Source organism: Polypterus senegalus, chromosome 4, assembly GCF_016835505.1.
Source record: "Polypterus senegalus isolate Bchr_013 chromosome 4, ASM1683550v1, whole genome shotgun sequence".
In the NCBI taxonomy this organism is placed as follows: domain Eukaryota; kingdom Metazoa; phylum Chordata; class Cladistia; order Polypteriformes; family Polypteridae; genus Polypterus; species Polypterus senegalus.
The window spans coordinates 239,449,610-239,570,153 of NC_053157.1; the positions used below are offsets into that span (position 1 = coordinate 239,449,610).

General features: G+C 41.6%; 2 protein-coding genes across 2 annotated transcripts; both read right to left on the minus strand.

Moving 5' to 3' along the window:
- Window positions 1-11,085: 11,085 nt before the first annotated feature.
- Window positions 11,086-14,082, minus strand: LOC120528243 (zona pellucida sperm-binding protein 4-like). The gene is made up of 12 exons (XM_039752363.1): window positions 13,846-14,082; window positions 13,629-13,750; window positions 13,486-13,558; window positions 13,240-13,419; window positions 12,980-13,167; window positions 12,621-12,718; window positions 12,421-12,548; window positions 12,103-12,292; window positions 11,884-12,031; window positions 11,645-11,720; window positions 11,348-11,470; window positions 11,086-11,224 (listed from the first exon to the last, which is right to left on the minus strand). Exons 1-12 carry the CDS (start codon window positions 14,000-14,002, stop codon window positions 11,103-11,105), a joined length of 1,605 nt encoding a protein of 534 aa, XP_039608297.1. The 5' UTR covers window positions 14,003-14,082; the 3' UTR covers window positions 11,086-11,102.
- Window positions 14,083-23,226: 9,144 nt separating this feature from the next.
- LOC120528937 (zona pellucida sperm-binding protein 4-like) lies at window positions 23,227-104,783 on the minus strand. Its single transcript, XM_039753013.1, has 12 exons — window positions 104,590-104,783; window positions 104,380-104,501; window positions 104,213-104,285; window positions 103,966-104,142; window positions 103,708-103,895; window positions 103,328-103,425; window positions 103,126-103,253; window positions 102,459-102,648; window positions 102,242-102,389; window positions 101,985-102,060; window positions 23,462-23,584; window positions 23,227-23,336 (listed from the first exon to the last, which is right to left on the minus strand). The coding sequence occupies exons 1-12, from the start codon at window positions 104,741-104,743 to the stop codon at window positions 23,227-23,229; spliced, it is 1,587 nt and encodes a 528-aa protein (XP_039608947.1). The 5' UTR covers window positions 104,744-104,783.
- Window positions 104,784-120,544: the final 15,761 nt, after the last annotated feature.

The window sequence follows — 120,544 nt, forward strand, 5'->3', positions numbered from 1 at the left end:
TCACTTTGAGCAGCATGAAAGATAATTGTGTTGAATCTCAACTTATGATTACATGTTTGCTATGTATGTCTATTGAGGGACTTTCTTTTAATCAGATGGTCACTTTATTTTAACAAGCGATGTAAATAACCTGTTTACTCTTCACCCTCAGATCACATTCTGTGTGTTTATCAAGCAGAACTGAATATTTTCATTTCCTACACAATACTGTAATAACTGTACAGTCCACACAGTGAGACACACAAACACACTCACTATGCACACACACTACAGCTGCCGTCGTTGGCTCCCCTGTGGATTGGACTGTTGAATCAACACAATGGCTGGACATGCTGGGCTCTTTGGCACATGTCGTCCCAGTAGCATGCGCGGTGTCTCTAATGGTTTACCTGCTCCTCTCCTCCCTGTTCCAGTCTCAGTTCAAGGTTGTCCAGATGACAAAAGTATTGTTTTTGAGTTGTTCAGTATGTTGAATAAATTGCCTGTGGCCAGCATCCAGCGTAATGTTTTGTTTTAATTCTCCACTCCTTTTTTTTTGTAGCATTATAGTCCATTATCATTTCTAGCCATCATATCTCCTATCCCTGTTCAGATCACATTGTGCACCAAGGATGTGTCATTTGTTTGGACAAACGTGAAGGTCTTCACTGGCCTATTCTGTGTGGCCAGCAGTTCAGATGGGAGCTCTGGTTTATTTGTCCTTATTGTGCTAAGCATTGTTACCTTCTTCTTGAGGAGCTGCCGTCCCAGTTTGTGTAAAAGTTAAAGTTATTGCATATGGCGTTGTGGCCATGCAGCTTATGTCATGTCCAGAGTAACCCTCAAGCCTTCATTTCTCACAGGAGTTCCTCCATCTGACTTCCTTTTGTTAATGAAATGACATCCTCTGCTCTTCTGTATCTCTGTGCTTCCCCTTGAGCAAGTTATTCATAGCTTTGGACTGGCTTATCATTGTTATGCAGATGATGTTTAGATCTATTTCAGTGTTAAAAGTGACACTTCATCACAGCTTTCTCAGCTCACAACTTGAATTAGTGAAATTAAAATTAAAACCTGAACAGAGCAAAACTCTTTAAAATTAAATTCAACATAACTGAACTCCTGCAAAGTGGCACTAAAGTGAAACGTAAGAAAACAAACTCCTCTTCAGCCATTCTGGGTGATCTCAAACGTTCTCTTGTCACTTTGATTCCTCCTTTTCTTATTTCACCTTGTAAGCCACATTAAGAAACATCCACCTGTATCACCTTTCTTAGGTTTGCTCAGTCCTCTCCTTTTCTAAAGGTGTGAATCTCGGCCTTGCTGTTCTCACATCCAGCATTGATTATTGAAAGTCACTACTGGTAGGTGACACTTCTAATCGTATATCACAGCTCCAGGCGATTCAAAACTCAACTGCCAGAGTCCTGACTCAGACCACCTACAGCAAGCACATCCCAGCCATACTGAGAAAAGCGCTATATAAGTGTAAAATTATTATTATCCTGCTGCACCTTCACTGCTCCCTGTGTCTTACAGGACTGAATTTCAAATTCTGTTCTTGACCTGCCCACTAAGGTCCTCTCATTCTGTGCCCCCCACTTTCCTGCACTCCATGGGTGACAGCAGAGCCTTCAGCTGTATATAGCACCCTGGCCTCCTGAAATTGAGGACATCAGCTGACTCCATTCATTTGTTTAATAAGACATTAAACAGACCTGACATTCTACCCCTAATTTCAGTTTACCCCCTCTATCTGTCCAGGTACTCGGGGTTGTAGTATTTGTGACAATGCGGGTTCTCTTCCATGCTCCCTTCGTCCGGTTGGTAGCCCTTAACCCAACACCGTCGATAATGTCACCGAGATTAGCTGACAAATAGGGACAAATCGCTCAATGCCAGGGGATAGATTACATAAAGAGCTTTTATTTAAAATAATCAAACCAAAAAAAAGTGCAAAAGTGCAGTGTCAAAGTTCAATAAATAATTCCATAAAATCAAGTGTCCAGTGGGGTTAAAACCAACAATAAATAAATCCTTTAAAACGCAAGGTTAATATAGGCAGAAATTAAAACGCAGGCTCTTTCGCTCCGTTTACTCTCCAGCCCACCTCCGTCTCTTTCTCCCCGGCTCACCATTACTCGCGGCCAGCGGAGACCAACAACCACGACCACCTTCAGTTAACCTCCGTCTTGGCCTCCATCAGGAAGTCGAGGTCAACTCTTCTCCCTCGAACCTTCGCGCACCTGCAGTCGCTCCTCAGATCCTTCGAGAGGGCACCTCTTCTGCTCACCCCACTCACTGGTACATTCAGTGGGGCGAACTAGCCCCTTAGCGCATCAGAATAACGCTCCTCCGCGGGACCCCAGCTCATGGCGTTTCCACCTTCCAAGTGGCTGGATCGTCACCCCCTGACTGCCATTTTCCGACCTTTTATTGCATCAACCTTTCTCCTTTCTTTTCCTCCATGATTTCTTTCCAATTTATCTTATCTTTTTTCTACGATTTATCCCCCCTCTCTGTTGTACCTTCGTTTATATATACACACATATACACCTCTGCCTCCGTGGGCACAGCGTCTTAATTACCCACCGCAGGAAGCCAATGAGGCTAACAAGAACGACCGCACCCTCACGTGCAGCTGCGACTCACTCCAGTCACCTCATTAACTCCCCGCGGTCGTGCAATCGCGCAAACGGAGAACGACACGGCTATACGGATTTTAAAAAACCTGACTTTTCGGAAGCTGCGGACCCGCTATATCACAGTATTATATGTTGTATTTTAGTCTGGATTATTGTCTTTTATTCTGTTTGAATGTTTTGTACATCCTATATTTATCTTTATTTAGTGGAGATATTTGTAGTCAATGTTATATAGGTCTTGTTGTTTCTGAATTTTGGGCATTGGAAGGGTGCTATATAAATAAGTTAGGGTTATTAATAGTATTTTGTTTGGTGGCTTATAATAATAATAAGTGACAAACTAGAGCAGTTCTATGTAAGGCAATATATAGTATAATTCAGTGTATAACATGTATTGCCGTTTACTTCACATACGTGATTAAAATTATTAGATTGGCTAAAATGTTTATTCTAAATTGGTTAAGAACAATATTGCACGCATGCAAAGTACATTTTAAAAAATGTAGTCGCTTTTATTATTAACGTTTTACTAAAATCTAACCTGGTGAAAACATTGTAATTATATTGTATATTTCGTTTCGTGAATGTAAACGAAAAACTATTTTCAAATAACACAAATCTTAACGATTTTAATTTTGTCGACATTTTAAATGGTTCCCACAGACCCAAACACAACGTAAATATTAATAGTGTATTTCACAGAAACGATCCGTATTGTTTAGTTTGATGTATGACGCGACATGATGGCAGAAACTCTCCGAACTTTGTCGTAGCAAAAAATTCATCATCAGAAGGCTTTTTACCTAAAAATAAAGGCTATTAGGACTCGAGATAGACAGACAGAAATTTAAGGCTTTATTGCAATAAATCAAAACAAAAAATAACAAGGACTCAACCCAATACGGCCAAATTAGATCGAGCTCTGAACATTACAGCAATTGAAGTTTTTATAACAATTTCTTATCATTTTTACCTCATTCAATTAGTTCATTCTGCATCAGGTTTTACTGTCCATTATTCCTCTTGGTTTCTGTTTGGCTTATTTTGATTGGTCTAAGACTGGGTGGATGACTTCCTCTTACCATCTTTGGGCTTTACTTATGTAATTTCCTATTTTTTCTGACCTCGCTATAATGAGCTGTCTTGCCCATCCCACTTCTGACTCCCTTCTATTACTGTCCTGCCGAACCTTGAGTTTCCATGGGAACACTTATTATCTCCTTACTTTCCTATCACTGGCCCATTTGTGGAATTTGTTATCTTTCTATGCTGTTCCCATTTTCTCTAACTGGCCAAGGCTTCAATTCCATATATGGGTTTCCTCTCATCATTTTCTTTCTTAAGCCTTCCCAACTTTTTATAATAGTGACCTGAAGCTTAAGCTTTAATTTAAAAGAAGTATAGTATGTGCTTTCATTTAATCACTGCATGGTATGCTTGATTTGTCTTAATTTCTACACTAAAGTTCATTGCATTCAGTTTTTATTCACGATTTGTATAGTGTTCCAACTTTTTTGGAATCCGGTTTGTATTAGCAATTATGTGGAGGTGCCAACTTCTAATATTTTATTCAGAATAGAACATAAATCACGGAACAAAAGTTTAAGCTGAGAAAATGTATCATTTTAAGGGAAAAATATGTTGATTCAGAGTTTCATGGTGTCAACAAATCCCCAAAAAGTTGGGACAAGGCCATTTTCACCACTGTGTGGCATCTCCCCTTCTTCTTACAACACTCAACAGACGTCTGGGGACCGAGGAGACCAGTTTCTCAAGTTCAGAAATAGGAATGCTCTCCCATTCTTGTCTAATACAGGCCTCTGACTGTTCAATCGTCTTGGGCCTTCTTTGTCGCACTTTCCTCTTTTCGATGCACCAAATGTTCTCTATAGGTGAAAGATCTGGACTGCAGACTGGCCATTTCAGTACCCGGATCCTTCTCCTACGCAGCCATGATGTTGTGATTGATGCAGAATGTGGTCTGGCATTATCTTGTTGAAAAATGCAGGGTCTTCCCTGAAAGAGATGACGTCTGGATGGGAGCATATGTTGTTCTAGAACCTGAATATATTTTTCTGCATTGATGGTGCCTTTCCAGTCATGCAAGCTGCCCATGTCACACGCACTCATGCAACCCCATACCATCAGAGATGCAGGCTTCTGAACTGAGCGTTGATAATAACTTGTGTTGTCCTTGTCCTCTTTGGTCCGGATGACATGGCATCCCAGATTTCCAAAAAGAACTTTGAATCCTGACTCGTCTGACCACAGAACAGTCTTCCATTTTGCCACACTCCATTTTAAATGATCCCTGGCCCAGTGACAATGCCTGAGCTTGTGGATCTTGCTTAGAAATGGCTTCATCTTTGCACTGTAGACTTTCAGCTGGCAACGGCGGATGGCACGGTGGATTGTGTTCACTGACAATGGTTTCTGGAAGTATTCCTGAGCCCATTCTGTGATTTCCTTTACAGTAGCATTCCTGTTTGTGGTGCAGTGTCGTTTAAGGGCCCGGAGATCACGGGCATCCAGTATGGTTTTACGGCCTTGACCCTCACGCACAGAGATTGTTCCAGATTCTCTGAATCTTCGGATAATGTTGTGCACAGTTGATGATGATAGATGCAAAGTCTTTGCAATTTTTCGCTGGGTAACACCTTTCTGATATTGCTCCACTATCTTTCTGCCCAACATTGTGGGAATTGGTGATCCTCTACTTATCTTGGCTTCTGAGAGAGACTGCCACTCTGAGAAGCTCTTTTTATACACAATCATGTTGCCAATTGACCTAATTAGTGTTCATTGGTCTTCCAGCTCTTCGTTTTGCTCAAATTTACTTTTTCCAGCCTCTTATTGCTACTTGTCCCAACTTTTTTGGGATTTGTTGACACCGTGAAATTTTGAATCAACATATTTTTCCTTTAAAATGATACATTTACTCGGATTAAACGTTTGATCTGTCATCTACGTTCTATTACAAATAAAATATTGACATTAGCCATCTCCACATCATTGCATTCAGTTTTTATTCACAATTCTCAGTAAATTCAGGCATTAGCAAAAATACTATAAGAATATACAAACCGTGAATACCAAGATTTTCACTTCATGCATTAGGTCAGCGTGACCCTGCTTACAGCAAAAGCCTTTCCGCTGATTCATCAGCCCAGCTGCTTTTTTGATACGAGCCTTTCAGAGGCCTCTTCTCTGTTATCTCTTCCTAGCCTTGAATCTCAGGTGTTCTCAAACTCTTATCCTGTTCAAAACTGGTCTCGGTGTATCAATTAGCTGTTCTTTTCTTTACTTTGGAAATTTTAATGTAAGCCTATAAAATAATGCAATATAACTGACTTTTTAGTTAATTATCTGCTAGACCTATCTTATTTGCTTAACATTCTAATTTGTGTTTAATTACTTTTTATGGCTCTATATGTTAATTTGCTATTATATGTTAATATAAAAAAATTTCCTTCTACAACTTCACAAGAATGCATATCATTTAGTTTGTTGTACTGTTTTTCCTTCTCAGTTTTATCTTTTAATTTCTGAACGGGTCCTTGACCCGACATTACTTTCCGGGCTTTGCCGAGACCTGCCAAAAATTTCCAAAAGTTATCTTCTGATTCTCCGTCCTCAAACTGCGGTGACGTCAGTTCTGACTTGTAGACGACTTACTTGCCGAGACCGGCCGAAAGTAATGTTACGAAGTCAGTCCTGAAACATCACTTCCGGGTCTACAACTAAGGTGACGTATGGTGCTGTGGCTCTGCAAGTGGATGATATTGAGTGAGCCCATGGGAAGGGTGACCCACATTGCCGCTTCGGGCTGTGCCCTGCTGAGCCCCATGGGTGCAGGCCTGGCCACCAGGCTTTCGCCAACAAGCCCCATCTCCAGGCCTGGCTCCAGAGGGAGGCACCGGTGACCTGCGTCCTCGCGAGGGAAAATGGCGTTCCAAATTTTTTGTTCTTCATAGGAAGTTGTGTTTGCGATCTCATTCTTTAGGTTCAACATAAGTGGCTGAAATGAGTTTACTCCGCAGGGTGTCTGAGCTTCTCACCCTATCCTTAAGGGAATGCCCAGTAGTCCGGGAGGGGCTCAGAGTAGAGCCACTGCTCCTCCGAATTGAGAGGTGTCAGATGAGGTGGCTCGGGCATCTGATCAGCATGCCTCCTGGATGCCTCCCTGGTGAGGTGTTCCGGGCACGTCTAACTGTGAGGAGGCCCCGGGGAAGACCCAGAACATGCTGGAGGGACTATGTCTCCTGGCTGGCCTGGGAACTCCTCGGGATTCCGCCGGAAGAATTGAAGAAGTGGCCGGGGAGAGGGAAGTCTGGGCATCTCTGCTCAAGCTGCTGCCCCCGCGACCCGATCTCGGATAAGCAGAAGAGGATGGATGGATGGAAGAATGGACACAGCTACAAGTTTAAAATTTCCTTAAGAATAGTGAAATTACACCAGATATGGCAACATTTGCACCCCACAGTTTGAGAACCACTGTCGTAAACATAGAAAGGATGGTCCTTGGGTGTGTGTGAACTGTTAACATTTGAATTTGATGATTGCATATAGCGCGGAACTGACCTCTCTGTACTGTTCTTTCCTGTGTACGTCCTGGAGTACAAAAGAAACACCCCATGCACCCAAAAGTGGAAACTCCGATCCAAAAAAAACGGTCACCGGGTACAGGCGCAAGAAGGAATGCAAATGCATGTGAATAATATGAATAATGTTACATCAGTGCCATAATGTTTTCCGAAATGTGCTATACATGTCATAAAATGAGCTATCCCAAACATCATATATACCTGTCTTTGTTTTTTTGTCAGTGCGGCTTTGACATCATGGACCATAAGACGCATGCTAATTCAGCGTAAGCAGGAACACTCAATAAAACCGAACAGAAAAAAATTCAAGTGACGACGAGATTCGAAGAGGGACAGATTCACCAGTGTTTGTGTGTCAGCTTTTATCCCACCAGATCAGAGAATTTTCAGTTCCATTGTCTCAAAACACCACTCACATCTATGGTTATTCCCAGTTTCAGATAAAAAGTAACCGTGTCTGATCCCTGGGAGGGCGATAGTGTGGTGTCGTGATTGTGACTGAAAGAATAAAAGTGGGAAAAAAAAAAAAGAAAATGCTAACTTTTAAAGTGCTATAAATTTACACCGGCTGTTACAGGCACAAATCAAATGTATGTTTGTATTGTATAATATTAACAATAAGAGCAGCTCACTACTCTAAATAGTAAATTTGCCGGAGAGCTGATTTCGAACTCACAACCTTTGGATTATAAGTCAGCAGTTATAACCACAGCACCACAGAAGCTGTCATATCATACTTGCACCTTTTGTGAAAGTGTTTATTTGATATTTGGCCACCAGCCTTCACACATTATACAGTCCATGTCTACATTTTGTCATGTATTACTAAAACATGAAAAACGTTTCTGTTTTAATGATGTTTTTCCATAGATTGTTGTAGACACAAAACACACATCAGATTATTTCTCCTTACAATTCTGGATAACTCACTCCCAGATAACCAATCAAGGCAGGAACTGGGAGAACTCTATCAACACATTTACAAGACAAAAGACGCTGACGGAGAGATGCGAACGGATTTAATGTGGGTTGGATTTACATGTTTTTTTCCATAGACTCTGCTAAATCTAGTGTTGAAAAGAGATAAGACACAAACCAACTGAGGACACACCAGATGTGCCATTCCATTTTGAATCATCTGGTACTCCCACTAGTACTCCCAGTCCTGATGTGACTAGACTACAGCTTGGACCAGATGTTGTGCTGCATGCGGTCAGGTAATATCTCACCTTTCTGATGTGGCACAAAGCGAATCTACAAGTCTGATACAACATGGCCATTGAAGGACAGGTGGTCATCTGTCACCATCATAATGACTTGTCAGGTGTTGGTGACAAACTGAGCTGAAATGAAATGGAGTGGTGAATAGACTGAAGGACCTTGGACAACAAGAAGGTCCATTTGTGGTAGGTGGTGCTGGAGTTCCTTCTGCAGGTTGTAATGCAAGACATGGAGCAGATGGTGTGTGATCCTCTAGGCAATGACAGGTAGATTAGTGCATCAGACTAGCACTGCTAAGAAAAACCTTTGGACTGAGCTCTACAGTCGGGACAAACAGTTTTGAGAATGAGCCAAGTGTTGGTTTACACAAAGTCTGCTGCTTTAGTGTTTTCACATCTTTTTGTCAGATGTTTCTCTGGTACACTAAAGTAGAAATACAAGCAGTTCATAATTCTCAAAGGCTTTAATCAACAATAAAATGAAGTTTATGCAGAGTCCATAGTTGCAGTGTTGACTCTGGTTTCTTTCTCAAAACCTCTGCAATTCACCCTGGCAGGCTGTCTGTCAACCAACTTCTGGGCCCAAACTTGACTGATGGCCACTCAATTCTTGCAGGATCAGAATGTTTTTTTTTGTCCACCCCAAACCCTTGCAGATTGACCACAAGTTCTCAATGGGGAGTTTCCTGGTCATGGACTCCATATTTTGTTACCAGAGCCACTTAGTTGTCACTTTTGCCAAATGGCCCAGTGATCCATCATGCTGGATTGTTCATTGTTGGTTACCAAACCATTCTCGGATGTAAGGGGGGAGCTGCTACCAAAGAATGCTTTGGCCCAAATCTTTATTTCAAGCAATTGGGAGTGGGGGTTTGGGTTGCAGAGCTTGTTCAGGAATGGCAGCAGGCAGGTGTGAGTGAGGCAAAGATCATTAGGATGGCCTGATGGGTGTCAAGAAGGGCAACAAAAAAGCCAAAAAAAAAACCATCAGGGACAGACCGATTTTCTGGGATTGGACTAATGGGGTCAAGTCATGGTCTCTGATGAATCCCCTTTCTAATTGGGGGTTTAGAGAAGAAAAGGTGAATGGTGCTACCATCTGTCCTGTTTCAGGCCAACAGTAAAGCATCCAGAGACCTTATGTCACGTGGGGTTGCTGCTCACTCACAATTTGGCCTAAGAACACAGCTGTGAAAAACGAACGGGACCAAAACTGTGCAAACCGAGTGCAATTTCTCAAAACCATCCAACAGTTTGGTGACCAACAATGAATAATCCAGCATGATAGTTGTCACTTTTGCCTTATGGCCTGGTGCTCCAAGTGGTTCTGGGAACATAATTTGGGGTCCATGGCCAAGAAACACCCCATTGAGGACTTGTGGTCAATCCTTGGGGTAGGGTTTGGACAAAAAAAAACCCCCACACAATTCTGATCCTGCAAGAATGGGGGGCCAACAGTCAGGATTCGGCCCAGACGTTGACCGACAGCCTACTAGGACAAATTGCAGAGATCTTGAAGAAATGGCCAACACTGCAAATACGGACTAATGCATAAACTTAATGGAATGGTCAATAAGAGCCTTTGAAACTTCTGAACTGCTTGTCATTCTATTTCAGTATACCATAGAAACATCTGACGAACTAAAAACCACAGGAGCAGCACATTGTGAAAAACCCTTGAGTCATTCTCCAAACTTTTGGCCATTACTGGGGGTTTTTGAGAGAGAGAGAGAGAGAGAGAGAGAGAGAGAGACACACACACACAAATTGATCAATACTTCAGGACTTGAGCTTCAGCACAGCCACACTGTTGCATTTGCTTAGCCCACATGTGCAGTCTCTGGTTCTTGGAGATGAATGTCATTTTCATAATTTGAAGGATCTCCCTCAAAAAGCTGATAGCTCCAGCATATTGCATTGACCTACCCAAGTTCAAGATGGTGGCACAGATACATTACAGCTCCTGGCCCCCAAAAGAGTCCTCTGCAAGCTGACATCTCCCTGCCCCAATGATCCTGTCACTCGCTCTGACTTGGCACACACTAACCAAAAGGAAAGAACGTGTGTTGTATGAAGGAAGTGACAATGAAGGATAAAATTGTAAGCTTACAAAGTAGACTATGGTCAACATGAGGAGCAACTGAGGAAGTGGGCACACCCAAATGAAGGAGATACAACTGGCAAGGCAAAGCAAACAGGAATGTAAACCAAATCTGATGCCATGGAAGAGATGGCGAGCCAACTGCATTAATGTACGCAACCACCACCATGTGATCTGATGCAGGAGTGGAGTCAAAGGGTGAGGAAGGAAACCCCTGCCCAGTCCATGGTTTAATACTCATTTCACCTTTTAAAGTCAACATAAACTAAATCACATCATGTTAGACCATAGCTTTTTTTTTTTTTTTTTTAAATTTTTAAATGAAGCGCCATCAAAAGGGTACCCATTGTGACCCATGGGTTGGAGGACAAGATTGAGTGGTGGGCAGTGCCCCAAGTGAACTTGTGCCTCAAAGTTGATTGCAGGTCACCATCCAGGTGGAATTACACATAAAGCAAAATAGTAGCATCTTATGCTTGGAGCAGATGACATCCACATTGAATTATACTCCCCAATTACACAAATAAACTACAAAAATTTACAAAGCCTTTTATTAAAATTTCAGATTCACATTTTGCCAGTTCAACCAACTCAAAGCAACTACAGCCAAAACGAGGACCACCATCAATATGGCAGCTGCAGCTCCCAGCACCAGGTATCCAGAGGGAAGAGAGGCTGTGGGAGGAAGACAAAGGACATTTACTCTCCAAGCCATACAGTGAAGGAAAAAGACCATGATGAGCCAAACCCAGAAGTAGCATTGTTGACTAAACCAGAATTAGGACCAATAGGGCATACCTTTCTGCTCCAGCCTTGATGTCTGCACACCATCTGCCTTCACCACAACAGGACCACTGTGAAGTAGCACAGGCTTCCTGGAGAAAGTAAGTTGTGCCATCCTGTCTGCAGCTCTGCCAAATCCTGAAAGCAAATGGGTTAAGTTTTAGCTTCAGACGGATAATGAGCCCCCTTAGAGGGCAGCCAACCAGATTCAAACCCCTCCCATGTCCAGCCATCTTCAAAAAAGAAATTAGAAACATGTGAGCCACGATCAACAAAGCCAACACCACAACCAAACCAGCATGGGCTACTCACTTTTTGCAGGGCAGCTCTGAGTACAGGGGTCTATGGCAGAAGGATAGCAGACAGCAGCAACACAGTAGATGAAGATCTACAGAGAGGGAGGGAAAAAAAAAAAACCCTAATCACTATGCGCAAGTCAGAGAAACTTGCCAATTAGGCCTAAAGGATAAATCTCTAAATAGTAGATAAACTACAGAATATCATCCAAGGTCAAATAAACCAAAAAGCAGCACAGGATATAGGACTCCCACCTTTTCAGCCAAGGCTTGCTGAGCAACAGGGTCCACAAAAGCAAACATCTCAAATACAAATCTCTTGTAATGACTTGGGTAGGCTACTCCAGATGTGCTGTCCACTGTCACCAAGCTGGTCAAATAGTTGTCACCCGTGTATGGGCACCTGGGACAAGCAGACCCCCCAGTTAGCACTGAACAGCCAAGCCCTCCTCAGCCTCACAGAGGGGCACCTACCCATTCACCAGAAGGCTCCACTGGGGCTGGCTGGAAGCAGAAGGACCTGGGGTGACCCAGCAGTCCCCAAGAGTCAGCACAAGATTAGGGTCAGTCCTGTTCACGATGTGCACTTCCACAGCCACAGGATCCCTCAGAGTTTTGGTTACAGGGTAGTCAGCATCCACATAGTAGGAGCCATAGGAGGAATCTGGCCATAGAGAAAAGGTAGAATTACCTAGCCGAAACACCACATCATAACTACATGATCTTCATATCCTCAAGTCACTCAGAATGAGCAGCCCGTCAAGCAAACGGGGACCCCACCCCCAACAGTACCTGTAGCAATTACCAATTCCAGGTCAAATGGCCCTTGCTCTACTACTGGAAGAGGTGGCGCCACAGTATACACCTCAGTCTCCACTTGCACATCCTGGCTTCCCGAGTAGGTGCACTGGAAGAACAACCTGAGGAGAGAAACACCACATAGCAGGTAGAGCACATTTTAGGGTTAGAGGAAGCAGGTTCAGAAGCCTTACTTGTAGACACTGTCCCTGGTGATGGAGCCCATTGGACCAGTCCTCACAGTGATGGCAGCAGACATGGTGTTCTGGTAGGTCACATTGCCTCCAGCCACCTGAAAACAGGGACAACTTCCATTAACTTAAATTGGACAGCAGTCTTGCCTTTCCAGATCACCAGCAGCCTCCCTTGTACTTTGGCCTTTATGTAGTTTGGAATGACTAGTATCAAGCTAAACTAGACTACACAGTCCTAAAACTGACCACTTTACATCAGCCACTACAAAATGGTTAGGCCAGAAACAGACTTCACTCAGCACTTCTAGCAGCAGAGAGGGCTCCCTAGCTGTTCAGAAATCCCCCTGATGGAGTCTCACCTGAACTGTGCTGCCACAGGCACTGACTGGAAACTGGTACATGACAAAGCTGGAGAGGCGGGTCACAGGGCTGCAGCTGGGGGAACTGCTGTCCACCAACTGGATGGACCCAAGATTCAGGGGAGGAAGGGTCACATTCTCAGACACCACCACCACAAACTGGCCATCCAGGGTGCAGTGCACAGTCACTGGCCAAAGCAAACAAAAGCATGAATATCCAGCAGCAGCCACATTTGCTCACTCACACACAAACCACTCACCATCATTGGCATAGTAGCATGGACTGGTGCTGCTGCTGGAATCATAGCAACAGTTGTTGGCTTCACAGTCTGCTTGAGTGATGGATGAAGACCCTCCACAAGGGAGCTTCTCACTGGCTGCAACTGTGCATCTCTCGGTCATTGGAGGAAGCAGAATAAATCGAAAAGCAGGCTGCCGATCTGTGAAAGATCACGGTTAGAAGACGGGAGAGACACTCAAGGTGCCAACCCAGAAGAGAATAATACCTGGCTTAGGGCATGTGAACATTTTCAAATCAGAAGGACGTCCGAAGGCAAGGACCAGGGCATAATGGGAACGCTAAAGAGAAAACGGAGAGGATCAAGCCACAATACAAGATACCAACGGCTAAATTATCGGCGCTACTCACCTGCTCAGCCACGTAACCGTACCGGGAAGCAAACGGCACCGTTAGTGTGGTGCGGCCAGACTTTACACGCAGGACGATTCCTGGGAGATCTTTGGTTACCTTTACAAGTCCGTTAATCGTCTCTGCCAAAAAAAACACAAAAATAAAAGTTGGCGCCAGTTACTTGAAAAACGCAGAAGCCGACGAGTCCCAGTGGTCGAGGACACACCGCACTTACTCTGGAGAAATACGGTTGGAGAGCCACCAAATGACAGCGTCATAGCCTTGTCTTCGTCGCATTTCTTAGTCACATCTCCTGACGCCGCAAAAACAAACTGCGCGCCCGACACACAAACGACCAGCCAGAAAAGGCACCAGAAATCCAAACGCGCCATACTGTGAATGGGCCAAACGGGAATACGACATGAACACCAGAGCGCGCGCAGGTTTAAATCATCAGCGCCGGCGCAGGTGACTCGTTAGTGAGAAGGCGCGAGAATGGAGCCTGGGGAATTGGTCGTCACTCCTTCAGCTCGTGCGGCTTTATTGAGCAATCAGCACGTCACGACATCGGACTGATACGTCCAAACGAAGACCGTGTAGAAGTGACCGCTCGATTGTGCGATCTGTCTGTTAATTTAATGAGGGAAACCAGCAAACTTCACGGAAGAAACGGAGAAGAGAAACGTGAAAATTACCAGTAATTCTAAAGAGGGGACGTGTGAAAAATATGATTTTGGAATGACCTATAAAAGAAGTACTAACAAATAAATCAAGAGACAAGGGGACCACAATGATGGTCTTTACAATAAAACACAACTGTTTCTTTGTTAATAATCGTTATAATGATTTGTATTGAAAACAAAACTCCTTACAGCTGCTTAGGAGAAGAAATTGTAACGTGTCATACACTTGATTATGATCTTTTATTAATTAATTTATTTATTTATGTATGTATTTATTTATTAATTACAACAATGTAATTGCCAGCATTTTTCACTCTAGACTGTGGATTGACAGCAGTGTATTCACAGTTGTTATATGGGAACTGGAACTTTCTCGTTATACATTTCAAATCCGAGAAGGCTCAAGAAGGCAGGCGGAGACTCCCACGGCATTATGAACACTAGAAATAATTACGGGGTAACTGGGAAAAAGGACACTAGACGCCGCAAGATGATCAGGAACACTGCGTGAGTGGAATCGCATGCCTAATGAGTTGACTTTTATTTTAACGGGGCCTTTGTGAGTCAGCAAACACTGCTGCAAATGATCTTATGTGGAATGAACTCGCCCGTTAACTTTCATTCGGTGTCTGTCTCGGTCTTTCCTTCTTGGTGTTCGTTACAATACTCTTTCATTTCAGTTATTACCAGTTATCTGTGGCACTTTATTTCTTTAGTTTCTAAAAGACGTTGATATCGCTTTTGTGTGAATGAAGAGCTTTTTTTAAAATACAGTTTTTTGAGAAGGATTAATGTGTGAATCAAGTTGCAGGAGAAGGGCACTCGCAGAGTAAGCCCACCTAACAGAGGAGACGAGGGTCAGCTAGAAGCAGAGCTAAAACATGCACTGCTAGTTTACTGTAGTTTCTGGATATGCGGTCAGATTACATTGAATTGGTCTTTTATGTCCATCCTTGGGTGGAATTTGAAATTTAATGTTAAACGGACGTCACATTATGCGATTGTTTATCGTGGGGTGTTGACAAGTTGAGAAGGTTATTGCTGAAGATCGGAGACATTATGGGCGGATCTGAAGGCAAGGTAACTGTAAATGCAAGTGGATAGTATTGACTAATTAAAAATTTCAACGAATGAGATTATTGTTACTCTATGACAATCAAAAACTCACCTGTCCAATTATTAACGTTTGAAGTTGTATAACCTGCCGTTGTACCAAGCGACGAAACTCCATTAAACGAAAGGAGACCAAAAAAAAAAAAAAAAGAAGAAGCTGCGGCGATGAAACTCCTTTAGACAAAAGAAGAAGAAGCGACTAAACTAATTATTCGTATTTTTGACAATGGAAGTAAGTGTGCTTCGAAATGAAAACGTTTGAAAGTTGCAGTTTTTTCCGTAGTTTTCATATATTTGTTTTGCATGGTTATGTTTGTACCGTGAACCTTTACGTTTGTATTAAAAATCATTTTCGCTGTAGTAATTGATTTATATTCAGTGCTTGAAGTGAACGGGAACTCCGCGGTACTGGCAATTCTTCAAATTCCAAGACGATTTTCTCCTCGACTGTCCGTCGACAACGAAAAAAACTTTTACAATCATCTTGGAAACGCTTGATTAGTTATTCTGTCGTGAAGTAGGCTTTTGAAAAAGTTCAGATTGACTACAATGGTGCACGATATAACCTTTTTATCTTTTCAATTTACATCCTTATGTTGGAGTAATTTGTCTAAATTGTAAAACCAAGTAATCTGCCATGTTTTTGTACCATCAATTTTAATAGAATTCCATGGTAGTTTTGTGCCGATGATGCCTGTTGTTTCCTGTTGTTGATGCCTGGGTAGTCCTATATGATGATGCCCACCTGAACTATCTGTCATCTCTATCTTGTCACCAGTCGTGATGCTGAATTGAATACCATGATTAACAGGTGCACATTCACAAAAACTCTTTCAAAGACATAATATTTGCTCTTCACAGATCATTTAACATTGTAAACTTCATTAAAAAAATAACTGAAATGTGACTATTAGCACTATGATAACTGTGTTTCTTACATTTAAAGAATCCGTTGGCTGTCTCTACATGTTATTAATGTTAAAGTCACAATTTTATTGCCAGCTTTCTTAACGTTGTCTATTCCCTAATATCTGAACGTGAGAGTGTCAAGTATGAGATTTGTAATATTCTGTAATCGTAATACAGCTAAAATAACAAACCTGAATACGAGATCCACAGGAAAGAAACTCACTAGAGCTGCTGGTGTGTTGAGAACAGACTTGAAGAGCGCAGAATATCTGACAGACAAAGAACAGATGGTGATCTGCGGGAAGAAGGGGGGACAATGGAATATTAGGAATACTTAAATAAATAAACGTGGATAAATAGTAAAGAAAGTAATAAAACACATATTAGGGTTGTGTATTATAGAAGTAAACATTTAACTCTGACAATTTATTCAACGTTTAAAATAATAATACGTTAATAGGCCGTCCTTAAGGTGAAATGTTAAATGTATTTGTGTACATTGAGTTGATCTTTTATGTCAATCCTTGGGTGGAGTTTGAAATTTAACGATAAACGGATATCACATTATGCGATTGTTTGTCTTGGAGTTTGAGAGGTTTGCCAATCGCAGTTGTTGATCTCATCGCTGCTCCATGTCAGACTACACGACTGCCAGCCCAAGTCAAGTTTACCGAATGACTGTTGATCTGCCGGCACAGTCCTACTCGTTCAAACCCCTTTTTCTTACAGCCAATAGGGTGCTGACAGACAGACCCGGCACGGCACGAAGGTTTAACACAGGGGTCCTCAATCACGGTCCTGGAGGGCCGCAGTGGCTGCAGGTTTTTGCTCCAACCCAATGCTTAATAAGAAGCACTTATTGCTCAAGTAACACTTCTGCTTCACTTTAGTTGTCTCGTTCTTTAAGATTGTGATTCCTTATTGCTTATTTTAGTCTTAAACAGCTGTTTTCTTGGTTTTTAAATTGCTTCTAAGTAGCAATAACCTGCAAATGACAAAAGAGACCAGCATTTCTCCATTTAGCTTCTTATCATTTACACCTGTGTGTATTTATCATGTACTACTGGGTTTAATTAAACACTTAACCTTCAAATCATTTGGATGATATCCCTAGAAAGGGGAAGAAAATCGGGGATATGAGAATGAACGGAAATGACAGCGTTAAAGCACAAACAAGCCATAACATTAAATTATTGGCAAGAATTGCTTTCTAGTTAAGGAACCAGGCAAGAACAAAAACCTGCAGCTACCACGACCATCCAGGACTGGGATTGAGGACCCCTGGTTTAACAGCAGGAGGGGTTAAACAGCAAGCTCTGTCTACATTTTAATTTTGTTCCTTTCCACTCTGTTAAGGTATGTTAAATATGAGACGTCAGGCAGATGAGCTTCGCTTCTGTTTTTTAAGGTTCAGCACATGTGTGCTCCTTATTCCTCGTCGATAAGTTCAATGCATTGAGAACCAATCAGCATTCAGCTGGCAGTCTCACTGTCACATGTAAAGAGCCCAGCCGTCCATTCTAAGAGTTCTGTTTGATTTTATCCTCCATTGTCACAGACTAGTTGGGCTTCAGTCGTTGGGCCAGTCAAGGACGATTGTATTTACTGGAGTGTGCAACTAATAGATATATAGATAGACACTATATACTATATTAGATAGATAGATACTTTATTAATCCCAAGAGTATATTCAAATACTCCAGCAGCAGCATACTGATAAAAAACAATATTAAACTAAAGAGTGATAAAAGTGCAGGTGATGGTCTACGATGGCCCTGAAGTGCAATATGTGCAAAAACAAATTAATTCCTGAAAAAGAAATTATACAAATGGGAAACACAAACACAAATCGGAAAACAAAAAAACAAATTTAATTTGCCAAAAGAATCCAGAAAATGCAAGTAATAATTGAATGTGCAAAAAACAAATCAGAAAACGCAAATACACATTGAATGCACAGAAACAAATCAGAGAATGCACAAACAAAAACAATTCATAAACCAACAAATGCAAATGGAATATCACGCAAACAAAATGACGACTGGGCGAATAGTTTGAGAAGCATGGAAGCAAAAAGAGCAGCGAATAACCAAAATCAAAGCAAAAAAAAAACAACCCAATGAAAACTAAACGTTCATCAGATTCAATCCAAGGTGTACAGTGAGTGGTGTGGTGGAAGAGAGAACGCTGAAAGGTTTCTTATCGTTTCTTAGGTATATTTATATGCTCTACTTTGCAGAAATGATAATATTTGCACTACTTGGAGCCCCCTCTTCTAGAGCAGCATTTAAAGTATTACAAACACGTTTCACTATTTTTAAATGGCAGTGAAGCTATAACTTAATGCCGACAGCACTCCGCGTTGAAACCCGTTTCACACTGGCATTATTTTTATCACAATAGTATACACGTTACTGTCTTGTTATTTAATATGCACAATGTAGCATTTCTATGACAAGTTGTACTCATTTATTATTAAGTTTTCACGTCAACACCATTGCAGGATTAGGTGTGGATCTAAAATGTATTGTAACGACTCGGGGGTGAGAAAGTGTTTGATTCCATTTCTCAACTACTTTAACACTAGAATTAGCAGAGCCTATGAAAAAACTTGTAGATCCGTCCCACCTTAAATCGCTTTGCACCTCTCCGTCTGCATCTTTTGTCCTTTAAATGTGTTGATAAGCATTCAAACAGCCTGCTATCACATCCCCCACCGCCGCACAGTTTTCTTAGCTCAAGTCTGTTTACCTGTGTGTCAGTTGCTTAGAGCTGTACAGAGTGAGAAGTCAGGCAAAAGGACACCTTTTATAAATACGATATCATTATTTAGAACACTTGCATTTCATGTGTATTTCGTGTCTACAACGATCTCTGAAAACACATTGTTAAAAAAAAGAATTGTTTTTCATGTTTTAGTAATAACTGACAAAATGTAGACATGACGTGTATAATGTGTGAAGCCTGAATTCCAAATATCAAAAAAACACTTTCACAAAAGGTACAAATATAACAGAGCAAGTGTGTTTCTATTCAAAAATATAACTGCAGAAAAGGAACCCGCGTTACGGTGCAACATCAACACACATTTGCTGAGAGTGCTTCAGTTGCTCAACAGTATCAGCTGTTGACTGGTAATCTAAACATCACGGGTTCGATATCCGATGAGTTTATTTTGAGAAGTTAGCTGCTCGTATTCTTACAAATTTTAGAATAAAACCATACATTTGATTCCAGTATGGAACAGCCAGTGTAATTTATGATACTTGTAAAGGTTAGCTTTGTTTTGTTTTGTTTTTTTTATTCAGTTTTATTCTGTTATATTTGTCGTTTTTGTGAAATTGTTTCTTTGATACTTGGACTTCAGGCTTCACACATTACACACTTCATGTTTACATTTTGTCAATTATTACTAAAACATAAAAAACGTTTCCGTTTTAATGATGTGTTTACATAGATCGTTGTAGACACGGAACACACATGAAATGTAAGTGTTCCAAATAACAATATAGTATTTATAAAAGTTGCCATTTTGCTTGACTTCTCACTTTATTCGACTTTAAGCAACTGACACACAGGTAAACAGACTTGAGGTAAGAAAATTGTGTGGGGAGGGGGATGTGATAGCAGGCTGCTTATCAACACATTTAAAGGACAAAAGACGCTGATGGAGAGGTGGGAAATGATTTAAGGTGGAACGCATCTACAAGTTTTTTTGCAGGCTCTAGTAATTCTAGTTCTAAGCCAGAATGTTGGGATGTGACCCTAAAACGTACCGTTAGTTTCTTCAGTTCACACACACACCATGAAGCTGCCTCTCCCTTGTCAGAGGCCACCCATATGCTATACTTTCCCCAGTCTGTCCACATGTGATGCTCACCACGGAGGCCAATCATAAGAAGCGATGAGCTTTAGTTGTCGGAGGAAAGTGCTGTGCCTGCTCTCCCTTGTAGCCGCTGCTTGATGGCATCTCCGGGTATTTCCTTGTCCCTCACACTTTGGGACACTAAAAACCCGACAATAGCCTCATTACTGTTTATGATTTGTGGAGGAATTAGAAAACTATTTAACTTTGTTTAGTCTCCCATAGCAGTTTGTTTCTATTGCACTTTCGTTCATTTTAGTTCCAGATCGCATGCGACTCAAATACTTTTCTGTATACTTTGTCATAATCGCTTTCACCATTTGATATCATTTATTCACAAAGCAAATATGAACAGAGCCAGACATTCCTTTTATTTTAGGACAGTTTTATGTTCGATTCCAAAGTCTTTTACGTCTGTCTTCATACTTTAGTGTTTTAAATGCTACCGCAAATGCCGGCATAGCCAGAGATTAAAAAGAAAAGGAAAAAAGAAGCGAAGCGACAGTAAGTCTTGAATCATTTATGGTGTACAGCGATGCTGAAAGTCTACCACAGATTTAGCTGTTTGTTAATGACTGGACATAAAAGTTTTGCATACCTGCTGGAGATCATTGAAAGTATTAAACACACACAAGTGTGTCAGTCCTGTACTGACTGATAGAAATAATGTAAAACTGAGAGGGCAAAGGCAAGAAAACACTCCTATGACACCAGAATCTTACAGGACACACAGCGCCAACAAAAAGCAATCATCTGGGACAAATGCAATAATTGAATATGGTCTTTAATGGGATTTAATACTTTGCTGATTTTATACCAAACTATTCTGTCTGATATCGAGGCATCAAATTTGTTCTGCCATGCCCGCAGTGGACACGTCAGATTTCTAAACTGCATACAAACCCATTCAGTGGTGAAACTCCAGTCGGCTCTACCATTGCTTTGGCCGAGAGAGCTCGAATTATGCAGACGTTATCTTTATTATTTTAGCATTTTAGTAGAAAATAAACAGTCAAAGAGAAGTTGAAGTCAATCAGAAATAGTAATGGAGAATTAAAAGATACAGACAGTGACATATAGGATGCCCTAAACTTACATTTTTCTAAGGTGTTCACAAGTGGATAACCTCCAGCAGTAACGGGGACTACTAAGGAGGTACTGAGGGATTTGGAAATTGGAGAGAAAGAAGAGCTGCTCAGATTAATTAGGCTGAAATTTAACCAATGACCAGGACCAGATAATATTTACCCTCGAGTTCTTAAGGAGGCTAAAAGTACAGATAGAAACCCTTGGCACATATTGTTAGGAAGTCACTGAGCACTGGAGAGATTCTGATGGAAAGGAAAATGTCAAATATCATCCCATTATATAAAAATGGTGGCAGGGCAGAATCAAGCAACTATACACCAGTAAGCTTAACATGCATCACAGGAAAATTAATGGAAGGAATTATTAAAGATAAGATTGAGCAACACATGGCAAGTACAGGAGTTTAACTGAACAGTCAGCATGGGCTTAGAACAGGGAGGTCGTGTTTTACTAATGTGCTTGAATTCTGTGAGGAGGCAACAAAAGGATCTGATCACAGTGGAGCAGATGAGATTTATCTGGACTTTCAGAAAGCATTTGAAAAGGTGGCACATGAGAGGTGGGCATCAAACTAAAAGTGGGAGTTCAGAGTGATGTGCCAAGACCAAGGAGATCATGGACTACAGAAGGACAACATCCAGCCACTCATCAATGGGGACTGTGTGCAGAGGGTTTCAGACTTCTTGGGAGTCACCATTAGGGAAAACTTGACCTGGGGGGAAAAAAAAAAACACAAACTGCTAAGGTAGTGAAGAAGGCCGAAGAGACTCTACATCCCTGAGGGTTCTCATCCCTGTGAGGTTCTTCCCATTTCCTTTAACTGCTGCACCTTAGAGAGCATCATGGCCTACTGTCTGTGTGTGGCTCTCCAGCTGCACAGAGTAAAGACCTCCACAGGGTCATTAAGGTCACCCAGCAGATAGTTGGCGGTCTTCTCTCCTCACTAAGATTATAGTTCCTGTTCTCACGATCATCAAGAAAATTCTTCAGGATCTATCACACCCAGGACATGCATGGTTTGAATGCCTGCCTTCTGGCAGATGTTACAGATCCATGAAAAAGTAGAATGAGAAACCGTCTCTCTCCTTCAGCCATCACCAGGCTGAATGCTGCCAAATGGTCAATCTGACCGAGTGCAACGTCATGTTTACAATACAGCTCTAACATGGGCTATGTGACAAGTGCAATATGACAGCTGTATGAATGGAAAAGTTTAGTTTTAACTTAATTATACAATGAAATTTCGGTGCAATTTTCCCAATGTTAAAACAAACCACAAATGTTTTGCTACAATGACAATAAAAGACTTGAAGTTCCAGGTGGTGGCTCAGGTACTGTACATTAAAGAGCTTAGCCCTAAAACAGTCCTGTGTAAACTGACAATTCCTTGGCAGGCAAACAGACATCAAGGAAAGAGTACAAGAACCTGTGTGGTATGAAGGAAAGGACAACTGAGAAGGATAAAAGTGCAAGTTTACAAGAAGACTACGATTATGGTCAAGATGGGAAGAGGAGCAGGATGAGCAACCGAGGAGGTGGTCACATCCAATTGAAGAAAATTGGAACTGGAAAAGCAAAGCAAAACAGGAATGTAAAATAAAACTGATGCCCTGGAAGAGATGGGGAACCAACTGCATTAGTGGAACCAACCACCATGAAATCTGATGCAAGAGTGGTTGGGTGGGTAAAGGAAACAGCAGTTCAGTTCTGTTTTAAGACTCAATTCACTGTGTAATGTCAGCATATTAACTAATCACATCATGTTTGATGACCTTATATTTTGTAAAGGCAGAGGTCTAAAAAGGTTGCCTCCGAGACTCCTGGGGTTGGAAAACAAGATTGAGGCACCAGTTCTTAGGTTCTTGCCAACCCCTCCGATAGTCAAGGATCGCAGATCACCATTGCATAAGAACAAACAAAAAGCATGCCCCACATAAAGTCATGAAGAGCCTTTTATTTAAATTTCAGTTTCACATTTTGCTAGTTCAACCGCCTCACAGCAACTACAGCCAAAACCAGGACCACCAGCAACAGCTCCGTGCACCAGGTATCCAGTGGTAAGAGGGGCTGTGGGAGGAAGACAAAGGGCACTTACTGACCAAGCCAAGCAGTGAAGGATGAAGACAAAGGACCAGACAAACCTAAAAGTATGAACTGTAGACTAATCCAGAATTAGGACCAACATGGCACACCTTTCTGCTCCAGCCTTGACGTCTGCACACCATCTGCTTTCACCACAACAGGACCACTATGAAGGAGCACAGGCTTCCTGGAGAAAATGTGTTGTGCCATCTTGTCTGCAGCTCTGCCAGATCCTAAAAGCAAATGGGAGAAGGTTTAGCGTTAGACAAATGAGCCCCCATAGATGACCAGCCATCTTCACCCAGCATTAGAAACATGCAAGCCATGTTCTACAAAGCCAACACCACAATCAAACCACCATGGGCTGCTCACTTCTGTCAGACCCCTGTACTCAGAGATGCCCTGCAAGAAGGATAGCAGGCAGCAGCAACACAGTAGAGGAAGATCTACAGAGAAAGAGCAAAGGACACAGTTGTGACACCACAAAAATAGGTTTAACACTAGAATTACCAGAGCCTACGAAAAAACTCGTAATTCCGTCCCACCTTAAACTGCTTCTTAAATCCCTTCACACCTCTCCACCAGCGCCCTTTGTCTTCTAAATGTGCTGATAAAGAGAAGCTTGGAGCAGCCGGCTATTCCATCCCCCCACCAATTTAGAACGTGAACGAACTTCTCTCAGCTCATGCCTTGATTGAGTATCTGGGAGTGAAGTGGAGTTTTAGAGTGAAATAATAGATCGTTGTTTGGAACACACGCATTTCATGTCTGTTCCGTTTCTACAGTAATCTGTGTCAACACATTGTTAAAACAGAAACTTTTTATATTCTAGTAGTAGATGACAAAATGTAGGCATAAACTATATAATGTATGAAGCCTGAAGTCCAAATAGCAAAGAAACATTTTCACAAGAATAACACAATTGCACTTTTATTCAAACATATAACTGCAGAAACAAAAAGCCGCCTTAACATGCGACATTAACACCAGTTTACTGTAACTGACTCTGTGGTTCAATAGACTCAGCCCCCGCTTGGGAATCAAGGGGTCACGGGTTCGATCCTGCCCCTCCTTTGAGAAGTAAACTGCTCTTAGTCTTACTGTTTTAGAATAAAAGCATACATTTGATTTCAGTCTGTAACAGCCGTGCAATTTATGATCTTGTAAAGGTTAGCTTTTTTTTTATTCACTTTTCATTCTCTCAGTCGCTTCAGAATCAATCCATACAACCCCATCTGACACGGCTGTTTTCACTAAAGACGCGCTATAGCTCTGCAGTGTACCACGATGCATACTAACACCCCGGGGGGGTTCTGACACACAAACGCTGGCGAAGCTGCCTTCTTCGTATCTCACCGTCACTTGCTTTTCTTTTTATTCAGTTTTATTGAGTGTTCCTGTCAGTCCCCGCATGTTGCTGTATGCTTTTCTTTTGTACTCCAGGACATGCAGAGGAAAGAATGGTAAAGACCAGTAACTTCGGCGCTATATGCAATCATCAGACACTCCCCATCTGCCCGTGTCGTTCAAACACAGGAACATATATTGGTGTAAAAGTATAACAAAAGTGCACTTTTATTCAAGTGCACTTTTTCCATCGCCTTTTCCTGTAAGAAGCAGTGTACACACTTCTCTGTGCTGTGGTTTCTATTACACACCTGAAAGAAAGAGACAATATATGTGAAAATATAATCGCACTAATGCAATATTATTTGAAAACGAACAGCGTCAGATCGGGTGTGAATTTATGCAGGAACTGGAAATTCTCTGATCGGGACCTTCCCCCAGGGAAGAAAGTACAGTGTCAGGTGCTCATTCAGTGTAATAGAAACCATAGCACAGAGAGGTGTGTACACGGCAACAAGTACACGTGTCGTAAATGTAGGAAGGACGGTCCTTGGGTGTGTGGGAACTGTTAATATTTGAATGTGATGATTTTATATAGCACGGAATGAAAATCTGCACTTCTTAGCATTGCACCATGCAAGCTGTCGTATCAATCGCCTACTGTAACTTGCTTTCTTTTTCTTCGGTTATACAGGTAGTTTTGAATAAAAGTGCACTTGTTTTGTTTGCGAAATGAAGTGTCTGCGTGCACTTTTCGTGGCATTACACGTGTATTTTTGAGCATGCCCGTTTGAGCAGTATAAAAGTATTGAAAAGTATAACAAAACAACGGGCAGATGGAGAGTGTCTGATGATTGCATATAGCGCCGAACTTACTGCTCTTTACTATTCTCTCCTCTGCGTGCCCTGGAGTACAAAAGAAACAGAATACAGACGCGCTATAGCTCTGCGTGTACCACGATGCATACTAACGCCCCCACCGGTTCTGACACACAGACGCTGGCGAAGCTGCCTTCTTCGTATCTCACCGTCACTTGATTTTCTTTTTATTCAGTTTTATTGAGTGTTCCTGCCAGTCCCCGCATGTTGCTGTATGCTGGATATGTTCATATGTATTGTCTCTTTCTTTCAGGTGTGTAATAGAAACCACAGCATAGAGAGAAGTGTGTACATTGCTTCTTACAGGAAAAGGCGATGGAAAAAGTGCACTTGAATAAAAGTGCACTTTTGTTATACTTTTACACCAATATATGTTCCTGTGTTTGAACGACACGGGCAGATGGGGAGTGTCTGATGATTGCATATAGCGCCGAAGTTACTGGTCTTTACCATTCTTTCCTCTGCATGTCCTGGAGTACAAAAGAAAAGCATACAGCAACATGCGGGGACTGGCAGGAACACTCAATAAAACTGAAAAAAAAGAAAAGCAAGTGACGGTGAGATACGAAGAAGGCAGCTTCGCCAGCGTTTGTGTGTCAGAACGGGGGTGGGGTAGCGTTAGTATGCATCGTGGTACACTGCAGAGCTATAGCGTCTTTAGTGAAAACAGCCGTGTCAGATGGGGTTGTATGGATTGATTCTGAACGCGACTGAGAGAATGAAAAGTGAATAAAAAAAAAAGCTAACCTTTACAAGGATCATAAATTGCACCGGCTGTTACAGACTGAAATCAAATGTATGCTTTTATTCTAAAACAGTAAGACTAAGAGCAGTTTACTTCTCAAAACGGAGGGCGAGGATCGAACCCGTGCCCCTTGATTCCCAAGCGGGGGCTGAGTCTATTGAACCACGGAGTCAGTTACAGTAAACTGGTGTCAATGTCGCATGTTAAGGCGGCTTTTTGTTTCTGCAGTTATATGTTTGAATAAAAGTGCAATTGTGTTATTCTTGTGAAAATGTTTCTTTGCTATTTGGACTTCAGGCTTCATACATTATATAGTTTATGCCTACATTTTGTCATCTACTACTAGAATATAAAAAAGTTTCTGTTTTAACAATGTGTTGACACAGATTACTGTAGAAACGGAACAGACATGAAATGCGTGTGTTCCAAACAACGATCTATTATTTCACTCTAAAACTCCACTTCACTCTCAGATACTCAATCAAGGCGTGAGCTGAGAGAAGTTCGTTCACGTTCTAAATTGGTGGGGGGATGGAATAGCCGGCTGCTCCAAGCTTCTCTTTATCAACACATTTAGAAGACAAAGGGCGCTGGCGGAGAGGTGTGAAGGGATTTAAGAAGCAGTTTAAGGTGGGACGGAATTACGAGTTTTTTCGTAGGCTTTGGTAATTCTAGTGTTAAGGTCAGCAGAAAAACCTGACAATGATTAGGCACAAAAGGATACACATCTCCAAATTGAAACCCACTACAGAGTACATTACCCAGCATCAAAAGAAACAAAAGTAGCACAAAACAGGATTCCCACCTTTTCAGCCAAGGCTTGCGGAGCAATAGGATACACAAAAGCAAACATCTAAAATACAAATCTCTTGTAATGACTTGGGTAGGCCACTCCAGATGTGCTGTCCACAGTCACCAAGCTGGTCAAATAGTTGTCACCCATGTATGGGCACCTGGGCAAAGCAAACATCCAGTTCACACAGACCAGCCATCCCCTACACCCCACAGGGTGGTCACCTACCCATTCTCCAAAAGGCTCCACTGGGGCTGGCTGGAAGCAGAAGGTCCTGGGGTGACCCAGCAGTCCCCAAGAGTCAGAACAAGGTTAGGGTCAGTCCTTTTCACAATGTGCACTTCCACAGCCACAGGATCCCTCAGAGTTTTGGTCACTGGGTAGTCAGCATCCACATAGTAGGAGCCATAGGAGGGATCTGGCCATGGAGAGAAGGTAAAATTACAGAACCATATTATGTTCATAGAACAAAGTCAGCCAAGTCAGAGAATGAGCAGCCTGTCAAGTCAACAGGGACCCCACTCTGCAGTACCTGTAGCAATGACCAATTCCAGGTCAAATGGCCCTTGCTCTACTACTGGAAGAGGTGGCGCCACACTATACACCACAGCCTCCACTTGCGCATCCTGGCTTCCCAAGTAGGTGCACTGGAAGAATAACCTAAGGAGAGAAACACCACATCATAGCAGGTAGTGCACATTTAGGGTTAGAGGAAGCAGGTTCAGAAGCCTTACTTGTAGACACTGTCCCTGGTGATGGAGCCCCCTGGACCAGTCCTCACAGTGATGGCAGCAGACATGGTGTTCTGGCAAGTCACATTGCCACCAGCCATCTGAATCACAAATGACAAATCACTGCTATCCATGAAGTCGGGAGTTACATTTCTAGGTCACCAGCAAGACATTGTCTACTGTATGGTCCAACAACTTTTTTTATGAGGGCAGATTAATCATAAAGGGGAGAAGTTTTGTCCTCATTTTCTGGATTAGACCCAACACAGCTAATAGACATGAATACCCAGCAATAACTGGCTATGGAGTCCCCTGCTTCTAGACATCTGCCAGATGGTGCCTGTGGCAGCACAGTTCAGGTGAGATCCCAACTGGATACTGGTACAGGACAAAGCTGGACAGGCTGGTCACAGGGCTACAGCTGGGGGAACTGCTGTCCACCAACTGGATGGACCCAAGATCCAGAGGAGGAAGGGTCATATTCTCAGACACCACCACAAACTGGCCATCCAGTGTGCACTGCACAGTCACTGGCCAAAGCAAACAAGCATGAATATCCAGTAGCAGCCACCTTTGCTCACTCGCATCAACCACCTCACCATCATTGGCATAGTAGAATGGACTGGTACTGCTACTTGAATCATAACCGTTGCTGGCTTCACAGTCGGCTTGAGTAATGGATGAAGACCCTCCACAAGGGAGCCTCTCACTGTTTGCAACTGGGCATCTCTCAGTCATTGGACTAAGCAGAATAAATCGTGATTTTTCACAGATCGGCAACCTGCGTCTCATTTAGACTATGGAGACACTCAATTCGCTAACCCAGAAGAGAAAAATACCTGGCTTAGGGCATGTGAACATTTTCAAATCAGAGGTACGACCGAAGGCAAGGACCACGGCATAATGGGAACGCTAAAGAGACAACGAGGAGGATCAAACCACAATACGAGATGTACAGCTTGATTAAAAACGGTGACCAATAGCGAAAGCGTCTGCACTACTCACCTGCTCAGCCACGTAACCGTGCCGGGAAGAAAAGGGTACCGTTAGTGTGTTGTGGCCAGACTTCACACGGAGGACGATTCCTGGGAGAGCTTTGGTCACCTTTACCAGTCCGCCAATCGTCTCTGAAAAACAGAATTAAAAGTGGGCGGCAGATACTTATAGACGCAAGCGCCGACAAGTCCCTGTGGTGGAGGACAAGGCGCACTCACTCTGGAGAAAAACAGTCGGAGAGCCTTCGAATGACAGTATCACAGCCTTGTCCTCATCGTATTTCTTAGTCACATCGCCTCACACCGCAAATACAAACTGAGCGCCCGACGCACAAACGACCAGCCAGAAAAACACACCAGCAATCCAAACACGCCATGTTGTTAATGCATCAAACGGGAACACGACATGAACGAATAAGCTCGCGGGGGTTTAAATTATCGGCGGCGGCTCACGTGACTCGTTAGTGAGAAGGCGCGAGAACTGAGCGCAGGAAATCAATGGCACTCCTTCAGCTCGTGCGGCTTTACCAAGCAATCAGCACGTCACGGCATCGGAATGATCCGTCCAAACGAAGACCGCGTAGAAGTGACCGCTCTGCAGGTGGACCTGATATGAGGGAAACATCAGGGAAGGAAAGATGACGAGAGATGTGACAACTACATTTATTTCTAAAAAGGGGCTGTGTGAAAAAGACAGCTTGGGAATGACATATTAAAGAAGTACTAACAAATAAATGAAGATAAAGGGGGACCGAAATATATCACAACTGTATTCTTTGTTAGTAATCTTTATGATGAGTTGTGTTGAACAAAAAAAAAAAAAAAAAAATCAGCTGCTTTGGAGAAGAAATTATAACGTGTCACTTCTTTTATTTATTTATGTATTTTTTTATTTTTTATTTATAACAACAGTGTAATTGCCAGCATTGTCACTCGAGCTGGGCGAGTTCTGGACTGTCGATTGACATCATTGTATTCACAGTTGATATAGAGGAACTGGAACTTTCTAGTTATACATTACATGTTCGACAAGGCTCGAGAAGTTTACCGAATGAGCGCCGATCCGCCGGCACAGTCCTACTCGTTCACGCCCCTTTTTCTTATAGCCAATAGGGTGCTGACTGACGGAGCCGGCACTGCACGACGGTTTAAACCGCTCATTCGGTAAACTTGACGTGGGCTGGCAGTCGTGTAGTCTGACATGGAGCTGCGACGAAATCAGCAACTGCGATCGGCAAACCTGTCAAACCTCAAGACAAACAATCGTATAATGTGATATCCGTTTATCGTTAAATGTAAAACTCCACCCATGGATTGACATAAAAGATCAACTCAATGTACGCAAATCTGACCGCAGATCCAGAAACTAAACTATCAGTGCATGATTGACCGCAGCTCTAGCTGACCCTCGTCTTCTCTGTCAGGGGGGGCTTACTCTGAGAGTGCCCTTATACAGCAATTTGATTATGACATGAATCCTTTTCATAAGTCTGTATTTTAACAAAGGCTCTCCATTCACACTAAATATATCTGATATCAACGTCTCTTAAAAACAAAAGACATAAAGTGCCACGGATAACTGGCAAAAATTGAAGCTAAAAAGAGAGTATTGTAACGAACACCAAGAAGGAAATACCGAGACAGACACTTCATGGAATTTAACGGTTGCGTTTATTCCACATCGGATCATTTGCAGCAGTCTTTGCTGACTCGACAAGGCCCCGTCAAAATAAAAGTAAACTCATTAGGCAGGCGATTGTACTCTCGCAGTGTTCCCCATCGACGACCGGCGTCTAGTGAAATTTTTCCCAGTTACCCCCGTTATTATTTCTAAGGTTGTATTTATAATGCCGTGTGAGCCTCCGTCTACCTTCTCGAGCCTTCTCTGACTGGTAATGTATAACGAGAAAGTTCCAGTTACAAATATCAATTGTGAATACACTGATGTCAATCAACAGTCCAGAACCCGCCCATTTCGAGTGACAATGCTGGCAATTACACTGTTGAAATAAATAAATAAAGATCATAAACAAGTGTATAACACGTTACAATTTCTTCTCCAAAGCAGCTGATTTTTTTTTTCCCAACACAAATCATTGTAAAGAATATTAACAAAGAAAATAGTTGTGATTTATTTTAAAGACTCTCGTTCTGGTCCCCCTTTATCTTCATTTATTTGTTAGTACTTCTTTTATATGTCATTCCCAAACCGTCTTTTTTACACAGCCCCACTCGTAGTTGTCACATCTCTCGCCATCTTTCCTCCCCTGATGTTTCCCTCATATCAGGTCCACCTGCCGAGCGGTCACTTCTACGCGGTCTGCGTTTGGACGGATCAGTGCTGATTGCTCAGTAAAGCTGCACGAGCTGAAGGAGTGCCACTGATTTCCTGCGCTCAATTCTCGCGCCTTCTCACTAACGAGTCACGTGAGCTGCCACCATGCGCTCAAAGATGTCCCCGTGTATTCAGCCTTGAATCAGGTCTACTTAGTCCTGGGTCTGTCCTCATATAGGCCGCTCTTTTCGTCAATGCACCACAGACGAAACTGACGGCCCTTGGCCTGTGTTCTCATGTCCGTGTGGAGGAGGATCTGTGGCTTCAGGAAGTCTTAATCAGCGAGCCTTTCATGAGTGAGGTTTCACATGACCTGTAGGGCCTCTCCATTTAAAAATGGGGCCACAATACCTGCCCAGCCTCCCCTGTCCCAGCGCATCAGTGTTGCCGTGCTCTTGAAGCAGAATAGGAAATGCTCCAGGTTGTTCGAGAGAGACATCTTCACCAGCACATCAATGGGGTGTGCAAAGAAAGGAGCCTCATCGTGTTCTGCCGGTATCGGTATATGTGTGACATCTTTAAATCCTTCATAACAGTGGTCCGTCTTTGAATTTATGAAAGCATAGAGCTGGCTCAGTGCTGGGCCCTCTTCTCTTTAGACATCTCCTCACTTTGTCCTCTCAGTCAGTTCTTTGGGTTTTTCTTACCAGTGCTCTCCTGATGCACAGCTCTACCTGTCATTCCCACCAGAGAATCACATCTTATCAATTACACGTCTGTTATATTGAAACCAGCGTGAAAGACCCCCAGCGCCTTCTGTCAGAAATGGACCTCCTCATTGTCCATGCACCTCAGTCTATTCAGCACACCATCTCATTTCAGCTTGGCTCATTGTCACCAACACCTGCCAAGTCACTAAGATGGTGACAGATGAGACTCCATGTCCTTCAGTAGCTGTGTTGCATGGTTCTCTCAGACTTACAGCTTCACTCTCCGCCATTTTAACTCAATGAGGTCAGACCTGACCATGTGCAGAACAACATTTGGATCAAGTTGTGGTCTTGTCACATCTCTGCTGGTTGGAGTACCAGCCTGTGTCGCCAAGCTTGTCCAGATGATTCAAAATAGAGTGGGACACCTGCTGTTGTGCCCTCCTCAGTTGTTTGGTGTCACATCACTTTGAAGGCACTACATTTGTTTCCTTTAGCATCAGAGAAGTTTAAATCCTTCATTGTCTACACACCAGAGAAGGGGTCATACAAAGAGGGTCCCAAAAACCTGCAAGCACCCTTAGGTTGATCTTAATGAACATTTTATTTGTAATCCTTAAGTTTTACAAGTCCAATGAAGCACAAATGTAGCGTCACTTTGACCCATCAGAAGAGTTAGAACTGCACTACCACCATTAACACTGCTTGTCGTGTGTGTGTGTGTGTGGTGGGGTTATTGGTCCCTCCTGGAGTTTTACTCCATCTAAGCTGAGTGGAGATCCTCTGGTAGTTTCGGGTGAGTCGTCCATGCATATTACAGAATGAAACAGCAGACACATGGACTGGTGGCTGTGGAGGGACATGACGCGGGTGGAGGAGGATTCAATCAAAGACCAGGGGTTGGACACCTCACACCAGGACCTGAAGTCGCTTTCTGTCTTTCATTCTTTTCTATTTTCTTAACATTTGCATATGTCTGGTGTGAAAATATCTATCTATATATATAATTCACTATGCAAGACGACCATGGAAAGCACGCTGGAAGGGGCGTGGATTCACTAAGCCGCCTACAAGTGAGACACCTATGGCACGCAGGAAGGAGCCACGCCCACCAACTCCAAGACTATTGGATACGACGACAACTCGCAGAGCCACGCCCACCAACTCAGACGCGAGGACACAGAAAAAATGGCGTCATTTATATTCGTCTGTCGTAGAGGCAACATGCCCACGCTGACTGTTCATAGAGGCATGTTTCTCGCGGAGGTGAATCGCCATATGCAGCGTGTTAAACGGTTTGCGAGGGGTATCCCATGGGATCCTTTAAACATTCCTTTACAACTGAGGTTAAAACACACAACTGCGTGCACCCTGGCAAACTGTTTTACACGCTACATACAGCAATTCGCATCCGCGACAAACATGCGTCTTCTTAGATGCTCCTGCACTTTGTACACACCCCCCTCCCACCTCGCTACTACCGTGGTCGGGTGTCTTGGTGGATTATATATAGAAAGGCAGCCAAAACCGCACAGAACAATGAAAAGTCTACGTGAGTCACAGGTGCATCTGGACTGTGCAAAGACGACAACGATTCGAGTGACGAGTTGGAGGTGGGCACATGAGCAAGCAGTGCATACTGAACGAGATATCAGCAGACTAGCATGACGGAGGGAGCGGAGTGGACGTCGTTCTCCTCCTATTCCACCCTCTGCGCCACACGGATGATTGTGTGTTGGTTCGTTCCGTGCATTGGTTAAAACCCAATGAAGGAAGCAGTCTTTAAAAACCAATAAGCCCTGTGCCTCTGTTTCATTACCGTCTCACCTGTTTCACCAATGCAAGCCCCGCGACAGGGCAGCCAACCGGGTAACCAAAGTCTTTGGGTTCAGGGGGGAGTATGGTTACAAAGCTGAAACTTAAAGGAATTGACGGAAGGGCACCACCAGGTGTGAAGCCTTTCGCTTCATTTGACTCAACGCGGGAAACCTCACCCGACCCGGACACGGACAGGATTGACAGATTGATAGCTCTTTCTCGATTCTGTGGGTGGAGGTGCATGGCAGTTCTTAGTTGGTGGAGGGATTTGGCTGGTTATTTCCGAAAACGAACGAGACACCCTCCTGCCAAATAGTTACACGACCCAACAGCGGTCGGCGTCCAAATTCTTAGACGGACAAGTGGCTTTCAGCCACATGAGATTGAGCATTAACAGGTCTGTGATGCACTTGTATGTCCGGTACTGCACGCGCACTACACTGAATGGATCAACGTGTGTCTACCCGGCGTGGTGAGGCGTGCGTAAGCCGTTGAACCCCATTCGTGATGAAGACCGTGGCTTGCAATTGTTCCCCATGAACGAGAATTTCCCAGTACGTGTGGGTCATACATTCGCACTGATTACGTCCCTGCCCTTTGTATACCCCCCACCCCCATTGGTCTGGTGACTTGGTGGATTATATATAAAAAAGCAGCCGGAACCGTAAAGAACAATGAAAAATCAACGTGGAAACCGACTGAGGCGGTGTTTGGAAAATTAACAGTCAACGTGACTCACAGGTGCGTGTGGACTGTACACAGACGAAAGCGACTCAGGTAGGGAGTTGGGGGCGGGCAGTGCGTACTGAACGAGCACCGTTCAACCCCGTCCTTCGCTTTGGAAGGAGAAGGCGCTCCTCCGGTTTTCAGTCACGGACAATTGTATGTTGGTTCGTAGCGTGCATTGTTGCAATGTTACTTTTCTTGGTGGTTTATTAAATTACGGATTTTTCAAATGTTTATTTTTTCCTCTGTGCTTATAAATCATTTAAAAAGCGGCCTGATTATGGGGTTGGCTAGTATCACATATTTAACAACTGAAACACATGAGGTCGATGGTCCTGTTATCAACTGTCTGAATTTCTGATGTGGACGCTGGGGAGGAGCCCATCAAAGAAGTTCTTTAAACTTACTTGTTGAATATCAGTGAACATTAGAAGACTCAAAATGAGAACAGGTCATTCAGCCCAGCAAAGCTCACCAGTCCTGTCCACTTATTTCTTACATAAAATATCAAGTCGAGTTTTGAAAGTGCTTAAGGCAGTGGTTCTCAACCTGTGGGGCGCGAAGATGTGAAAAAAAAGAAAACGAGAATCAAAAATATGAAAAAAACATCTGTTGAAACCAAAACAAATGAACTTAAACTACATTCTGATACTAGAACAATAAATATAGAGTTAGATAAATGTCGATAAAAGTTAAGTAGGTATAATAAAATATGCATTTACATTTCAAAAAAATGTTAGGGTGGGGTGCACGATTAAAACTGTTATAAAACTCGGATCGCAAATATTTAAAGGTTGAGAAACGCTGCACTACAGTTATAATATTACACAACCTGACCCACTTTATGAAGCACGTATTTCCATATGATGACAATATAATTTTTAGGATGAAATGCAGCAAAATATGTTTATTATATCGTACAGATAAACTTTAACTTCATTTAAATAATCGATATTGTTAATAATTAAACATGTGAGGACACGGTGCCACAGCGCTAGCTAGTCGCTGGTTCCTTTCATGGATTGTTCCTGCCTCGTGTTGTATTTTTGCTGGTGCGACACTGGAAGGAGAGATGCATAAAATAATTAAACACGTACTACAAAGATATTTCATCCATCCATCCATTTTCTAACCCGCTGAATCTGAACACAGGGTCACAGGGGTCTGCTGGAGCCAATCCCAGCCAACACAGGGCACAAGGCAGGAAACAATCCCAGGCAGGGTGCCAACCCACCGCAGGACACACACAAACACACCCACACACCAAGCACACACTAGGGCCAATGTAGAATCACCAATCCACCTAACCTGCATGTCTTTGGATTGTGGGAGGAAACCAAACCCACGCAGACACGGGGAGAACATGCAAACTCCATCTTCCTTTAAAGTTTTGAAGAATCAGCGTTCTAAACTTACAGTTAGCTTAACGTCTATTACAGAGCTGATTGTGTGACGATTGGGTATTTGGGGAAAGAAAAGGAAGGACAGGAATTGGAGGTTAGTACGTTTGAAAGAGACAGAACTGCTGCAATAAAGTATTTCATCGAAGGTCGCGCACGGCCCAGCAAGCATCTCGCATGAGACATGAACAATCACCGCACCACCGTGTTTTCATGTTTAATAACGTGCTTTAACTCCTATCATCATGAAAATGATATCATGTATACATCTCAGTATTTTAATTATTCAGAGAGCTGTAATATCACGAATGTAATTGATCCTGTGTCATGTTGGAGGAAGAGAAAGCCCGTTTAAGAAGCACATAGTGATTCACACACACAGAGCACATAGAAGAGGAAGTACAAAAGAAAGCATTTAACGTGCTACTTCAGTTACGATGGGATTTGAGAAACTAGTGAATTAAATGATTTTAAGATGAATTTTCTGATATTCTACTTTAATGACAAAATAAACTACATGATTAAAGTTGACATTTCGTGCTTTTTTCCCACTGTGTGCCTATTTTTTTCTCTGTACCCTAATAATCTTTCATATGACACTCAGACGGTGGACTATGACTCCCCTTTTCACGGTGACTTTGACAACTTCTTATTAATTTTGGGAACTTTGTGACTTTATGAACTTGAGTTGTCGAGTTTCTCTGACACTCAATGTCACTCGATCAACTTCCTTTTGTTGTTTTTTCCACTGTTTAAACCAACAAATAGTACGTTTTTCTTTGCCTGCACTTGGTGTTCACTGAAATCCTTCTATTTTTCCTTGTACTTTTCCCATTGTCTTTACATAGAAGGATGAGCTTAAGGGCTATTTATATTGATTTCCATATTCAAAGACGTGTAATTCTGAGAGGAGTTGAGGCGGGACAGCAGACGTGTGCGTTAATTTTCACGCTGACCTGGGATTTATGTAGCGGAAGAACGCGGAAGTTGGCGAACGCACAGATTTATGCATCTGGATTTTTCTGTGAGTAAGCACATTTCAGCTTTTGTGCCTACGTCATGTTATAGTGCGAGTTTTATGCACAGCGTTATGCATGAGGCCCCAGATGAGGCCTCACCAGTGTGTTATAAAGCTTGAGCAGAACCTCCTGTGACTTATACTCCATACATCAAGGCGCTATATAACCTGACATTCTGTTAGCCTTCTTATTGGCTTCTGAGCACTGTCTGTTAGGTGATAGCGTAGATAAGGTGGACTCTCGATTTTCAGACCTCCCATTGTGTATTCTAACCTCACATTTTTACTTTCTATGTGTAATTCTTTACATTTACTGACATTAAATTTCATCTTCCACAAATCTGCCCAAGCCTGTCTGCTGTCCAAGTCCTTCTGTGATGATATTACAGATTCCAAATTATCTGCCAATCCACCTATCATGGTATCTCTGCAAACTTAACCAGCTTGTTACTTATATTCCTATCTAAATCATTTATAGATATTAAAAATAGCTGCCGCCCTAGCACTGCCCCCTGCTGGTCACCACTCTTAACATCACCCTCTGCTTCCTGTGTCTGAGCCAATTCTGCACCCATCTAAAAACATCACCCTGACCTCCCACTTCTTTTAGTTTGATGCCCAACCTCTCATGTGCCACCTTATCAAATGCTTTCTGAAAGTCCAGATAAATAATCTCATCTGCTCCACTGTGATTAGATCCTTTTGTTGCCTCCTCACAGAATTCCAACATGTTAGTAAAACACGACCTCCCTCTTCTGAACCCTCTTCTGCTGACTGTTCAGAATAACTCTTGTCCTTGCCATGTGTTGCTCAATCTAAAACTTAATAATTCCTTCCATTCATTTTCCTGCGATGCACGTTAAGCTTACTGGCCTATAGTTGCTTGGATCTGCCCTGTCACCTTTTTATATAATGGGATGATATTTGAAATTTTCCAGTCCATCAGAATCTCACCAGTGCACAATGACTTCCTAACAATATGTGCCAAGGGTTTCTATCTGTACTCTTAGCCTACTTAAGAACTCGAGGGTAAATATTATCTGGTCCTGGTGATTTGTTTGATTTCATCTTATTTAATCTGAGCAGCTCTTCTCCCTTTGCAATTTCCAAATCCCTCAGTACCTCCTTAGTAGTCCCTGTTACCGCTGGAGGTTATCCACTTGCTCACTTGTGAACACCTCACAATAATGTAAGTTTAGGGCATCCGATATGTCACTGTCTGTATCTTTTAATTCTCCATTACTATTTCTTATTGACGTCAACTCCTCCTTGACTGTTCATTTTCTACTAAAATGCTAAAATAATAAAGATAAGGTCTAAGGTCAGTTTAAAAATGTGACGTGTCCACTGCAAGCATAGCAGAACAAATTTGATGCCTCGATATCAGATAGAATAGTTTGGTATAAAATCAGCAAACTAACAAATCCCATTAAAAACCATATTCAATTATCGCATTTGTCCCAGACGATTGCTTTTTGTTGGCGCTGTGTGTCCTGTAAGATTCTGGTGTCATAGGAGTGTTTTCTTGCCTTTGCCCTCTCAGTTTTGCGTTATTTCTAACAGTCAGTACAGGACTGACACACTTATGTGTGTGTAAGACTTTCAATGATCTCCAGCAGGTATGCAAAAGATTTATGTCCAGTCATTAACAAACAGCTAAATGGGTGGTAGACAGTCGGCAGTCACTGTACATCGTAAATGATTCGAGACTTACTGTCGCCTCGCTTCTCTTTGTCTTTTCTTTTTAATCTCTGGCTATGCCGGCATTTGTGGTAGAATTTAAAAGACTAAAGTATGAAGACAGACGTGAAAGATTTTGGAATCGAACATTAAACTGTCCTAAAATAAAAGGAATGTCTGGCTCTGTTCATATTTGCTTTGTGATTAAATGATATCAAATGCTGAAAGCGACTATGACAAAGTATATAGAAAAGTATCTGAGTCACATGTGATCTGGGACTAAAATGAACGAAAGTGTAATTGAAACAAACTCCTATGGGAGGTAAAACAAAGTTAAATAGTTTTCTAATTCCTCCACAAATCATAAACAGTAATGAGGCTATTGTCGGGTTCCCAGTGTCTGAAAATGTGAGGGACAAGGAAATACCCAGAGATGCCATCAAGCAGCGACTACAAGGGAGAGCAGGCACAGCACTTTCCTCTGACAACTAAAGCTCATCGCTTCTTATGATTGGCCTCCGTGGTGAGCATCACATGTGGACAGACTGGGGAAAGTGTAGTATATGGGTGGCCTCTGACAAGGGAGAGGCAGCTTCGTGGTGTGTGTGAGCTGACGAAACTAACGGTATGTGTTAGGGTCACATCCCAACATTCTGGCTTAGCACTAGACTTACCAGAGTCTGCGAAAAAACATGTAGATGCGTTCCACCTTAAATCATTTCCCACCTCTCCATCAGCGTCTTTTGTCCTTTAAATGTGTTGATGAGCAGCAAGCAGCCTGCTTTCACATCCCCATCCCCGCACAGTTTTCTCAGCTCAAGTCTGTTTACTTGTGTGTCAGTTGCTTAGAGTTGTGTAGAGTGAGAAGTCAAGCAAAATGGCACCTTTTATAAATACTATATCGTTATTTGGAGCACTTACATTTCATGTGTGTTCCGTGTCTACAACAATCTATGTAAACACATCGTTATAACAGAAACGTTTTTCATGTTTTAGTAATAATTAACAAAATGTAGACATGAAGTGTTTAATGTGTGAAGCCTGGAGTCCAAGTATCAAGTCAGCCTTCCGTGAGAAGACAATGGGAAAAGCATGGGGGAAAATATAAGAATTTCAGCGAATACCAAGTGGAGGCAAATGAAAAACATACTATTTGTTCAAATAAACCGTGGTATAATCAACAAAAGGAAGTTGATCGAGTGACATAGCGTGTTGGAGAAACTTGAAAGCTCACGTTCACAAATCGCACAGTGCCGGAAATAAAAAAGAAGTCACATATCAAAGTCGCCATGAAAAGCCGAGTTGTAGACCACCGTCTGAGTGTCATATGAAAGATTATTAGGGTACAGAGAAAAAAAGGCACACGGTGGGGAAAAAGCATGAAACGTCAACTTCAATCTCGACATTTCCACTTTAATCACGTAGTTTATTTTGTCATTAAAGTAGAACATCATAAACTTCATCTTAAAATCGTTTAATTAATCAGTTTCTCAAATCACATCGTAATTAAAGTAGCACGTTAAATGCTTTGTTTTGTATTTGATCTTCTATGTGCTCTGTGTGTGAATCACTACTTGCTTCTTAAACCGGCTCTCTTCCTCCAACTGGACACAGAGTCCATTACAGTCGTGATATTACAGCTCTCTGAATAACTAAAATACTGAGATGTATACGTGATGTCATTTTCATGATGATAGGAGTTAAAGCACGTTATTAAACATGAGTTTCACTTCGATGAAATAATTTATTGCAGCAGTACTCATGGGCAGCTCTAGGCTTGTGGTGGCACTGGGCAGAGGAAGAATCGGTGGCTCCTTCGCCCGCCCGTCTGTAAGGTAGCTTATGCACAGTGGATGGCCACTTCCATTGCAGAAACTGCATAGCCGCCTCGTGCTCATGACACAAGCATTTAACTTTTGCCGAAATTTGTCGCTGTGTTTTTAGCTGTGTTGTTATTTTCTCTTTCTGTTTTATATTCAATATATATTGGCGTAGCCGTCACTGCAGTCAGTGCTTTTCTTTCCCCAAGTAACCGATCGCCATACAATCAGCTCTGAAATAGAAGTTAAGCCAACTTAGCGCTGATTCTTCAAAACGTTTAAGGAACATTGCAATATCTTTGTAGTACATGTTTAATTATTTTATCCTTAACGACACTCCAAGTGAAGAATATAGATTATTTAAATGAAGTTAAAGTTTTATCTGTATAATTTAATAAACATATTTTGCTGAATTTCACCTTATAAATGATATCGTTTCTGTTTCTGAACCGCGAGGTCCGTACAGGAAAGGCTTTAAAACATTTTGCAGTGGCTGAGACAGCGTGTCCTTGAAGTTGTATACCGATAATTCCCTTTCCAATCAGCTGCTGCTGTGATTCACACTCGGATACAGTGATATAAAAACTCCGAGTGGTGCAGTAAAAGTAATATGGAAAAAGATGATCAGCTGTGGCAACTCCTAACGGGAGGAGCTGAAAGAAGAAGAAGAGGAAGTGAGAGTAACAACGCTAAAGCAATTATGGTATTTGGAATACTATAGCTATTCACTCTACCATTAAATTGTTACAAGTTAATTACAATCAGATGCATTACACTAATAAACAATATGCGGTTAGTTTCGGTGTATTTATAAAGCCGCGTCAGGAAAATAATGAGTAACCACACAAGAACAGTAGCACTGCTTGATGCTGGGTGCCGCCAGTCTGCAAAACCGAGCGGAGAACTTGCGTACGACAAGGCATGAGGTACCGTGGAAAAGTGCGTGGCTTTATGCCAAGTGTAGGTTTTATACATCGCGATTTGAACGTGGAAAAGTTCTTACGCAACATTTCTGTGCGTACGCACCGTTTATACATGAGGCCCCAGGCCTGCTATGCCAAATTAAGAGGCATCACTTCTTTGAGATTGGAAAGTTCCCAGTTAGGGTGCTTGGTGTCTTAAAACCAGCAAATGTTATTCTACATTCTCAGTCAGTTGATCTGTGCAGTGCTTCTGAGGTTGTTAGTTCAGCAATGGACTCCATAAAAACCATCCGTGAGGATGATAGTTGGGGAGTGTCATCTGCTGAGGATGAGTCACATCCAACAAAGAGAAGGAGAACAATGAGCAAACACCTGAGTCAAAGTGTTGCGCTCTCAGCTTTGGGCTGTACAGACTCTGGTGACCCTACTATTTCCCACCATCAGTCTCTGAAAGATTCCTGCTCAACATCCTTGACAGGGCCATTTCAGAAATGGAAACTAGATTTTCACACAAGAAGATTGACCTGATGAGAACCATATCTAGTCTTGCTACCAAATCTAGTGCATTTCTAGATCCCACCCTGTTGCACCCTCTGGCTGTGATGGATGGCACTGTATCAGATGTTGTAAATCTGAAAAATGAAGTTCTTGTGGCAAAACAGATGCTGCTCAAAAAATGTTCAAGGGAAACAGACCTGTCCACTGTGTGTAAACTCCTGCAGGAGTACAAGGAAGCCTTTCCTGTGTTGCATAAATTGTATGTAACAGTCCTGGTAATTGGTGTGTCTTCAGCATCGTGTGAGAGTTCCTTCTCCACTTTGTCACGGGTCCTAACCCCCTATCGTCACACCATGTTACACAAAAGAAAGAGGAATTTGGTGATCTTGGCCCATGAGAAGTCCATAACAAATAACTTGGATATGATGAATTTGGAAGAGTTTTTGCAAAGGGAAACAGGAGACTGTTGTTGTAGAGTGGATTGAGGAGAAAGGAGAGCGGAGCTGTTCAGTTACAAACAGAGAGTTCAGTTACTTGCAAAACAAACAAGCTTAAAACAAGATAAAAAGTTCAAATGTTCTCTTCTAAATCTGTTGTGTTCTACAAATTAGTTTGAGAATTGTAGGAAAAGACAAGGTGATTTTTTTTTTTTTTAATTACTATGCCAACCCATTTTAGTTTTGTAAATATTGGTTATATTGAGAGGTCTTATTTTATTCTTACCTTATTTTGCAAATATATTTCATATAGGCCATCCAATTAAGATAAATGTCATGTTTTTAGTTGTTATAATCTGATGAGGAATATTTTATTTTATTTTTTGTTGTTTTATTTGAGTGATTGCCACCTTATCGTGGTCAGGGGGTTTACGTGCCTCAGTGACCCTAAGAGCTACACCAGCAGAAGCATAACCTTCAGGTGGGGCACCCAAGTTGGACAGGTCTTAGGGTAGAGGCCTGACAAAGTGCAATCAAATGACATGACAAAAACAGTTATCCAGAGCACCCCCACCCCCACCACCCCACCCTTTCCCGTCTCCATCGCCACCATGTGCCCCCTTCACATTTCTGTCTGCCCCCTCATATATGCCTGTCTAGAACCGGCCCAGACTAGCAGTGCATGTTTTAGCTCTGCTCCTAGCTGGCTCTTGCCTCCTCTGTTAGGTGGGCTTACTCTGCGAGTGCCCATCTCCTGCAATTTGATTCACACATTAATCCTTCTCATAAAACTGTATTTTAACAAAAGCTCTTCATTCACACAAAAGCGATATCAACGTCTCTTAGAAACTAAAGAAATAAAGTGCCACGGATAACTGGTAAAAACTGAAATAAATGAGTATTGTAACGAACACCAAGAAAGGAAGACCGAGACCGACACCGAATGAAAGTTAACGGGCGAGTTCATTCCACATAAGATCATTTGCAGCAGTGTTTCCTGACTCGCAAAGGCCCCGTCAAAATAAAAGTCAACTCATTAGGCAGGCGATTCCACTCACGCAGTGTTCCTGATCGTCGTCCGGCGTCTAGTGTCCTTTTTCTCAGTTACCCCCGTAATTATTTCTAGTGTTCATAATGCCGTGGGAGTCTCCGCCTGCCTTCTTGAGCCTTCTCGGATTTGAAATGTATAACGAGAAAGTTCCAGTTCCCGTGTAACAACTGTGAATACACTGCTGTCAATCCACAGTCTAGTGTGACAATGCTGGCAATTACATTGTTGTAATTAATAAATAAATACATAAATAAATAAATTAATTAATAAAAGATCATAATCAAGTGTATGAAACGTTACAATTTCTTCTCCTAAGCAGCTGTAAGGTGTTTTGTTTTCGATAAAAATCATTATAACGATTATTAACAAAGAAACAGTTGTGTTTTATTGTAAAGACTATCATTCTTGGTCCCCATGTCTCTTGATTTATTTGTTAGTACTTCTTTAATAGGTCATTCCAAAACCGTCTTTTTCACACGTCCCCTCTTTAGAATTACTGGTAGTTGTCACGTTTCTCTTCTCCTTTTCTTCCGTGAAGTTTGCTGGTTTCCCTCATTAAATCAACAGACAGATCGCACAATCGAGCGGTCACTTCTACACGGTCTTCGTTTAGACGTATCAGTCAGATGTCGTGACGTGCTGATTGCTCAATAAAGCCGCACGAGCTGAAGGAGTGCCGACGATTTCCCGCGCTCCATTCTCGCGCCTTCTCACTAACGAGTCACCTGCGCCGGCGCAGATGATTTAAACCTGCGCGCGCTCTGGTGTTCATGTCGTATTCCCGTTTGGCCCATTCACAGTATGGCGCGTTTGGATTTCTGGTGTCTTTTCTGGCTGGTCGTTTGTGTGTCGGGCGCGCAGTTTGTCTTTGCGGCGTCAGGAGATGTGACTAAGAAATGCGACAAAGCTATGACGCTGTCAATTTGATGGCTTTCCAACCGTATTTCTCCAGAGTGAGTGCGGTGTGTCCTCGACCACTGGGACTCGTCGGATCCTGCGTCTTCAAGTAACTGGCGCCAACTTTTATTTTTGTTTATTGGCAGAGACGATTAACGGACTTGTAAAGGTGACCAAAGATCTCCCTGGAATCGTCCTCCGTTTAAAGTTTGGCCGCACCACACTAACGGTGCCCTTTGCTTCCCGGTACGGTTACGTGCTTGAGCAGGTGAGTAGCGCCGATACTTGAGCTGTTGGTCACCTTTTTTAATCAAGCTGTGTATCTTGTATTGCGGCTTGATCATATCCGTTGTCTCTTTAGCATTCCCATTATGCTGTGGTCGTTGCCTTCGGACGTCCCTCTGATTTGAAAATGTTCACATGCCCTAAGCCAGGTATTATTCTCTTCTGGGTTGGCACCTTGAGTGTCTCTCCCATCTTCTAACTGTGATCTTTCACAGATTTGATGAAGCATAATAAAACGAAGGTTGCTGATGACTGAGAGATGCACAGTTTCAGACTGAGAGAAGCTCCCTTGTGGAGGGTCTTCATCCATCACTCAAGCAGACTGTGAAGCCAACAACTGTTGCTATGATTTGAGCAGCAGCACCAGTCCATGCTACTATGCCAATGATGGTTAGTGGATGGGGTGGTGAGAGTGAGTAAAGGTGGCTGCTACTGGATATTCATGCTTGTGTTTGCTTTGGCCAGTGACTGTGCAGTGCACCCTGGATGGCCAGTTTGTGGTGGTGTCTGAGAATGTGACCCTTCCTCCCCTGAATCTTGGGTCCATCCAGTTGGTGGACAGCAGTTCCCCCAGCTGCAGCCCTGTGACCAGCCTGTCCAGCTTTGTCCTGTACCAGTTTCCAGTTAGTGCATGTGGCAGCACAGTTCAGGTGAGATGCCATCAGGGGATGTCTAGCAGCAGAGTGGGCTCCCTAACTGTTCAGAAGTGCTGAGTGAAGTTTACATCAGCCACTACAAAATAGTTAGGCCAGAAGCAAAGTGGTCAGTTTTAGGACTGTGTAGTCTGGTTTAGGTTGATAAAAGTAATTCCAAGCTACATAAAGGCCAAAGTAAAAGGGAGGCTACTGGTGATCTGGAAAGGCAAGACTGCTGTCCAATTTAAGTTAGTGGAAGTTGTCCCTGTTTTCAGGTGTCTGGGGGCAATGTGACTTACCAGAACACCATGTCTGCTGCCATCACTGTGTGGAGTGGTCCAGATGGCTCCATCACCAGGGACAGTGTCTACAAGTAAGGCTTCTGAACCTGCTTCCTCTGACCCTAAATGTGCTCTACCTGCTATGATGTGGTGTATCTCTCCTCAGGTTATTCTTCCAGTGCACCTACTCGGGAAGCCAGGATGTGCAAGTGGAGGCTGAGGTGTATACTGTGGTGCCACCTCTTCTAGTAGTAGAGCAAGGGCCCTTTAACCTGGAATTGGTCATTGCAACAGGTACTGTAGGGGGTGGGGTCCCTGTGGGCTTGGCAGGCTGCTCATTCTGAGTGACTTGGCTGACTTTAGGCTACGTAGATCATTTGGTTATGGTGTGGTGTTTCGGCTAGGTAATTCTACCTTTTCTCCATAACCAGATTCCTTGTATGGCTCCTACTGTGGATGCTGACTACCCAGTGACCAAAACTCTGAGGGATCCTGTGGCTGTGGAAGTGCACATCGTGAACAGGACTGACCCTAACCTTGTTCTGACTCTTGGGGACTGCTGGGTCACCCCAGGACCTTCTGCTTCTAGCCAGCCCCAGTGGAGCCTTCTGGTGAATGGGTAGGTGCCCCTCTGTGAGGCTGAGGAGGGCTTGGTGGTTCAGTGTTAACTTGGGGTCTGCTTGTCCTAGGTGTCCCTACACAGGTGACAACTATTTGACCAGCTTGGTGACTGTGGACAGTTTGTCTGGAATGGCCTACCCAAGTCATTACAAGAGATTTTTGTTTGAGATGTTTGCTTTTGTGGACCCTGTTCAGCAAGCCTTGGCTGAAAAGGTGGGAGTCCTGTATCCTGTGCTGCTTTTTGGTTTATTTGACCTTGGAATGATCTACTCTGTAGTTCTCTACAATTTTTAGAGAAGTGTCCTTTAGGCTTAATTGGCAAGTTTCTCTGACTCGTGTATAGTGATGTGTAGTTTTCTCGCTCCTTTTTTTTTTTTTTTCCTCTGTAGATTTTCATCTACTGTGTTGCTGCTGCCTGCTATCCTTCTGCCACAGACCCCTGTACTCGGAGCTGCCCTGCAAAAAGTGAGTAGCCCATGCTGTTTTGGTTGTGGTGTTGGCTTTGTAGATCATCCTCTCCCATGTCCAGTCATCTTCATACTGCATTAGAAACATGCGAGCCATGGAGTCTCGTTGGTTGCCTTCTAAGGGGGGCTCATTATCTGTCTGAAGCTAAATCTTAACCCATTTGCTTTCAGGATTTGGCAGAGCTGCAGACAGGATGGCACAATTTACTTTCTCCAGGAAGCCTGTGCTACTTCACAGTGGTCCTGTTGTGGTGAAGGCAGATGGTGTGCAGACATCAAGGCTGGAGCAGAAAGGTATGCCCTATTGGTCCTAATTCTGGATTAGTCAACAATGCTACTTGTGGGTTTGGCTGATCCAATGGTCTTCATCCTTCACTATATGACTTTGAAAGTAAATGTCCTTTGTCTTCCTCCTACAGCCTCTCTTCCCTCTGGTTACCTGGTGCTGGGAGCTGCAGCTGCTATGTTGGTGGTCCTGGTTTTGGTTGTAGTTGCTTTGAGGTGGTTGAACTGGCAAAATGTGATTCTGAAATTTTTAATAAAAGGCTCTTTGTAAATTTTTTGTAGTTTTTATTGACTTGTGTAATTGGAGTAGAATTCAATGTGGGTGTCATCTGCTCAAAGCATGAGATGCTACTATTTTGCTTTTTGTGCAATTCCACCTGGATGGTGACCTGCATACCTCCTCCTAGCAAGCAATCCTCAACTTTGAGGGGTGGGCAGGGCCCCAAGTGAACTGCTGCCTCAATCTTGTACTCCAACCCATGGGTCACAATAGGTACCCTTTTGATTGTGCTTTATTTAAAAATAAAAATAAAGCTATGGTCTAACATGATGTGCTTAGTTTAATATGCTGACTTTACAAGGTGAAATGAGTATTAAACCATGGACTGGGCAGGGGTTTCCTTCCTCACCCTTTGACTCCACTCCTGCATCAGATCACATGGTGGTGGTTGGGTACATTAATGCAGTTGGCTCGCCATCTCTTCCATGGCATCAGATTTGGTTTACATTCCTGTTTGCTTTGCCTTGACAGTTGTATCTCCTTCAGTTGGGTGTGTCCACTTCCTCAGTTGCTCCTCATGTTGACCATACTCTACTTTGTAAACTTACAATTTTATCCTTCTCCATTGTCCCTTCCTTCATACAACACACACATTCTGTTCTCTTTCCTTTTGGTTGGTGAGTGAGTGACAGGATCATTGGGGTAGGGAGATGTCAGCTTGCACAGGGGACTATTGGGGGCCAGAAGCTTTAATGTATCTGAACCACCATCTTGAACTTGGCTAGGTCAATGCAACATGCTGTAGCTTTCAGCTTTTTTTTTTTTTTTTTGAGGGAGATCCTTCAATTTATGAAAATGACATTCACCTCCAAGAACCAGAGACTGCACATGTGGGCTAAGCAAATGCAACAGTGTGGCTGTGCTGAAGCTTAAGTCCTGAAGTATTGATCAATTGTGGGTCTCTCTCTCTCTCTCTCTCTCTCTCTCTCTCTCTCTCTCTCTCTCTCTCAAAAAACCCCCAGTAATGGCTAAACGTTTGGAGAATGACAAGGGTTTTTCACAAAATGTGCTGCTCCTGTGGTTTTTAGTTCGTCAGATGTTTCTATGGTATACTGAAATAGAATGACAAGCAGTTCAGAAGTTTCAAAGGCTCTTATTGACCATTCCATTAAGTTTATGCATTAGTTCATATTTGCAGTGTTGGCTATTTCTTCAAGATCTCTGCAATTTGTCCTAGTAGGCTGTCGGTCAACGTCTGGGCTCAATCCTGACTGTTGGTCTCCCCCAAATTGTGTTCCCAGAGCCACTTAGTTGTCACTTTTGCCTTATGGCCTGGTGCTCCATCATGATGGATTATTCATTGTTGGTCACCAAACTGTTGGATGGTTGGGAGAAATTGCACTCGGAAGTTTTGGTCCCTTTCGTTTTTCTCTGCTGTGTTCTTAGGCCAAATTTTGAGTGAGCAGCAACCCCACGTGACACAAGGTCTCTGGATGCTTTACTGTTGGCCTGAAAGAGGACAGATGGTAGCACCATTCACCTTTTCTTCTCTCCCCAAACCCCCATTAGAAAGGGGATTCATCAGAGACAATGACTTGACCCCAGAAGTCCAATCCCAGAAAATCAGTCTGTCCCTGATGGTTTTCTTGGCTGCTTTGTTGCCTTTCTTGACACCCATCAGGCCATCCTAATGTCTTTGCCTCACTTACACCTGCCTGCTGCCATTCCTGAACAAGCTCTGCCCACCTGAGCCTGGAATAAAGATTTGGACCAAAGCATTCTTTGGGAGCAGCTTCCCCCAAACATCCAAGAATGGTTTGGTAACCAACAATGAACAATCCAGCATAATGGATCACCGGGCCATAAGGCAAAAGTGACAACTTAGTGGCTCTGGTAACAAAATTTGGAGTCCATGGCCAGGAAACTCCCCATTGAGAACTTGTGGTCCATCCTCAAGGGTTTAAGGTGGACAAAAAAAAAATCAATTCTGATCCTGCAAGAATTGGGGGGGCCATCAGTCAAGATTGGGCCCAGATGTTGGTTGGCAGACAGCCTGCCAGAGTGAATTGCAGAGGTTTTGAGAAAGAAACCAGAGTCAACACTGCAAATATGGACTCTGCATAAACTTAATGTTATTGTTGATTAAAGCCTTTGAAACTTATGAACTGGTTGTAATTCTACTTCATTATACCACAGAAACATATGACAAACGATGTGAAAACACTAAAGCAGTAGACTTTGTGTTAAACCAACACTTGGCTCATTCTCAAAACTGTTTGTCACGACTGTAGATCTCAGTCCAAAGGTTTTTCTTAGCAGTGCTAGTCTGATGCACTAATCTACCTGTCATTGCGTAGAGGATCACACACCATCTGCTCCATGTCTTGCATTACAACCTGCAGAAGGAACTCATGGACCATCTTGTTGTCCAAGGTCCTCCAGTCTATTCACCACTCCATTTCATTTCAGCTCAGTTTGTCACCAACACCTGACAAGTCATTATGATGGTGACAGATGACCACCTGTCCTTCAATGGCCATGTTGTATCAGACTTGCAAATTCGCTTTGTGCCACATCAGCAAGGAGAGATCATACCTGACCGCATGCAGCACAACATCTGGTCCAAGCTGTAGTCTTGTCACATCAGGACTGGGAGTACCAGATGATTCAAAATGGAATGGCACATCTGGTGTTGTGTCCTCCTCAGTTGGTTTGTGTCCTATCTCTTTTCAACACCTGATTTACCAGAGTCTATGGGAAAAAAGCTTGTAAATCCAACCCACATTAAATCCATTCGCACCTCTCCGTCAGCGTCTTTTGTCTTGTAAATGTGTCGATAAAGAGTTCTCCCAGTTCCTGCCTTGATTGGTTATCTGGGAGTGAGCTACCCAGAATTGTAAGGAGAAATAATCTGATGTGTGTTTTGTGTCTACAACAATCTATGGAAACACATCATTAAAACAGAAACGTTTTTCATGTTTTAGTAATACATGACAAAATGTAGACATGGACTGTATAATGTGTGAAGGCTGGTGGCCAAATATCAAATAAACACTTTCACAAAAGGTGCAAGTATGATATAACCGCTTCTGTGGTGCTGTGGTTAGAACTGCTGATTTATAATCCAGAGGCTGTGAGTTCGAAACCAGCTCTCCAGCAAATTTACTATTTAGAGTAGTGAGCTGCTCTTATTGTTAATATTATACAATAGAAACATACATTTGATTTGTGCCTGTAACAGCCGGTGTAAATGTATAGCACTTGTAAAAGTTAGCGGTTTGTTTTTTTTTTTCCACTTTTATTCTCTCAGTCACAATCACGACACCACACTATCGCCCTCCCAGGAATCTGACATGGTTACTTTTTATCTGAAACTGGGAATAACCATAGATGTGAGTGGTGTTTTGAGACAATGGAACTGAAAATTCAGGTATATATGATATTTGGAATAGCTCATTTTTTGACATGTATAGCACATTTCGGAAAACATTATGGCACTGATGTAACATTATTCATATTATTCACATTCATTTGCATGCCTTCTTGCGTTTGTACCCGGTGACCACCATTTGTTTTTTTTGGATCGGAGTATCCACTTTTGGGTGCATGGGTTGTTTCTTTTGTACTCCAGGACGTACAGAGGGAAGAACAGTACAGAGAGGTCAGTTCCACGCTATATGCAATCATCAAATTCAAATGTTAACAGTTCACATACACCCAAGGACCATCCTTTCTACGTTTACGACAGTGGTTCTCAAACTGTGGGTTGCGAATGTTGCCATATCTGGTGTAATTTCACTATTTATAAGAAAATTTTTAACTTGTAGCTGTGTCCATTCATCCATCCATCCATCCTCTTCTGCTTATCCGAGATAGAGTCACGGGGGCAGCAGCTTGAGCAGAGATGCCCAGACTTCCCTCTCCCAGCCACTTCTTCTAGCGCTTCCGGGGGAATCCCGAGGAGTTCCCAGGCCAGCCAGGAGACATAGTTCCTCCAGCATGTCCAGGGTCTTCCCCGGGGCCTCCTCACGGTTAGACGTGCCTGGAAAACCTCACAAGGGAGGCATCCAGGAGGCATGCTGGTCAGATGCTCAAGCCACCTCATCTGACTCCTTTCAATTCGGAGGAGTGGTGGCTCTACTCTGAGCCCCTCCCGGATGACTGAGCTTCTCACCCTATCCTTAAGGGAATGCCCAGACACCCTGTGGAGGAAACTCATTTCAGCCACTTGTGTTTGCGATCTCATTCTTTAGGTTCTTTAATTTGGACGCCATTTTCCCTCGCGAGGACGCAGGTCACTGGTGCCTCCCTCTGGAGCCAGGCCTGGAGGTGGGGCTTGTTGGCGAGCACCTGGTGGCCAGGCCTGCACCCATGGGGCTCAGCAGGGCATAGCCCGAACCGGCAATGTGGGTCACCCTTCCCATGGGCTCACTCAATATCATCCACTTGCAGAGCCACAGCACCATACGTCACCTTAGTTGTAGACCCGGAAGTGACGTTTCAGGACTGACTTCATAACATTACTTTCGGAAGGTTTCGGCCGGTCTCGGCAAGTAAGTCGTCTCCAAGTCAGAACTGACGTCACCACAGTGTGAGGACGGAGAATCGGAAGATAACTTTTGGAAGGTTTCGGCAGGTCTCGGCAAAGCCCGGAAAGTAATGTCGGGTCAAGGACCCGTTCAGAAATTAAAAGATAAAACTGAGAAAGAAAAACAGTACAACAAACTAAATGATATGCATCCTTGTGAAGTTGTAGAAGGAAAATTTTTTATATTAACATATAATAGCAAATTAACATATAGAGCCATAAAAAGTAATTAAAAGGTTCTAAAATATTAAGATTAAACACAAATTAGAATGTTAAGCAAATAAGATAGGTCTAGCAGATAGTTAACTAAAAACCAGTTATATTGCATTATTTTATAGGCTTACATTAAAATTTCCAAAGTAAAGAAAAGAACAGCTAATTGATACACCGAGACCAGCTTTGGACAGAATAAGAGTTTGAGAACACCTGTGATTCAAGGCTAGGAAGAGATAACATAGAGAAGAGCCCTCTAAAAGCAGCTGGATTGATGAATCAGCGGAAAGGTTTTTGCTGTAAGGCAGGGTCACGCTGACCTAATGCATGAAGAGAAAATCTTAGTAAATTCAGGCATTAGCAAAAATACTATAAGAATATACAAACCGGATTCCAAAAAAGTTGGGACACTAAACAAATTGTTAATAAAAACTGAATGCAATGATGTGGAGATGGCAAATGTCAATATTTTATTTGTAATAGAACGTAGATGACAGATCAAACGTTTAATCCGAGTAAATGTATCATTTTAAAGGAAAAATATGTTGATTCAAAATTTCACGGTGTCAAAAAATCCCAGAAAAGTTGGGACAAGTAGCAATAAGAGGCTGGAAAAAGTAAATTTGAGCATAACGAAGAGCTGGAAGACCAATGAACACTAATTAGGTCAATTGGCAACATGATTGGGTATAAAAAGAGCTTCTCAGAGTGGCAGTGTCTCTCAGAAGCCAAGATGGGTAGAGGATCACCAATTCCCACAATGTTGCGCAGAAAGATAGTGGAGCAATATCAGAAAGGTGTTACCCAGCGAAAAATTGCAAAGACTTTGCATCTATCATCATCAACTGTGCATAACATCATCCGAAGATTCAGAGAATCTGGAACAATCTCTGTGCGTAAGGGTCAAGGCCGTAAAACCATACTGGATGCCCGTGATCTCCGGGCCCTTAAACGACACTGCACCACAAACAGGAATGCTACTGTAAAGGAAATCACAGAATGGGCTCAGGAATACTTCCAGAAACCATTGTCAGTGAACACAATCCACCGTGCCATCCGCCGTTGCCAGCTGAAACTCTACAGTGCAAAGAAGCCATTTCTAAGCAAGATCCACAAGCTCAGGCGTTGTCACTGGGCCAGGGATCATTTAAAATGGAGTGTGGCAAAATGGAAGACTGTTCTGTGGTCAGACGAGTCACGATTCAAAGTTCTTTTGGAAATCTGGGACGCCATGTCATCCGGACCAAAGAGGACAAGGACAACCCAAGTTGTTATCAACACTCAGTTCAGAAGCCTGCATCTCTGATGGTATGGGGTTGCATGAGTGTGTGTGGCATGGGCAGCTTGCATGAGTGCATGTGGCATGGGCAGCTTGCATGTCTGGAAAGGCACCATCAATGCAGAAAAATATATTCAGGTTCTAGAACAACATATGCTCCCATCCAGACGTCATCTCTTTCAGGGAAGACCCTGCATTTTTCAACAAGATAATGCCAGACCACATTCTGCATCAATCACAACATCATGGCTGCGTAGGAGAAGGATCCGGGTACTGAAATGGCCAGTCTGCAGTCCAGATCTTTCACCTATAGAGAACATTTGGTGCATCATAAAGAGGAAGGTGCGACAAAGAAGGCCCAAGACGATTGAACAGTTAGAGGCCTGTATTAGACAAGAATGGGAGAGCATTCCTATTTCTAAACTTGAGAAACTGGTCTCCTCGGTCCCCAGACGTCTGTTGAGTGTTGTAAGAAGAAGGGGAGATGCCACACAGTGGTGAAAATGGCCTTGTCCCAACTTTTTTTGGGATTTGTTGACACCATGAAATTCTGAATCAACATATTTTTCCCTTAAAATGATACATTTTCTCAGTTTAAACTTTTGTTCCGTGATTTATGTTCTATTCTGAATAAAATATTAGAAGTTGGCACCTCCACATCATTGCATTCAGTTTTTATTCACGATTTGTATAGTGTCCCAACTTTTTTGGAATCCGGTTTGTATTAGTAACTTTAGTGTAGAAATTAAGACAAATCAAGCATACGATGCAATGATTAAATGAAAGCACATACTATACTTCATTTTCTTTCTTAAGCCTTCCAAACTTTTTATAATAGTGACCTGAAGCTTAAGCTTTAATTTAAAAGATGAGAGGAAACCCATATATGGAATTGAAGCCTTGGCCAGTTAGAGAAAATGGGAACAGCATAGAAAGATAACAAATTCCACAAGGGGGCCAGTGATAGGAAAGTCAGGAGATAATAAGGGTTCCCATGGAAACTCAAGGTTCGGCAGGACAGTAATAGAAGGGAGTCAGAAGTGGGATGGGCAAGAGAGCTCATTATAGCGAGGTCAGAAAAAATAGGAAATTACATAAGTAAAGCCCAAAGATGGTAAGAGGAAGTCATCCACCCAGTCTTAGACCAATCAAAATAAACCAAACAGAAACCAAGAGGAATAATGGACAGTAAAACCTGATGCAGAATGAGCTAATTGAATGAGGTAAAAATGATAAGAAATTGTTATAAAAACTTCAATTGCTGTAATGTTCAGAGCTCGATCTAATTTGGCCGTATTGGGTTGAGTCCTTGTTATTTTTTGTTTTGATTTATTGCAATAAAGCCTTAAATTTCTGTCTGTCTATCTCGAGTCCTAATAGCCTTTATTTTTAGGTAAAAAGCCTTCTGATGATGAATTTTTCGCTACGACAAAGTTCGGAGAGTTTCTGCCATCATGTCGCGTCATACATCAAACTAAACAATACGGATCGTTTCTGTGAAATACACTATTAATATTTACGTTGTGTTCGGGTCTGTGGGAACCATTTAACATGTCGACAAAATTAAAATCGTTAAGATTTGTGTTATTTGAAAATAGTTTTTCGTTTACATTCATGAAACGAAATATACAATATAAGTACAATGTTTTCACCAGGTTAGATTTTAGTAAAACGTTAATAATAAAAGCGATTACATTTTTAAAAATGTACTTTGCATGCGTGCAATATTGTTCTAAACCAATTTAGAATAAACATTTTAGCCAATCTAATATTTTTAATCACGTATGTGAAGTAAACGGCAATACATGTTATACACTGAATTATACTATATATTGCCTTACATAGAACTGCTCTAGTTTTTGTCACTTATTATTATAAGCCACCAAACAAAATACTATTAATAACCCTAATTTATTTGTATAGCACCCTTCCTATGCCCACAATTTAGAAAGAATAAGACCTATATAACATTGACTACAAATATCTCCACTAAATAAAGATAAATACAAGATATACAAAACATTCAAATAGAATAAAAGACAATAATCCAGACTAAAATACAATATATAATAATGTGGTATAGCGGGTCCGCAGCTTCCGAAAAGTCAGTTTTTTTTAAATCCGTATAGCCGTGTCGTTCTCCGTGGGCGCGATTGCATGACCGCGGGGAGTTAATGAGGTGACTGGAGCGAGTCGCAGCTGCACGTGAGGGTGCGGTCGTTCTTGTTTGCCTCATTGGCTTCCTGCGATGGGTAATTAAGACGCTGTGCCCACGGAGGCAGAGGTGTATATGTGTGTATATATAAACGAAGGTACACCAGAGAGGGGGATAAATCGTAGAAAAAAGATAAGATAAATTGGAAAGAAATCATGGAGGAAAAGAAAGGAGAAAGGTTGATGCAGTAAATGGTCGGAAAACGGCAGTCGGGGGTGACGATCCTGCCACTTGGAAGGTGGAAACGCCATGAGCTGGGGTCCCGCGGAGTAGCGTTATTCTGTTGCGCTCTAGGGGCTAGTTCGCCCCACTGAATGTACCAGTGAGTGGGGTGAGCAGGAGAGGTGCCCTCTCGAAGGATCTGAGGAGCGACTGCAGGTGCGCGAAGGTTCGAGGGAGAAGAGTTGACCTCGACTTCCTGATGGAGGCTAAGACGGAGGTTAACTGAAGGCGCTCGTGGTTGTTGGTCTCCAATGGACGCGAGTAATGGTGAGACGGAGGTGGGCTGGTGAGTAAACGGAGCAAAAGAGCCTGGGTTTTAATTGCTGCCTATATTAACCTTGCATTTTAAAGGATTGTTGATTTTAACCCCACTGGACACTTGATTTTATGGAATTATTTATTGAACTTTGACACTGCACTTTTTTTTGGTTTGATTATTTTAAATAAAAGCACTTTATGTAATCTATCCCCTGGCATTGAGCGATTTGTCCCTATTTGTCAGCTCATCTCGGTGACATTATCGACGGTGTTGGGTTAAGGGCTACCAAACAGAAGAAGGGAGCATGGAAGAGAACCCGCATCGTCACAAATCCTACAACCCCGAGTACCTGGACAGAGGGGGTAAACTGAAATTAGGGGTAGAATGTCTGTCAGGTCTGTTGCCTTACTAAACAAATGAATGGAGTCAGCTGATGTCATCAAGTTCAGGAGGTCAGTGTGCTATATACAGCTGAAGGCTCTGCTGTCACCCACGGAGTGCAGGCTAGTGGGGGGCACAGAATGAGAGGACCTTAGTGGACAGGTCAAGAACAGAATTTGAAATTCAGTCCTGTAAGACACAGGGAGCAGTGAAGGTGCAGCAGGATAATAATAATGATTCATTACATTTATATAGCGCTTTTCTCAGTATGGCTGGGATGTGCTTGCTGTCGGTGGTCTGAGTCAGGACTCTTGCAGCCGAGTTTTGAATCGGCTGGAGCTGTGATATACGATTAGAAGTGTCACCTACCAGTAGTGACTTACAATAATCAATGTGGGATGTGAGAACAGCAAGGACGAGATTCACACTTTTAGAAAAGGAGAGGACTGAGCAAACCTAAGAACGGTGACACATTTGGATGTTTCTTAATGTGACTTACAAGGTGAAATAAGAAAACAAACTCCTCTTCAGCCATTCTGGGTGATCTCAGACATTCTCGTGTCACTTCGATTCCTCCTTTTCTTACGTTTCACTTTAGTGCCACTTTGAAGGAGTTCAGTTATGTTGAATTTAATTTTAAAGAGTTTTTCTCTGTTCAGGTTTTAATTTAATTTCACTGAAGCAAGTTGTGAGCTGAGAAAGCTGTGATGAAGTGTCACTTTTAACACTGAAACAGATCTAAACATCATCTGCATAAAAAGATAAGCCAGTCCAATGCTATGAATAACTTGCTCAAGGGGAAGCACAGAGATACAGAAGAGCAGAGGATGTCATTTCATTAACAAGGGGAAGTCAGATGGAGGAACTCCTGTGAGAAATTAAGGCTCGAGGGTTACCCTGGACATGACATTAGCTGCATGGCCACAACGACATATGGAATAACTTTTACTTTAACACAAACTGGGACAGCAGCTCCTCAAGAGGAAGGTAACAATGCTTAGCACAATAAGGACAAATAAGCCAGAGCTCCCATCTGAACTGCTGGCCACACAGAATAGGCCAGTGAAGACCTTCACGTTTGTCTAAACAAATGACACATCCTTGGTGCACAATGTGACCTGCACAGGGATAGGAGATGCCATGGCCAGAAATGATAATGGACTATAATGCTACAAAAAGAGGAGTGGAGAATTTAGACAAAACATTACGCTGGATGCTGGCCACAGGCAAATTATTCAACATATTGAACATCTCAAAAAAAATACTTTTGTCATCTGGACAACCTTGAACCGAGACTGGAACAGGGAGGAGGAGAGGAGCAGGTAAACCATTGGTGACACCTCACATGCTACTGGGACGACATGTGCCAAAGAGCCCAGCATGTCCAGCCATTGTGAAGATTCAAAAGTCCAATCCACAGGGGAGCCAACGACAGCACCTGTAGTGTGTGTGCATAGCGAGTGTGTTTGTGTGTCTCACTGTGTGAACTGTACAGTTATTAGAGTATTGTGTAGGAAATGAAAATATTCAGTTCTGCTTGATAAACACACAGAATGTTATCTGAGGGTGAAGAGTAAACAGGTTATTTACATTGCTTGTTAAAATAAAGTGACCATCTGATTAAAAGAAAGTCCCTCAATAGACATACATAGCAAACATGTAATCATAAGTTGAGATTCACCACAATTATCTTTCATGCTTCTCAAAGAGAAATTAAAATACGATGTTTGTAAACTACTGTATTTGTGAAGGACTGAAGTGTGAGGCTATCTAAACTATCACTGAGTGTATTTCAGTAATGTGTGCAGTGACTTATAAAACCACAATATTACATTACACAGCAGCATCTTCATAATGTCCAAGACCTCAAATCTTTCACTGCTGTACCAAAATAATGTTCTGTCCTCCAAGGAAACCCTCAAAATACACAACATTATTTCCAAATGGAGACATTTTTTGCTAATTTTCATGTTTGTTCTGTGATGAAATATTTTTAAAAATTATTTTAAAACAGCCTTTAGATAGCACTAAGTGGGCTTTAAAAATACTAACTTAAGTAAGAAGAACTAATACCAATATTTAAAAATGAGCAGCAGACCCAAAAAAGACTTGCAGTTAAATTGTTTATTTTCAAAAACTACTCACCAAAGGAAAACAGAAAAAAATCAAAGGATTATAATCTGAAATCAACAGATCATTAATGCACAATAAAATACAAGTAACAATCAATGTAGCAACAGACAGTAATTATACTGATTCTTTAAATATGCAGTTTACTTTAAGTTTCATTTTATCCCGACATTCCGGAGTTAAAAGTTGCATATCATCCCTAAACTGAAAAATAAATAAAAAGGGTTCTGTTGCCAAAATTAAATCTTCAGTTTCGACTTCATCGACGATGTCCTGGAGAGCTCGACTTTGGTCCTCTTCCTCCATCTCCAGAAAATGAGGCTCAGACACGGCACCTCTGAACAACTGTCTGTGTTGGCACAACCATTTTACTGCAGTGTGGAGGTCCTTTTATATTATTTAGATAAATTTAGATAAAGACCTCAAAGAGAATTAAACAACACCTGTATTTCTACATGCCTATTTAAATAATATTAAATATTACATACATACCTCCTCACTGCTCTGGGCCTCATTCAAACTCTCCAGTGCCCCTTTAGTGAACACCTTTGTCCTGTAAGGAATATTCACACGTTAGAGAGAGAGAGAGAGAGAGAGAGAGAAAGAAAGAGTGTGTGTGATAGAGAGAGAAAGAGTGAAAGAGAGAGAGAGATAGAGAGTGAGAAAGAGAGTGAGAGAGAGAGATAGAGAGACCTTCCAACAGCAATTGACTAAAGCAGCACCAGCACCTGTAAATCTCACTGCCATGCAGAAGCAGATTAAAAACAAAGACCATTAAAACCAGTAACAGATATTAACAAATAATCAGAGACATAAGTGAAAGCTAACAGCTGTGAAGTCAAATGGCACATCCAAGACAAGGTGCAGAGCATACTGTGGAGCACACAAAAGAATTATTTCAAATGAATATTTAATCTATTTGCGTACAGTACAGTGCACACTCTACTTACTGTAATTTATTTCTAGTGGTTCTTTGGTGGTTGACAGAGCGTTCTGTTTGTGTTTACCAACAAGCGAGTGATTTTCAAAGTCACTTCTCCTTAATGTTGTAGTCTGGCAGTAGGTCAGTGATAACGCTGTGATGGCCTGCAGTCTGAACCACATCTGTGGATGACGAAACCTAAAATGTGTAACAGTATAAATTGTTATACTTTTAACTCGGTATTCTACATTATATGTACCAGTACTGCACATACATCAAAAATCAACTCTCAAATGAACGCACCTTCATGGGGAACTGCCTTCTTGAAATGACTCTTCAAATGTTTTTTTTTTTTTTGTTTAATTGTTCCAGTTTGGAGGACTTAAAAACATTACCATTACACAAAGGACAATGGACCAAGAGGCATCATCTGTCGCATTGACTCAGCAGTGGTACTGACTCTCCCAGTTGAATAGTTATGTGTTTCTATAAAAATGACAAAAAGGAGGATAACTTTAGCAACTTTAAATTCTGTATCTACAGTAATCACTCACAATACTAAATAACTGTTTTAATCAAGCAATCCAAACCTTCTATATAAAAGCGGTCGGGTTTGTCCTTCTGTCCCGTGAGTGGAAAGCGTAGCGGTTTTCCGCTTATCACAGACTTACTACTTGCAGCTTGCGGTACGAAGCAACATGATGTGAGCAGAGTTCTGGTGCTCCCATTGTTCACTTGGTTTTGTGCGCGATGCGCTGGAAAAATAGACAAAATAATGTCTCTGGAAATAATTAATGTTGATGGAGTACAAATGCCTCACCGCGTAGTAAATATCAGGGGGGTTCAAAAGGGCGACCTCAGTATAGAAAAAAAGTTTAAATTTCATAACAAAAATAACAGAAACTACGAGTATTAAAGTAATACTGCTCAAATACAATATTACCAAATTAATGAGTTTGTATAAAATATCAGATTGATCTACATAATGAATTGCCTTAAGAAGTGGTCAACTTAAAAGTCGGTCGCCTTAAAAGACGGGTCAGCCTAGTTTGAATGATTTTCTGCATTTTACAATTAGTATTGTCACAAAGCAGCTTTAAATATTTCCAGGCCCTAAACCCGCAGACAAAAATCTTGGTGTCAGTACCAGATTATTATTGAACAAAATAAAAAATGGTCTGTTTTATTTTACACAAATTAAAAATAATATAGCAAGTTTAAAAAGACAAATAACAAATAGGAATGTAGATTCACTGTAAATTGTACTTATTGGACTGACTAAACAAATATATTTTTATCGTAGATTTGAAGGCTGTTGGAATCTCCTACCACTTTGGGAGGGTTGTTCCTAACTGTGTGCTTTACAAACTGCTGTTTTATTTCCAGCTACAGATTTTCTTATTCTAGAGACAACAAGATATCCCACTTCCTGTAAGAGTGACTGTAAGGAATTTAAAGGTAACTCAAATATTGAGATCCTTAACTATGCAAACTGATACAGCTGAGTACCTAATAATTCAATATGATATACAAAAATTGGAGAAAGAAAATGTAAAGAAAGCAAAGCAGGGGTGATATATACTGTTCATATTTCCTGGCTCTTGTAAGCTCTTCAGCTGCTGTATTTTGAATTAAACTAAGTCTGTTATCAGCCACAAAGCCTTACGGTGATCCATGTAGAAGTAATAAAAGCACTGATAAGTTATTTAGCAATTTAAGTTTTGCGTTATTTCTTAAGTAAAATGAAGGCTACTCTAGATACATGTTTAGTATGTGTATCAAATGACAGATCATCATTTTCACTGTAGATATACCCAAGTTTAGAATGAGTGTATTGTGAGTGCCATCTACAGACATGTTACCTTCAGACTGACATTTCTAGTAACTTTCGAAACAGTGACCAGCACTTCTGTTTTGTTAGAAATCAACAAATGAACATTTCAAGGAATCTACTTTCTAACAGGCAAACCTTTATTGTAGAACACTGAGATGGTTCATGTAGCTGATCAGATGAATATTATGGTCTATAGTATCAAATGTGGCACTTACTGTAGATTGGAATACAATGGGCCTAAAAATACAACCTTGGTCAGTGGAGTGCAAATCATTGAATACTCTGACTAAAGCAGTAAAAACGATACAAGAGATTACTTTTATTTGCAAAAACACAGAGAATCGCTTACCTACACCTTTCTCTAAATTTTAGAAATACAAGAAAGATTAGAAAAATGGTCTATAATTTGATAGATCACAGATTTTTTTTAACTTTAAAGAGGTTATTAGCCAGTATAAATAATGCAGGTACATATCCAAGATTTAAAAACTAATTTATAATACTTAAATGTGGCTTACTAAAGAGAAAGTGAAAGATCTTTCACAAATGTAGTAAGAAAATGTAGGAAGATTTAGACTTGTTAACTAAAGCACCAAATTCTGAACATTCAATTTGGGCAAAGGATTTTAATTTCTCAGCTTTCTTAAAAGCGACATCATTTGACACTACTTCACCGGCTAAATAAGAAAACATAATTTATTATAAAATGGTGTAGAATTTTGAAGCTTATCCCTTGATTACTTTCTCATTTAAAGACTTAATGTTCACTTTTTCAACCGAACAGGAATATGGCTGGATGGATACAATTTGTAAAATATGTAACAAACAATAAAACGGAACTTAAAAGATCTTAAGTTAATTTCCGTTCATCAACAACATAGACTGAACTTTAGGCATAATGCATTTTTATCGTATTTTGCTGACAATGCAACATTAAATGTCGATTTCCCCAGTTTTAACGAGGCAAACCACCGTAACCAGTGCTGCAATCATTAACAATTAGCTCGCTAGCCAAAGATTACACACATGTAAACGTAACGTTAACGTTTCAAACTGTTTTGAAAAACGTTTTGCAAAATGTACAGTTTTATAATTAGTTAAGAACAGTAATAATAATAATTATAATAATAATACCGTGCTATTTTTCTGTCATATTTTGTTTGCGTTCGAAAATGCTGCGCTCGTGCTAAAAACTGAGACTTGTGTTCGATAAAAGGAGGCGTTGCTTTCGCTTTGCCTAGAAATGTTAACGTCACTTCCGGGTCTAAAACTGCCGGTCTTAAACTGCGGTGACGTATGGTGCTGTGGCTCTGCATATTATGTATTGAAGTGAATTCCACTCTGATATATATATATATATATATCCTGGGAAATAATCTGTTTATTTTTCTGAACTCTGCATATTATAAAAATTGCGCCAAACGAAAACAAAACAAGAACATAAAACAAGAGAAACAAAACCTATTGGAATTATTCATGAAACAAACAGCACCATCTACTGGCATGAACTAATAATAGGCAATATATCACATTCCTCCCCCCTAGATAACATAATCCTTTAGATAAGCTGGCTGGCGAGTTATTCTTTTTGGACGCTCATGTTCAACATCTGACAGGCCCCTTAATTTGGGGTAACTTCAGTGGGCTCCTCCTGAATCTGATCAGGTGTCATGGAATTATCATCATCTGATCGTTGGGATGTAGCTGGCTGTGTGTTATCGCGCTCCTCATGATTTTCCAAGTGGCTCTCAGTCTCCTGAGGCATTGAGTTAATTACTCGCCCCCTAAGTTGGTCGATGTGTCTCATAAATATTCGGCCATCATCTGTCTTAACCTCGTAAGATACCAACCCCATAGCTCTCACTACCATTGCTGGCATCCACCGAGGCCCTGTTGCATAATTTCTTTCAAACACACTATCCCCTGCTTTAAACTGCCTTGTTGGACTGTGTGTAACTTTACAAAACTGCGACTCCTTCTTTCTTTGCAAATCTGACACTAGATCTGGGTGGAGATGATCTAAGCATGTTTTAAGTTTCCTGTTCATCAATAGTTCTGCTGGACTATATCCTGTACTGGAACAAGGAGTTACATGCTGTTGCAGAAGGAACTTTGACAGTCTAAGATGCCAGTCTCCGATCACAATTCTTTTAAGTGCATCTTTAGTAGTTTTGCGCCATGCGTTCAGCTTGCCCGTTTGACGATGGGTGAAATGGAGCTGTCTTGATATGATTTATGAGATTACGCCCCAAGAAAGCCTGGAACTCATCCGAAGTAAACTGTGCACCATTATCATACACAATTGTATCTGGACGTCCATGTGTGGCAAACAACCTTCTCAATATTTGAATGACCGCAGTTGTTGTTGCAGCAAAAACAGGGCTGACCTCTAACCACTTTGAGAAGGAATCAACAATGAGAAAAAAAGTTTGTCCTTGATAAGGTCCCGCAAAATCAATGTGCAGTCGAGACCATGGGTTCTTGGTTACCTCCCATGGCTGACTAACAGTTTTGGCTGGAGCATGCCGTGTAGTTTGACATGAAGTACAGCTAGCTACCCAATGTTCTATTTGTTCATCCATTTTAGGCCACCACACATAGCTTCTGGCTAGAGCCTTCATATTTACCATAGCAGGGTGACCTTCATGTAAAGCAGCGAGCACTAAGGTTTGTGCCTTCTGTGGAATTATTACTCTGTTTCCCCAAAGACGACATCCCCTGTATGAAGACAGCTCATGCTGACGCCTTTCAAATGGCTTGAAGTCCTCCCCTAATTTTTCCTTCGGCCACCCCTTCCACACCCAGTTCAGTACACGGGCTAACACTGGATCCGCTGTCGTCATGCATGCAATATCAGATGCCTGCAAAGGGGGTCTGGAGATAGATTCTAGCATAAGCACTTCCGATACTGGAGGAATTTCAAATTCTGGGGTCCTGAGGGGTAAACGGCTTAATGCATCCGCATTATTAATTTCTTTTCCTGGGCGATACTGAAGTTCATAGTCATATGCGTTTAACAGTAATGACCACCTGAGCATGCGAGGTGAAATTATTTGTGGGGTAAGCCCATTTCCCCTTAACGCGCACACGTACCGGTCCCGGGACATAAGAGCGTTTTAAAAACGTTACAGTAATGTGTGTATGCCCATCTGTCATGCATCTCGACATACTACCCATCAAATGAAACTTCAAAGTCTCGTCTTACCGATGATATAAACCATTTTGACACACAACAACCACAGCACTGACACTAAAGCCTTTTTTACAGAGAAGTACATACTTTTAAGAGTTGACTTTCCCTACCTTTGAAGACCCCCTGCAAGTCAAACATCAATATTTCCGAGCAGTATTGATCCCATTGTCTCCGTAAGGCTCCAGCGAATATAATCCAGTAAAACGATTAGGTCCAAAACACACGATATATCCTCAAAGGGACAAAAACTCCAGAAAACGTTTCATAACTTGAGACCACCTACGTAATTTTTTTTCATTTCTATTGATCATATCAGATGTAATTTGTTTCTGTCGGCGATAAGCATGCTACCGCATGTTACACGGAAGTGTTAGCTTCTGATCGACACCTAAGTTGGCCAATTACGACGGGTCTGGGGTTGACTGGCACCTCGTATAGCCAACCAGTATCACAGACAGCTGAACGAAGACGTACAACTCCAAACCCTGGTAGAATACCAGTTTGATTGGACACTGTGACTGACACTCAAAACTTACAGCCAATGAGCAGCCGAGCATTTTGATATGTAACTTGCCATACTAACTTGTAAACAAACGATCGAGCTGCGCGAAGGTGGCATTTGTGCCAGTCTGCAGAGTTGGTGCTGGTTGTTTATTGTGATTTCGCCAAGTTTTTTCGCATTTTAAATATGAATAAACGTACCGATAAATGTAAATAAACGCTCGATTAAATAATAGATGCATGTACGCGGCGTGAAAGTATTCAATCGGCCCAGGAGACGTCTAATGGCAGAGAGCGACATGTGCCACGCCCTTGTGCTTTCTGCTTGCTAGTGATTGCTGCCATCAAGTGGCACATGGAAAACGCTGAGCTGTGTTGTAACAGTTTGTAAAAGAAATGTATATAGTTTGTGTGCATTTTATAAAAAAAGTAAAAATAAAAATATAAATATATTTTTGGCCCATAAGACTTGTATTGACTATTTTTACATAGAAATGTGTATTTTTTATTGTTTTTATTATTTTTATAACTAATAGAGTGACACTGTGTGTAGATATAGATTCCTTTAGATGTAAGCTTTCAGTAGAGCCCTCATTGATATCTGTGGGTTGAAGCATTCAAAAGTTATTACACTTTTTCCCATATGTTCCAAAATGTGGATAATGGTCCCTCTAAAAGCACCTGGACATGCCCACATAAAAACTGGTGTAAAAAATGTCATTTTTACAGGTATTCTTTTCAAATTTGAAATGTGAGTAGTCAACAAGTTATTCTGTTGGTACTTAGTGTGTTTCTGTCCCCACCTACCTACTGCAGCTTTATTTTCCTTTATTTTCATAAAAAAACTTAGGCGAGAACAAAAAAATTTGTTTTTTTTGTGAGTTCTAATGTGCATAACTTTTGATCAGTCACACCTACAGTGATTCTGACTACTAAGGGTAAAACTAGAGAATGTTACCTTTACAAAGAGACCAAACATGTGTTTATACTCCAGATAGTTCAATAACAGCAATGATTCTAATTTGGAGAGGTCGAATTACAAGCGATTTAGCAAAAATGACCCCGCCTGATAAGGGGATTTATTAAACAGCCCCAATAATGGTTTGTGGTCTGTGATGATTGTAAAACTCCTACCATATAGGTAATCATGAATTTTTATGCTTTTTTTGCTTCTTTATCAATTTGTGAATAATTTCTTTCTGTATTGGTCATAGTCCTCGAGTAATATGCAATTGGAGCTTCATGACCACCACTTACTGTGTGGCTCAGAACAGCTCCTACTCCATAGGTGGTAGCATCACAGGTGAGATGAAGTGGTTTCTCCAAGTTATAATGCACTAAAATACTCTCTGATGATAGCAACTTTTTTACTTCATTGAAAGCTCTCTCGTGGGTGTCGGACCATTTCCAAACGGTATTTTTATTTAACAGTCTGTGAAGTGGCTCTTCCACAGTGGCCTTATCTTTTAGAAATGAATGATAAAAGTTTAGCAGTCCCAGAAATGCTTGCAGCTCCTGTTTATTACTTGGTGTTGGAGCCTCATGGATCGCTTTAACTTTTGCGGTAGTTGGATGAATTCCTTCAGCATCAACTCTGAACCCAAGGAACTCTACACTTGGTACACCAAATACGCATTTGTCTTTTTTTAGCCTCAAGCCTACATCTGCAAATCGTTGTAGTACTAAACACAGCTTTTCAGCTAAGGTTTGCACAGTCTCTGCTCCAAGTAAAATATCATCAAAACAAGGAACCACTCCCGGAAAGCCTGAAAGGAGGTCATCCATCAATTTCTGAAAAATCCCAGGAGCAATACAAACCCCATACTGCAGGCGAGTAACTCTGAACGCACCTTTGTGAGTAATTATGGTCTGTGCATCTGCAGCCGCATCATCCACTGGCAATTGTTGATATGCTTGTGCCAGGTCTGGTTTTGCAAAAAACTCTTCCTTTTGCTAATGTAGTAAGTATCTGATTGATGGATGGAATCTGCTATGGGTGCTCCTGTAATGCCTTATTAATTGTGGATTTGTAGTCAGCGCATATTCGAACCTCACCATTTGGTTTTAATACAGGAACAATAGGAGTGGCCCAAATGGGATGAGATACTGAAACTAGTGCACCCTGCTTCACTAGACGGTCGAGCTCTATTTCTATTTTGGGGCGGAGAGCAAAAGCAACAGGTGTTGGTTTCAAACGTATGGGTGCTACATTGGGGTCCAACTGAAAAACAACTGGTGCACCCTTAAATTTGCCCAAACCCTCTTCAAACACACAACTAAAATCGTTCAGGACTGACTGTGTTGGGTCTGGGGCAAGGCTGTGTATTCCTGTTAACTGAATGCCTAAGGGATTAAACCACTCTGCGCCAAGTAGACTGGCCTTTTGTCCCTTAACAATAATAAGGCGTAAATAACCCCCGTCCTTCCTATAATGTACCTTGACTGAGCAGGCACCCAACACGGTAACATTTTGTTTGTTATAATCCACAAGTTCAATGTCACAGGGTACAACAGGAGGAGCATTCCTTGGCCATAATGTGTGGTAGGTCTCCTTTTACTCACATCCTGAGTCCACTTCCATCCTGCATGGCACTCCTTGTAATGTGACAAGAGTATATGTCCTGTGTCTGGTTGTACAATCTCCCACACTGTTGATGATTTCTGCAGAATAGACACTTCTTCAAAACTCTCTGCCGCTGCACTGCCTCTTTGTTCTACTTTGTGAGATGAACTTGCACTTGCTGGCTTGCCTTTCACTGGATAAGCCCCCTGGCGACATACTCTCTGTAGATGCCCACGGCGCTTACATTTATGACAAACAGCTTCTCTGAAACGACAAACTTCCCGTCTGTGATTCCCCCCACAACTATTGCAATTTCCTTGAGTGGAGTCCAAAATGTCTGAGCTTTTGAGTTTTTATTTTGCAACTGATGGGTGTCTGATGTGCACAATTTAATAGATGATTCCTGTATTTCTTTTGAATGAACTGATGCAGCCTCATACGCAAGTGCTTCTTCCTGAGCTAAGGCAAAGGTTAAATTTAATTTTGCTAAGAGCCGCCTCATCTCTGACCCCGCATACAAGTCTGTCTCTCAGCAAGGAATCCAAACGGTTACCAAAATTGCAGGTTTCAGACAGCCTTCGAAGTTCTGCAATGTAAGCTGCAATACTTTCATCTGGTTTTTGGTTCCTCCTATTAAAATGAAATCGCTGATCTGTTTCTGAAGGGGTGGGTGCAAAATGATTTTTTAACAATGTTACAATTTCCTGATACGACCTGTCACTGGGTTTAGCAGGGGAGATGAGCGACCTAAAAATTTCAAACGTTTTACCTCCAATCACACTCAGCAGCACTGCACACTTCTGGACAGCGTCTGTTACTTTGTTAGCTTCTAGAAAAAAGGTCAGTCTCTCTGCATACGAATCCCATGAGGCCGGATTTGAAATGTCAAACTCCTCAACGTGGCCTAATAATGCCATTCCGTATGTATATTTTATTTATTTTTCCGATTTTAAGTTATGATTCTTTTGCACGCCGGATTACTCACTGAGATCCCATCGTCGTCACCACTATTATGTATTGAAGTGAATTCCACTCTGATATATATACCCTGCTCATAAAAATTAAAGGAACACTTTAAAGAAACACATTAGATACATCAGATCTCAATATGAAGTTGGATATCTATACAAATAACGACAGGGCAATGTCTTAGGAACAAAAGGATGCCAAGTCTTTGAATGGAAATAAAAGTTTTCTGCCTACAGAGGGCTCAATTGTGTAGACACCCTAAAATCAGAGTGAAATGAAGATGTGGCAGGCTAGTCCATTTTTTCAAAAACTTAATTTCTGCTACTCAAAATGCTTTTCAGTATCTTGTGTGGCCCCCACGAGCTTGTATGCATGCTTGACAACGTCGGTTCATGCTCCTAATGAGACGACGGATCGTGTCTTGTGGCATTTCCTCCCAGATCTGTAGGAGGGCATCCCTGAGCTGTTGTACAGTCTGAGGAGCAACCTGGCGGCGCCTAATGGACCGAAACATAATGTCCCACAGATGTTCTATTGGGTTTAAGTCAGGGGATCGTGAAGGCCATTCAATTGTTTCAATTCCTTCATCCTCCAGGTACTGCCTGCATACTCTTGCCACATGAGGCCGGGCATTGTCGTGCATTAGGAGGAAACCAGGACCTACTGCACCAGCGTAGGGTCTGACAATGGGTTCAAGGATTTCATCTCAATACCTTATGGCAGTCAGAGCACCATTTCCTACGCAGTAGATGTCTGTGCATCCCTCCATGGATATGCCTCCCCAGACCATCACTGACCCACCACCAAACCTGTCATGTTGAACGACGTTGCAGGCAGCATATCATTCTCCTTGTCTTCTCCAGACTCTTTCACGTCTATCACAGCTGCTCAGGGTGAACCTGCTCTCGTCTGTAAAAAGTACAGGGCGCCAGTGGCGGACTTGCCAATTCTGGTGTTCTTGAGCAAATGCCAGTCGAGCTCCACGGTGCTGGGCAGTGAGCACAGGGCCCACTACAGGACGTCGGGCCCTCAGGCCATCTTCATGAAGTCTGTTCCTGATTGTTTGGGTAGAGACATTCACACCAGTGGCCCTCTGGAGGTCATTCTGTAGGGCACGAGCAGTGCTCAGCCTGTTCCTCCTTGCACAAAGGAGCAGGTATCGGTCCTGCTGATGGGTTGAGGACCTTCTAAGGCCCAGTCCAGCTCTCCTAGAGTAACAGCCAGTCTCCTGAAATCTCCTCCATGTTCTGGAGATTGTGCTGGGAGACACATTAAACCTTCTTGCTGCAGCACGTGTGAATGTGCCATCCTGGAGAAGTTGGACAACCTGTGCAACTTCTGTAGGGTTAAGGTATCGCCTCATACTGCCAGTAGAGATGATTACTCAAGCCTAGCACGAGTGGAAAACCAGCCAAAAAAGATCAAGAGGGAGAAACGTGAAATGACCTCCACATGTAAAACCAGTCCTGTTTTGAGGGTTTTCTAATTGTTGCCACTTTAGTGCACCTGTCGTTAAGTCCATGAACACCAATACAGCTGAAAGTGATTAACAATGACCTCAGCTGCTTAACCAGACCAGAAAATTATCAGACAAGTTTAATTGATTTCATGCCAGGCCCAATAAAAAAAGTGTTCCTTTAATTTTTGTGAGCAGTGTATATCCTGGGAAATAATCAGTTTAGTTTTCTGATCTCTGCATATTATAAAAATTGCACCAAACGCACATTAAATAACAAGAACATAAATCAAGAGAAACAAAACCTATTGGAATTATTCATGAAACAAACAGCACCATCTACTGGCATGAACTAATACTAGGCAATATATCACACTGCAAGTGGATGCTTCTCGGCTCACTACCTATGGGAGGGGCCAAGGAGGTCGGGTGCAGTGTGAGTTGGGTGGTAGCCGATGGCGGGGACCTTGGCGGTCCGATCCTCGGCTACAGAAGCTGGCTCTTGTGGCGGTGTATCGGCAGCAAAAAGTATAGGAATAAAGTTGATTAGGGTTTCAAAAAAAAAAAAAAAAGTTAGGGGGCGACTAAAACTGTTATGAAAACTCGGGTCGCAAATATTTAAAGGTTGAGAAACGCTGGTTTACGACATGTGTACCTGTTGAAATGTACACACTTGCCGTGGTTACTATTACACTGAAGGGGCTGGGGGCAGCGGCGGTCTTAGAACAGAAGCTTGTCGATGTTGTATCCTCTTTTGTTTTATCTATCATAAGAAGTGACAACAATGTTCCTCCGATAGGTGAGCCATGAACACTCTTCTTTTCTCAGTGGCCCCCGTACATGCCTTGTACACTACTTGTTCATTGAACACCGCCAAGTCAATTGTGTTATAGCACACAGCAGATGGCCACCTGCGTGCTCGCACTGAATAAGTTCATGCCTTCTGGTGCACGATGTCAACGCAGCATCGGGCAAAAAAGAAATGACAAATATGTGACATTTTGAAGAAATCATTTTATGACCTTGTGGAAGTAAAAAAATAAAAATATTCCCCCGAGGAAGACAGAACAAGTTCAGTGGATTCTACATTGCAAGACAGAAGAGCACTTGCATTTTTTTCTATAATTTCTTCTTCCTTCCCCTTATTTTTTAAAAATAAACAGAATATCGTTTACTTAAGCATTTTGTTCTTATTTTTTCACTGATCAGATAGACTCTAAAGAAGGAAAGGTCATCTTTCCTGTGTCAAACAGATGTGTTCCTAAGAAAGTGGAAATTGTCTTTGGTCAGCTTACTGCACCCTGTCTTATGACGGACGCCTGTGTGAATAACCTGCCATTATAGCAAAATGGCTTTGTCAGCTATTAACCCCTAGTAGATTGCAAGCAGTTCATTTTTCTTTCACAAGCTGAATAGTACCAATCAGAACACATCGTCGCACTACTGCAATATTATTTGAAGACGAAGAGCGTCAGATCGGGTGTGAATTGATGCTGACGCTGTCAGAGTCAGATCAGAAATTGGGGGCATGGAGAGCGTGAATGTGACAGATTAGATATAAATGTATGGCATTTCTAAAAGTTAGCATTTTTTTCAGTTTTCTTCTCTCTGACGCTGTGAAAAGTGAATTAAACGCAAATCTTTACAAGTACAGGCAGTCCCCGGGTTACGTACGAGATAGGGACTGTAGTTTGGTACATAAGTTGAATTTGTATGCAGGTCAGAAAAGGTCTATTATTTTAATGGCCACTGCAGTTAAAAATGGGGCCACAATGCCCAGCCTCCCCTGACCCAGTGCATGAGTGTTGCTATGTTCTTGAAGAAGAATAGAAAACACTCCACGTCAACCAAGAGAGACATCTTCACCAGCACATCCATGGAGTGTGCAAAGAAAGGAGCTTCATCTTGCTCCACCAGTCTTAGTATGTCATAGGCCTCTTGGGGTTCCATTCATGCAAATCCCCACTTCAGGTACCATGTGACACGTGAGCTTATGCCTTGCACCCAAAATATAAGGACGAGTCTAAGGAGTTCAGGAATCCAGCTTTGTTCAACTTGAAAACAGGAATAGTCAGGTTCTTTATTGTAGTGGGAGCAACCACTTTACTACACACAGACACAGTAAATGGGCAGGGCTGGACCCAGGTCAGTGGCCAAAGTTTTCATATTCCCCGCATCAATCCATTCACCAGATGGCTCCACTGATGCTGTTAGCAGAAGGTCCGGAGGTGACCCAACAGTCTAAAAGAGTTAGAACAAGGTGAGGGTAGGTCCTTTTTATGATGTGAACTTCCAGAGGTACAGGATCCCTTAGATGTTTGGTGGCGAGGTGGTCAGCATTCAAATAGTAGAAGCCATAAGAGGAATTTGTCCATGGAAAGGAGATTTTGGTTACAGGGCATAACTTCAGCTAGGCCTCAAAATGATCTTCTAATGTAAAGTCCATATTCTAGAACAGCTTAATTCAGAGATGGCTTTGTTAAGTCATCAGAGGGTAAGTGGTGCAATAGTATACACCTCAGCCTCCACTTGCACATCCTGGCTTCCCGAGTAGGTGCACTGGAAGAATAACCTATGGAGAGAACCACCACATAATAGCAGGTAGAGCACATTTAGGGTTAGAGGAAGCAGGTTCAGAAGCCTTACTTGTAGACACTGTCCCTGGTGATGGAGCCCTCTTGACCACTCCTCACAGAGGTGGCAGCAGACATGGTGTTCTGGTAGGTAATCTGGCTGTTGAATGAACAGATTTGCACACAGCAGCCTTGCGCCCGATGTTTGCTGGGACAGCTCCAGGATCCTCAGGACCTCATTCTGCATTAGCAGATTAAGAAACGAAGGGTGGAAATAATACAATATAGACGATAAGCCTGCACATCACCTATGTCCCAGTGCCTACCATTTTCCTCTGTAATATACATGGACAATTCGCCTGAAACTCCAAGAGGGACCCCAATGTTTGGTTCCACCCAGATTTTTTTGCTCGGCCAAACACTTGACAAGTAGCATTAACGGGGGACTGCAATTACTCAAAGCAAAGCTATAAATGCACTTAATTAGACTTGGAAAACATAAGTGGATCTTAATGAACATTTAATTACTTTTAAGAATGGATACAAGTTTTTAGGACCCTCTGTATATGACACATGGACTGTGCTCAAGGCTATTAAGAATTTAAATGAATTCAATGCTGAAGGAAACCAAAAGAAGTGATTTAAAGTGGCGTGACACCAACCAACTGAGGAGGGCACATCACTAGATGGTAACACAGGCCAGTACTCCAAGCAGCGGAGAGTTGTAGTCCAGATATGACAAGAGCACAGCTTGGACCAGATGTTAGGCTGCACATGGTCAGATATGATCTCACCTTACTGGATGTGCTACAGAGTGAACCTTCAGGAATGAAGAAATGTTTCAACATGGTCATGGAAGGACAGGTAGTCACCCATCACTAGCCTAAAGGTTGAAAAGGCATGCGTTGGTGACAAAGAGCCAAGCTGAAAAGAGATGGGGTGCTAAAGAAAAATGAGCCTCAACAAAAACTCATGTGGGGTTCTTTCCTGCAAGTTATTATAACAGACATGTAGCAGATGGCTGGTCATGAACCGACTTGCAGGTACATTTTTGCACGTTAGCACTGATAAGAAACCCACTTGACTGGATGACAGGGCCTAGAAAGGGGATAGGGAAAAAGGGCCAGACTGATCATTGAGTCAATCGATCCATATCAATGTTTAAAGCAGCCACACTGGCACATTTGCTTAGCCAATGTGTGACATCACCAATTTAAAGAGGAAAAATATGCCTGTTGCAGAAACAAATGGAGCCCCAAAAAGGTAGATCAAGGTCAGCTCAAAACCTAGATGTGTCTGAGCTAGCCAATATATCTGGAGTGGCTCATTGTATCACATCTCAGAGTTTAATTCAGGGCAGTCCTGTACAAGCAGACACTTCTCTGTTCATCCAACAATTCATTAAAAGCACTTCATGAGAAGACTAGGCAAAGATAGGAGGAGATAACCAAGCTAAGGAAGCCAGCTATGAAGGATGAAACAAAAAGGGTCCAAGGGTGGGACGGGGTAGGGGCTGAAGTGCAGGTCACCACCCATTTCATAATAAGCTAAAGTCAACATCTGGAGCTTGGACCCTAGACCCACAGGTTAACTAAAATTTAAATTTTAGAAGACAAGACAACCATTTATGAAGAGCCTTTATTAAAATTTCAGATTCACTTTCTGCCTGTTCATCCTCCTCACAGCAACTAGAGATAAAACCAGGACCACCATCAACATGGCAGCTCCAGCTCCCAGCACCAGGTATCCAGTGGTAAGAGGGGCTGTGGGAGGAAGACAAGACATTTACTCTCCAAGCCATACAGTGATGAATGAAGACCAAGGATCAGCCAAACCCACAAGCAGAACTCCAGAAGGATGATCAAGACGGTTACCTTCCTGCTCCAACCTGGATGTTATCATCTGGTCAGCCTCAAAAAGCACAGGACCACCGTGAAGGAGCACATTCTTCCTGGATGAAGCAATTCATGCCACCTTGTCTGCCGCTCTGCCAGATCCTGAAATAAAGTGGTAGGATTTAGCATCACACATGCCAAGCCCCCCTTACAAGGCAGCCAACCAGATTTCACACCCAGAGTCTGAGACAAGCAAAGCATTAAAAAAAAAAAAAAAAAGGTCAGAATTAGAAACATGGATGCCATATTCTCTAAAAAAAACCAAACACAACAGCCAAACCCAGCTGCCATGGGCTACGCACTTCTTACAGGGCAGCTTGGAGTACAGGGATCTGTGGCAGCGGGATAGCAGGCATCAGCGACACAGTAGATGAAGATCTACAGAGACAGTAAGGACACAATGGTGAGACCACACATCACAAGGAGCCCAAATTGTAAAGAAGCTTCTGCCCTCACTGGAGGTGTATGGATACACACAACTCCAAACTGAAGCCCACCAGAGACTAATTCATGCAAGACCAGACACCACAAGGCAGGAAAACCTTTTGCCACAAAACCCACCTTTTCTGCCAAGGCTTGCTGAGCTACAGGGTCCACAAAAGCAAACATCTCAAACACAAATCTCTTGTAATGACTTGTGTAGGCCACTCCAGATGTGCTGTCCACAGTCACCTAGCTGGTCAAATAGTCATCCCCTGTGTATGGGCACCTGGGCAAAGCAGAACCAATCCCCACAACCAAAGTTAGCACTGGCCAGCAAACCTCTCCTCCCAACCAAACATATAGGATGGGCACCTACCCATTCACAAGAACACTCCACTGGAGCTGGCTGGAAGCAGAAGGTCCTGGAGTGACCCAGCAGTCTCCAAGAGTCAGCACAAGGTTAGGGTCAGTCCTGTTCATGATGTGCACTTCCACAGCCACAGGGTCCCTCAGAGTTTTGGTCACTGGGTACTCAGCATCCACATGCAGGTGCCGATCATAAAATTAGAAGATCATGACAAAGTTGATTTATTTCAGTAATTCCATTCAAAAAGTGAAACTTGTATATTAGATTTATTCATTACACACAGACTGATGTATTTCAAATGTTTATTTCTTTTAATTTTATTTAATTAATTAATTTATAACTGACAACTAATTAAAGTCCCAAATTCAGGATCTTGGAAAATTAGAATATTGTGAGAAGGTTCAAAATTGAAACATCTGGTGCCACACTCTAATCTGCTAATGAACTCCAAACACCTGCAAAAGCCTTTAAATGGTCTCTCAGTCGAGTTCTGTAGGCTACACAATCATGATGAAGACTGCTGACTTGACAGTTGTCCAAAAGACGACCATTGACACCTCGCACAAGGAGGGCAAGACACAAAAGGTCATTGCTAAAGAGGCTGGCTGTTCACAGAGCTCTGTGTCCAAGAACATTAATAGAGAGAGAGGTGAAGGGAAGGACAAGATGTGGTAGAAAAAAGTGTACAAGCAATAGGGATAACCACTTGTACCCTGGAGAGGATTGTGAAACAAAACTGTGGGGGAGATTCACAAAGAGTGGACTGCAGCTGGAGTCAGTGCTTCAAGAACCTCCACGCACAGACGTATGCAAGACATGGGTCTCAGCTGTTGCATTCCATGTCTGAAGCCACTCTTGAACAAGAGACAGCGTCAGAAGCATCTCGCCTGGTCTAAAGACAAAAAGGACTGGATTGCTGCTGAGTGGTCCAAAGTTATGTTCACTGATGAAAGTAAATTTTGCATTTCCTTTGGAAATCAAGGTCCCAGAGTCTGGAGGAAGAGAGGAGAGGCACAGAATCCACATTGCTTGAGGTCCAGTGTAAAGTTTCCACAGTCAGTGATGGTTTGGGGTGCCATGTCATCTGCTGGTGTTGGTCCATTGTGTTTTCTGAGGTCCAAGGTCAACGCAGCCGTCTACCAGGAAGTTTTAGAGCACTTCATGCTTCCTGCTGCTGACGAACTTTATGGAGATGCAGATTTCATTTTCCAACAGGACCTGGCACCTGCACACAGTGCCAAAACTACCAGTACCTGGTTTAAGGACCATGGTATCCCTGTTCTTGATTGGCCAGCAAACTCGCCTGACCTCAACCCCATAGAAAATCTGTGAGGTATTGTGAAGAGGAAGATGCAACACGCCAGACCCAACAATTCAGAAGAGCTGAAGGCCACTATCAGAGCAACATGGACTCTCATAACATCTGAGCAGTGCCACAGACTGATCAACTCCATGCCACGCCGCATTGCTGCACTAATCCAGGCCAACTAAATATTGAGTGCTGTACACGCTCAGACTTTTCATGTTCATACCTTTCAGTTGGCCAACATTTCTAAAAATCCTTTTTTTGCATTGGTCTTAATTGATATTCTAATTTTCCAAGATACTGAATTTGGGACTTTCATTAGTTGTCAGTTATAATCATCAAAATTAAAAGAAATAAACATTTGAAATACATCAGTCTGTGTGTAATTAATGAATCTAATATACAAGTTTCACTTTTTGAATGGAATTACTGAAATAAATCAACTTTGTCATGATATTCTAATTTTATGACCGGCACCTGTAGTAGAAGCCATAGGAGGAATCTGCCCATGGAAAGGAGGAGGGCATTAGTTAGTGGAAATGTCACATCTACATGATCCTCTGAACTACAAATCCACCAGGCTTTATTGAACCTCAAAGCCTTTGTGTGAATAGGCAAAGAAAATGATCATGGAACACACCCAACACTTTACCTGTTGCAATGACCAATTCCAGCTCAAATGGCCCTTGCTCCACTACTGGAAGAGGTGGTGCCACAGTATACACCTCAGCCTCCACTTGCACATCCTGGCTTCCCGAGTATGTGAACTGGAAGAATAATTTGAGGAGAGAAACACCACATCATAGCAGGTAGAGCATATTTAGGGTTAGAGGAAGCAGGTTCAGAAGCCTTACTTGTAGACACTGTCCCTGGTGATGCAGCCCTCTGAACCACTCCTCACAGTGACAGCAGAAGACATGGTGTTCTGTTAAGTCACATTGCCACCAGCGACCTAAAACAGCTAGGGACATTAAAAATTACTGCTGACCATGAAGTCAGTGCAGGGTGGGGGTTCCACTTCCAGGTTGTCAGCAAAAAATTTCATTCTGCTGCTTGTATTGTTCAATGACTTAGACAAACCTCATTACCTTTAGAAAATGAGGACTAATCTGAAGACTAGTTTAATTAATCAACCACCACAAGCCATCAAGTTGAATACAGACATCATTACTCGACACTCAAGATCAACAATATTAAGCTGGAGAGCCCCCTACTCCTACATTTCCCTAGTTGGGGCCTCTCCTGAACTGTGCTGCCACAGGCACTGACTGGAAACTGGGACATGACAAAGCTGGACAGGCTGGTCACAGGGCTGCAGCTGGGGGAACTGTTGTCAACCAACTGGATGGACCCAAGATCCAGCGGAGGAAGAGTCACATTCTCAGACACCACCACCACAAACTGGCCATCCAGGGTGCACTGCACAGTCACTGGTCAAAGCAAACAAGCATGAAAAGCCAGTAGCAGCCACCTTTGCTCACTCACTACACCTTAACCACTCACCATCATTGGCATAGTAGCATGGACTGGTGCTGCTGCTCGAATCGTAGCAACAGTTGTTGGCTTCACAGTCTGCTTGAGTGATGGATGAAGACCCTCCACAAGAGAGCTTCTCACTTGCTGCAACTGCACATCTCTCATCAGCCATATAGATATATATATATATATATATATATATATATATATATATATATATATATATATATATATATATATATATATATATATATATATATATATATAGCGGAGTTTCACACACGCCCCGTCCATTTTGCAATGCACGATGGGATTTGTAGTTTCGTTTTTCCAGGTAAAAGATGATTTTCTACTCCAGACTGTGCGATATCTTCTTCTTCTTCTTTCTTACTATATAAAAGCGCTCGGGATTGTCCTTCCGTCCCGTGAGTGGATAGCATAGAGGTATTCCGCTTATCACAGACTTACTACTTGCAGCTTGCGGTACGAAGCGACATGATGTGAGCAGAGTTCTGGTGCTCCCATCGTTCACTTGCTTTTGTGCATGATGTGCTGGAAAAATAGACAAAATTATGTCTCTGGAAATAATTAAATGTTGATGGAGTACAAATGCCTCACCGCGTAGTAAATATCAGGGGGGTTCAAAAGGGCGACCTCAATATAGAAAAAAAAAGTTACAATTTCATCACAAAAATAACAGAAACTACGAGTATTAAAGTAATACCGCTCAAATGCTATATAACCAAATAAATGAGTTTGTATAAAATATCAAATTGATCTACATATTGAATTGCCTTAAGAAGTGGTCAACTTAAAAGTCGGTCGCCTTAAAAGACGGGTCAGCCTAGTATAATAATAATAATAATATTGGAGACAGTCTGGTTGCCTAACCTGAAGAGAAGCATACCTGGCTTAGGGCATGTGAAGGTTTTAACATTTGAGCCAGATCCAACAGCAATGGTCACGACATACTAGGAGCCCTAAAGAGAACAGGAGGGGATCAAAACCCCAATACAAGATGCAGAGCTCAATTAATAAACGGCAAACGGCTAAAGCGTCGGCGCTTCACACCTGTTCAGATACGTAACCATTCCGGGAAGACAAGGGCACCGTTAATGTAGTGCTGCCAGACAGTCCACAAAGAACGATTCCTGGGAGATCTCTGGTCACCTTTACCAGTGCACCTCTCGATTCGGGAAAAAAAAAACAAAAAATACAACGGGCGACATTTAAAAAAGCAGGTACAGTACTGAGAAGTTCCAGTGGTCGAGAACACGCTGCACTCACTTTGGAGAAAAACGAGCAGAGAGCCATCAAATAAGTCATTGACTTATCACCGTCGCATTTCTTAGTCACATGCAGGTCCCCAAACACCAAGTAAGCGCCTGATACCAACACGACCACCCAGAAAAGATACCCGTCATCCAAACGTGTCATGTTGTGAAAGCGCGGAACAGGATATGAAGAAGAAAGCGCGCGCGCGGGTGTAAATCATCGGCGGCGCGCACAGTTGACTCGATGCGCAAGAATGAAGCGCGGGAAGTCATCGGCACTCCATCTGCTCGTGCGGCTTTATTGAGTAATCAGCACGTCACGGCATCGGATTGATACGTCTAAACGAAGACCGAGTAGAAATGACCGCTCTGAGGGGCGAACTGTCTGTTCATTTAATTAGGGAAATCAGTAAACATTAAGGAAGAAAAGATGAGGAGAAACATGACAACTACGAGTATTTCTAAAGAGGGGATTTGTTAAAAAGAAGGTTTGGGAATGACCTGGCGCCTTTTGTGTTAATCGTTAAGATTCTTTGAAAATAATATAATAATAGTAATAATAATAATAATCCTTGAAGTAGTATACTACTTACTACAAACGACATACATCGATATCAGCTTAAATGTATTTATTTATTTATTTATTCTGTTTTGGAATTTAGTGTTGACATGATGTAGGAGACAAAATTCATCCTTTTTTATTTGTTTTGGGGAAGAAATTGCAATGTGTTCTTGTAGTCCTTCATTAAGTTTTCTTTCCTTTTATTTTTAATAATAAAACTCTCTGTTTTCAGTTTTGGTTAGCACTTAGTCTTAGCACTTAATTGTATTTGTTTAGCAGGAGACGTGTTCATATCAGAACTTCGTTTCCTTAAATCGATGCTTAAATTTTGCGATTAACGCCTACATCTAAAATGCACGTAGGTAACGTGCGTTTTCTAAAATCCTGTTTAAACAGCCATTTTATAAAATTCTACTTAGTTAACCCGGCCCTGATTTCTTCTAATAATAATCACATATCGACTGAAATGTAGAAGAAGAAGAAACTTGTTAGAATTTGGGGCAGCACGGTTGCGCAGTGGGTAGCACTACTGCCTCACAGTAAGGAGACCCAGGTTCGCTTCCCGGATCCTCCGTGCGTGGAGATTCCATGTTCTCTCCGTGCCTGCGTGGGTTTCCTCTGGGTGCTCCAGTTCCCTCCCACAATCCAAAGACATGCAGGTTAGGTGATTTGGCACTCCTAAATTGTCTGTGTGTGTGTGCCCTGCAGTGTTAGTTTCTTGCCTTGCGCCCTGTGTTGTCTGGGATTTGAGGATTGGCTCCGGCAGACCCCCGTGACCTTGTAGTGAGGATATAGTGGGATGTGGGATTAGAAGTTATATGTACAGTGGTGTGAAAAACTATTTGCCCCCTTCCTGATTTCTTATTCTTTTGCATGTTTGTCACACAAAAAAACATTAGTCAAATATAACACAAGTAAACACAAAATGCAGTTTTTAAATGATGGTTTTTATTATTTAGGGAGAAATAAAAATCCAAACCTCCATGGCCCTGTGTGAAAAAGTAATTGCCCCCTGAACCTAATAACTGGTTGGGCCACCCTTAGCAGCAATAACTGCAATCAAGCGTTTGCGATAACTTGCAATGAGTCATTTACAGCGCTCTGGAGGAATTTTGGCAAATAGTTTTTCACACCACAGTATATATATATATATATATATATATATATATATATATATATATATATATATATATATATATATATATATATATATATATAAAACTAATATATATAAAACTAATATATTGCTAATGCTGAGATCTGTCTAGTGCGTTCTCTGTCTGTTTTCTTATATAGTGCCTTTGCTGTCTACAATACAGTGAATTATCTGTCTGTCTGTCTTTGTAGTAATAGTAGTATTATTACTTTTTGGTTTCCCTTTCTGCCTAGTATATAGTGCCTTTCCTATCTATCTGTCTTGTATAATGCCTGTCATGTCTGTCTATTTATCTACCTATCTAGGGCTTCTCTGCCTGTATATTATTTACTGTATACCCTATTTTTTTTCTGACAGTTTTTTATCTGTAATACAGTGCCTTCCATATCTGTCTGTCTGTCTAGTGCTTTTCACATCTACATGTACGCTCACTATCTTTTTGCCTTCCTAAAGTATCTGTTGATTAATAACAAGGCTGTACCATTTTTCATTTAGTAGTGCTTTCTCTGTCTGTCTTTTATACAGTGAACTCCCTGTCTATCTATATAGTAATAACAGTAATTTTATTATTATATCGCAACTTCCCTGTCTGCCTATCATATAGTGCCTTTCCTTCCTATCTATCTATCTATCTATCTATCTATCTATCTATCTATCTATCTATCTATCTATCTATCTATCTATCTATCTATCCCCTTAGCTGTTTTTTTTTTATATATATATTATACAGTGCCTTCCATGTTTATTTATATATATATAGCGACTTCTCTGCCTGTCTGTTTCTCTATTACGCAGCACTCTGCCTGTCTGTGTGTTATGGATCTGAAAAATAACAGTTATAAGGACACTTGTTCATGTTAATTGCAGTCTCAATTGTTAAAAAATATTTTAAAATGAGCATCCCACATGAAAATATAACGATCTCATTAACTGACAGTGCATGCCAAATTATAAATTTTACGTCCATTTGAGGTTAAAAAGAAAAAAAAAATGATCACTTTCTCCCCAACGGGGTATCGAACTTGGGTTTCTGAGGCATGGCAGGCCTGCTGCGCTCTGATTGGCTGAGCAGTTTGTGTCAACTCTCCGCGACTGGCCAGTCAAGGTAAAGTGAGACTTGTTGTACGTGCACAAGCCGCCTTCTTCTAATGTTATTTTCTATCAGCTGTGCTATTTGGAGGGCAAGTGAATATGCAGTATCATACTGTCAGTGTACGGGATATCTCGTCACTGTAAGTAGTTAGCACTGTTTAAACATACATGTTATCTACTGGAGGTATTGGCTTCAAAAGGTTTGTTGTGAAAAACTGAGATTTGGAACTTTATTTGTGCATCTTTATTTTGTAAAGATGTTATTTATTTTTACTCAATTTTTATTTTATTTGGAAATTGCAGAATTTGCACATTATTTTATATTTTTGTCTGTCTTATTAGAACATTTCTAAAAAATAAATCATTTATTATGTTCAAACATTTACTCAGTACTTGCGTAGTCTTTTCACAAAGTACTTTTACTCTTACTTGAGTTATTTTTTGGATGATTACTTTTTTACTTCTACTTGAGTAATATTTTGAATTAACGCTACTCTTACTTGAGTACAATTTTTGGCTACTCTATCCACCTCTGGTTATGACATTCACTTTCCTCATTTTCAGCTGCTTTTATTTGAGTGTAATTGGCTACTGAAACTGTAGCTCGATTCATCATGCTCCTTTAGTATGTGACAGACCTAATCACCTTTTAATGTCTGCATGTAGCAACTGCCCTGCTTTGAACTGAAATTTGTGTTTTTTTTGTTTTTTTTTTTAAATCTATGATAAAGCATAATCAAACACCACAGAAAATAGCTCTGAGCATCTTACCTTTCCATTTGCTTCCATAAACTACAAGGTCACAGTGGACTCCATCTGTAGCCTCCTCACATCCTGAGAGCCACCGGCTTAAATTGCTGATGGAGACTCCACAGAATAGAAACTGGCACCCAGCTGCCTTGTTGTTCAGAACGCGAACCAAGCATCCGAAGAGGAAAGAGAACTGAAGAGCTCAGCCATCCTGCACGGCCCCCTTTCTTACTCCTCTCGATTGGCACTCGCACCATTGGATTTGGGTGCAGTGTCTAAGCAAAACTCTGAAGGGTGCTGAACAGTTAATTACAAGAACAAAGACTAACATAACAGAGGACAATACTTGCACATCTCTGTCCGCAAGAGAACTGCTTAACGGTGGTTTCTTTCCGGTTGAACTTCTCACAGTATCATAGTTCGCTTGTGGTACCGATTTTTATTTGTGTGAATCCGAGATATACGCAGCAAGGCCCTCCTCGCTTACACACCAGCCTCTGCTTAGCTAGCAAAAGGGAAAACTATTGAACAGATTTAGATTTCTTTTTCTATTTTGTGACTCCTCTCATCACACAAAGAATTTTACTTGCAGTACCAATTTTATTTGTACAAATCCAAAAGACGCAGCAGGCCTCACTCGCGCACGAGCCACAGGGCGGGTACCTTACATCCGTTAAGCTGGCGCACAAGAGCACTAAACGGATTTAGATTGGGATTTTTTTATATATATATAATTTGCTTGAACATTCTGGTTGACTTTTGCAACTTTTCTCAATGATCTAAGAATCATAGTTCTCTTTTAGGAGTGATGCATTCATTCTAAGCAGAGAGATACACTATGGGACATTAGGATTAGGGAGTCGGTCTACCTCTGTTTTGGAGCGTAACTTGTCTCCGCTTAGCTAGTGATAACTTTATGTTTATAGATGTTTAGTTTGTCCTGTTTCACTATTAATCCAGGAGTCAAACTTTTTTTTTTCTTCGTTTCCCACTACGATGTGAGAGTTGATGTGCTCCAATCAACCTTCTCCAAACGGATCATCCCTGAACCTCCTCACTAGTCAGCCCCTTTATTGTTCAGATCTTCTCTTCTCTTTATCCGTCCACCTTTTGCTTTGGTCTCCATCACTCTTCTGCTCACATCTTCATGGTCTCTCCTCACCACACGTCCATACCACTTCAGCCTACTTTCCTGTACTTGGATGTCTCTCCCACTTTTTGTCATCCCTCTGATGGCCCTTTTTTTTATTTGTAACTCCACACAACCTTCTCCACTTTCACTTCTCCTGCAGTGCTCCCAATGCCACCCAGGTCTCAGCTTTGTCTGACCTTTAACCTTTCACATTAATTTGATCAGATACCGTCTTCTCAATATTTTTCCACACTTCACTCTGTGGGTTATCACTGAACCTAATTCTCCGTCTTGGTCTCCTGCTGATCTCAGATTCTTGAACATATCCACTTTTTCAGTTATTTTTACCCTGTAGGCCAGGGGTGTCAAACTCCAGTCCTGGAGGGCCACAGTGGCTGCAAGGTTTTGTTCCAACGATCTTCTTAATTAGTGACCAGTTTTTGCTGCTAATTACTTCTTTTAATTGACTTGACTCCGGCCCTTTAGTTGTTTCTTTTTCCTTATTTAGCAGCCAAACAATAATGACACACAATATAAGCCGCCACATCACACAATATCTGAAAATAAAGAAAGGTGAAGGTCTCAGTATGATTGATCTCTCAACTCATCAAAACACTTCTTATGAAAAACAGAAAATCAACAGTTTTGGAAATGTCGTTCTGTGGCAGAACGAGAGCAACAACAAGCCGTGGAATTAAATAACGAGTTTAATTAACAGCAAGAATTGGCTTCTCATTAAGAAACTGGTTGGAGTTTGAAGCCCCAGTTTAGCTGGTCATCTGTTGGCTCGTTTCACGTCTCATTTGTGTTTGGCTGCATTTTAATGAGGAAACAAATCAATTCAGAGGACTGAAACCTTCTAACAGGGCTATTAAAATGTGAATTAGCAGTGAAAACAGGTCAACGATTAGGAAAAGGGTTAGAGTGAAAACCTGTAGCCTCTGCGACCCTCCAGGCCTGGAGTTCGACACCCGTGCTGCAGGCTAACTTCTGAATCCTGACCACCAATAAACCTCACCTGTTCTGTTGTCCTCTTCTTCCTATTTATCTTTAGTTCCCTGCTCTTCTTCATTCTTTCACGTTCATCTCCCTCTTCTCTTGTCTCTGTCCTACAAAATACAATGTCATGTCATCAGCCCAAGTTCTACACCAGAGGTCTTTAATCCCACGGTTCAACACCAACCTCAGCAGATTAAAGAATTGAGGACTTCAAGAAGACCCCTGATGCAGACCTCCTCTAACTGGGACCTTGTCTGTTCCTGACCTCAAGTCCTCACTATGTCATACATATCCTGGACAGTCCTCACACAGCCCTTTTGTCTATCATGCACCATCAGACCTCTTGACGTGGAACCTCCATGTTAAATCAATAGCACGCCATACTCAAGCCTTTCTGTTTTTCTCTCACTGCTTCTATGTGAGCCGCCACAATGCAAAGACTCCGTACACGTGATAATAATTGGGAAGAGGACTGGGAATGACATTTTCAATTTTAAGTCTGCCTGCCATTGCCAGTCCTTTAATGTAATGTTTCCATGTATCTTTCATGAAGCTGAAATGTGCAGGCGCCTTTTATTTATTTACAACAATAGTAAGGTTGGCTAGGCGCCGGCCACTTTTAAAATCGCCTGTCTGTAACTCCGATGTTAATATCCTCAGCATCAAGACATGACTTATTTTTCTTTTTAACAATTTTCAGCCTGTTTCTCTCTTACCTGTTCTGCCAAAAGTTCTTGAGCGTGTTGTAGCCTCCCAAAACACCAATTACTTTAATGTCTAATAATTTGATGGATTCGTAATTTCAGTCTGGTTTCGGGTGACTGATGATTTGCTTATGGTGGCAGACTCTGGGCAAAGCAGCATATTCATTTTGTTAGACCTCAGTGCAGCATTTGACACTCGGATCAGACGTGATATCTGGCACTGCCCTCAAGTGGTTTGTTTAAGTTCTCTCTGACTGACAGGTCACACAAGGAGCTCCTCAGGGTTCTGTCCTCAGCCCTCTCCTCTTCTCTTACCTGTATGCTCCCCCTCGGCCGTATCATTCGTAGCTAGCATTTTTAGGCAGATGATACTCATCTCTATTTCAATGTTAAACGTTTAACTTCATCAGAGCTTTCTCAGCTCACAATTGCACTTAACATGTTAAGGGTTTGTAATGATATTCTTTTAACAGTGGACTCTGGTGATTGTGTACTACTTATGCTTCTTGCCTTTGACATGATAGACCATAAGATCCTCATCTCCAGGCTTCAGCAGTGGGTGGGCATCACATGTTCAGCTCTTCAATGGTTTAGGTCATATTTCTCAGATAGAAGTTTTTGTGCCAGCACTGATGATTTTACTTCCACCTCTGTTGCCCTCCTCTGGGGGGTACCACAGGGCGCCATCCTGGAACCTCTTCTGTTCTCCTTGAACGTGCTGCCACTCAGTGCTATTTTCCAGAAACACTGTATTTTCTTTTATCTCTATGCAGACAACTGTCCAGTTTATTTTCCTCTGAAGCGCCCTGGTCCATGTTCTCTCAAGGCCCTGCTTGTTTACCTTATTGACATCAGGAGTTGAATGGCATTAAATTTTCTAAATCTTAATGAGAACAAGACAGAAGTCATGCCATTTAGACCCAATGGCACCTGCGCGACCCCCTGCATTGACATTTCCACTGTGGCTCAATTTGAGAAATCCATGATCACAAATTTAGGTGTGAAAATGGATTCCAGTTTAAAAATGGATAGCCATGTGAACGCAGTGGTAAACTCTTGCGTTTGTCAAAAATCAAGCCTGTTTTGCCTAAATGCAGCCTTGAAACAGCGATACCTTGTGATGATGTGGGTTCTGGCTCCACACTCCCTTTGATTTTTGGAAGCACTTGAACCCAACACCGTCGATAACGTAACCGAGTGAGCTAGTCAGTGAAGGCAATAATTGAGCAAAGGGGTGCTGCAAAAAGTGCAATAGTGCTTTTATTAAAAGTCAGCCAAAACAGGTGTTCCAATAAATAGTGCAGTACTCCAAATGCTTCATTAAATAAATAATCCAATAAAAGAACGTGGAGGTAAAACCAATAAATAGAAAAAAAAACACAATCCTTTAAAAACCAGAGGTTAAAATCTTCTCATGGAAGCAGTCTTTAAAACAACAACAAATCCGGTACATCGTTTCTGTTAGCGTCTCACCTGCTTATCCCGTTTGGGCTAAGCAGCAGGCAAGACGCTCTCTGCAGCTGCCCTCCTCTAACACACACACGAGACTGGAGACCTCCCGATCCCTGGCTTCGGTTTGGCTCTCATCCCAGTCCCCGAGACTTGATGTCCACCGATGACCAGGACGCACACATTGGGGACTCCACCACCAAGCCTCCCGACTTCCGCTGCCTTTCCGCGGCTCGTCGCTTTTCTCTAGGCACTCACGCTACATGGTCGCTCAGCGGGAGCAACATCAACTCAAACGCCTGGGTGTCGGCCTAACACCAAGCTTACTCACAGCTGCGCTCAATCGCGCGCTCACCACACGCACGCACGCACGCACCGCGTGTCTGTCTCTCTCCTGCACCGCCTGCTTCCTCGCTCCCTGTAACCTCCGTCCTCTTTTCCTATCTTTTTTTTTATCTCGTTCTTTTTCTCATTCCTCCTTACGGAAGCGTATTACTGCCACGACATAATAAAAAAAATATGCTCACTGTCACGTTATAACGTGAAAATATTACATTATAACGTGAAAACATCACGTTAAAACGAGAAATCGTATCATGTGATAACGTGAAAATATAAGATTATAACGTGAAAACATCACGTTAAAACGAGAAATCGTATCACGTTAAAACTTGGGATCGCTGTTTGTTGAATAAGCATGAAGCCATATCATGAGCCTTGTAAAACCATCAATCGCTCCATTTATACATATTCCAAACGGCTTTAGTTTGTCATAAGAGTCAACATGCCACATAAAATTAGGTCCAGGATTAATGTACATGCGTCGCATCAGTCGATTCCTCGGTCTTTGCTCAACACCACGGGGGTCTAGAAACTTTATTAAATGCCTCACCGTGGTTTGGGTCACAACATGCCCAGCTTGGATGCAGCTGAGATGGTGTAGCTTGTATCCATGGAGCCTTCCGTGCCCTTCCAGCTGGTCAATGAGAAATGATGCTACCTCCAAAATGTCGGACTGATTCTTTCTTCTGTAAAGCCCCATGTCTTTTAAAATTCTTCTCAGTGTACTGCATACTTATTACAAAACCATCCACATTAGTCAGCAGGAGCAGAATCTCTCCATGTCTGACCCCAAGCATAAAGTAGAATTTGATCAAGTCGTGCAAATGAGCCATCTGACCATTTCATTTGCAGACGTGCACTCCTCACTGGATAACCAAAAAAGTTTCACGTTATAACATGAAACTTTATCACGTGCATTCGGAAATAGTATCACGTTTTAACGTGATACTATTTGTCGTTTTAACGTGATGTTTTCACGGTATAATGTAATATTTTCACGTTATAACGTGATAGTGAGCATATTTTTTTTATTATGTCGTGGCAGTAATACGCTTCCGTACCTCCTCACACAACCGACTCGCGCTTCTTTTAAAATGACGCGAGCCACCGCAGTTGCAGAATTAGCCACGGGACAATCACGAAGGTGGGCAGTTCCTCACCTGTGCACTAGGTGAGAAACGCCCACCCTACGGATCGTACCGTGGACCACTATGGCCCAACGTCCCCTCGCTAAGCCGCGATCATTTATTTAAAACGAATGGCTTTTGCACAACGAGCTGTGGACCCGCTATACCACATACCTGCTTTTGTAACCTCTTGTCTAGATTACTGCAATGCGCTTCTTTTTAAGAATTAGCCAGACCTCCATTGCTCGCCTACAGCTGGTGCAAAATGCCACTGCTTGATTTTAAACTGGCACAAGAAAGCACAGGCATGTTACCCCAATTTTGGCTTCCCTTCACTCCCTTCCAGTTTGTTTTCTTTTCTTTTTTTCTTTGTTTTTACATAACTTTATTGATTTTATTGTAATCATTCCATATAAATAGATCAATTATTATAAAAACAGCATTGAAAACAAATCAACCCCCACCCCTGAAAAATAGACCATGGCCGACAGAGTGAATCTTAAAGCTAGTAAAAATAAGTAAATCGACGCGTTTAATTAGTGGATAAAGATAAATGGAGAAGAAAAAGAAAAGGGGAGAGAATCTGCTTCCTCAGGGATCTATTCAATAAGGGCGCGCACAAAAAGGCGAGTTTCAAAAGGGCGACCTCAATCGGGCGTGGCGAATAAAGGCGTTCGTAGATAATTTAGTTCAAATGGCTCTGGAATATGTGAAGGGCAACAACGGTACAGATCTACTCGTAGTCGAAGGGTACACATTCAGAAAGGAGAAAACGATCAACGGGAAACACCGCATCTCGAATATCTAGGTGGCATTGCACATAGTCTACAGCTTCAAGTGTAACACAACAATGAGTAAGAGCAGAAAACAACGAAATATAGAGAGCTTTACAAATAGTTTGTTAGAAGTTCATCCATCCATTTTCCAACCCACTGAATCTGAACACAGGGTCATGGGGGTCTGCTGGACCGCAGGACGCACACAAACACACCACTTAAACCCTAATTTAGAATCGCCAATCCACCTAACCAGCATGTCTTTGGACTGTGGGAGGAGACCCATGCAGACACGGGGAGAACATGCAAACTCCACACAAACTCGAACCCAGGTCTCCTAACTGCGAGGCAGCAGCGCTACCACTGCGCCTCTGTGTCGCCCTAGAAGTTCATGCATTAATTAATTGGATGTTTGAACATTCTTGTTTTCGCTTTTTAATAACTTCAATCATTGCCTTTTTCTAATACACTTTCTGTAATAATTTTGTTGCGTTTGCCTTTACTCTCTGTGCCCAATTGAGATCGCCCTTTTAAAGCTCGCCTTTATTTACGTGCCCTTATTGAAGGATACCTTCCTCAGTGTCTCAAGAGCTCTATCTAAAATGTCATTGATGAGATCCGTCCAGGTTTTAAAAAAGTTCTGCACAGATCCTCTAAGTGAAAATTAGATTTTTTTTTTCCAATTTCAAATAATGTAAAACATCAGTTACTCACTGACTTAAAATTGGAGAGTTAGGATTCTCCCAAGATAAGTCTAAATGCCAATCATGCAGTAAAGGCCATAACAGAGGGGCTTAACGTGGAGAAGGACAAACAAACTGTGAGCCCACCAAACACAGCTCTTAGTGGATTAGAAGGGATTGGGACACCCCAAGGCTCTCTGACAGGCATATAAAGATTTTGGTCCAGAATGATGTTAATTTGGCGCAGGCCCAAAACATGAGGCTGGCGCTCGATTGCAACGTTGGCAGGTTGGCTCTCGCCCTGGAAACATTTTGGATAATTTTAAACAAGAGAGATGTGCTTGATTATATAATTTTCAGTTGAATGATTGTATGCTCTGCACATATGGAGCTCGAGTGAATTCTCTGCATTGCTGCCTTCTTCTCCTTTTCTGAGATGTTGAGTGAGAGATCCTCTTTCCGACTGTCCTCTTGGATCTTTGAAAGGGAGGGAATATATAATAGGCAGCGTTTCCGTAATGTGTAAAACTAAGTCCTCGAAACTGAGAAATATTTTTTCCAGCATAAAGGAAGGTGGGAGGAGAGGAAAACCAGGCAGGTTCTGTTTAACAAAGTTTCTGATTTGAAGGTAGTGCAAGAAATAAGTTGCTGGAAAGTTAAATTTGGAGTGTAATTGTTTGTAGGCCCTGTAGTTATAGTGGGTTGGATAATGGATGTATGGAATTGTTTGTAGGATGCAAAGACGTTGTCCATGTACAGATCTCTAACTGATGTAATCCCAAATGTTTTCCAGATATTAAAAACTGCATATATTTGTGAGGGTTGAAAAAGGTGGCTATCATGCAGAGGTGCCACAGATAAAAGATCCTCTATCTTAAAATGCTTCCTACATTGGTTCCGTATTCTGAGTGAGTGACGCACCATCGGGTTGTTAGTATTTTGGCGCTGACTTGCATTTATTGGGGCACAAAACAAATAATATAAAGAAGTACTGCAGGATTTTATTTCTATTGCGGACCAGGCCTGTGTCTGTTCATCTCTTTGTGTCTAGGTTTTCATAGCTTGTATGTTTGCTGCCCATTAATAAAACTGGACGTTAGGTAGAGCCATGCCGCCTTCTGCCTTAGGTCTTGTAGGGTCGCTCTTTGGATACGTGGATGTTTTAAATTCCAAAAAAATGAGGTTATGGTTGAATGTAATTGCTTAAAAATGGTTTATTGATGTATATTGGAATGTTTTGAAATTAAAAGCGAAGCTTAGGGAGGATATTCATCTTCCAGCTAGAGTGAGATGAAGGGTAGACCATCTATGCAAGTCTTGCTTAATTTTTTCCATACGGACGGGAAAATGTTGTTGATAAAGAGCTTTGTGTTTACTTGTGATGTTTACCCCTCGGTATTTAAACTGATCTGTGATGATAAAAAGGAAAAGTGTGCAAACCTAATATTGTGTGCCTGAGAATTCACTGGAAAGAGTACACTTTTATTTAAATTAATTCTGAGACCAGAAATCTTTTGAAATTCTGTTACTGCTGTTAGGAATGCAGGCCCAGTATTTTGTGGATCTGATATATACAGTACCATATCATCTGCACAGAGAGATATTTTCTGTTCCAGTCCTTCTCTGATAATCCCCTTTATCTGATAAACATTTCGACAGTGAACCGCCAGTGGTTCAATGACAATTGCAAACAGCAGTGGTGATGAGGGGCATCCTTGTCTAGTACCCCATTCTAGTTTAAAGTACTCTGAACCCCTTAACATGCACACGTACTGGTCCCGGTACATAACGACGATTTTACGACGTCACAATCATGTCACAGCCATGTGTCCATGCCCCTCTGTCATGCACCTCGACACACTACACATCAAATGAAAATTCAGAGTCTCGTCTTTCCGATGATATAAACCATTTTGACACACAACAACCACAGCACTGACACTAAATCCTTTTTTACAGAGAAGTAAATACTTTTTAAGAGCTAAGTTTTCCTACATTTGACTACCTTTGAAGGCTCTCTGCAAGTCAAACATCAATATTTCCGAGCAATATTGATCTCATTCTGTCCATAAGGCTCCAGGGAATATAATCCAGTAAAATGATTAGGTCCAAAACACACGATAGATCCTCAAAGGAACAAAAACTCCAGAAAACGTTTTTTAACTCAAGAAAAGCTCCGACTTTTTTTTTCATTTCTATTGGTCATATCAGACGTAATTTGTTTCTGTCGGCAATAACCATGCTAAAGCATGTTACACGGAAGTGTTAGCTTCTGATTGACACCTAAGTTGGCCAATTACGAGGGGTCTGGGGGGTGACTGGCACCTCGTATAGCCAACGAGTGTCACAGACAGCTGAACGATGACGCACAACTCCAAACTCTGGAAGAATCTACCAGTTTGATTGGACACTGTGAGTGTCACTCCAAACTTACAGCCAATGAGCAGCTGAGCACGCCGATATGTAACTTGCCATACCAACTTGTAAGCAAAACCGATCGAGCTGCAAAGCTGGCATTTGTGTCAGTCTGCAGACTTGGTGCGTGGTTGTTTATTGTGATTTCACCTAGTTTTTTTTTGCATTTTAAATATGGATAAAAGTACAGATAAACGTAAATACACTCTCGATTAAATAATAGACGAATGTACGCAGCGTGACAGTGATCGATCGTACCAGGAGACGTCTAAAGGCAGAGAGCGACGTGTGACACGCCCTTGTGCTTTCTGCCTGCTAGGGATTGCTACAATCAGTGGCATGTGGAAAAACGCTGAGCTGTATTGTAACAGTTTGTAAAAAATGTATATAGTTTGTGTGCATTTTATTAAAAAAAAATATAGATTTTTTTAGCCCATAAGACTTGTTTTGACTATTTTTATATTGAAATGTGTATTTTTTATTGTTTTTATTATGGAATATGAATTTCCATAACTAATAGAGTGACACTGTGTGTAGATATAGATTCCTTTAGGTGTAAGCTTTCAGTAGAGCCCTCATTGATATCTGTGGGTTGAAGCATTCAAAAGTTATTACACTTTTTCCATACGTTCCAAAATGTGGATAATGGTCCCTCTAAAAAGCCCCTGGACATGCCCACATAAAAACTGGTGTAAAAATGTCATTTGTACAGGTATTCTTTTCAAATTTGAAATGTGAGTAGTCAACAGGTTATTCTGTTGGTACAAAGTGTGTTTCTGTCCCCACCTACCTACTGCAGCTATAGAGGCCTTTATTTTCACAAAAAAACTTAGGCGAGAACAAAAAAATTTGTTTTTTCTGTGAGTTCTAATGTGCATAACTTTTGATCAGTCACACCTACAGTGATTCTGACTACTAAGGGTGAAACTAGAGAATGTTACCTTTACAAAGAGACCAAACATGTGTTTATACTCCAGATAGTTCAATAACAGCAATGATTCTAATTTGGAGAGGTCAAATTACAAGCGATTTAGCAAAAATGACCCCGCTTGATAAGGTAATAATTATTAATGCTGTTCATACAAACTGAAGCTTCTGGATTGGTATACAGTACCCAAATTTCTCCAATTTAGTGAAAAGGTAGTCCCATTCAATCATATCAATCATATCAAATGCTTTTTTTCTGCATCCAATAATAATATCATCTCCAGGGTGAATATATTGCACCAGCCATGTGCGCCGAACTACGTTGCGCGTGTTAAAGTTGTCTGTGAAGGGCTCCCTGTTTAAACGCGGCTGCCAGTCGTGAACTGGGCCCTTTGTCGCACAGCATTATGATTTTTTAAAAGGGAAACAAAATTACAAAGAAACCCTTGGACATTGATTCGATAGGAACGGCCTACTCGGAATCACTGTCCGAATCGTAATTATGTGGAGGTGTAGGAGCATTTCTGCTTCTGTCCATTCACAGTCTGTCTCGTTTTCACGACGCTGTCGTTTCCTCTCACAATGTCTTCTCAACCTTTCTCCAATCTCGCAGGTTGCTTTGTGGCAATCCAAAGAGTAAGGCAATACAGACGGAGCAATGGTTATAAAAGGGGGACACATAGGTATCCAGGCTCTTTAAAGCATAAATAGGGATCACTTCACTGACATGTGAGCAAGCCACGGTACAACTGTAAGACGCGCAGCACTCGCCGCTACAACGTAACAATAACAATTTCCGGAACGTGCTGTTACGTTGTCATTCATTTTACCCACTGTCTTTCTTTCATTCATATGTTACATAGGCACGTACCTTTTATCTTCGGCAATCTCATTCTCTAACCAGGCCTCAGGAGCTAACCAGTGTAACACTTTCCACCACCCCTTTTGTTATTCCGGCACATTGTTGACATCCGTGAGTAACAACAACATACTAAACTGGAAGGTGGTCTACACATGCGTGGAATTCGCGGACAAACAAAGATCAAGATCTAAATGAAGATCTCTTTAGTTAATTTAAAGCACAATGATTTGTTTAGTTTGAATGTCTATGTTTTGAGGTATGACTGGCGTACTGCAGTCTTCAGTAGTATAAGCCTGGAGGAGATTCTTAATGCAATGACTATGTTTTAGCTGTCTCTCTACTGCCATCTAGTGCTTCTTCTAATTCATTCAAGGACAAACAAAGATCAAGATCTAAATGAAGCTCTCTTTAGTTAATTTAAAGCACAACGATTTGTTTAGTTTGAATGTCTGTGTTTTGAGGTGTGACTGGAGTACTACAGTCTTCAGTAGTATAAGCCTGGTGGAGATTCTTAATGCAATGTTTTAGCTGTCTCTCTTCTGCCATCTAGTGCTTCTTCTTCTTATTCATTTTCAGACAAACAAAGATCAAGATCCAGATGAAAATTTTACACAGTATAGAGATTAAACAAGTGTTGATGATTGGAAGCTAAGTGTCTGCCTTTAATAAATCCAGTTTGCTTTTGCGATATTACCGAAGGCAGCACTTTCTCCATCCTTCTAGCTAGGACTTTGGAGAGTATCTTAACACCATTATTCAGAAGTGAGATTGGTCTGTAGGATGCACATTGTAATAAGTCCTTATTTTGTTTAGGAAAGACGGTGGTTAATTCTTGGCGAAGAGTTTGAGGTAGAATTTGATTGTCTCAAGCTTCTGTAAATTTTGCTAATAAGAGGGGAGCTAGCTGAGCGGAGAACTTCTGATTAAATTCGATAGGATATCCATCAGGGCCTGCTGCTTTCCCATTCGTAAGTGACTTTATAGCATCTAGTAATTCTGAGAGCGCAGAGGAATTGGATAAACCTTCAGCACTAAGAGTATCTATTTGTGGCATCTGTAATGCATCCAGAAATGCATTAGATGGTGTCTTGTCTTCTTTAAATTCAGAATATTAGGATTTACAGTAGTCTCTAAATGTGTGCATTACATTTTTATGGTCAATGATTTTATCTCTGTTCGTGTTGGTGATTGCTGGGATTGCATTGAGAACTTCTTGCTCGTGGATTTGTTGAGCTAAGATTTTTTTGCTTTCCCTCCATTTTCATAGTAATGATGTCTTGATTTAAAAATGAGTTATTCGGATTCTTTAGTTCATTTTTGCATCCATTTCAAGATACTTGTATTTGTTTCTAAATCCTTTAATGGCTGTGCCCCATTTTATTTGTTTTAACTGCAGCACCCTTATGTACCGTCTCTCTCTCTCTCAGGTCAGCAGACCAGACGCTTTCATGTGTTCCTAAGGTGCCAACTCAGAGGTGATCGAGCTTTTTCAGTAGCAGCTCCAAAACTCGGGAATGATTTGCTGTTGCACGTTAGGCTGGCTCCTTCACTCCCTGTCTTTAAATCTTATTTAAAAACACTTACTCCCTGGCCTTTAACCCAGTATGATATGCTGACTGTCTCTGTACGTTTTGTTATGAATCTTTTCAGGTCTTGTGTGTTTGTTTCTTTTACCCTTTTGGTTATTGTTTTGTCTGATATGTTGGGTTTTTATTATACAGCACTTGGGTCAGTCTTGATGTTTTTATAGTGCTTTATAAATAAATAAACCTTATTAGTAGCTGGTCGGACCTCCTTTTTTCTTCATAACTGCTGTAATTCTTCATGGCATGGATTCAACAAGGTGCTGCAAACATTCCTCAGAGACTCTCCTCCATATTGACATCACTTAGTGCTGTGAATTGGTTGGCTGCACATCCATGATACACATCTTTCGTTCCTCCTCACCCCACAGCTGCTCTACTGGACTGAGATCCAGTGACTGGGAGGGCCATTTGAGTCATGTGAACTCCTTAACATTTTCAGGAAACCAGTTGGAGAGGATTTGAGCTTTGTGACATGGCACCTGGACATAGCCATCAGAAGATGGTGGTTATAAAGGGATGGACAAGGTCAGCAACAACACTCAGTACCAACAGGGGCATCATTTAAATGCCACAGCCTACCTAAGGGGCCCAAAGTGTACCAAGAAAATACCACCCCACCCCCACCCCCGTCTGAACTGTTGATATACAGTGGGTACGGAAAGTATTCAGACCCCCTTCAATTTTTCACTCTTTTTTATATTGCAGCCATTTGCTAAAATCATTTAAATTATTTTTAAATTCTCTCATTAATGTACACACAGCACCCCATATTAATGGACAAAAATAATTTTTGAAATTGTTGTAGATTTATTAAAAAAGAAAAACTGAAATATCACCTGGTCCTAAGTATTCAGACCCTTTGCTCAGTATTTAGTAGAAGCCCCCTTTTGAGCTCATACAGCCATGAGTCTTCTTATGAAAGATGCAACAAGTTCTTCACACGTGGATTTGGGGATCCTCTGCCATTCCTCCTTGCAGATCCTCTCCAGTTCTGTCCGGTTGGATGGTAAACGTTGGTGGACGGCCATTTTTAGGTCTCTCCAGAGATGCTCCATTGGGTTTAAGTCAGGGCTCTGGCTGGGCCATTCAAGAACAGTCACAGAGTTGTTGTGAAGCCACTCCTTCGTTATTTTAGCTGTGTGCTCAGGGTCATTGTCTTGTTGGAAGTTAAACCTTCGGCCCAGTCTGAGGTCCTTAGCACTCTGGAGAAGGTTTATGTCCAGGATATCCCTGTACTTGGCCGCCTTCATCTTTCCCTCGATTGCAACCAGTCGTCCTGTCCCTGCAGCTGAAAAACACCCCCACAGCATGATGCTGCCACCGCCATGCTTCACTGTAGGGACTGTATTGGAGAAGTGATGAGCAGTGCCTGGTTGTCTCCACACATACCGCTTAGAATTAAGGCCAAAAAGTTCTCTTGGTCTAATCACCATCTCAGAGTCTTTCAGGTGTCTTTTAGCAAACTCCATGCGGGCTGTCATGTGTCTTGCAGTCAGGAGAGGCTTCCGACAGGCCACTCTGCCATAAAGCCCTGACTGGTGGAGGGTTGCAGTGATGGTGGACTTTCTACAACTTTCTCCCATCTCCTGACTGCATCTCTGGAGCGCAGCCAAAGTGATCTTTGGGTTCTTCTTTACCTCTCTCACCAAGGCTCTTCTCCCCCAGTAGCTCAGCTTGGCCAGACGGCCAGCTCTAGGAAGGGTTCTGGTCGTCCCAAACGTCTTCCATTTAAGGACTATGGAGGCCACTGTGCTCTTGGGAACCTTAAGTGCAGCAGAAATTTTTTTGTAACCTTGGCCAGATCTGTGCCTTGCCACAATTCTGTCTCTGAGTTCTTCAGGCAGTTCCTTTGACCTCATGATTCTCATTTGCTCTGACATGCATTGTGAGCTGTAAGGTCTTATATAGACAGACAGGGGTGTGGCTTTCCTAATCAAGTCCAGTCAGTAGAATCAAACACAGCTGGACTCAAATGAAGGTGATCTCAAGGATGAGCAGAAGAAATGGAAAGCACCGGAGTTAAATATTGGAGTGTCACAGCAAAGGGGCTGAATACTTAGGACCTGGGGGCTGTTCCACGAAGCGAGCTAACCTCAAAATCCAGGTTTATTTCGATAATCCCGGCTTAATTTCTCCAAATTCGGTTCCACGAACGAGGCTAACCTGAAGCTCCGCTTAATTACTATGCCAACATATGCTCTTGGACAAGCCTGCTCCGTGGCAGGTTAGTTGTGAAGCTTATTTTAGCTTGATGAATATGATTGGACAAGCCATGTGATGTCACAGCACGACATTCTGCGGGGCTGGGATTATTCTGCTGCTGTTCACTCCCTCTTTCGCACACATCGACCCTCCAATATAAAATTATTACAGATTACATGCAGGCGATTCTAATTACTTAGAAAGTATAAAATGACAAGGAGTGCATTGAAGGCTTTTACATGAATAACCATGGCGTGCCCATTTATTCATAATCCAGTTGATGAGGGAGCGAGGCTCATTCGTAGAGCTTTAAGGCAACAGGTTCCACAATTACTTCGCCCAGGATAGATCCGTTGCATTTTGGATGATTATTTATACGAGCTATAGATTTAGTAGACACAGTATTGCATATTTGTGTCAGTTATTGGAACCTTACATTTCTAAAAACACACGTCGCTCTAAAGCCCTTACGGTTGCACAGTCTTTGTGTATCGCTTTGCGTTATTTTGCCAGTGGTTCATTTCTGTACAGTGTGGGGGATGCTGAACATTTAAGCAAAGCTACAGTGTGCCGTGAAATCAGGAAGGTTTGCGTTGCATTAAAGTCCTTTTTAAATATATTCATTACCTTTCCTGGCCACCGAGGAATTCTTGCCATTAAGGAAACTTTCTTTGGAATTAATGGTGCTTAATCTTTAAACATCTACTCATTTACAGCACATAAATCATTACCTGATAAGTAACTGAATTTAATTTGTCAGGCTTTCCTAACGTCATTGGAGCCATTGACTGTACACACGTGAGGATAAAGGCTCCAGCAGGTCCAACAGAGCCTGATTACATAAACCGCAAATCATATCACAGTATTAATGTACAGGTAAGTACTGATAATATCTCACATTTATATACAAGAGGTGAAAGTGTAGTCGTCCAACATTAGCAATGTATGTCATTACCATTTCCTAAAATGTTTCAGATGGTATGCACTGCTGAACATCTAATTTCAAACATTGTGGCAAAATGGCCAGGATCAGTACATGATGCCAGAATTTTTCATGAGTCTTCACTGGCTCAAAGCCTCAGACAAGGCAAGTCAACTAAAATTCACAAATATACTATAGTTTATTATACTACAGTCTAATGTGTCTACTTTCCATTATAGGAATTTTTCCTGGTGTGCTGCTTGGTGACAGAGGATACCCATGTCTACCGTTTCTTCTCACACCATATACAGATCCTGCAACACAAGCAGAAAGACATTTCAACCATGCCCATTGTAAGACAAGGGCACGCATTGAAATGACATTTGGACAGTTAAAATCCAGGTTTAACTGTCTGTGGCATCTGTGAGTTACACCAGACAGAGCGTGGGACATTGTAGTAGCCTGTGCAGTTTTGCATAATGTGGCAATACTGCAGCAGGAGCGTATGCCAATAATGACGCATTCTTCACTTGCTGCCAGGACCTTTTCGTTCCACTCATGTTGCTCCTGAAACCAAACATTATTAATAATTATATTAATAATTACAATTATATATCACTTTTTATCCAAGATGAACCCATATAATTAACATGCTGTCCTGTTTATCAATGTGTTAAAATAACCTTAAAGTACCTTACAACTGGTAACAAAATGCATATGTAAAAGGAAATTTTAATGACTATACATTTTGAAGGCTTGAAACTGTTCTCATTTAGTTGTTAAATAGTTTGACATCCTTAACACAAAAGTTACTAAAATCATGTTCTTACGCATTTAACTTGTCAGCTATTTTCTGCCATGCAGCCTCACTAGCTTTGATAATACAGCTCGTGTTCCCCTTTCTAGTTATTATAGCTTTGTAGTCCTCATAGGCTTGTAATAATAATTCCTGCTCCGCCTGCGAAAAAAACGCAGCTCTTTCCTTAGTTTCCATTCTTACTTATCCAGCATCGACTAACAAGGCTGCCTTTTATATCGCGTGGATGCACACGAGCCTCGCTTATCAAGCTTGGCTTGAATTAGCGGAGGTTAAATACACCTGAATTTTGTTCGTGGAACTCGATGAGCCTGAAGTGAACTGTTAGGCTAACTCAAGCGAGGCTATTACAAATAATCCTCGATTTTATAAGCTCGCTTCGTGGAACAGCCCCTCAGGTGATATTTCAGTTTCTTTTATTAAATCTGCAACAATTTCAAAAATTTTTGTTTGTCAATATAGGGTGCTGTGTGTACATTAAATGAAAAAAAATAATTTAAACATTTTAGCAAATGGCTGCAATATAACAAAGTGTGAAAAATTGAAGGGGGTCTGAATACTTTCCATTCCTACTGTAAAGCAGGATGTATCGCCGCCTTCTTGTTGTTGATCAGACCATCAGAATGCTACAGCAGAAATTGGAAAAATGGCACCTGGTCTGATGAGTCAGTCATCTGTTAAATTTTGGTGAGCCCCATGCATGAATTGTAGCCTCAGTGGCCTGTTAGCTGACAGCAGTGGCACCCGCTGTGGTTTCCTTCTGCTGTAGCCCACATGCTTCAAAGTGTTGTGCATTCTGAGATCTTCTGCTTACCTCAGTGCAGTTTGAGTTACTGTTGGTCACCATAAACCAAAAGGTATGGTAAAGTGCTAAAGATGGGAAATCATACGGTAGCGTTGAAGCTTGTGCCAGCCAATCTGAAGCCTAGGGAGTCGAAATCCGTGTCAAAACATGGCTGTCACCTGACATTTGTAGCCTCAAGTGTCATTAGTGCTTCACAGCACGCTTCATTGGTTTGACGTTAAAGCAACAGAGAGTCTATTTATGTAAAAATGCATCTCATTCAACAATGTTGGGTTGCAATAATTTAGTAAGAGAAGGCAACTAAGAGCAGAAAATGGCATTCAAAAGTTAAAATTGATGGCCAAGGCCCTTAGCAGGATGAAATGGACTTTTGAGCTTTCCCTGGTGACAGGAGGCTGAAACAAACCGTGCCGCTTCTTGTGCTCTTGCCTGAACCTCAGTTAACCAGGACCTCATTCTGCCTTAGGAGAAACAAATCTTTGGGGTTGAATTAAAAGGGTTAAGCCTGTGCATCACCACCACAGTCCCAGTTTCTACCATTTTCCACTGTTGGTGACAATGAGCCAATCTGAAAACAGATTGTGTGCTAAAGAAACAAACAAAAATTCACTTGTGGGTCTTTCCTACTGGTTACAGAACAGACTCCCATTAATGCACCATAACAGACACCCACAGGACTGGAAAAAAATTCTGACCCTGATCCAAACCAACCATGCGGACCTTCAAACCAGCCACACTGGTGCATTTGCTTAGCCAATGTGTGACATCACCAATATGAAGAGGTGAAAGAAGCCCATTGTAGAAACGAAAGCAGTAGATGAATGTCAACTCCAAGCCTCCATGTGATACAATGAGCCACTCATTTGGAATGAAAAACCTGCAGCTACAGGGGTCTCCAGGACCACGTCTGGGAAACGCTGGTTTAATAGAAGGCAGTCCTGCGCAAGCAGACACGTCTCATGGAGTGCTTTTAATGGATTGTTGGATGACCAGAGAAGACTTGGCAAAGATGGAAGGTGTTAACCAAGAAAAGGAGGCCAGCTATTAATGAGGAAATAGTGGGGGGATGGGGGTGTGTGAAGTGTAGGTCACCACCCATTTCATAAGCCAAAGTCTGGAGCTTGGACACCAGACCCACAGATTAAAAATTGCACATGACAAAGATGCCAACCATTCATGAAAGAGCCTTTATTAAGATTTCAGATTCACTTTCTGCCTGTTCAACTTCCTCAAAGCAACTACAGCCAAAACCAGGACCACCATCAACATGGCAGCTGCAGCTCCCAGCACAAGGTATCCAGTGGGAAGAGGAGGCTGTGGGAGGAAGACAATGACATTTACTCTCCAAGCCATACAGTGAAGGATGAAGACCTCAAACAGAACTCTGGTCTAATCCAGTAAGGGGATCAAGACTATTACCTTTCTGCTCCAGTCTGGAGGTCCGCACCTGGTCAGCCTCAAAGAGCACAGGACCACTGTGAAGGAGCACATTCTTCCTGGATGAAGCAATTTGTGCCAACTTGTCAGCAGCTCTGCCAGATCCTGAAGTAAAGTTATAGGGTTTAGCTTCACATACTCTAAGCCCACCTTACAAGGCAGCCAACCAGATTTCATATCCCATGTCTATGAGATCAAGCCATCTCCATACCACTCTGTGTAGCTTCAAGTACAAGGCACCGAATTAGAAACAGATGCCATTTTCAATAAAACACACACCACAGCCAAACCCAACTGCCACGGACTACTCACTTCTTGCAGGGCAGCTTTGAGTACAGGGGTCTGTGGCAGAGGGATAGCAGGCAGCAGCAACACAGTAGATGAAGATCTATAGAAAGATAAAGGACACAGAAGGAAACCACACATCAGGAGCCCAAACTGCAGAGAAGCTTCTACACTCACTGTGGTGTATGGATACACACAATTCCAAACTGAAGCCCACTACAGGAGTATTTTGTGCAAGACTACAGAAACCACAAGGCAGGATTCCCCTTTGCCACAAAACCCACCTTTTCAGCCAAGGCTTGCTGAGTGACAGGATCCACAAAAGCAAACATCTCAAACACAAATCTCTTGTAATGACTTGGGTAGGCCACTCCCGATGTGCCGTCCACAGTCACCAAGCTGGTCAAGTAGTTGTCCCCTGTGTAGGGGCAGCTGGGAGAAACAGACACCCCAGTTAACAGTGAACAGCCAACTTCTACACCCCCACATGGGGGCACCTACCCATTCACCAGAAGGCTCCACTGGGGCTGGCTGGAAGCAGAAGGTCCTGGGGTGACCCAGCAGTCTCCAAGTGTCAGAACAAGGTTAGGGTCAGTCCTGTTCACGATGTGAACTTCCACAGCCACAGGATCCCGCAGAGTTTTGGTCACTGGGTAGTCAGCATCCACATAGTAGGAGCCATAGGAGGAATCTGTCCATGAAAAGGAGGTGGGTCCTTGGTTAATGGAAATCCAGTGTGCCATGCATAAGGAAAAACATCTTAGACTCCTCATACCCTGCTCATGACATTTTCCAATGGTTGCCATCAGGCAAAAGATACAACATTAAAACCAAAGACCAAGTCTGAATAGTTTCTACACTGTTGCTATTAGGGCACTGAATGCCACCTAATCACCTACAATGCAGCAGTTCAATAGACACCATATTGTACAATAGTGTTTCATGTGCAATTAAGATCTTGCATTGAATGTTTGCGTTCTACCTTACTTCTAAATTTATATTTAGACAACACAGGGACCACACCCAATTTCATTGCATTTGTTACAAGGACAAAAAAAAAAAGTCCTATTCTCCTCACATCTCTTAGAGCATCAGGCTCTTAAAAAGCTTAAATTTTCAAGTCATTCTAATTAGATTAGGCCAACATGGACCCCACCCCCTACAGTACCTGTTGCAATGACCAATTCCAGGTCAAATGGCCCTTGCTCTACTACTGGAAGAGGTGGCGCCACAGTATACACCTCAGCCTCCACTTGCACATCCTGGCTTCCCGAGTAGGTGCACTGGAAGAATAACCTGAGGAGAGAAACACCACATCATAGCAAGGAGAGCACATTTAGGGTCAGAGGAAGCAGGTTCAGAAGCCTTACTTGTAGACACTGTCCCTGGTGATGGAGCCTACTGGACCAGTCCTCACAGTGATGGCAGCAGACATGGTGTTCTGGTAGGTCACATTGCCACCAGACACCTGAAATAGGGACATTAGAATTAGTACTGACCATGAAGTCCATGCAGGATGGGGGTTCCATTTCCAAGTCATCATCAAGACATTTCATTCTGCAGCATTTATGATCGGACAACCATCCCCTTTACTATGGCAGATTAGTCCTCATTTTCTAGTTTAAATATTAGATCATCCACCACAAGCCAGCAGGTCTAATACAGACAGACACCTTATTACTCAGCACTCAAGATCAGCCATAGCAACCTAGAGCCCACTTCTGCTAGACATCCCCCAGAGGAGTCTCACCTGAACTGTGCTACCACAGGCACGGACTGGAAACTGGTACAGGACAAAGCTGGACAGGCTGGTCACAGGGCTGCAGCTGGGGGAACTGCTGTCCACCAACTGGAGGGACCCAAGATCCAGGGGAGGAAGGGTCACATTCATAGACACCACCACCACAAACTGGCCATCCGGGGTGCACTGCACAGTCACTGGCCAAAGCAAAACACAAAGCATGAATATCCATAACTTGCTTACTCACTCACCCCCCAAACCACTCACCATCATTGGCATAGTAGCATGGACTGGTGCTGCTGCTCAAATCGTAGCAACAGTTGTTGGCTTCACAGTCTGCTCGAGTGATGGATGAAGACCCTCCACAAGGGATTTTCTCACTGGCTGCAACTGTACATCTATCAGCAACATTGCTTACGGCATCAAGAAGAATAGGTTGCTCTTCTGTGAAGGATCACATTTAGAAGATGGGAGACACAGACAATAGGGCTACCAACCCAGAAGAGAAGCATACCTAGTTTAGAGCATGTGAATGTTCTCCAATTAGAGGGACGTCCAAAGGCAATAACCAAGACAAACTGGGAACGCTAAAGAGACAGAGGAGAGACTCAAACCACATTACAAGATTCGTCGTTGCTTACATGGCTTGAATTAAAAACCGCGATCATCAGCGATACTCACCTGCTGAGTCACGTAACCATACCGAGAAGAATAGGGCACCGTTAGTGTGGTGCGGCCAAACTTTACACGGAGGACGATTCCTGGGAGATCTTTAGTCACCATTACCACTCTACCTCTCGTCTCTGAGAATACAAATATAAACGTGAGCAACACTTTCTTGAAGACGCAGACATGGAGAAGTCCCAGCGGTCGAGACCACGTCGCACTCACTCTGAATAAAAACAGTCGGGGAGCCTACAAATGACAGCGTCATCGACATAGTAGCGTCACATTTCTTAGTCACAAACACGTTCCCTGACACAAGTTGAGCAGCAGACATACACAAGACCAGCCAAGAAATACACCAGCAAAGAAAACGCGCCATGATGTGAATGCAAGAAACATGAACACAACATGCTCGAGAGAGCGCGCGGGTTTAAATCGGCGGCGGCGGCTCACGTGACTCGTTAGTGAGAAGGCGCGAGAATGGAGCGCAGGAAATCAGCGGCACTCCATATGCTCGTGCGGTTTTATTGAGCAATCAGCACGTCACTGCATCGGACTGATCCGTCCAAACGAAGACCGTGTAGAAGTGACCGCTCTGCGGGGCGACGTGTCTGTTAATTTAACGAGGGAAATCAGGAAACATCAGGGGAGGAAAGCTAAAGAGAGACGTGACAACTACGAGTATTTCTAAAGAGAGGCTTTGTAAAGTTTGGGAAAGACCCGTTTAGTAAGTACTAATAAATAAATCAAAAGAAAAAGGGTCTCACTGAAGGTCTTCAAAAATATTAACACTTTTTTATTTTTTGATTTTTTAAATTGTTGAAACTAAATGAGTAGAAATTAGATCAGCTGTATTGTTTTAATTGAAATTCCTTGCTGAAATGATCTCCATACAGCACCTTCTGACAAAAAAAAAAAAAAAAATTGAACTAAAGCAGTGTATGAGCACGATACGTTTAACTTTTTTAAACAACTATTTCCCAATTTCCTTTTTCTCTCTTCATTTTTAGCACCTCATTTTAGCGGTTTATTATTAGAGATGAGTTTCCCGACAACGGCGAATCCTAGCGATTATATGGAGGAATATTTCGGACAAAATGAAATAAATAAATAAATTCGTAAATAAATAAAAGTACTGTGAAATGTGAGCATAAATAAATAAATATGTCATGAAATGAGAGCATAAATAAATAAATGTGTCACAAAATATGTCTTTCGTTGCTTATTTATTTATTTCATTTTGTCCGTAACATTCCTGCAAACCGTCATGAAATACGGCTAGAAATAAAACTGTCACTTTCACTCGTCAAAGTTGAGAGGGTGGGCTCTAACACGCCCTCTAGTTACTGATTGGTGAATCGATAGCACAAGAATTAATTAGAAAAATGTTTAGTACTGCCGATGAAATGGATTCTGCCGAAGATATTACGTATTTCAGAGAGAGAATTGAAGATTTATCGGAAGAAATTACAATGTTGGCGGCCCTTTTAGACTCCGATATAGATGAAACTGTTTTTGAAATTATCAAAGAACAGGTGGAACAGACTCTACTACACTCCAGTTCAGGTGATGCAGTACCCTGCTCTGGACGTCCATCCTTTGACATTCCAGCTGAGTCAATAGAACATCTTCTGTTATGCGGTTTAAAAGTACAACAGATTGCAGATCTGTATGGTGTATCGGAGAAGACGATCACAAGGCTTAATGAGCCAGTTTGATATACGGTAAGCTGCACCGCTCTATTAGTTTGGGTACTTTGACATGGAATGCCCAAAGCAGCTCCCTAATATTTTGAACTGAACAACTTTACCACTGATCAGAGCTGTACAGTTGTTTGAAAAAGTAGCTGCGAATATGCAACTGACTTTCTACTCGTAAAACAAGGGTCAAATACTCAGTTCTAAAAGGGCCGCCAACATTGTAATTTCTTCCGATAAATCTTCAATTCTCTCTCTGAAATACGTAATATCTTCGGCAGAATCCATTTAATCGGCAGTAGTAAGCATTTTTCTAATTAATTCTTGTGCTATCGATTCACCAATCAGTAACTAGAGGGCGTGTTAGAGCCCACCCTCTCAACTTTGACGAGTGAAAGTGACAGTTTTATTTCAAGCCGTATTTCATGACGGTTTGCAGGAATGTTACGGACAAAATGAAATAAATAAATAAGCAACGAAAAACATATTTCGTGACACATTTATTTATTTATGCTCTCATTTCATGACATATTTATTTATTAAGGCTGTCATTTCGTGACACATTTATTTATTTATGCTCTCATTTCATGACATATTTATTTATTAAGGCTGTCATTTCGTGACACATTTATTTATTTATGCTCACATTTCACAGTACTTTTATTTATTTACGCATTTATTTATTTATTTCATTTTGTCCGAAATATTCCTCCATATCTAACACCCCCTCTAGTTACTGATTGGTGAATCGATAGCACAAGAATTAATTAGAAAAATGTTTACTACTGCCGATGAAATGGATTCTGCCGAAGATATTACGTATTTCAGAGAGAGAACTGAAGATTTATCGGAAGAAATTACAATGTTGGTGGCCCTTTTAGAACTGAGTATTTGACCCTTGTTTTACGAGTATAAAGTCAGTTGCATATTCGCAGCTACTTTTTCAAACAACTGTACAGCTCTGATCAGTGGTAAAGTTGTTCAGTTCAAAATATTAGTTGGCGCTGCTTTGGGTATTCCATGTCAAAGTACCTAAACTAATAGAGCCGGTGCAGCTTACCGTATATCAAACTGGCTCATTCGCCTTGTGATCGTCTTCTCCGATACACCATATAGATCTGCAATCTGTCGTACTTTTAAACCGCATAACAGAAGGTGTTCTATTGACTCAGCTGGAATGTCAAAAGGATGGACGTCCAGAGCAGGGAACTGCGTCACCTGAACTGGAGTGCAGTCGAGTCCGGTCCACCAGTTCTTCGATATTTTCAATAATAGTTTCATCTATATCGGAGTCTAAAAGAGCCACCAACATTGTGATTTCTTCCGATAAATCTTCAATTCTCTCTCTGAAATACGTAATATCTTCGGCAGAATCCATTTTATCGGCAGTAGTAAGCATTTTTCTAATTCATTCTTGTGCTATCGATTCACCAATCAATAACTAGAGGGGGTGTTAGAGCCCACCCTCTCAACTTTGACGAGTAAAAGTGACAGTTTTATTTCAAGTCGTATTTCATGATGGATTAGAGGAATGTTACGGACAAAATGAAATAAATAAATAAGCAACGAAAAACCTATTTCGTGACACATTTATTTATTAAGGCTCTCATTTCATGACACATTTATTTATTTATGCTCACATTTCACAACACTTTTATTTATTTACGCATTTATTTATTTATTTCATTTTGTCCGAAATATTCCTCCATAATTAACGGGCAGATTTATGATGCACCTCGTTAATGTATGCAGTCGCGCACCAGTACGTAAACCGCGCTGTGATTAACTGTGGGGAATAAAGTGGATTTTTTGAGATTTATTTTTACTTAAGATGGTGTTCAGACCCCTCTGGCTATCGTTTAAATGTTACCCCTGGTGAAGTGCGGACTTCTCTTTGCTGTTTCGCCTGATTTTGTTTCTCACACACAACGGCACCGCGACGTCATCGGAAAATATATCATCTTTTCTAAAGTGTAAGTTTCTTTTACTGATGCGTGTGTCTGTCATTTCTTTTGCGTGTTTCCATGAAACAGTCCGTTTCCGACTTTATCCGATTTTATGGGCGTTTTCTTATTCGGTTATTTAATGGTGATGTAGCGTTTACCTTATGTAATTTTGACAAGTTAATTTATTTCCACTAATGGGCTAATAATGGAAACATTTGTCAATAAACGACTTTGCACTGACGTATAGCATGAGAGGGGTCCTGGGATAAAAAAAAAAAAAATTGGAACCCATAAGAAAAATAAATAAAATGATCTCAAAAAGTTTTCATACATTTATTGGAATGGAGGTTTAATAAACCGAGTGTAGAGTTTCTTTGAAATAAGCTCGTCAAATATTTTGTGTAAGAGGCTAACACTAATCATGATTTTTTGATTTTTTTTTTTGAGTGGGCACCTCAAGACAAGTGGGCAGCAGTGGTGGCAAGTAACGAAGTACAATTATAATTGTTTCTGTTTTTCTGTAATTTTATTTAGAAGATGTATCTGCAGAAACGTTTTACTTTTATTCCACTACATTTAAAAGCACATATCTCAACCTTCCATCCAGTTACATTTCTACTGGCGATGTATTTTTACAGTCGCACAAGTAGTTCCTTCTTTCTGTAGGACTTCTTTTAGTGCTTCGTGGGTGTACAAAATTCCCTGCTTTGTGCTAAACCTAGTCAAGACACGCCCACAACACTACTGCGCATGCACGGCGTTGTGTTCCTGAATTGTAACGCGCTCACAGTCTCTGTCTGCTTGTTTGCGTTGTTTCCAGTTATAGTTTTCTGTTACCTTGTGTAACCGTGTTGTGCGTTACTGGCAAAGTAAGTTGTTTCTTTTTTTGCAGCGTTCATTGTAACGTAATACTTTAGCTAAAGTTGCAACTTATGTTGATGATCAGCTCAAGTATAAAAAAATGCTATTATGGCTATATTTGCTATTTGCCAATGAACATATTGTTAAGTCTGTGTACTGTTGACATTAAGGGAGAGATGAGTTGTACTTTACTACGCTCCCGTGGGGTATTTCCGTACGTCGCTTAAATCATCTGAGATTAGATGCCTCATCTTGGAAGAGTTGATGCCGGTGAAAACTCATCCGGGATAAGTCGGTTTTACAAACGCAGCGGTGTAGTACATTAGTTTAGCTGGATATAATCATTCGAGATGAATGCGCGCGCCCGCGCTGAGTGAAAAGCCCATATATATTGAGTCTAGAAAACATGATCAGCAAGTCTTTGATGGCTGTAACAAAATGACGAAAGAACGGGCGCATTTTTTTTTTCACACAAGCTGTGTGCATGCGTTACTCGAAAGATTTCAAGATTTAATATGCACAAGGGGCAACACTGCAAAAGCAGCCCAAACCAGAAAAGACGGCTGGCAAAAAGTGGCCGACAAATTAAACGTGTGTGCATTGTACTTACTGAAAGCAGCGTTTCATTTCCTATGTGTCAGATTAATTATTATTATTTAATACGTCATAATTCCAGATCAAACGTGAGCACAAGGAGAACATGGGAACAGGTTAAAGTGAAGTACAAGAATATACTTCAAACTGGTAAATATTACTATTTAAAGAATTGTTGACATAAAGAATCATATATAATATTTAAAAAAAACATTAATTTTAAAGCTAATAAGAAGGCAGACAAGCAAAAAACAGGTGGAGGTCCACGCGGTCCAGACCTAACCCCTGCAGAAGAGTTGGCTCTCCAGCAAAATGCCCATCGCCCTGTTTCTGAGGGCATTCCAGGGGGAAGCTCCTCCTCAGAAGCAGTGGCAGAATGCAGTGGTCACTTCATTTCAGGTAAAGGGTGGTCATTGCATATATTTGTCCTCAATGTGTGCCATAGGTATGTTCCATATCGCCCTCTTGATGTTTTTGTTGGGTCAGTTGCAGTGAATGTCACATCCCTAAGAACTTGTGTCTGCCCAACGAGATATTGATGAAGGACAAATATTTGATGAAGACATTGTGTCTGATTATTCATCAGGAGGAGATGTACATTTTCCAAATAATGTTTGATCAAACTCTACTCTGATCAGTCCCATGTGCCCCAATCACATTTGAAATCCTGGGTAATGCGAATGTTAGGCTGGTTGTGAGATTCTTTATGGAGCTGTGGGTGTTTTTGTCTGTGTACCTGCAATGGCATGAAACGCCTCTTTTATTGTCTGCACACGCAGGAAACACCATGAAAACCCGAAGGAAATATTTCAGAGCCAAAAGGACTTTAATAATTGCCTGGCATACTGCACTTTTAGATAAATTTTCCGCATCGTCTACAGTTATATATATATATATATATATATATATATATATATATATATATATATATATATATATATATATATATATATGTGTATATATATATATGTATATGTGTATATATATATGTATATATATATATATATATATGTATATATATATGTATATATATGTATATATATGTATATATAAGTGTCGCTTACAAAAACCTCAAAGCAATGCATACAGTCTGTATGCTTGTGAGAGCCGACTTCGCTTAGTTTGGCATCGAATATAAAGTGCTAATAAATCTTTGAGGTACAATATTCACCCCGGCTAAAGCGGTATCTTTTGAAAAGAATTTCCTCCGGGAGCAATAAAGGATCTTGCCTATCGTGCAAAACCCTCCTCATATGAATTTCTCTTCATATAATTTGCACACAAATAGCAATGGGTCGCTCATTCATGAACAGTGAAGCCATGACTGAATTAATTCCACGCACAGACGCTGATTAAGTGTGTGAGCTGATCCTTGTTTATTTCGAGCAGGTTTGAGGATTTGGATGTGCTGCTATGACAACACATCCAGCAAGAGTTTAGAAAAACCGACAGATCCAGGATCAGGCCAAATCGAAAACAATTACATACAGCTAAACGAGTAGTCCACGTACGAAAAATACCCCCCAGAGCCCAGTTGTTCAAAAGTAATCCAATGGGATTTGGGATAACAAATTGGATTGAATCTTGAAAATGGGCTGTTCAAAGGGAAAAGAGGGACCCTGGTATCGGATCAGATCACCTAATCCAATCTCAGTTTTAATCAGGATCAAACAGTCTTTTGTGTTGTTCAGATGTTTATTTCTAATTTGGGTCACATTTGGTCCCAAACATCAGGATAATCCTGATCCCAACACAGAGGTGGATTCAGTGTGGATTTCTGGCACACAATAAAATATAACTTGAAAATTGATCAAAAAAGCTATGTTTGCAGGTGACGTATACATCTATTTATATTTTGTACAATTGTTGAACTAGGACAGTGACAATGTAAATAAAGTAGGGAGTAAGACATGAAGCCTTTTGGTATAGTCAAAGGAAAAAAAAAATCCCTGTGAAATATCAGTACTCAAACAAAGTCTCAAAGCTCAAAAAGCTCTACTGTCCATTGTATTTTAATGAAAATGACAATTACTGTTACTCAAGTCGTCAGGCAGAAGTAATGTCTTACAATTGCATCCCTGATCACACGTCCAGTCTGGCCGTCATTTGGAGCGAACATTGGAGGTTGCTCTGGTTGCACTTCATCAGGCTCAGGTCCATCATATATGTCATCAAGAACAACATTACGCCTGGTGGCAATGTCATGCAGGACAATACAGGCTGGTATTATATTGTATGCCACCTTGGGTGCCACCCGCAAGTAGTTAAGGCATGCAAAGCGCCACTTCAGGACTCCATTTAAGCGCTCAATTGCGCGTCTTGTTTTGCAATGTGCAGAGTTGAAGCCTACCAACTCAGGTGTGTTTGCAACTGGAAAAGGGGGTCATCAGCCATGGTAGGAGTGGATAAGCACCGTCTCCCAGTATTATGCCATTTGGTCGGTTGGACTGGAGCTTTCTGTATAGTGCGCTCTCCCTCAGGATACGTGCATCCTGGACAGATCCTGGCCACTTGACAACACAGTTTGTGATGATGAGGTCAGCGTTGGCCACAAGTTGGACATTGATGCTGTGCCTCCTTTTCAGTTCACATACTGCCACTCCCTTTCATGAGGCGCTTGAATGTGTGCATGAGTACAATCAATAACACCAATAGTATTAGGCATGTTCCCCAAAAGAAAGAAACTTTGCTTAGTTTGCGCCATCTGGTCATCCTTGGGAAATGAAACAAATCCATTGACCAGACTGGCCAATTCAACTGAGACAGCTTTCACCACATTATTAACAGTTGATTTGTCCACCCCCATATTGTCACCAACAACCTGGTAGAAAGTCCCAGAGGCATAAAAGCGCAGTGCAGTTAGGCCCTCTTCCTCCACAGACAGAGCGTGACTCCTTTTGGTGTTGTGCTGTAACTTTGGCCTGACAAGGTCTGCAATGTTCTTGATATCATCCCTGCCAAAGCGAAAACGGGCATACAGTCCCTCTGTAGTGTATAGCGCAAGTGGTTTGGCACGCTCAGCATACTCCTTCCCAACCTGTGGTAGCGATGAACAACACCCGCCAAGCCAATGCCTCTGTAAACCGATGAGGGAGGTGTGTAAGAAATTGGTGATTTTATTTGGTCACACACCAATTAAGCAACAACGAGCTGACTGGTTTGTCATGTGTTGATTTACCCCAATCAAGCACAGGGCCTATAAAATCAGTGTTAGCTACACAAAAGAGACGGAACCATGGACTCAAAAGGCCCTGATTTCACAGTGGCAGAAAACCATGCACTGTTGGAGGGTGTTCGGTGCCATTATTACTCCATAGTAGGACACTTCAGTTCTTTAAAGGGGAGAGAAGTGACCAAGATATGCAAACAGAACATTCAGGAGGACATCACCATGAATGTGAATGCCATAAGCGCTGGTGAGAAAAGGACCACAAAACAACTCATATTAAGATGGAAGAACATTAAAGCCAAGGCAACAAAGGACCTTGGTGAGGCCAAAAACCCCACAATGGGTAACAAGCCTTTCAAGAGGGGTGAGTATACTGACATTGTCCTTGACATTATTGGTGGTGACAAATCAGAAGCTCTGCATGGAATTGATGGTGTTGAAGTCGATGGTGAGCCCACAGTTACAGAGGAAGGTGGGCCTGGTCCTTCTAATGAATAGGAAATATTTGTCCTCCATCTCAGTCAAGTGGTTGAGGAAGAAGGTGGATCCTCACAGACAGAGCCAGCTGTTGTCACAGAACCTGTGTAAGGATTCGCCAAACCTGGATGGTGATGCATAGGAGGTGCTTCTTACAAGAGAAACTGAAAGAGCAGAAGTGCAGCTTCTTGTGGCAAAGGAACGACTCCTCCTTACCCAACTACAACAAACTAAAGTCAGAACGGAAATCCAACTCCTAAAAGCAGAAATTGAAAGAGCTGGTCTCTGTACCAATGAAAAACTGTAAATGTTCCTTATGTTGTTGACTATTGGACTTTTTTGTTTTACAATTATATAAAAATAACCACAGTGTATATGTGGGGAAATATTTTATTCTTTCAGACTTTCATTCATTTATTCTTGTGAGATTGGAATGGAATCTGGCTGTTTATAAATGAAATGGAAAAATATTTGTTTATTGTGGTGTTTTCTGTTTCTTCCAAGTAACACACATGGGGCCTCATGCATAACGCCGTGCGTAGAATTCGCACTATAACATGACGTAAGAACAAAAGCTGAAATGTGCTTACGCACAGAAAATTCCAGATGCAGGAATCTGTGCGTACTCCAACTTCCGCGTTCTTCCGCTACATAAATCCCGGTCAGCGTGAACACTAACGCACGTGCACACGCCTTCTGTCCCGCCCGTCTCCTCCCAGAATGATGCCTCCTTGAATATGCAAATCAATATAAATAGACCTTAAGCTCCGTTTTCTGTGAAAAGGCAATAGGAAAAGCACGAGGGAGAATATAAGAATTTCAGCGAATACCAAGTAGAGGTAAAGAAAAAACATACTATTTGTTGGTTTATACAGTGGTATAATCAACAAAAGGAAGTTGATCGAGTGACATAGCGTGTCGGGAGAAACAAACTCAAGTTCACAATGTCGCACCGTGCCCGACATAAAAAAATGACACCATTTTGCTTGGCTCTTCTCTACATTCATAATGGCTAACACGGTACAACACCCTAGTATGTAGAACTTAAAAGTTGTGATTATGTAAAAAATGAAGTTGGTGTAATTAGTGTTTTCTGCCTGTAATTTTAAGCTTTATCAAGTTTACGTAATTATTAAATTATTAAAACTACAGCCACTTAAAGAATGAAAGTGTTGCAAAATTTACTTTATTGGAAATATAATGGGTGGCATGGTGGCACAGTGGGTAGTGCTGCTGCCTCGCAGTTTGGAGACCTGGGTTTGTTTCCCGGGTCCTCCCTGCGTGGAGTTTGCATGTTCTCCCCGTGTCTGCGTGGGTCTCCTCCCACAGTCCAAAGACATGCAGGTTAGGTGCATTGGCGATCCTACATTGCCCCAAGTGTGTGCCTTGTGGTGGGCTGGCACCCAGCCCGGGGTTTATTTCCTGCCCTGTGCTGACTGGGACTGGTTCCAGCAGAGCCCCGTAATAGGTATGTGTATATATATATATATATATATATATATATATATATATATATATATATATATATATATATATATATATATATATATATACACTGTAAAAAAAAATTCTGTAAAAAAACGGTAATCTACTGGCAGCTGTGGTTGCCAGCATTGTACTGTTAAAATACAGTGGGTTACTGTTATTAAAATTAACAGTAAGATGCTGTTTTGTTAGCTACAGCATACAAATGTTATTTTGCAGTATATAGCTGTTAATTTACATTTTAATCACAACCCAATTATTCTAAATTGCAATTATACCCTGCATTTTATATTTGTGGAAAACAAAATAAATAAGGCCAACTTATTGTTCTAGTCCTTCTTTATTTCCATTTAACATTATATTAATTGTTAAGCTGTTTGTTGTGCCAAAAAAATGTGAAAAATGCAAGCCATCATATTTTTGAGTGCATAAACTATGGTGCAACAAATAAGCACCCATAAAATGGAGAAATACAAAGATGGCTTAAGAAAACAAACACAATTTCAATATGCCTCAACTTGACATTAAATAATAAACAAGCTTCAAATCAAGCTTCAGGAACAAAAAAACACAATATATATAAGTAAAATAAATCAACAAAAGGCTTTATCAAACACCAGCCCTTTCTGGATATAAAAAGTAGAATACAAAAAAAAAAAATACAACAATATATACAAACCACTGTAAAACAAAAAACATTTTAAATAAAGTGCCACTCAAAGTCCATCGATCTTTTTAAAAGATTTGACACATCCAGATTGACTGTCATGGTCTTCTTTTGACCAGTTTTCCCAGTCTTTTTAGATGTCACTTCTCCATTTGCAGCCTTGGTCCCTTTTTCCGGATTTATTCCAACAAATCGTCTGAAAAATAATAAGGAAACACTTTCTGTGATCAATGTCTTAAAACGTTAATAATAAAACAAGATTTAAAAGATTTACACAGTAGTGTAACAGCTTGTTATTTAATACATTAGCTAATGCTATGAAGTGTTACCAAATTTACAGCTTAAACCTTTAAAGACCCAGAAACTTTAACTTTACTTTTTAAAAATACTATTATTACCATATTATTGAAAGACAAAAATAAATTTACCTTTGAAGGAATTCCAGTGTGGATGCTGCTTCCTCTTGATATTGCAGGTTGAAGATGTAATACGGTGAATACCAAGCAGCAAGTCCAGAGAGGTCGGTTGGCTGCACACCCTCGCAGATTATTCTGCCCTCCAAGCTGATCATCCATTGTTTCATCCACTGCCCTTGAGTATCACTTGGACCTTAAAGGAGTGTACAGATTATGTTATAAATTATTATTATTGGAGAGCTAACATAGAAAAGGCAGTTAGACAATTATGCAAGCCCTGACAAAATCATATAATATTCATATCTTCCAAGACAACAAACCTTGCAGTTTCAATATTTTAGCCAACAAGCCACTAACGTTATGATATGCTAACTAAACAGCACAAACTTATTCAGGCATCACATAAAATATTTTCTTCAGTTTAAAAAAGTACACTTTAATCAAACTTTTTTTATACAGTGGCCAGAATAAGGCACATAAAGATGGATGTTCTCCTAATGGTAAAAAGATGTGCCAGCCTAGAGTGTGATCCTTGTTTAGTGAAAATGCAGACATGTCATATTTCATATACTTACCAAGCAGGATCAATCGAGGAGTCACAGGTAGGTTACCAGTCTTCTCAAGGTCAGCAGGAGTGGCAGACATCTATTGGTAAGGAGAAGAATTAGAAATTAACATCTCCAAAAAACATATGTGCTAATAATATTCGACAATGTACCTATTAAAACAAGAATAGCTTATCCAAATGTATACTTCTTAACTTTTATTTACCGTTTTGTTAATATTGACACAAAATACATATTTTCAACACTTAATATCTGTTTGTCTATACAGTGCACAGAATAAGAGTCAAAATAGAGGACTTCTAGATGCACAAAAAAACAAAAAGAAGATTCTTTTGGTTGTTCACTCAGTTATATGAAATTAGATCACTTTAAGACAATAAATCATCAAAGCCCTATATATTAACTTAGTGGTGCCTTTGTAGTTTCAAGGTAACCATTTTCTTGTACTGTGTAGACAAACAGACAATTTCTTTATTAAAATATCCTAATTTGTAGTCAAACGAGTCCTATAAGTATGACAAAACATATTTGATTGAACCATTCCTACACATTTGTTCATAGTAAGAACTAATAATAATGTATATAAAGAAAAACTCACATTTTCTTGAAGAATAAGCCCATCTTGATTCTCTGCAAAGTGAGCCATTAGGAGTTGAACAATGAGATGGGCTGAATCAATGGCTTCCTCATTGGAAAGAACGGCCTTAACTTCTGAGTTAGTTGGCCTGGTTTTAAAAAACTCAACAATGCTCCTTCCTCCCATTGATCTCAGTCAGAAGCTCAAAATGTGTAAATAGGCCTTTCTGAAGAAAAAGGTATGGCCACTTTTTAATTACCTCTGCAACAGAAGGTGCTGGAATGCTATTTATTTGACTTCGTTGCAGGCAGAAAGTTGTCTCCGTCAATTGTATTACTTCAGCTTTCTCGCCACCCTTTGTTCCTTCGCGAGAGTAGATATCCTCCAGCTTTTGACGTTTATTCTCAACTGAGTCATCCGTTTCCTCTAAAGGAAATAATAAGAAAATCGAATTTGAGAGTTGAATTTGCAGATTTTTAGTCAAATGAACAGTTTGAATAAAAGCGAACTCTTACCTGTTAGTAACATGATGGCAGTTTTAATGTAGTATGGAAGTTGCGCAGCTCCGTCGCCCAGATTTTTGAATTTCAAACACGTTGCTTTCTGTGTGTAGCCACCCAGCTACGACAACGGTCTCTGTTTTAATTGATCCGTTACCCACGTGTTTTTATAACGTTATTTTTAGAAACACTTTGCATGACTTTGACAAACATAGATATAGGTGCAAACTAATTACCTCGTGGTGATAATACACGTCGCACAAATCGAAAAATATGATATAATACCGTTAAATAACAGTGACATACTGTTGTTGTTCGACCACTAACCGGAAGTGAACAAGTCTTTCCACAATGCACTGTAAAAAACGGCAACCTACTGATATTTCATGAAAACAGCATTTTGCTGTTAAAATTCTATGTAAATTTACAGAATTTTTTACAGTGTATATGTATATATATATATATATTGGGCCCCGCCGGGCTGGAGCCGCCGGGGCCAGGACGACGTGAGGAGGGCTTGTGCCTCCTCCAGACCGCGAGGGGGCGTCCGTCCTGGTTCTGTTGGGGGCCACGGGTTGAGGGCGTGAAGCCCTTCCCTGTAGGGGCCCGTGGTCACCGCCAGGCGGCGCCCCGATGCCGGTTTATCCCGTGGCGGTTGCCGGGTGGGGCTGGAGCCCGGCCGGGACGCCTTGGAGGACCGGAGGAGGGCGAGTGCCTCCTCCCGACAGAGTGGGGGGGGCCCGTCCTGGTTAGGCAGGGGCCTCGGGTACAGGGCTTTGAAGCCCAGCCCTGTAGGGACCCGTGGCCACCGCCAGGCGGCGCCCCAGTACCTAATTATCCCGGGAGCCCGACACTTCCGCCACACCAGGAAGTGCTGGGGGGAAGACTTATTGTGGCGACCGGAGAGCTGCCGGGAGGACAGCCGGCACTTCCGCCACGCTGGGGCGTGGCCAAGGAATGGATGCCGGAAACACCTGGTGCTCATCCGGGAGCACTATATAAGGGGCCGCCTCCTTCAGTCTGGAGCGAAGTCGGGTGGAAGAGGACGGAGCTAGCGGGAGGACTGGAGGCGGCCAGAGAAAAAAGAGACAGAGGCATTGTAAGGCCTGGAAAGAGAGACAGAGGCGTTGTAAGGCCTGGATTTGTTGAATCGGTGCAAGAGGCACTGGGGAGTTGAGCGCGGGACAATCTGTAAATAGTTTATAATAAACAAGTGTGTGGTGAGCATAACGATGTCTGTCTGCCTGTGTCCTGGGTCAAGTTCACAATATATATATATATATATATATATATATATATATATATATATATATGTATATATATGTATATGTGTATATATATAAATATATATATAGATATATATATAGATAGATAGATATATTTTTCAGCATCTTTCAAAGATGTTGCCTAACAAATAGCCATACTGCAGCAGCAAAAATATAGTCCTCAATGTTAAATTCAATTGCCAAATATGTCAAATCTGACTTGTATTGCAAGGTGCAAAAAAATTTTTACTATACAGCTTCAGAGTTAACGCTAAACTTAACAACTGGAAAATAAGTTAAGTCAAAGAAAGATTATTACAATTAATGAAGTATCTTCTCAATATGCCACCAAGCTTATATGTAGTAAGGCAATACTGCATCTAAAATCCTTAGCCAACATACAAAAATGCACGTGAGAAATCATTAGCGGCTGGAACAAAAAAATAATGTTGAGAAAATATGGTAAGATGGATGGCACTAAATTTCCCTTGTGCTATTTAACCTGTTATGCAAAATAAATAATTGATATTTACTATGTTAGAACATTGGACATAATTATTTGCTTGAAATTGCTCCTCTATCACTTAGTGTTTATCGGCTCATCTGACTAATGCAGCCTTTCTCAACCTTTGCGACCCGAGTTTTCATAACAGTTTTAATCGCACCCCCTAACATTTTTTTTTTGAAATGTAGATGCATATTTTATTATACCCACTTAACTTTTATCGACATTTATCTAACTCTATATTTCTTTTTCTAGTATCAGAATGTAGTTTAAGTTAATTTGTTGTGGTTTCAACAGATGGGTTTTTTTTTTTCATATTTTTGATTCTTGTTTTCTTTTTTCCACATCTTCGCGCCCCTCTTTTTGTTACTTCGCGTCCCCCTAGGGGGCCCCGCTCTCCACCCCCCGCCCCACAGGTTGAGAACCACTGGACTAATGTTAGTTAGACAGCCATCACGTTAGCCTCTCTGACTCCGTAGCTTAACCTCTACCGACGTAAAGTAATGTTACTTGTCCTATCAGCATTTTGCAAATAATAATGCAGGATTACTGAAGGAGTCAGATTCATCTTTGACAGCAATTAAAATATCCCTTCTATCGCTCACCTTAGTTGTGTTTTTTATTTGCAGTATGGCATTATGAACTTGGCACAACACGTTATGAGGTCGGAGTTTTTTGCCCACTCATGAAGTAGAAAAATTACGTAGCAATAGCGTTAGATTAGGCGTTAGACAAACTTGAATTCTGTTTTTCACTAAACGAATAAATGAATTTGAATTTAGATTACTTTCAAGTCTATTCGTATGTACTAATATAATTCTTTCACGTCAACACATTAAATAATGTTTTCAAATTCAAATATTTAATAAAATCATTGAACTTGAATTTTTAACCTAATAGCATGCATTTGATTAAGTAATGGTTAGAGGTCCCTTGAATTGCTTTTTAATGGCCTCGCACCGCACTACATGAGTGACCTTCTCCATCGCTCTGCTCCTGTTGGCCAACTGAGGTCCTCTGATTCTGGCCATCTTGTGGTGCCCCACACTAACCTGCACCCTATGGGTGACAGAAGGGTGTTGTGTAGCGCCCAGACTTTGAAATGACCCCCAAAAATTAATGAGATCGGCTGACTCCATTCTTTCTTTTGAAAAGCAACTTCAGACTCATCTGTTTAGGAAAGCTTTAAAATTAACCTGACATTCTGCCCCCTCCTTTAGTCTTCTTCTCTGTCCAGATGCTCACTAAAATGTGTGTGTGTATTTTATCATAAAGGATGTTATTTGATTGGCTTTTCTTTTATTATTGAACTTAATATTTCACTATGCCTTATTGTCTTTTATTCTTTTTAATGCTTTACGTATCCTGTATCTGTTTTAATATTCGATTCAGGAAATTTCAGTATCTGATGTTACATATAGCTGTTTCTTTGAGACTCTATGAAGCGCCTTGAGA

Excerpts from the sequence above, each read along its gene's own strand:
- LOC120528243 (XM_039752363.1), bottom strand. The coding sequence starts at position 14,002 with ATGGCGCGTTTGGATTTCTGGTGCCTTTTCTGGCTGGTCGTTTGTGTG. Across the intron at positions 11,471-11,644 it reads TCAGAGCTGCCCTGCAAAAA|GATTTGGCAGAGCTGCAGAC; the intron begins GTGAGTAGCCCA and ends ATTTGCTTTCAG. Across the intron at positions 11,225-11,347 it reads ATCAAGGCTGGAGCAGAAAG|CCTCTCTTCCCTCTGGATAC; the intron begins GTATGCCCTATT and ends TTCCTCCCACAG.
- LOC120528937 (XM_039753013.1), bottom strand. The coding sequence starts at position 104,743 with ATGGCGCGTTTTCTTTGCTGGTGTATTTCTTGGCTGGTCTTGTGTATG. Across the intron at positions 103,254-103,327 it reads ACCAGGGACAGTGTCTACAA|GTTATTCTTCCAGTGCACCT; the intron begins GTAAGGCTTCTG and ends TTCTCTCCTCAG. Across the intron at positions 102,390-102,458 it reads TGGAGCCTTCTGGTGAATGG|CTGCCCCTACACAGGGGACA; the intron begins GTAGGTGCCCCC and ends TGTTTCTCCCAG.